The 135682-nt window shown below is 45.9% G+C and overlaps 5 protein-coding genes across 10 annotated transcripts; 2 read left to right on the top strand and 3 right to left on the bottom strand.

Annotated features, from left to right (window-relative positions):
* Nucleotides 1-7507: 7507 nt before the first annotated feature.
* SEC11C (SEC11 homolog C, signal peptidase complex subunit) lies at nucleotides 7508-15305 on the top strand. Of its 3 annotated transcripts, XM_059833393.1 has the most exons (6): nucleotides 7508-7642; nucleotides 9047-9156; nucleotides 10027-10176; nucleotides 12104-12223; nucleotides 13506-13563; nucleotides 13989-15305. In XM_059833393.1, the coding sequence occupies exons 1-6, from the start codon at nucleotides 7601-7603 to the stop codon at nucleotides 14040-14042; spliced, it is 534 nt and encodes a 177-aa protein (XP_059689376.1). In that variant the 5' UTR covers nucleotides 7508-7600; the 3' UTR covers nucleotides 14043-15305. The 3 variants fall into 3 exon arrangements, with proteins under 3 accessions (XP_059689376.1, XP_059689375.1, XP_059689374.1); XM_059833392.1 differs by lacking the exon at nucleotides 10027-10176 and having other exon boundaries at nucleotides 7570-7642; XM_059833391.1 differs by lacking the exon at nucleotides 12104-12223 and having other exon boundaries at nucleotides 7570-7642.
* A 13160-nt stretch (nucleotides 15306-28465) lies between these two features.
* Nucleotides 28466-33850, top strand: GRP (gastrin releasing peptide). Its single transcript, XM_059834327.1, has 3 exons — nucleotides 28466-28613; nucleotides 30241-30491; nucleotides 33797-33850. Exons 1-3 carry the CDS (start codon nucleotides 28466-28468, stop codon nucleotides 33848-33850), a joined length of 453 nt encoding a protein of 150 aa, XP_059690310.1.
* Nucleotides 33851-42942: 9092 nt separating this feature from the next.
* RAX (retina and anterior neural fold homeobox) lies at nucleotides 42943-44912 on the bottom strand. Its single transcript, XM_059834186.1, has 3 exons — nucleotides 44636-44912; nucleotides 44286-44515; nucleotides 42943-43395 (listed from the first exon to the last, which is right to left on the bottom strand). The coding sequence occupies exons 1-3, from the start codon at nucleotides 44910-44912 to the stop codon at nucleotides 42943-42945; spliced, it is 960 nt and encodes a 319-aa protein (XP_059690169.1).
* A 10095-nt stretch (nucleotides 44913-55007) lies between these two features.
* Nucleotides 55008-70833, bottom strand: CPLX4 (complexin 4). The gene is made up of 3 exons (XM_009816870.1): nucleotides 70667-70833; nucleotides 67476-67563; nucleotides 55008-55235 (listed from the first exon to the last, which is right to left on the bottom strand). The coding sequence occupies exons 1-3, from the start codon at nucleotides 70831-70833 to the stop codon at nucleotides 55008-55010; spliced, it is 483 nt and encodes a 160-aa protein (XP_009815172.1).
* A 4661-nt stretch (nucleotides 70834-75494) lies between these two features.
* On the bottom strand, nucleotides 75495-102655 carry LMAN1 (lectin, mannose binding 1). 4 transcript variants are annotated; one of them, XR_009484578.1, is made up of 14 exons: nucleotides 102442-102655; nucleotides 100714-100868; nucleotides 100518-100625; nucleotides 97168-97229; nucleotides 96342-96441; nucleotides 91777-91900; nucleotides 91380-91438; nucleotides 90521-90653; nucleotides 88702-88895; nucleotides 88509-88579; nucleotides 80992-81145; nucleotides 80127-80248; nucleotides 76459-78474; nucleotides 75495-76104 (listed from the first exon to the last, which is right to left on the bottom strand). XR_009484578.1 is itself a non-coding variant. In XM_059833407.1 (14 exons), the coding sequence occupies exons 1-13, from the start codon at nucleotides 102653-102655 to the stop codon at nucleotides 78438-78440; spliced, it is 1533 nt and encodes a 510-aa protein (XP_059689390.1). In that variant the 3' UTR covers nucleotides 75495-76104; nucleotides 78406-78437. The 4 variants fall into 4 exon arrangements, 3 of the variants coding, with proteins under 3 accessions (XP_059689390.1, XP_059689389.1, XP_059689391.1); XM_059833407.1 differs by having other exon boundaries at nucleotides 78406-78474; XM_059833408.1 differs by having other exon boundaries at nucleotides 76085-76104; nucleotides 78423-78474.
* Nucleotides 102656-135682: the final 33027 nt, after the last annotated feature.

The raw sequence follows: 135682 nt of genomic DNA, 5'->3' as shown, positions 1-135682 counted from the left end.
TGGGGGCGCACACTCAAAATGTTTTTACTGATAGGGGTGTGTGATCAAAAACGTTTGCAGACCACGGCTCTAAAGAAACATCTGTCTCCCGGCACTACAGCATGAGGCAAAAAAACCTGTACTGTGGACAACGGCAAGCCTGGTTTTGCAGAAAATACTTCTAGGTTAGGGGCTGCTGCCAGCGATGCAGGGGGGCACCAGGAACCCTTTCCGCTGGCAGCCCCAGGAGCCACAGCAAGGCAGGAACTCTGCTGAGGGCAAAACCCATGACACCTCTAGGGCAAGAGCCAGACCCCCCTTTGGGAATCGCCCCCAGAAAGCATGAGACATTTGCACTGCTCGGAGAACACGGAGAGCCCTTCCTCGGCTGCAGACAGAGCAGATGTAGGCAGCAGCCCCTTCCTCAGCCACCTCTCCAGGGGAAGGTGCCATCTGCCATAACCTGCCCCAGAGGGGAGAGGAGAGGGGTTCTCAAGGGCTATTTACAAAGGAATCCTTGCTGAGATGTTTTAGATTATAAAACTCCTGCTGTCCAGCTAACACTTACCCTTAAAGCAAAGAAAGGAATTTTATTGAGAGAAAGGGCAAATAAATTTGAATGCAATACAACATCAAAATAAGACACAATGGCAAAATAAGAATGCCCCTTGGAGGCACGCACTGAAACCAACAGATAAATCAGAGCCTTCACGAAGCTCCGGGGAAATGTCTGCACTTACATTTTCAGTGACTGGAAAAAAAGCCTCTCGGAAGAGTGAGACTTAGGCCAGAAAGGCCCATTAATAACCCCAAACGTGAAGGCCTACATTTCCACAGTGACAGGTCATTCTGAGAGTCTTGCCTGTTGGGTGCCCAATTTTAAGGAACCTTAATGGGATTTCAAAGGCAAGGCATGCAGTATTGCCTGAGACTACTTCGTGTGCGCTCTAACAGCAGCGTCTGAAATTACTTCCAAAATCACTTTTAAGAGCAAAGGTGTGTACCTGGGGCCATATTCCACTGTACTGTTTTTCGCCCACTGGAAAAACAACCCTTCCGCACATCAGGGGATATTGTGTGTGTGAAAATGAGACTGACGTGTTGAAGATAATGAAGCCACACATAAACCACACGAGGAAAGAGGGACCTAAGACTCCCTGCTGGCTGTCGCAGGAGAGCTGTTAGCATTCCCGTCTTTGTCAGAAACGTGATTTCATGCAGAAGGAGGCAATGGAGTCAGGGTTACATTCCCAGCAAGCTGGCTATCCCAGCGCATATTGTCAGTTCAGGTTTGTGGCTCAGAGAAGGGTATAATGTTTAGAGATTGATTGTGCTGAGAAAATGAAGAAAAGTAGACAGCGGGTCTAGTGTGGAGTCCCCTGCAGCTTTGCTCAAGTGCGTGATGTTGGGTGAAAACGTGGCATAACAAGATCTGAAGACAGAGACACCTGGTCCTGCATAGTTCCTCTGACAACAAACTAAAGGTAATGGGAGGAAGTATTAGAATCATGATCCTGCTTATGGACATGGTAAAAGAAAATCAAACTGAGGCTGGCCAAGAAGGTGAAGAACAGTATTGTCTACAGTGTGCACTGGGGCCAGCGTTGCTTCCAAAGCAATGGGTTCATAGGAGATGTGTTTAGTGAATACCCAACTTGCCTGTTGACATTCATACTTCAGTCCCTTTTCTCTGAAATATATCCCTTCCCTGACACTTCTTTTCCCTTTCGATGCTATTGCTTGGCAGATACAGCAGAAGCTTCTTGCAGAACAAATGAGGCTGCTTTCCACTTACTGGCACTGCAATGGAACTACTCATACGGCTTAGTGCTCCAAGTATTATAAGAATCCAGAAGAGAGTGTGGTATTGGTGTAAGTGGCATCCTGTTGCTTTTGGACAGCACTGTGTGCATTACTGGCTGCTCTAGCAGCCTGTTGAGCAACAGGAACGGGAAGCAGAATAGTTCCAAATGTATTTGGAACAAAGGAGTGCTCACTGGGGAAGTCGGTTATTACATTTCTTCTGTGCTTTACTCTGAGCAGCTGCAAATGGACTTCTATGGCTTTGCCTATTAACCTACATTTTTCAGCTCAGGTGCAAGGTGCTAGTTATTTGCCCATGACCAATCTCTTTGAAAACAAAGAGCTGTAATTCAAATATTATACACACAGGTAGCACTAACGCCTGGATGTTTGCAAAGGTCTGGCAAATCAGCCGGAATGTCAAGAGCTACATTTTTCTGTGTACTAAAAAATTAGCATAATTTTCTAGCTGCAGCACTCCAAAAGATCTACTGTACAAATATTGAAGTCAAACATCCCGAGTATGGGAAGATTTCAAAATACATGTAACCTTTAATAATCTAAATCATTCAGATGGTAAAATAACAAAGCCACCAACAGAAGTGTGGGTGATTCCTAGCATCTGTAGAAAAGGAAGAAAAGCATGTTCCTAGTATGTCTCCCTTGACTCACCATGAACAATGGGTGAGTAAAAGTGTTTTCTGAGCTTTGGAACTCTCATCAATAGCAAATTGGCAGGCAAAGATACTAGCAAAGATACTATGGTCTCAGAATTAAGTGTGGGTTTGTGCCTTGGACAAAAGAATGTAGCACCTCTGTGAACAAAAAACTAAGCAGCCTCAATCCTACTGGGTCTCAACACAAAGTTGCCCTTCTTGCTTTTCTAAATTCTCCATACACTAGCTCTGCTTTCTCCCTCTACTTGTTACAAAATTAGATTTTATCATCTGAACTTCCACTTTTAATTCTCTCCATCAGGAATAACTGCAAGGAACTGTTCTAACACTGACCAGTCTTTGCCATTTACTTTCTCTAAGATACTGCCATTTCCCCGCTAAATGGCTTGTCTTTCAACTCCAGAATTAATGTATTCCTACTTCACAACAGGCAAGAATAATTTTCTGCCTGTTTTGAGAATTAAAGCACTACCTACAAATCATACTCAAGAGATCACTCTCCTATCACAGACATTTGCCTTCATTCTCCGTGTTGCAGCATCGCAACTCTAGTCTAGGATGCAAATTCATCCATTTCTTTTCAGCCATTCATTTTGTGACTTCTTAACTACAGCAAGACTGCACAGAGCTATGTTTGCAGGAAGATGTAGAAGCACAATAGCATCCTAAGTCTTCCTGTCTCCTTTGCGTCAATGAAATCCTGCAACAGCCTCAGAAGTCTCATGATTTATTCTGGGTTGCAGCAGCCACAAGAGAGCACAGCAAGGCATCAGCTACCCCAAGGCTTATCAGCCGTACATTCTGGTACCTGTCCCGTCCATTTTTCATACTGTAGTAGCAATATTTGAGGCTTGTGGAGCATGTTTACCGTTGGAGAGCTAGGTCACAATCATGCATCACAGTACTGCACTATCAGCTGTTGAACCAGGAAAAACAGTCTGAAAGGGTTTATTGGAGGAGATATGGTTAACCAGACTGAACTGCTATGAACATCCCAACCACCATAAAATAACCTTGCAAACAAGGTTACAAACTCGCTTAGAAGAACTGGATAGTAGAAAAGTGTCAAATATTTACTGTTAAATGTAAACATATAATTAAATGCAAAGCAAGGTTTACATCTATTCTACTTCAGTAGGAATTTGGGTGTGGTACACAGTATTTTGGAACAAAAGCTGGTTTGTTGTGGGGGATTTTTATATTAAGGCAAATGTGATACTCCGCATTAATATAATGAATTATTTTAATAGCTAAAGTGAAATGTACATCTATAATCACAAGAAATAACATAAAGATTTCATTCCAATGGCAAAGTAAATTTAACAAAGATTTAATTGTCAGATTGTTCATAATTGCCTATGAGTTACTGGTCTAAACTCAGTTCTGCTACCCTAGTGTAAATTAGTGGTATATTCAATGAGGCTTTTAGCTTTAGCCCAGTATTTCTAGTGTAAATGAGAATTTGGCCTTTTTTTGCTTGAAAGGTGCAATTTTCTGGGAGATAAACGTAATTAGACAATGGGTAGCTTATGTGTTACATATTTTAATTATCAGTTTTGTGATCATCATTTCCCAGTTGGATAAATATCAGACATGTGGGAAATGCATTTATGGGAGCAGTCAGCCATTGAAAAGCAGTATTTAGCTAGCACTGAAAAGGTTTACAGGCTCATAAATAGGCATGGGTTCTAAATCATCATCACAGTATGCATCTAACAGTAAAGAAACAATTGACAGTTTATTCATCATGAAGAGACTCATCTGAAACAGAAGAACATGTGGGACACTCTGAGCTCTTTTAAGAGAATCAGCAATTAGCTAGTCTTAGAGGAGCAATGAAAAATCAAAGACCTGAATGACTACCTTCTTACAACAACAACTCTCACATTTGTGTCATGGGCAAAGGTAACAAACAGGTAATTGGACTTTTCCTAAAGCGTCACTGAACTATTACCTTTATCATTCCTTTTCTCTGTCTTACATGGACACTGCTGCAAACTCCGCAAAAAGATTCAATACGTCATAGAAGGAGCATGAAAAATAGGTGGCTTCAGATTTTGTGGGTAACAGTGACCCACAAGAGACGTCGATTTGTTAGTCTCCCTTATATTGATTCTATGTCCTGATCATTTTGTCCCAGTCACCATTTTTAATCTTTGTCATTTAAAAAAACCCCAAAACTGGCAAGCAGATTTGTACACAAAGGAGAAAACCTATGTTTTTTAAAAAAAACAACTGTTATAAGTAGCATGGTATGAAAAACCTATTCTAGGAAAACTGCAGAAAACCTCTTGCTGGGCAAGAATCTATCAGACATTTCAGTGGGCAAATCCCACTCTTAAAGAATAGATACCTTTGTTCCACATCTTTTTAATTAAAATCTTAATTACACAAAGAAAATTCAGAAATCTTCTAGCCACCTCTGAGTTTGCTCTTCTGTATTTTCCTTCTCCATGTCCATCTTAGTAATTACTTCTGAATACTGCATCTGCTCAAAGAGGGATAATGACAAATTGTATCACGTACTTTGTTGTGGCTCCAGGGACGTCTATCGGCCACGTTCTGTGGTAATGCTAAAGTTCCTGGTTTTAAAGGACAGCTGTGTGGCTCAGGCTGAGCAGACAAGGCAGCCAGATGTAGCGCTATATACAGAACCATCAAAACAAGTGTGCTTTTTGAACAGATGAAGGTCATTTGGGTCTTTTGAAATGCGAGTGTAGGGTGCAGCTGCTATGATGCACTCTTCCCAGCGCTGCTGCTGAGGGCTCCCAGTAAGACGGTTGTCCCCATGACCCACAACCAGGGCCTTGTCCAGGCAGGTTTTGAGTATCTCCAAGGTGACGCCACAAACTCTCTGAACAACCCATTCCAGTGTTTGACCACCCTCACAATACAAAAGGTTTTTCTTATGTTTAAATGGAATTTCCTGTGTTTCAATTTGTGCCCATTGCCTCCCGTCTTGTCATCGGGTACCAGCAGGAACAGTCTGGCTCTTCGTTTTCTCCATCCCATCAGGTATTAATATACATTGGCAAGATCCCGCTGGAGCCTTCTCTTCTCCAGGATGAACAACCTCAGCTCTCTCAGCCTCTCCTCTTACATCAGAATTCCTCACACAATCCTTAATGGGCACCCTGGGGATGTGGCAGAAGACAGAAAATCAACTTCAAGATTATTTTCTCTTTTGAGTATTTAAAGGATATCAGAGAAAACTAACCTGAAATAATGTAAACTTAGAAGAACTCCTGTGTAGTAAGTAAAGGAATACTGGTGTCACTGAAAGAATAATCAAGTGAGAAGATCAAGGATCTTGTCAAGATAATGCCTAGCTAGTGTCCTTGGAGCTTTCTTTCTGGTGTCCATTTGCCATTTCTGTCCATTCATGATACCATTACACGTTCCTCTGTGATCTAATGCCAGTTCTGCTACCGTTTGTCACTCTTTTCCAACTGTTTGCTAACAGAGTCTTGAGCAACTTCTGGTAAACTGTGGAAATACCTTTCCAATGCTCCTTCAGACAAACAATTTGCTTCCATTTATCTTGGGAGCATTTCCCTGTGTTCTTTGTTCTCCTGTTGCCATTCCCTGTCTTCAGGAGCTAATCCTGAACTTGGTGAAAACCTCATTTAGTTTGGTTCATTTCAGCCCCAGGAAATCAACAAGCTCTGGGCAATGTACCTATTTGGCTGGTTGTTGCTTCAGATTTATGCAACCATTTAAATGCAGAACTGGAAGAGACTTTCCAGAGATCATCTGGTCAGCCCTTCTGCATGGGAAGTTAACGTCCAACAGATGTTGGTCTGTTTGTGGAACCATGCAATGAACTGAATTTGGAAGAAAATGCAGTTTGAAAATATTCCCCTCTTCATGATCCCCATCTTTTTTACCTGGAAGTATTTTTACATGGATGAGTTGAAAAATCCAGTTCACTGCATGGTCATACAGTTTTAAGAGCAAAGCCACCGCAGTGCCATGGGGACAAGTGGCCTAATGACAGGCAGAACTCCTTCACCTGGCATTCCTGCTGGAACATCCACAGCATCACCCCCAAACCAAATCCAGCTCCCTCACCACTTTCTGTGAGGTCACATTTTTTATAAACATCAGCTCCTGTGTGACGAAGGACAAAGGGAAGACTGTAATTGATAGCTGTAGGTATAAACTGTCCCTGTCCTACCCTGGAGGACCTGAGCTGCTGCTAGCCGTTTTCTGACGAGCACAAACTCATTCCTGTCGGTAGCCAGGACTGCGGAAAGGGCCGAGGTGCTGCCACATAAAACTGCCGGCTTTTCTAGGACTTTGAGGTTTTCTCTTTCCGAGGCCTGTGTGGCGGCCCCTGGACAAACACCGAGGTGAGCATTAGCTGCTGAAATTAGACGATCTTGATCCCTCGCACAGTTAGCGGGGCAGACGGCTGTCCCCCAGCTCCGAGTGCTGAGGCAGATCCCATTCCAGAGGTCTGTGCGCGCTCTGACAGCAAGGCCGAGGCCTGACCGTCGAACCCCGGCAGGGTCAGTTCGCCCAGCCACCGGCCCCGGCCCCGGCCCCGGCCCCGGCCCGCCCTCGGCTGACCCCGCCCCGCCCGGGTGCTCTTCCCTCCTCGACCCCTCTCCCGCCCCGTCTCGGCCCGCCAATGAGCTGCGCACACGCAGCGGCGGCCGCAGAGAGAGCTCGCCGGCAGCCGCCTGATCCAAAAGACGTGGCTCAGCAGGCCGGTGCCGCCGCTCTGTTGCTCCACAGACGAGTCTGGCTCGTTCCGCCGTACCGTGGGGCCTCAGCACCCACCGAGAGCCCCCTCGGACAGCAAATCGGCCGGGCGCCTGCAGGGGCAGGAGGCGAGGGGCCTCGCCCTCAGGGCTCCTTGCTGCGGTGCATGCTGGGAAGTGTAGTTCGGGTGACGGCCGAGGCCCACGGAGTGCGAGCGGGGCGGAGGGAGGAGGCAGACTACAACTCCCGGGGAGCAGGGGGGCGGCCTCCGCCGCCGTTCCCCCGGGCCGGCGGTAGTTGCGGCCAGCGGTCGCTCAGGGCTGGGGTTCGGGGCGCGAGGGTCTTCCACCGCGGCCGCTTCCGAGGAGCCGCTCGGGAGGGCGCCGGTAGCTTCCCGCCGCCGGCTGGGTGCGGCTCTTCCCTGGGCCCCTGCCATGGATCTCTTCGGGGACCTGCGGCGCATGAACAAGCGGCAGGTAGCGGCCGGGGCTTGCCGGTGCCGGCCAGGCGGGGGGCCCCGGGGCGCGTGGAGGACTGGGTCGGGAAGCGGAGGCCGCCCGGAGGTTCCGGGGCTGTGGAGTCGCCCGGGGCTAGGGCGGGCCGGGGGTCCGGAGCCGTGCGGTGCGCTGGGGCCGGCTGGGGCTCGCGGCCCGCGGAGCCGGCCCGGCGCTGGGGGGGAGCTGGGCTTCCCGCTCGGCGGGCGGCGCCCCCCGCCGGCGGCCGGGTTGTGCCCGGCAGGAGGGCGCTCGCGGGGCCCTTCCCGGCGCCCGGCGGCACCGGGTGTTCGGCGGCGGGAGGCTGCGGCGGCCCGCGGGGGGCTTTCGGGCCTTCGGCGGCAAGCTGGGAAGCCGTGTTGTTCCATTCCTGTCGGTAATCGGCCTCCCTCTGGAGGCACAGCGTGTGGAAGCAAAGGGGTGTTCTTGAGCTCTTGTAGTTCAAAACAGGTATCTTTACGGTGTAATTATGCAGATAACTGGTTGGAAGGGAGAATATAACACCGGTGGCAAACCCTTCTGATTTCCAAGTTGTGAAAGTTCCCTTGGTCTTTTTGTAATATCTGCCCATAATTAAAAAGCATGCTTCAGAGCAGATCTTGAAGCTGGACCAGCGCTAAGTTAAGTGGGTCATATACCTGAAAATCCCAGCGTATATATTTCCAAACTAGAACGATGACTGGAAATTTCTGGTTCCATGTTTTACATCAGCGAGCCACATGATAAATGGAGATGGGCAGGGTTGTTTTCCGCCAGAGAATCTTCCTATGTTGCCAAGGGGAAAAAAAAAAAAGGGAGGTAGTGTGAAGAAAATGTATCCACTGCTGTCATGGCTGGTGAAGCATTAGGATTTTGGGGCAGAAAATCAAATCGACAAAAGATTTTCCACGTAAGAAATTTCCGCCTGACAATAGCAGGAAATTATCCTTTGCTTTCTCTCTTCTAGCCCCACAGCTCTTCTTTGTAAACCAAAATGTTATGTTATAGTATTTCTAATGTGTGTTTTGAATACTTATGAGCTCATGTAAGAGTCAGGGACGTGTGATCAAAATAGATTTGATCATTTGCCGTATAGCTTCCTACAGTTTAGAAGTCTGTGCTAGCGAGTTCGCTAGCTTCTAGCGCTGACAAATGGAGTATTGCAAAGGCGTAATAAGCCAAGACTGAGGCACACAATGGATTAAAACTTTATGCTGCAGTATGGCTTGTGTGGTGGGATTGCCGATACACCAATCTGTTCCACGAGGCTTCTGTTGGAAATGATTTTAGCGTAAAAGTCCACATGCCTGGATTGTGATTCAGTGTTGCATATGGGTTGGAATTTTATGTTGTGCTTCTAAATACAACACGGTAACTTTTTACAAATAATTTTCTTGTTTCATATAGCTGTATTACCAAGTCTTAAATTTTGCTATGATAGTGTCGTCTGCCCTTATGATATGGAAAGGGTTGATTGTCATTACTGGAAGTGAAAGCCCTATTGTCGTGGTGCTCAGGTAAGTCAGTGTAAAGGCGTTTTTGTTAAAGCCCAAATATTATTTTGCCCTTTGTCTTCTCTCCTTCCACCTTACATAGATTTGGATTTTGAAATCTCACCTACTTAAAGAAGTACTCAAACACTTATTTTCTTCTAACTCTGTTTTTGGACACTTAGCAAAGGCTGCTTTTGTAATTGCAGTCTATTTTTCACAGAAGTTTGTAGAAGCAGTAGACACATGAAACCTTTGAAAGTCTGGGTTTGTTCACTTAATGAATAGATGAACTACTCAAGATTACTTACATATATTGCTACCTGGGGATAGTAATCCCTGGATAGGTGTTAGGATTCCAAAAAATTAATTCTGCTTTAGTAGAAATACATGTAATCTTATGAAGCTTCTGTTGTCTCCTGAAGAAAATAAGTAAATGTGTGGCACTTGCTGAAGCCGTTGAACATTTTCAGGTCTGTTGGTTATTTTTATTTTTTTTTTACCATATGTGTATTTATTTTAATATTGTAATACAGTAAAACTCCTTTTATGAGTAAATTATACTTGTGCATTGCTTCTCTCTCAGTGGTATCTTACTTCTGGCTTTTCACGAATGGATTGGTTTTCTTGACCAGAATGGCTCGTTTTGTTCCTTCATCATAGCTACAATGCTGTTCCTTTTCTATACAGCTGCTTGCTTTCTTTCACTGAGGCAGTTAGAAAGTCCTCTATAGGCCAGCTCAGCTTGGGGCTTACTGAGGTTTGGGTTCTGTTAAATATCTCCGTGCTATTACTGAATGGGTGAAGCTACAGATTTCAGTTAAAATTGTGAGTTTATCTGTGGTTCTTTCATTTACCATAATGCTAATGAATTCTGTCTTTCTTTTTTGTTTGTAGTGGCAGCATGGAACCAGCTTTTCACAGGGGAGACCTGTTGTTCTTAACAAATTTCCATGATGACCCAATCAGAGCTGGTGAAATAGTTGTTTTTAAAGTTGAAGGCAGAGACATTCCAATAGTTCACAGAGTAATCAAAATACATGAAAAGTAATGCAACTTGGTATTTTTCTTGTTTCTAAATACAGTTTCCTTCACTGTGACTTTCACTTACATTTTAGTTTGGTAGTATTTTATGAAAGCGCAAGTGAGGATATGCTATAAGATAAAACTCATCTCTAGGATGTGATCTGCTTCTGTCCCCAATTCTGTGGTGTGCTTCTTGAGCCCCTGACTCCTGTCCCTCGGCAAAGTTGCCTAGGTTCAAAGTAGGTAAACCTATGCCAAAAAGGAGTCCAGTAACACAAGCTGTACACGTTATTTTTGCCAGCAGTAGCAATATGTATGGGAGCAGAGTCCACTTCTGTACTGACTGTTGTAGAATTGGGATTTTCGTTATGAGAAATAGCTACTTCTAAAAGCAAATCTCTGAAAGAAGGTGAAGATTCAGAATCAGAACTATAGATGAAGTCTCACAAGTATGTGATCTTTGCTAACTGAAGTTTTCCAGAAAACAGAGATTTGACTCAGAGTGAAAGAAGAGATTCTTATCTTTTTGTGTCTGTTAGTCACAATGCCAACAACAATCCATGCTGAAAAGCAACAGGTAGATTACTTGTTTGTTACCTTGATTGCATATGCCTGGTATGATAAACAGTTCCTTCTCAAACAAAAGAGAGGCAATTCTGTTTCTAATTCTGCATAGCGAAAAGCTAACCTGGAGGTGGCAAGCATTGACACATTTGCTCCTCAGGAGGTCCTGGCCATGAACTGAAGGTGCTTACCTTTTGAGTAATATCTGTTCTTTAACGCATTTTTGAAACAAATATGTATATCCAAGAATTACCTCTTTTTCTTTTTTTTTAATACCTAATTTGTCTTCATAAAAACTCCTTGTTTCTCGATACCATTCCTTGCAATTAGCAGCTTCTTGAGCAAAATCGTTCTGAAGACTGTAAACCTAATAACTTTATTTAAATGGGAGTGTTGAACTGAAGTCTTGCATGCATTATCTGTGCATATGCCTGATGCTTGAAAGGGAGCTAAACATGGCAGGTTTTCTAACAGCAGTGGTTAAATTACGTCGTGTTCAAAGTGTAGTGTGAGATACTTTATTCATTTGAAACAGTAGGGAAGGGTTAAGATTTGGGCGTGTTCAGGTTTTTAAGCCTCTATTCCTACAAAAAGGATTGAGCCTCCTCGATGGCCAGGAGAGGTCAGGACTCGGCTCCGGCTCAGAGGGAGCAGCCTGGCGCTCCGAGCTCTGCAGGCATTCATCCGTGGGTGCCACCTACTGAAGTGTTTCTATTGCTTGGATTTCGCCAAGCGTTATTTTGACCTAAATATGATTACGAAGAGTTAAACAAGTGTATAGAACTTAAAAGAAAATTGCCTAAAGCATTGTATTATTGTACCACTTTCTTTCCGAAGGGAAGATTTTTACGGTCTACCTCATTTGAAATTTGTGAGTTAAATTCATTCTCTAATGTGTGATGACTTCACAGGATCTTACGCCATAATTTTGAAAAAAAGAAGGAAAAAAAAAAAAAAACCAACCCACAAACCCAAAAGTAGAGTATTATTCAGTATTTCAGAGTTAAATTTCTGTTCTGTTGAAAATGCAGAGGGTTGGGGTTTTTTTTCCCAGATAGGCATATGCTGCTTTTGTTGAGGAAGTTTAGTGCCTGCTCTAGATGGACAATATCCCTTTCATGTCCATTGTGTAATTGCTTACATCAAATGACAATCTAGGAGTGTTTAAAAAAACACATTTCTTGTTAAAATCTATTGACTCTGTCAGTAGAGTCTGTAATGTTAATGATTTAATGGTATTTGTTAAATAAGGAGGACATGCACAACTGGAAGTAAACATTGTTATCTAATCTTGTAGCACTTTTCATCTTCATTGTGCTTTGTAGATGTTAATTGAGGTTTTTAAATTAAGTGGTATTTAGTGTATCACCTCGTTGCCTTCTAGAGAAAATGGGAACATCAAATTTCTGACTAAAGGCGATAATAATGAAGTTGATGATAGAGGCTTGTACAAAGAAGGTCAGAACTGGTTAGAGAAGAAAGATGTTGTTGGAAGAGCAAGAGGGTAAGTAATGCAAAATGTCTATGTTCTTTGTAAGTAAAATAGAAAAAGGTAGAATGTAAATCAGTTCCACTGTTGGTACAAACTAGATCTGGTATGGAATTTTTTTAATTTCTTAAAATAATAATTAAAAAACCTACTTCACCTGGAAAAGTTGCTTTCTGTAGTCCTCTCACTGATGTGGAGAGTGGAAACTAATTTTTTGGAAAAAATAGCACATTTAACAAAGAATTCACCAGTAAATACAAAATTAACCAACTTACCCTTGTAATTGCTAGAAATTACTAGGAAATTATTTCCACATTCCACAGGAATTTTATGCAAGATTTGAGCTTTTGACTTTGTCCCCTTCCCCACTTGAGATGAAATCTCTTAAGATTCTTCTCAAATAACTTGATTAAATTTTTCTCTAAGGGGGGGGGGAGGAAATAATTTCGCATTCAGGTATGCATGAATGACAAGCGTAAATGATTGCTTTACACTGTTCTTATTTGGAATGCTTTTGCTTAGAGCCTGTGGCAAGGTATTGTTTGGGCTATGGGAGTCTTAGGGATGCCGTGAGAAGCTTGACGTGAGTTCTGCTGTGTCCAGTAAGCTAAGATTAATGTCATAGGCCAAACCCAGTGGAAAGTAGGACTTCTTGTATCGCATTATATGCTTGTGTATTTTCTTGCCTAATTTAAGAGTTCCATAAGTTATCATAAATATAGGGTTAACTTGCATAACAGTACAACATACTTTTCTGCAAGAATATTTATTTGTTTGATTTTTTTAGATTCTGTCCCTGCCTTCAAGTTAAATTAAAAGAAATAGAACAAGTGCCCCTCTAAACCTTTAATGCTGGTAGACTAGGTTAAATTCTAATTTTAAAATACTTTCTATATTAGTTTGAAACCCTTTCTGTGTTAGATTATATGGCTTTTATAGCTGCAGAACAACAGGAGACCCTGAAAAGCTGATTCCCCTGTGTCGTAGGATGTTAGGCTTTTGTGGATACCCCTCATTACAGTGATATTTACTTGCCATTTCTGGGATCCATGTGTATTTTTAATGCTATGAATAATATGCAGCAAGATGAAGCATGGGAGGAGAGGGAAATCTGAGACATCCTCCTCCTAAACTTTTATTAAGTACATGTATTGTCTTTAAAGCTCTTGCTGTCTGTCTGAATTTTTTTTGTTCTCTGAAATCCATTATCTAAAATACTAAAGACTGAGTAACATTGAAACATTTCCATGTAATATTTGAGGCTTAATTTTACATTTATCTGTTTTGTCAATTACAGGTTTTTGCCTTATGTTGGTATGGTAACTATAATAATGAATGACTATCCAAAATTTAAGGTATGTATACAGACATTTTGCGTTCTTAACTATGAAATAGCAAGTAAATGTAGCAAGAATCTTGCATATAAGAATACATGTTAATAAATTTGGCTCTGTGGTTTGGTACCTAATATAAAATGAGCTGTGTTTTCTTGCTTATTTTAGCTTGTCTGTTATCCAGTAGAATTTAGTATTTGTAATCATTTGAAAACATTTAATTTTAGGAATTCTGTAAGTTAAGTGTATGCAGTTGTGATGCCTGTTTATGATGAATATGATCACATTAAAATATTCCTGTAATTCTGTAGGAACACAACTCTATAATTGTGTACTCTTCTAGAAGGTGTAATGTTGGAGAGGGCACACTTTGAACAATTTGTAATTTCAGAGCTTCTATGAAGAGAAATTATAACCCAGTCTTTATTCTCTATTTTCTTTTGCAGTACGCTCTTCTGGCGGTAATGGGAGCATATGTACTGCTGAAACGTGAATCCTAAAAAAAAAAAGGTCACTTTTCCAAGAACAAAGTACAAAGTTATACTATACAGGGGAAAAAGCCTAATATATTTCAGATGTTTTCATTTCTGTATACAGTTCAAAACTGTGCAAGCTTTTGTCTTGTCTAAATAAACTGTACAACTAATGAGTAAAGCTTTTGGCTGTTGGTTAATTATGTAATGGCATATTTACTATCTTAAGTAGATGATGCTTTCAGTTAGCCTTTTGCTTGTTTGGAAGACACTGACTGTCATGTGCTAAAGCAGCTTATGGCGCTCCTTGACATGCTGTGTTGTTTTTCTTCAGTGGTACTGCATCTGAACCCACCTTCTCCCTCCTGTTTGTTCAGGTTTTTTGCTTGATTACTTTTAATCTGTCAGTGCCCTCTCTTTTCACAACCATACAAACTGTTTTTATCAGTACTTGTAAGGACACAGCTTATGGGTTGGAACAAGTAGTGAGTTGTAGGAGTTTAATCAGACTTACGCCTAAAGAAAGTTGTCTAGATACAGTCTGACAAAAATAGACAAGAAAGGGTCTTTGATTCTAATTAAGAACTGAGAAATGGAAACTTGGAGCTTTTTCCCTGAATTTGAAACTTACTCCTTTGTGGTATAGGGACAAAAAAAAATAATGGCCTGGTTTTTAGAGGCCTGATTTTTAGGGACCATGTATGTTTCTAGAATTCAGGCTGTTAACCATTCTGCCTTTATGTTCCCAGCTATAAACCAAACCTAACAAAAAGATTTTATGGGGCTTTATTAACACTAGTAAATTACTGAATGAATAGCATAGTAGTGTACGTCTGTAATATTACCAGTAAGGGTAAGACATGACTCCTATTCCAGTTTTGAGAATATGTTGCTCTCTTCTGTCATGTTATGATACCTGAATAGTGTTAAACACAAAATTGATTTTTCATTTTAAAACTTAGCTGATAACTGTCTTGTATGAAATTCTGGATTTTTCTCTTCTTGGCTTCAAATGTCAACATTGCACCTTCAGCAAAGCAGAACTTGTTTTCCTCGCTTGCTTTGGTTTTGTAGCTTTGATAAGGAACAGAATGATGCTTTTTTCCTGTGGAGTTTTGTTTCTTCTGTAATCCCTTACCTCTACAAAAGTACACTATTATCCAATAATGGCACCTCTTCTGTTGTAACTGCTCGTGCTGAAAGGCAGACAAGTGCTGAATTTTTCCAAGTAATATTACTTCTTTTGTGTCCTACTAAGCAGTTTTCATGACAAACTGTATTATAAAAATAACTTATTTTGTGTCAAATTGTGTAGAAATAAAATTGAGTGTAATAAATGGCATGTCAGAATAATTTAGGTATCCTTAATGCAGTCTTCCCAGAAGTGTACCATCACAGTTAAGAAAAAATAATTTAATTTTTGGAGACAGTGTATGTGCAGTAAGTTTTTTATTTTTTTTTCCCCAGTATTGCTGAAATCAGAATATATTCCTATGCATCTACCCCAATGCAATCACAGTCAGCTCTGACTTAGAGAGTGGGGTTTTGGACATAACCCAAATTATAAATTTGACACATTATTATGTGAACTTATTCTTGTGTTGAGGAAATATGGATTAGTAAAATGACACAAGGATAACATCTAAATACGTGGATTCGTGCTCAGAAAAAAGGTTGTATTTCTTGGGTATGATACCCTGTGTCTTGTTTTAACTCTTCTTGATAAATCTTAACCTGCAGAATTGACTTGCACAGTGGAGTAAACTACGGTTGTCGATGTTGCCATATCTGCTCCTTTAGTGAAATGTTGGATGACGGTGCGGGCCCAGTTTATTTTCCTGGTTTTAGCTGGATGCCTTGAGATTTGCTAATTGCATCCACCAAAGCAACTTTGATCAGCCACATACAATAACTTGTTCAGTCATGTAGGTAGTCTAGGTTCTCTTTTGTGATAAACAATAGCGCTTTTTTTTTTTTCAGCTAGTAGGACCAAATGCTGTAATGATAAATCTTGCATAAATACGAAAAGTTCCTGCCTGCATGGGAAGGGTATAAAGAAGATGGAGCTAGACTCTTCTCAGTGGTGTCCGGTGACAAGGCAAGAGACAATTCCATCTGAACATTAAAAAAAAAAAGAAATATTACTGTGCAGGTGGTTGAACACTAAAGCAGGCTAAAAACATGGTAAAAATACTAAAACATGGTACAGCTATTCTTATGTAGCATGAAAAACTTGGGTTTTGGTTTGTTTGGTTTTTTTTTCCCAGACTCAGGAATCTCATAATCATTTCTAAAAAAAGTCTCATAGTATTTCTGTTGATCACTAGCAAGCTTACCTTTTCTATGAAGAAATACATTACTTTGCTAGCTGGTGGCTACTTTGCTCAGGCCTGTTTGGTTGGCTGCCTATGAACGCTTAGAGATGAGTCACAACCAACTGGATTGGGTTGCTCTTGATTCCGTTCTTGATTTTCATTCCCATAATTATCTGAGCTGCCTCAAGCCAACCATTTCCATTTCTGATGATCTATTTAGATAGTGCTGCTTACTAATTTCCTTGGAGTTGAAGTCGGGGATGGAAGGAGGGCCAAAAGTTTTGCCCAGAATCTGAATTTCTGGTACAAACACTTTCCTTCTGCTAGATACCAGTACGGAATCTTTCAGTTCTTAGGCTGATAAGCAATGACAAATGAGCTTTGATGGTGAAATGCCTATCCAGGAGAATGTTTCCTTTCTGCTGTGAGTAAGTTGCGCTGTAGGATGCTTGAATGATTTAATGTCAGCTAAATATTATTAGTGTTTGCAGCAGAGAGAATGCAGTTTGCCGTTTGATATATTTTATAACTGAATGTTACCAGCTCTTCCTGCTAGACTTGCAGAGAACAAGTTTGAAGGTGACTTTGCACGTTGCAGCTGAACTTATCTATCAGCTCCGCTTGCTGAGATCAGATGATCCTCCTGCTGCAGACAACGTGGTCACATACCTCTTTTTGTGTAAGCTCTCGTTTTCAGTGGAGCCAATGCAACTTGTGAACCCCAGAAGAAGTTAGTAGTTCTCTGCCGGGTTTGTGAGTTGAGCAGGCTTAGCAAAGCATGTGGGGGGGAAAAAAACCAGGAGCATGATAAAGGCGAAAGGGGAGGAACGGGTTTAGCCTTTGGGAACAGTGAGCTGTTAGATTTTTCCCAACTATAACATGTAACTTTGTGTTTAAAACTTAAGGAGGATGTTAAGGTCCTTGAATGTGTCCAGAGGAGGGCAACGAAGCTGGTGACAGGACTGGAAGGCATGTCCTCTGAGGAGCGGCTGAGGGCTCTGGGTTTGTCTAGTTTGGAGAAGAGGAGGCTGGGGGGTGACCTCATTGCTCTCTGCAGCTTCCTGAGGAGGGGATGTGGAGAGGGAGGTGCTGAGCTATTCTCCCTGGGATCCAGGGATGGGACGCCTGGGAACAGCTCAAAGCTGCACCAGGGGAAGTTCAGACTGGACATGAGGAAGCATTTCTTTACTGAGAGGGTGGTCAAACAGTGGAACAGGCTTCCTGCAGAGGTGGTCGATGCCCCGTGCCTGTCAGTGTTTAAGAGGCATTTGGGCAATGCCCTTGATAACATGGTTTAACTTTTGGTCAGTCCTGAAGTGGTCAGGCAGTTGGATGAGATGATCATGCCTTCCAGCTGAACTATGCTATTCTATTCTATCCCATTCATCTGTTTATCACCTCTAAAATAATTTGCAGCAAAGGCACAAGCCAGCCTCAAATTAAATTTATATATATTGCTGCTCCTTGTGCTTCAAGCAGAATTTTACATACACTCTTCAGAGGTAAGGGACAAACTGTGTGTGTGCATATGTTTCGGCAGGTTATAGATGGGTCTGACCAATAAAAAGAAATGGGTTTAGATCCTACGTATTTGATGCATTGAGGTGCTTTCCCTTTTCTACAAATACAACTTCTTTCTTCAATTGCCTACTCTGCTTCTAGGCTGTAGCTTCCCTTTGAAGTCAGGACAGATCAAGGTTATAATTGGCGGATCTACTGACTTATTAACTGGAGGCAGAGTGGTCCATTGATCCTTGAAGCTGTGGTAACTGGTTCACCTCAGCTCATATGCTGCTTAGACATCAATACCCCCGGGGAAGGGCACCTAGCTTGGCTGTTGGTGTGAAATACTGTGCATTGTGTCACTGGAGAAAAGAAAAGAGCATTTTAAAGAAAATGCCTCCATCCTAGCAAGGCCTCTGGATGATTTTTTTTTTTTTTTTAAGAATATCAAGATGCTACAGGCACAAGCAGTATGTTTTTAACTGAGCACTTGGGAGTAGGAGAAGCTCAGACTTTGGTTGAAGCTGTGTGTTTTTTCTTTCTGGTTAGCTGCCTTTTCATAGCTCAGCTAAAAACTGCCCCTGTGCCCCCAGAGCTGTGCAGGCTGCAGCGTGTGCGGAAGGGGACCACGGGCATCGCGGGGCCCCCCGGGCTGGGGCCATGAATGAGGGCTGGGCACCAGCACAGACCCTCGGGGTGAGGGCAGGAGCTGGTCCCCGTGGCCACGAACACTGTTGTGCTCGCAGGAAAGGGCCGAGCAGGAGATCGGCTTTGTTCGGTCTCCTCCCCTTCCCTCTTCTCAGCGCTTCAGTGTTCGACGACGGGGTCACAAAGGCTGGGGGTGTGCGGGGCAGCCCCAGCACTGCTTGCTGGGTGCCCCTCTGCTCCTCACAGCACTTCAGGCAGGGCAGCACTGAAAGGTCTGAGTCCTGGCTGCCAAACATGCAGGTTGAACTGCTGCCTGCATTGGTAGAGAGAAAATGAGTGCATGGAGTAACTGGAGAGAGAACTCCAGTTTAAGCCTTGTTAGCAAGTCATTTCTCTCTGTGTTTAATCAAGATAGTGAGCAACAGTGATGAAAAGGGTGTTTTCCGCTGTGTGCATGGATTTTATCAGTGTTTCTTTGCACGTCTTAGGGGCCAAAAGCAAACAAAACGTAAGCCACCCACACGACAAAAATTCGGTATGTTTCTCTGCTACACAGCTTGGCTTAAATAAGTATATTCCATCTCTCTGTCATCAGTTATGCTCCAGTACACTGCTTTTGTATATAGAACCAACTCTGCTTCTCTGTCGTTCGTGTGTGAATATGCTATCAACAGAAACTATATATACATATGCTATATATAGTCTGTATTTATACGTAGGTATATGGAAATCTGACGTGGACATGACCATCACCTGAATTTTGAAGATGTTTGAAATATGAACCTCTGTCTGGATTTGAGTTTTACAAATAAAACAGCTGTGGACAAAGCTTGCTTTCTTTTGCAAGCACATTAGGACATCAGTGTCTAGCGCTGATGACCACGTTTGCTAGAACTAAACTGAAAGGTATGTGTGAAAAATCTGACTGCAAGAAGGCCTGGGGAGGGGGGTGCTGGGGCGCGGGCCCTCGGCCAGCCCCCTGGGGCGCAGGGGCTGCGCTTCCACGGCATGCTGGGGTGCAAGCGAGGAGGAGGTGGCGAAGGGCGGAGGAGAGGAGGCCACCTGGGGTTTTTGTTGTCCTTTGGGAAGGATGCACAGTGTGACTTTGCCCCAGGGGTGCCTTGAAGCCTTGGCTCACCTTCCCGGCCAGCTCAGTGCTCCAGCCGTCGCAATGCAGCCCTGGCTGTGTTGGGCACCTGCCCGTGGCCCAAGGGCTCGGGGATGGCCACGGTGGCTCCGGGCTTCTGAGGGACAACGACCTTTCTGCCAGCTGCTGGATGTGGTGCTTTTTTCCTGCTTTACTTCTTGTGAAGGAGTCTGGGGCCACCGGATAGCCTTAGGGTTTGCTAATGCCTGTCCTTTCTGTCACCTGCACTTGTCCCCCTGTTTGTTCGCTGGACTTGTCACGCAGGTTCCTCAGCTCTATTTTCTCCAACACATACGGTGTTTATAAATCCAGCATCAGCAGCTATATGTGGAAGAAAGTTGACATTTGGGAAACAAAACTTGTGGGTTTAAATTTCCTCGGTGCTTAGTTTCCATAGATTTAGTTGCAAACTAACAAATTGGCAGATGGGTCACCTGCTGGTTGCTGCACTATCCCGGTGCCAGCTCCTGTGGAAATCCTGCTGGAACGGCTCAAACTGTCCAGGGAAAATGAGCCCTGAACCCTTACCATGAACCCCGTGCCTAACCTGCTCCCTGAGCCCTTCCCTACATGGAGGCCTTTCGGCAGAGGTCTTCTTACCAGAGCTCTTCACGCCACTGCCTCATGTTTCCAGATAAACACAGGGCACATTTTGAAGCCAATGCAGAGTCTGGAATTGCCCTCCGGGGTGAAAGGAGGCACCGTGCAGGGCACTGGTCCCACCACCGTGAAATAAACCTTTTTCACAACAGCGACTGTTCCCATCCACGTTCGTGCCCAGGCCTGAGTGTCCTAGCCCTGAGCACGGCCCAGAAGTCCGTATTTCATAGTAGGGATATAAGTGTGAAAAAGTAATCCCAATTGCAACTAGAATAACTGCATCTGATGCGGCCTCTTGGGATGTGTGTTTTACCTTATTTCTTCAAATGCTGAAATGTAAAAGATACATCGACCTCCACAATGGCGATTTGCCGAATTGATTCCGATTGCCTCTGAAAGGGTGATCAACACAAGCAAATAGTTCTACGTTGCTCTTGCCTTGCAAGCGAGTTACTCACCTGAGCAGCAGCAGAGTCAAGGTCACCCTGTGGGGCGCACGCGGCTGAAGTGGTGCCCGGCAGAGGGGCTGCTCCAGCCACCTGCCCCGGGCGGCACTGCATTTCTACAGGCTCTGGAGCCACAGAATGGTGCTGGGTGTGGGCCAAGACCAAGGCACGCAGCTCAAGACACGTGGCTCTGCCTGTGTCTCTGAGGATGGGCAGCCCTGGCCGTCATTCGCGGCAGGCTCCCGGGAGGATGGCAGCAGGAGCGGTCCCTGCAGTAGGAGCTGTGGCCACCAGAACGGAGGGGCTGTGGGCGATCCTCCCACCCCAGGTGAGGAGCAGCCCCTGCCGCACTGCACTCCCACAAAAGCCTGACAGCCCACTTCCAGCGAGCGCTCAGAATTGGAGAAAAAGAGAGGGAGAAAGTGTACGTATCGCACATAGCTGTGTCAACCCTCCTCCAACCGTTGGGGCAGCCCGCAAGGGTTCCCACCCCCGGCCCAAGCCTGTCTGATGACTGGGTGAGCCCACGACATGCTCTATGCACCAGGGCGCTGAAGGTACGGACACAAGCCGGCTGTGTGCACTTGCAGCCCAGAAAACCAGCTGTGCCCTGGGCTGCATCACCAGCAGCGTGGCCAGCAGGTCCAGGGAGGTGAATCTCCCCCTCCGCTCCGCTCTGGTGAGACCCCCCTGGAGCACTGCGTCCAGCTCTGGGGTCCCCAGCCCAGCAAAGATGTGGACCTGTGCGAGCGGGTCAGAGGATGGACACGAGAATGGTCAGAGGGATGGGACACCTCTGCTATGGAGAAAGGCTGAGGCAACTGGGGTTGTTCAGCCTGGAGAAGAGAAGGCTCCAGGGAGACCTTCTTGTGGCCTTTCAGTATATAAAGGAGGCTTACAAAAAGGATGGAGAGAGACTCTTTACCAGGGTCTGTAGTGACAGGACAAGGGGCAACAATGGTTTAAAACTGAAGGAGAGCAGGTTTAGATTGAACATCAGGAAGAAATGCTTTACGATGAGGATGGTGAGACACTGGAACAGGTTGTCCAGAGAAAGCCGTGGATGCTCCATCCCTGGATATGTTCTCGGCCAGGTTGGACAGGGCTTTGAGCAACCAGATCTACTTGAAGATGTCCCCGCTCATTGCAGGGGGGTTGCACCAGATGACCTTCAAGGGTCACAGAATGACAGAATCATTATGGTTGGAAAAGACCTGTAAGCTCATCAAGTCCAACCACCAACCCAACACCACCATGGTTTGGTCCCTTCCAACGCAAATGAGTCTATAGCTCTATGAAGATGACCTCTCCCTGCCCTGCGGTGCCTGCAGCAGGGCACAAGCTCTGTGCCTGCAGTTCGCATCCCCATCGCTCTGTGCTCCCCGGGACCACGAGTGCAGCGGTGTCACCTGAAGCATTTTGTCTTCTCCGTGAAGGCTTAGCTGGGACTGCCTCTGTCCCAGCAGCAACAGTTCCTGAGAGTTCAGGAACATAAATGCTTACCATTTGAATTCTCAAAATATTGAACCCCTCCACCACAAAGATCACAAAAATAAAAAATGTGAGGGCTGATGCATCACACTGACATACACTAAATGTGCAATAAGCAATCGCTTTAGTTAAGCTTCAACTGTCTACGTCTAGGACTTCCTAAAATGAAGCACAAACAGTATCAAATACCTTAAACTGTCCCTTATTAAATAAATGTTTATTATTTCATATTGTTCAGCCTCTGTAAAGTTGCCGAGCTCTTTTCTGAAAAATGTCTTCAGTTCTTCAGGGAACTGTTACTGCAGAGAGTCAATTTTCAGGTTATTTGCAGAATGCCTGCCCTGACTACCGCTTTGAAGTGCTGGAGATTAGTCTATTCAGCATCTTCAACATTTACAAAGTATTCCTTAGCGATCGTGCCCTGTTATTACATTGGTGATATGCTTAAACCATTGTTTGTTCTGTACATATATTATAGCTGTCTGTAACGTCGGGATCACTACAAAGAAAACGATGAAAGGCACACCATTTTTCTTTTATCCCTTTTTATTTCCATAAAATCTGCCGTGCTGATAGAACAATCATAGTTGTCTCAAATGTAAAGGAAGCAAATTAAAGAGTGTTATTGTGGTAATAGCATTTAAAACCCATTAGTGTTTTCCTGCCATGGAGCACAACAGTAGTTCACTTTGCTATGGGATATATGAAAAGTAGAAAGGTATTTTAAAATTAAGACAGCTGTTTCTTGGTGGTCAAACACAAATTTTCATTATTGGATTTCTTCTTTAAGAAAGAAAGGTTGTCTCAAATGAGTCACTCGCAGTTCATAACATGTGTTTATTGTTCCTGGATCCTTATGAACAAGTAAACAAAGAAAGTGGGACCCCTTCCATGCAGTACAGACCAGTCGCATCCTTAACAGAGGTTTTCCTACGTGAGCCTCTTCAACCATGAGAGCACTGCTGACGGAGGTGCATGAGACCTTGCATCGATCTGCTTTAGTTGCAATTTGTTCCCAGGGAAGGGACAGGGAACGTGATAATGCTTCTCGTGCCTTCTCCCCTGCCTGGTGCGTGCCGCGTCCACAGCCGTACTCTGAGTGAGGCTGGGCTGGGGGTCCCGTGCACGGGGGGGTCGCAGGTGGCGTCGTGTCTCTGCTCGATCCTGGCTGGAGATCTGTTACAGTTGCTGGGTTTACCTGGTTTCTCACTGCTTTGTTGGTGGGGCTCTCAGCCACCACTGTGTCACATTTGCTGCTCTTGACAGTTTTTACATTTATGTATTGGAATATTTCAGCATCTTTCCAGTGGTTTGGCTTAGTTTTAAATAGATGCTTTGGTTTTCTTTATTAGGGATGGGGTAATTCTGCTTCAGTGCTGAGTTCTTTTTCCAGTCAGGTTTCCCTTTGCTGAACTGCTTGCAGCCCAGTTCTAGCTGTGACCCCCACGAAAGACATGCCAGGGCACCTAATGCAGTAATTCATGCCTCATTAGCCCAAAGGTGCTAGCGGGGAAAGGCACACAATAAAAATAGCAACTGCCAGCCCAGGCCAAGTAAATCCCTGGAGTCGGAGGGGACATGAGCCGTGGTGTGCAGACGATAACCCTGCTGATGAAAAGTCATCAAGGCCTACAGTTCCCAGTGATCATGGCATAATAAATACATCAAGGAGCGGCTCCTTCCTTCACAGCTCAACCTGCTCCCAAGAGCCATCGGCTGCGGCAAGCAGAGGACCCCCGTGGGCCAGTGGTCAGGTTGGGATGGTGCCAGACGGCCCCAGGGGTCTCACCGGGGAAGCTGTGGGCAGAGACCTGGTCCTGTCACACTCACCGCGGGCCAAGAGTGCAGATGTACTGCCCATTAAAAAAGCAAAGTACACATTTTCTCCTGCTCAACAAAAGCCACGAAGGGCCTGAAGGGGGGCAGGGGTGGTGTCGAGCCACAAGAGTATTTATTGGAGAGATTCAGTTAGTTCATATAATGAACGTATCTGCCTAATTCCCGTAAGGCCATGAGCAAGAAGCATTGCTCAAGCACGCACTCCGCTGCGATGAAGGCATCCTCATCTCAGCACTACGGCTGAGTGCTCAGCACGGTGCGCAGGACCGGGCGCAGGAACCCTGCAGCCACGGTTCCCCTCCCGCCTGCGGGCAGCAGCTGGCACCGTCTGTGCTAACTAATGACAACCGTAGCAGCGTCCTGGTCCCGGCCCGGGCCAATGCCCCTGCCTCTCCCGGCCGTCGGCACGCTCTGCGCCCGCCAGCCCCAAGGCTCTCCATCGCGGTTCGGGTACAACCATTCCAGCATCACCTTTTCTTCAGCCCACTGCACACATGCTCTGCCACTACAGGGTGGGGAAGAGTGGGTCAGTTTACCCCAACCCCTTGGACTCTGATGAATTTTGGTTGCAAAACTGATTGCCAGTCATTCTGACACAGGATGAGGCAGCTCCTAAGAATGTCCTGATAGACGTTTTGATACCAAAAGCCACGCAAAGCATTTCAGCAGGCTAAGACATAAGCCCCAGCTATGCCTTGCAGATAAGTAAAGCAGAGACTGTGATGTGTCCAGCACATATTACAAATACTGCAATGTATTTTGGGGAAAGCCTAAGTCGTGCAGCCTAGGCTGCTTTGGAAAAATAGAAGCCTGCCTGTAACACTCCCTACGGACATGTTCGGGAGCCTGCTGAGGGCTCAATAGCTCAGGTCCGTTATTGTGGGTGTCAGTTCTGTATATGCATGTATCAAGACACACATGCAAATTATGGGATTAAAGGTTACTGGGCTCTGTTTCTTTTGAAAACAGTAAAAATAAGCTTCCATTGAACATATTCAATGAAGAGGGAAGGCTCTCGTGATGGCTATCAATATAAAAGCAAAGGTAAAACTGAAAGAGATAAATAGGCTTGTAGAGTTGCTTTAGTTTGGGAAAATTATTGTTTTCCTTTTCCAGAAAAACAGAAAATCCTTAAACTGAGTTTTTGTTGGTGGTTTGCTTCAAATAACCCAGTTTGATTGTTTGGAGGAGTTAAACAGATTTTTGTATTTGTTTTGTGACAAAACCCTAAAAATGTGTTTTTCTTGGCAAAAATATCCCCCCACTCGCAAAGCTAATCCTAATTAAAAAGAAAATTCAAACGCAAATTTGATCAACTCTCTAAATCAGTATTTTTCACTGTAACTTTAATCACCTAAAGGGCAAACTAATTTAAACTTTCAGTAAGTCCACAATACAAGGTATAAAAATGGGAGTGTATAAGGAACAATCTCAAATTAAAGTAGCTCCAGGCAGTGCAAAATGAGATTTAATGCGAAGGCATAGCCTTTAACACATGAAATGTATGAATATGTAGTACATACACAAAACATGAGAGAGGTTTATTTGTTTGCATAGTGTTTGTGGTGAAAGAGACTTAGGACTACTGGGCAACAAGGAACTGAGCAAGAATTCACGGGTTGGCATTACTAGCCAGAGCTTACTACCAGCATCACTGTTATACGCAGCTACACATGACTTCTTGACCAGAAGGTTCCAATATTGCTTTATGTTGTTAATCCTCAACAAGCCCTACATAAAGCAACAGGAGCAAAACCACCAGAAACAGCCAAAAGTGACAAAAGCACTGTGCCAAACGCAGTACGAGGAAACATCTGACTTCCTAATTTGTGCAAACGGGGTATTTTCAGGGAGATGACCTGCTGAAGGCTTCCCCTCGGCTCAGCTGTCTGGTGGAGCAGGGTCCGAGGGAACCCGTGCCGGTGGCTTCCGGAGCGACCAGGGCTGAAACAGGGGGCAACAGGAGCCGCGCCATGTGCAGGGCGTGCGGCGCTGCGCTGTGCGGTGCTGCGCTGTGCTGTGCACCAAGGGCCCGGAGGCCACAGGGAGGGCTGGTGGCTGCAGCCTGGGGCCGAGGCCCCCGCGCAAGGGGAGATCCAGCACGACAGCCTGGGGAGGCAAGGACAGTCAGAGGGCTTCCAGTACAGCTGCTGTAGCTTAGGAAAGCCAAATATTTTGCTTTGGGGCTTTTTTTTTTCCTGAAAACGGCCAGTTTCCTGAATTTTCAATTTTCTGTCTTGAATTGCGATGAAGAATGAGCATTTCCCACGGATGGCAATATTGTATTTGATCAGCTGTCACTCAGCACAGAGCACGTGTTGTCTGTAGCTGTACTGCAGGCTGCACAGTGAAAGTCGTGATTGAGGCATGAGAATACTATTGTAAATTAAACAAGAATGCATAATTAATAACCAAAATAAAAGAATGAATCACATTAATCAGTAAAAGAAGATGCAATAAACTAAGACTAAACAAGGGAACAATTTAGCTCATACAGTCGGATACACAATTGACTTCAAAAGTGATTGTACTAGATAGTTTGCCCAGTAATTATGTTAATTCACGTCCCTGGTAGTTTCCACTGGGTATAGTTCAGTTCCAGTCGTGCAGGGTTAGCTGGAGGATCTGGCAAGTTCCTTACAGTCAGCTCTGTTAACTGTGTGTCCTGCTTCCCGACATAGTTCTCTAGACAGGAAATCGTCACATGAACTGCACCGATTCCACATGACTTCATCCCTGTCTCTCTTGTTCTCCTCTGGGACAAACAGCACATCAGGACTTGGTGTCCCTCTACTCCTCATCCACCTTGACTTCAGGGAAACTACTTACATGCCTGAAGTTGAGTATGCGTTTAAGCATTCCACTTCTTCACGGCCCTTACAGTCGTATATTGTCTCCTTCAGTGATTCATCCATCCTTTCCTCTGCACTGCCTCTTCAGGATGGGAATCCTTCCATCCATTACCTGTTACAAAGTTGGCCGGTTCCGGTGCCTTAGAGTGCTGGGAAGTTGACAGGGTGTCTGTGCAAGGAAAGAAGAAAGTCCTGGCAGTCTCTGAGGCACGTACTGTCACCTGTGACAGGAAAGTTACGTGATTCTGGAAAGTAAAAGAAACTCTTTGCACAAGATCTTCTATTTCAATGAGCTTCAAGTGATGTTGTCCTTTGAGTTTGGTCATTTTATGGCCATTCCTCCCGCTTAAATAATGCTGGAGCATTTTTTTCCCGTAAGCTCTTGCAAAGATTTTTCAACCTGTTCGGTCATTTTAGCCTAGAGCAGCAAACCACTTCTGTGAACGACTTCTTGCTTTCTGTAAAGAAGATGGAGTCATTTTAACAGAAACAACTTCTTCCTAAAAATAGTTCCTGTAGCAGGAGCGTACCTGAGTCACCCTGGCTCCCTGGTCCAGCAGTCTGTGGCAACAGTGGGACACCCTTGGTACCGAGTAAAGCTTAACCCATGCACGCGCAGTCCCGCACGGCAGAGGGTCGCCGGCATTCCCTCACCCGTCTCCTCTGCCCTTGCCAAAGCCCCTTGCGTCTCCTCTCGAACCGCCGGCTCCCGCAGCAGGGCCACCCCTCTCCCTCAGCGCCTGTGCGGTGCCCGCCGCTGCCGCCGACCCCGCACAAGGGGCCCGGGCGAGGAGAATGGGCTGACGGGTCTCGCTGGGCACCACCAGCACCACCCATCCCACACGCTCGAGGCCCCGCACCGCCGCCCGGGCCACCCCAGAGCACCCAACCACGTAAGACGAGGGGAGGCGAGGGGAAAGCCAAACTTCTGAGAAGTTGCTGGTTGTCCAATGCAATGGGGAAAACAACCCCCAGGGAAATGTCGGCCGGTCTCTCCGGGAGTCCGAGAGCGCCCAGGGACCGGCTGCCTGCGGCCGGGCTCAGCGACCGGCAGACACGGGAGCCGGCGCAAGCACGCTCAGCGCAGACGGGGCCGCGGCCAGCCCGCTGCGCGGGGGGGGGCCGGGACGGGCCGAGCGGGAGCGGGGCGGGCAGCGGCGGGAACGCCCGTCGAGCGGGTGCCGGCCCCGGGGCTCCCGCGGCGGCGGTTGGGGGGCGCAGCCGGCGGCCGCGGAGCGCTGAGCCTCGGGGTCGGCAGCCCCTCGCCTCCCCCCGCGGGGAGCCTGCCGGGGCGGGAGGAGGGCGGGGGGGCCGGGGCTGCCGGCAGCGGCCCCCGCCCCCGGCGGAGGCAGGACAGAGGTACGGGGGGCCGGGGGCGGCCGCAGCCCCGGCCCCGTGAGGAGGCGTCAGGCGCGGGAGCTCTGCTCGCGCCCGGTCCCGGCTCCGTATAAATGGGGGGCGGCGGCGGCGGCGGCAGCGCTTCGCCCAGACGGAGCCGGAGCCGGAGCCGGAGCCGGCCCGCAGCGGAGGGCGGCTCGGCGGCGGCGGCAGCAGCGACACCGGAGGCGGCGGCACCGGCAGCGGCAGCGGCGGAACCGGCACCGGCACGATGGGCGGCGGCGGCCCGCGGCGGCCCGGCGCTCTGCCGCTGCTGGTGCTGGCGCTGCTGGCGGCGCAGGGCGGCGCGGCCCCCCTGCAGCCCGGCGGCTCCCCCGCGCTCACCAAGATCTACCCCCGCGGCAGCCACTGGGCTGTGGGTAAGTCTCCGGCCCGCCCGCCGCTGCCCGGCAGCCCGCCCGCCCGCCCTCTCCCATCCCGGCTGGCCGCGCCGCCGCCGGCCCGGCCCGGCCCTCTCTCCGCCCGGCCCCCGGCCGCGCCTCGCCCCGCCCGGCGCCGCGCCGCGCCGCCCCGACGGCGCTCCGCCGCGCCCGCGGCGGCTCTCCGTGCCTCCGGGGGCAGCGGCACGCCGCCGCAGCGGCTCGGCGGCCTCGGCCGGGAGGGCAGGTTGCGACAGCCCGGCGTCCCTCCGGGCCGGCTGCGCTGTCCCTGCCGTCGCCGCGGCGGGCTGCTGCCGGCGGGGCCCCGTGCCGGGACGGGTCGGAGGGCCGCGGCGAGCGCAGCGGCGCGGGAGGGGGAGCGGCCGCTACCGCGCCAGCCCGCCGGCGGTCTCCGGCTCGCACCGGCGCCGGCCCCCTCGGCACGGCACGGCGCGGGGCCGCGCCGCGCCGCCCCGGACAGCGCCCGCAGGAGCGGGGCGTGCGGAGCCGCGCCCGGCGCCGGCCGCCTCCCGCAGCTGGGCGCCCCGCCGCTCCCGCCCGGCTCCACGCGCGGCGGGCGGCCCCGGGGCCGGTGTCCCGGCCGTGGCGGCGCGGGAAGCAGCCCGGCTCGTGTGTGTCCCCCCGCCCCTCCCGGGCCGGTCTTCTCCTGCCGGCGCCGTGCGCCCCGGAGCCGACGGCGCGGTGCGAGCGCGTCTCCGACGGACGCCACCCGGTACCCGCCAGCTCCGGCCGAGCACTGCGCCCTGTGCGAGAGCGGGCCGGCCGCCGCAGGCAGCCCGCGGCCGGCGGTCTCCCGCCCCCGAGCACCGGGTGCGGAGCAGCGCCGCTGCGGAAGCAGCCTCCGCCCCGGGCAGCCTTCGGCCTCGCCCCGGCCCCCGCACCCGTGCGGGGCGGAGCGTGCGGGGTGCGCAGCCTTCCCCGCTGCCTTTGACAGGTTGGCTTGGCGGTTGCGTTTCCTGCCGCTATCGTTCTTCGTCGGTGCGGGAGCCCAGACCCGAGCCCGAAGGCGGCCGGGCGGGACCCGCGGGCTTCCCAGCACCCCAAGGTGCAGCCAACACCTTGGGGAGCCCTTGTCCCAGGGGGGCCCTGGGGCGCTCAGCCTGGAGGAGGCTCCTCCGGTGCTGTCTCCCCTTCCCACTAGCCTCCTTTGCAGCCTAAAGCCAGCTGCGATTTCATTTCAATGACAGTAAAGCGTGGTGTATCAGAAGCGCATCCAGCTTAGCTCCTAGAAAGGCCCCGGCGCAAGGGCTTACACGGCATCGGTCCCGCCTCAAGGCAGGGAGAGTCTAAAACCTGCAGCTCCTCCATCCGCTTCTTATTCCAGCAAATCTTACCCAGCGCCTGTCCCTAGCTCCAGGCAAAACGCTTGGTAATCTCTGCCCCCTACTCAGCAACGTTTTCTCTGACAACGTGGCATAAGAGACAGGGGAAATTAATTGTGTGTGACACTGTGACAAAATCTCCAGTCCCGGTGGTGCTTCAATTTTGACATCAGCTAACCCCTTCCCTCCATACTACCAGTCAGTAACATCTTCCAGCTGCTGTTCAAGCACTCAAATCTCTACCTGTTTTGGTTAACTTCATGCTACCGTCATTCTTGTTACAGGACATTTAATGGGGAAAAAGAGCACTGGAGACTTTCCTTATGTTTATGAAGAAGAAAACAAGACCCCGCTTTCAGCATTACCTGAAAATACCAAGCAGCTGGAAGACTATCTGCAGTGGGAAGAAATCTCAAAATATTTGCTACGGCTGCTGGAAGGGAATGAAAATAAAAGTGCCCACTTTGTAAAAGGAGGGCTTCCCTGGTATGCCAGGAACACCTGGGAGACAGATGACAATAGCAGTTGGAAAGATGTAAGTAAGACAAAACCTGTAAAAGCACTCCATATATTCAAATTCTGTTTTACAGTAGCGTATCAGCTTCCTCTAGTTTGTGGATCGTCCAGAAAAGCAGCAGAAGTGCATCTTGTGCACTGGTCATTCAGTGAAGTAAGGCTCTGCTCTTGGTTACGGATTGTCACTCACAGATTGTATTTTTTATGAATTAATCTGCGGCTGGGCATAAACTGCGCGAGCATTAAGCAGATTTTAGTGTCTGGATTCCTTTCAAGTTGCTTGGTCGCTCCATTCTTTTCTTTTCCAGCGCTTCATGCGCAGATGAGCACACCAGCACCAAGCTCTGTGTTAACGCAGCGCCGAGAAGCTAGTGTGAAAAGAGGGGGCAGGAAGAAGGCAAAGGGTATGGCGCCTAAAGCCACCTCGTGTTGACAGTTGCCGTTCTGGCTGTCGTTATCGCGGCTGCCTTGTGAGGTACCGCCGATCGGTGGATAGAGCAGCTGCGCTGGAGAGTTTTTTCTGCTCCCGGCTCTGTCTTTGTCTCGTGCAGGTCTTTCCCCCCCCAGCTGATGCTGCTGGCCACTGCTGTGGCCATTTGTGGTCTTGCAAAATGAGTCTGTGGCTCCTGGTAAGCTGTAATGTGTGCCTAGGACCCGCCTCTTCTTCCCTCAAGTTAATGTACTTATTAGCACTATTTCACAAGATAACAAGGCTTCGGGACAGATTCACCCCTATTCTTTTGGGGAATCCTATAAAATACACTTGGAAGAGTATCAGTGAGGTTTTACAGAAGGTAATCAGAGTCTAGATGACATAATGCAAATTGCAGAATTTACTAGAAAACTTCTTTCTTTATAATGCATCAGGCACAGTAATGGTGATACAGCTGCAGAATTCTTTTGGGTGACATTGAAATAGAATAAAAAGATTAACACACCCACTTAAAGACATTAATGGGAAGATTTTTCTTCTTCCCATGTTCTACTGTAATACGATGTAGTTAATATTCCTGGGCTAACTTCAGCCCAGTCTCCCTCCTGAAATCCTGGTGCAGTGAAGTCAGTGAATACTTTGGTTTTGACTTGAATGTGGGTAAAAATTTACCCGTTAAATTAAGCCATGATTTAAGTCATCACCAACATGAACACTGTCCATGGGTTTCTTTCTGGCTACGGCTTTATGACAGTGATGCTTATAATAACTGCAATTAATACTGTCTAAAAAGGAAGCTGTTTATCTCATCTTCAGCTCTGCAGTGTCCAGCTTTGTAATCAAATTAGATAAGCAAATTCCATTATGCTGTGTAAAGAGGGAAATATTTTGACTTCTAAAAGTATCTGGTAATAAACTGTACTTACGAAGGCTGAAAGTTGCCTCTGGTAAGTTGAATCATATCCGTATGTGTGTACTTTTACCCAAAATTAATATCCACATTTTTGTGGTCAGACATTGAACATATATGTGGAATGATGAGATTATTGCCTTGAATATCCAGATTTCTCCAATGATTAGTAAAAAGATCATGTGGCTAAGATGCAGGAGCACTTGCAGAACCTCACTTTGCTGTAGAATCTTTGATTTCCAGCATTCAGCCGTTACTTTGTCGCCATCTTGAAGTAAAACATAGTCATGAAAGTAGTACCTAACCTGTGCTTTCCTGCTGTTGGACACCAACGCCTGATGGTGTGCAGCCTAGATAAGATACGTCGTCTTGTTTTTTCCTTTGGCTTCGGAAAGTAAAAACCCAGCACCTGGAAGTTAAGCTGTATGTCTTCTTGAGATCTGCCTTCCAGATGAAGACGACCTGAAGATTGAAAGGGATGTGCTTTACTTTTTTGAAGGTCGTGATAGTTTCCTAAGCGTTTAAATAATGATAATAATTATTTTCAATAAAGGAGGTCTTGCTTATTTGCGAAGGTGGAATTCTGGTATACGTATGAAATTCAGTCACACATGTACACAGTGGCACAAGAGCATAATTCACCTTTGGATTTTGATTCTGTAGATTTTTCTGGATGTGAGGGGTTCCATGTTGCACAAACTTTGGTTAGACAACACCTTCATGTGAGGTGCTGCTGTGCCACCACGAACGAAGGTGTCCGCGTGCAGGAGTGGTGAATGTAGCTACCTGCCTCGGTGGGAGGTGGCCAGGTACAGCAGACTGGCGATGACGATGCAGTGCGTATGAGAAGTTTGTACTTGGCATTGAATACTTTTCCAGCCAGGCTGTGTTTCAGTTTGAAACAGAAACTAATTCTAGGAGGAACCAGACACCGTGTTTACGGGGGGTTACTATTTGCTGTGGAACGGCCTGTTGGACTGAGGGATTGAAAAATTGAGGTGACCAAAAAAAGGTAAATCGTGAGCCCTACTGTCAGCTGATGGAATAGCTGTCCCAAGGCCATATCGCCATCGAGGGGCCTGTAATTCTCATAGACGGAGTAAGCACTTGCAGAGATGCCAACCACGAGGAGTCTGTCTCTGGGGGTGTGCAACCCTATGTTCCCATCTACTGAACATAAGCGAAGACAGGCTGTGTTGGGAAGAAATGTGCTGTGAGGACTTTGTTTCATGGACTCTTTCAAATTTAGCTGATTTAATTTAAAATTTGAATTTTAAATTTAAGATCCGAAAGCCTCAAAGCTAAAGGCCGCAGAAGCAAATACAGATACGTACTTCAGGTAACTCAGTTCAGGGTCTTGCTTATTAGCTCAAGTTCATTCGGTGCATTATTCACCACTAATGCTCACACTGTGCTGTACATTTCTCAAGAACAAAAAAAAATTATTTCTAAAAGACTCACTCAGAGTAGGGAAAGTGCTGTAACACACAAATGGTCAAGAAAGCCAAAGAGATGAGCATAATAGTTGTGGGAATTAGGCTTAGGGTGGTGCACCTGAGTTATTTTCTCCCGGTTTTGGTCAATACCAGCCAAAGGAAGATCTTGCCTGCTCTTTGTTCTGTGAATAAGTTACAGTTAAAGCAGTTAAAGATCAGAAGGGAAATCTCTGCTGCAAGTTGGCCTGAGTGTAAAAGTAAGTTGGAAAATAAGCTTTAAATTGTTTCTATGACTTGGCTTTTCACCACTAATGAGACACTATATAAATGACGTGGCAGACAGAATTATTTGAGAGAATGAGTTTCCTCGTACTTTGGCAGTTGGTTATTATGCTAACCAAGACAAATGAGGTCTGTTTGGGAAAGATTATTAGAAATGTGTTTGTTATGTGAATACACAGAGCAGATATATATTAGGCTTATTAACTTAGTGAATTACTTTTTTCAGGACTGGTCTATAAATACTATTTTTCTCTTTTTATTAGATGATGGACTATCTGCTTCAAGTTGTGAGTACGAAAGAGAGCACTCCAAGCTGAAAGAAGGCCTCTAAATCATGAAGAAATGGAATACTTTCCCTAAGAGACTATATTTCACAAGCACTTGATTGTATCAGATAATTAACAAGGTCTCTTTTCTGTAAACAAAATTTTCTTGTGTAAAATATCTAAATACACATATTCTTGTATGTTTCAGCAATGACTAAACTCTACTTCATTTTCAAGGTTGCATTTTCTCACTTGAATGTCTTTGATATATACATAATTGTCACGGAAGGGTCTTCCAGCTGGTTATATGACTTACCTATCCAATCAGTTCATCTCTTAGTTCGAAACTACATGACATTTCAACATTCGCAATAAATAGTACTAATAAAAAGGCTGAGTTTATACTTTTATTTGAGTTAATAAAATGGAAATTGGCTGTGCCGCAGCTAGTAACACAGAAACAACAGAATGATTCACTTTCCACTGAAGCTCTTCTCCTCTTGAACTGCTCCCTGGTCTGTAATTTTTTTTCCACAGAGTGCAGCTGACGCTGCCTTCCCGAGGCAGCGACGGGCCAAGCACAGAGCGTGTGATGCTCTTCCACATGCAGGGGGCCAGGAGATCTGCTGAAAGATACTCTGCCTCCTTGTTTGACTGGGAGGTGATGCGGCAGCTCGGCGTGCTCCCACCGCACACTCCTAACCGTGTGTTAGCAGGTCCAGGACCATTGTGTGTCCACCTGAGACTAAAGGAAGAGCATTGCCTCCCAGGAGAACAAGCTCGTGACATCTTTTGTGGGGCTACAGCACCTTATAGCCAAGCCACGCTCCTTGCTCAGCTGCAGTTTTGTGGAGTGGACAGCCGCACGCACCACGGGAGGCCCAGACAAGGCGGTAAGGTACTGCCGCAGCCTTTCCTCAAAGGAGAGCACTGACAGACCAGTCTGTAAGGACGACAGGGAGCACCCGTCCATGCACAGCTCAACGCGGAGCAGGAGGAGCGGGTCTGGACAAAGAGGTGACGCTGCTCGGCACTGGTGAGGCCACCCCTGCAGTACTGTGTCCAGTTCTGAGCATCCCAGTGCAAGAGGGACGTGGACAAACTGGAGAGAGTCCAACAAAGGGCCACAAAAGATGACTGGGGGGCTGGAGCATCTCTCCTATGAGGAGAGGCCGCAACCCTTCAGCCTGGGGAAAGGAAGGCGCAGGGGGTCTTACCAGAGTGTGTAAACAGCTGACGGGAGGGTGCAAAGGAGGGAGGGCCAGGCTTCTTCCAGTGACACCCAGTGACAGGGCCGGAGCCAGTGGGCGCCGGCTGAAACGCAGGGGGTTCCCTCTGAACGTCAGGAAATACTTTTTGGCCGTGAGGGTGCCTTCCGCTGCCCGGGGAGGTGGTGGGGGCCCCATCCTTGGAGACAGTCAAAAGCCACCCGGCGGTGGTCGGGCAGCCGGTCCCGGGGGGCCCTGCTGCAGCAGGGGGTTGGGCGAGGTGACCTCCAGAGGTGCCCCCCGACCTCCGGCGGGGAGAAGAATTAGTCCCACGCGTGCTTTTGCACAAAGTACCCGCGTCCGCGCGGCTCATCCGCCAGACACAGGGGTCAGCGCAGAGCCGCCGACGGTCCCGGGCGAGCTAAAGGTCCGTTCCGGCTCTAAACCCCACGGAGCCGGGCCGACCCCGCCGGGCAGCGCCGTACCCCGCGGCCAGCGGCAGCGGAGCTGCGCCCGCCCCCGGCAGGCGGCGCCCTCGGCCCACGGATGGGCGCCACCTGCCCGCGGGGCGGGGCGGGGCGGGGCGGCACAGGCGGGCGGGCCGCGCAGCTCGGTCTGGTGCCGGTGCCCCCGGCCCCGGGGGCCGCCCGGCGCCCCGCGCCGCAGCCCGCCCCCCGCCCGGTGCGCCGGGCCGGCAGGCCCTCGCCGGAGCGCCCCGCTGCAAGGGGAGCCCCGGGGCTGCGTCCGCGTGTCACGGTGTCCGGTGTGACCCGAGCGGTGCCGGTGGCCCCCGCCGCGGGGAGAGCTGGCCGTCCGGGCTCTTCACCGGGAGAGTCCGGCGCGGCGGGGCGTTCCCCGGGCCGGCGCACGGCAGCGCGGCCGCCGCCTCCCGGCCGCAGCGGGGGAGCGGGCGCTGCTCCGGCGGCGGTCCGAGGCGGGGCGGGGCGGGGGGTCTGCAGCCTCATCCCGCGTCTCCTTGTCCTGCCGGACCCGGTAGCGTGCCGCGTGTCTTAGACGACGGGCTACTGCCCAGGAGCACGTCTGGCATCGGTAGGTGCCGCTTGTCCCTGCGGCCTCTCGTCTGCGCCCAGTCACGCAACGCTAATCCCGCTTCTCTTCTCCTTTTGTGGCGGTTCAGTCCTCTGACGTTCCCAGAGCAGTAGTAAACTGAGGTGAGGACTAATTAGTGTCCCCGTGTGTACTCTGTAGCCCTCTCGTGCAGCCCTGCAGGGCTCCTCAAACTCCGGAGAAAAAGGCACCGTGGAGCCAACTGGGTATGAAGTCAGTTAGACCACTAGTGATTACCCGCACCCTTCATCTTAGCTATTCTGAGTTCCAGGGTAAATCCCATTTATCTCGGCGGACATCCCAACCTATGCCAGCCAAAGGGAATACCCAGTGTATTTAATTGCTGCCCCGGGATTTTTATAACTTTAAAACGCTTATCCTTTTTAATTTTGCCTTTCTCTTTTAGTCCCTGTTTGCCACCTTGCTCAAAGACAACGCGAAGTCTTGCCAGGAGTTAGGATTAGCACTTCAGAAAAATCCCCCTGCTCATGTGGTGTGCCAGTCATTCCTTCCCTCCCTCCAAGGCCCTCTTCCCTCCCGGAGGAAGGCTCCGTGAAAAAGGCCGTGTGAGAAAGCTCATGTGCAGTCTGGGTTCTGCCATCAAGCGGTTTGATTTTGGCTCAGTGCAGGGCCAGGTTGGGACAGCTATACCCAAGTGCTTTGCCCAACCCTGGCAGTGATGAAGGCAGAGTGGAGGAAGGAGTTGAGTGAAATAAGAGGGGCACCACAAAAAGGTGCTTGGGAAGCTGGCTTTACTCTTCGTGTGGCCAAAGTCACTGGAGTGAGTATGCGCGCGTGTTACACACCCAAGAAATAAAAAAGAAGCCTGGCCCAGAAGCCAAAGCACTATCTGAAGACTCGAGCAATCGTTGTACAGACCCGGGTGGGATGCTAAGCGCAGGCACCTACTGCTGTTAGCACCCTTGGCCTCCAGCTGTGGAACTGGAAGAGTACGGGGTCTCTTGCAGAGCCTGTGTCGTATGTGCCAGGCATGTGTGGATGGCCCACGCTCCCTGAAGGGCTCTCAAATGGCACTAGAGGCGGGAGGTAACTCAGTCCTGCCACCCCTGTCTGAGCGTGGGTGAGTCATGTTTCTCTGTGCCTCAGTTTCTCTGCATGTAAAATGGGAGTCCCCTAGCCCACAGAGGCAGCATCAAATAAACTGGAAGGGTATTTGTTAGGATGTTATAGGGAAGGGATGGGGGAGCAGCATGTTTATGACCGGTTCATCATAAACTATGAAGCCATGAACTGCAGGTTTGCCTGCCATACAAGCTGTCTTGGTTTTGAGTCACGCTGCAGGCAGCAGAGGCATTTGAGCAAGAGCAAGCTGCCGATGAGGCAGTCTTCCTGAGGAGCCCTTCGTTTAAAAGCATTGCTTAAAACCAGCATCCCCTGGTTGACATTCTGGATTTGCCCAGAGGCCTCTCTCTTACTCCCTGCACCTGCCCCACCGCTGAGATGGCATCAAAGGAGGGATCGCTGTCATACCTGCGCTGGTCAGCAGCTGGAACACCGTCTGCTTTTCTGCCCCAGCACTCCCTTCTGTACCGGTGGCCAAAGCTTCAGTTGTTACCTCTTCTTGCCTCCATCCAAATTTCTGCTGCCTCCATTTAAACTCTCTCCTGAATGTCTTGTCCAGCTGACTTTAACTGCTTTTCTACACAGAACCAAACATTTCAGAGCTGATTTCACAGTTCTTAGTGGGGCAGAAATGTCATATGACGGAGGGATGACTGCCAAATGTCAGCCAATTTTCACATCACGCATTGGCAGAACAGAGAGATGCTCAGATAGAGGAGACACAATATTCACTCCACCAGAAAAACTGGTAATGTTGTCAGAGTGACCAGCATCCTGGTCTAACCAGCTTTTCGTTCCGCTCTCTTTTGTTTGTTTTATTCCACCATTTTCTTCTGTGATAGGATTTTGTAAATGGGTACTCTGTGGTTGATAAACTACTGAAGGAAGTTGATAAAGTCCCAAGGTTCACAACTCATGGCATCAGTCACACAAGAAGATGCTGACTGCATAGAAGAAAGAACCTGAGTGTCCAGCCCCAAAACACCGTAGCTGAAGGGAAACCCCTTGAATTAATGTCTGTTGGAGTTGGTCTTCATAGTATGTCCCGACAGACTGAACCGAAGAAAGATGTAGCCAGGAGCTTTGAACAGATGCTTGAGATTTTTCAGTAGTAAGTAACTAAATGTTCTTACTTGAAATCCCTGTCAGGTGTAGCTGAGGCAGCTGGAAAGAAGACCCTGCAACCATCCCTCTCGCCTGCGGACATTAACATGTGCTCGACAGAGGACAGGAACAGTATTGCCCCCAACCCCCACAGATCGTAACAGAGATTTAAACTGTGACTGAGCTCTGTGAGTTTTCATCTCACAGGGGCTGTGACCCGTCGCGGCTGTGGAGCAAACACAACGCTGCTCCAGAGGGGTGACAACTGGGGGCATTCTTGGGTACTAACCCATGCAGCCGCTTCTCCTGACCCCATCCAGCAGGGACTGAGGGCCAGTCCTGGACAGAGAGCCAGTCCAGGGCTGGAGAGCCCTGGACAGAGAGCCAGTCTTGCTCCACCGGAAAGCAACTGAGCTGAACTCGATGTCAAAACTCTCCTTGGCTTAAATAAGTCAGGGGTCTTTGCTACTTTCCTTGAATACCGACAGGATTTTGAACAGGGGTGGGAAGAAAGAGAGATTAGAAGACACTTTCTGCTGGGAAATGCTGCCTTTGAGACTGAGTTTCATGATGGCATTTTCCTCATATTTATTAATTCAGAGACCTTCAAAGCTCTTTGTAGTAACTGTCTTCTCTCCTGCACGGGTCATGCTGCTGACCTGTGCAAAACTTTACACAACACTTCTGTATGTCAAGCCTGGGATTTCTGGGCTGGGCAAAGACAGCCAGGCCTAATGGAAAGACTTTTCGTGAAAACAGTCTACCTCTCTGCATTTCACATCTTAATGAGAAATCACCCAGGGTTAACCTCATTTGCCAGCGCAGACATTGCTACAGATGAAGCAGATGCAGAGACGGTGATTTGATTTTCCTTTTCCAGAACTTTGAAGCAAATGCAAAGCGGACAATTTAATAGAAAGAAATGTCTATCCATCCCTCCACTCCCGGATTAAAAAACAGGAGCTCAGACCGGTCATGTGGGATTTACCTGGGAATGAACTAGGCTTTCCAAGCACAGTTAGGGTCCTAGTTCAGCCTGCTCCCCCAGTGAAATACAGCAGGGAAGGAAAGGGGAAAGAGCCCCTCAGCTTCTGACACTGGCTGCTCTCCCCAAGGCCCGTTGACTATGGGAGAGTCCAGTTTGACCGGTAGCAGACGCAACTTGTCTTGCCTCCCATTCCCAGGAAGGTTTGCCCCTCCTCACTAGTCATTTGCCCTGTGAGAAGGGAGGTGCGGTACCCCCGGGGGCAGGGATCCGTGCCCGTGGAAGGGTAGCAAGGATGCATCTCCATGTAGCACTCGCTCCCAGGAGCCTCCCGGGGCAGCCCTTGCCAACTGCCCCATATTCAGGACACTGAGCGAAGACCAAGTTACTCTTGGCAAATCTCTAAGAAGTGCTTACCGCTTGACCCGCCAAAGCCTGCACACTTCCGTGAGCAGCCGCCACCGCTCACAATCCCTGTCCTACAAGTCCACCTCTCCCAAAAGGTAGTCCGCCATGGTCAGCGTAACAACATTCACTGTCTGCAGTTGTCTCATTGCAAAGGAGTAAATTTCTTAGTATTTTCACTGGCAGTCTTTTATTGGTATTATTCTTTCTTAGAACTTCAGATGTTGCAAAGAAGTCAAATGTAAACACTAAAAATACTATCTTGCTAATACAGTTTAAGTAAAAGAAGAAATAGATCACTCAGAAAAGGCCGGGCTAATAGCCTTAGCAAAGTTAGAGTAAAGAAGTGGTTAAGGATCTAGATGATTTAATCCAGTTTTAAGAAAAGGTTTTACAGTGAGCAATTAGATGCTGTTTAAGGAATTAATCACTAATGGGTCATTAACTCTGACTGCTATTGTACAGTTAACAAGCCGAGGCAGGATTATTAGACTCAGCACCCAATTAAGTAGGAGAAGATATTTACAACAAAATGAACAAATGAGCTTTTAAAATGGAATGGGACAATTTGAAAGAAAGTGTAGGAACACAGAAAACTAGACAGGGTACAAGAAAGACAGGAGTTCACATATGGCTCTGTCCCTTCATTTGTTTGAAAAATATTTACCTGTCTGTGCCCACTTATGTTTAGCTGCTTAAAATATTTATTTTCAGCAATAAACTCATAGCCTTCCTTGAAGGACATGACTACACATAGTTTATCCGCTACAGCGTTCACATGTACAACGTGTAGCAGAAGACCTGCTGAATACGTCAATAAAAGAACAATCACCATAGCTTGACATCATCTTTCGGGTTTTCCTCGCAGGTGTTGGATCAGGAGCTTAATAAAAGTGAACAAGTGTCTCCAGCTGCTGTTTCTGCTGTCCTGTCGTTGTGGTGTTACCTGCTGTTAGTCTTTGACCACCTCAGATAACCAAGCGTCAGTGCTGATCACAAAGTAGGGGGGTCTTTCCAATGGCTTTCTAGGATGCAGAATAACTGGAGGCAACAGGGAGGGAGGGTAGTAGTGTCAAAATGGGGAAGAGCACCACTGAACTCTTGGGGAGCTGCTTGTTAATCATGAGCAATAAGCACAGGTAGGAGCTTTTTGGCAACAGTTAAACGTGCTCACATGCAGGAGGGTTTTTGGCATCAGAGCCGCAGCTGGGCTGCAGCCAAGTAATGACAAGTGGGATCGTTCCTACCCCGGAGGAGGAAGAGTGTGCAGAGCCCGTGCAGCCATTTGGTAGTGTGTGTCCACTACCGACGCAGCCCAGGGTGTGCAAGCACACCAAGAGACATCCTTCCCTCGTAGCTGCCAGAGGAGATGGGCCTTCTTGCAAGCCCAGCGTCCTTGGCGATGCAAACAAAGCTTACCTGTGAAAGGAGCCCTGGAATAAAACCTGAAAATTGAAGGGACACAGTTTTTGTTCTCGTCCCCTCCCCCCAGAAGTTTACTTGGGTCTCCTTACCAGCACTTAGCAAATTATTTCCCAGGTCCCGACAGCAACGGCACTTTCTTTTCCTGACAGCATGGCACTTTCTTTGCCAAGGAAGCAAAGAGCTGTGAGCTGAGGAGGCTGGGCACCACCACAGGCACACACCCCGTGGCACTGACCGCTCCGGAGCCCCACAGGAGGGTCTGGCCCAGGCAGGGCTACATCCCCCCTGAACTCAGCGGGGACCACTCACTGGGGCTCCTGCACCCCCCCGGACCAGCACAGCTCAGGGAAGGGAAGCCTGGGGGCCCGGGCACTGCATGTCCTCTGGTCTAGAGAGGCAGGTTGGATCTGCAGGGAGGCCGGCGAGAGAGGAACAGGCGTTTCAAAATAGAGGGATTCCTATTATTATCCGTAAAAGAAGCTCTCGAGACAATAGATGGGGACTGCTGTGGAGAAGGCTGTGAAGGGATGTTTAGAAACTGCTGTCTAAGGTTAAAAAGCTCTCTGAAGTGAAGCTGAACAAAGCTGACATACTTGTTTCTGACAGGACTCTTAAAAGATACGCACAGATTGTGAAAACATAATTAGACGCCAGCCTTTGTCTGGCCACGACGAGTGGGAAATGGTGAAAGGAGAGGTCTCCCAGTCTGCATTGAATCATCCCCAGGACACAATGAGGGCGCTTGTGCATCCTTCTCTCTTCCCTAATGAGAAACGTTAATTGCCACAACTTCCAGAGTGTGTAGAGCACCCTGTGCCCAGTGGAGGAGAAGGGGTGTTTCATTACAGCTTCTCAGCCCCATTACAGGCAGTAACGGAGATAATGGAAAATAAAGATGCCGCAGTTTTAGTTTCGGCAGCTTGGCGATGGGCACTGGGTGGGCGGGGGAGCGAGCATGGCCCAGCGCTGTGCCAGGCTCTGGGGGCTGCACTGGGCACCCGCACCGGGCAGGACGCACCCAGCGGGCCCCCGCCGACAGCTCCAGCTGCCCGATCAGGCGTCCAGAGCCCGGCAGCTGGGCTGCGGGGACATGGGGCCCTGCGGCACCTGCCGATCCCCTTCTCTGAGGAGGCACCAAGGGCCAGGGGACTGGCACCGGCCCCACTCCGCTGGGGGAGGGGTGGGCAAAGCCCATCTGAACCCGGGGCTGCCCCACAAGGGCAGCTGTGGGAGTGCTGCGCTGGGCCCACGGACTGCCAGGGCCCCGGCCCCTCTTTGCTGAGCGGGGAGCCCCTAGCTGGGCACGCTCCCCGCCGTGGGGCTGCAGCCCCCAGTGCTCGCAGGCAGTTTGGGCAGGGTCCTGCTGCTGGAGGGGGAAGGAGGAGAGCCCACAGCCAGGCCTGTCCCAACCCTCTGCGCACCACAGGCAGTGGAGGGTTCGGCCTGAGCAGCCCGCTTGCGCGCAGAAACACGATGCACAGCCTTCGTGCACGTCGTGCCATTTAATGGTGCAAAACCAGAAAACCCTCCCCAGGTAATGCAGGCCTCAGCTCCCAGCCACCTTACACAGCTCTTCGCCCTACTGCAGCTTTTATTGCGACTAAAGCGTCCAGCCAAGGAGGGAGAGCGAGAGAGATTTTTTTCCTAAGCTATGATCAGGCCTCTAACTCTGCAGGGCATGTGGAAAAGGGAATTAAAAGGACCACAAAATACAAAGCAAGCCGGGCCGTGGGGGAAAGGCTGGTGCAAGGGACAGCCCTCTCTTGCCTGGCCGTCCGGGGGAGCCAGAGCAGGGCAAGGGCGTCCCTTGGTCATCCCATGACCAGCCTTGCCCGTGGGTTTCTCCCAGGTGCCGAAGAGGGAGTTCAGATTGTCTGCCAGGGTTTGCCGATGGACTGGATGTGCTCCTTGGCCTTCATCCGCAAGGCGGCAATGCTGGTGTTGCGCGGGTCTGCCTCATCCAAGGGGAACTTGTCCACAAAGGAGGCCCCACACTGGTAAGGCGGCGGTGGCCCCATGGCCCCCAGGGGCTGCAGCGCATGGGTCACTGCCGGAGAGTTCAGGAAGGGCGGTGGCGTGTAGCTGCCGGGCAGGCTCTGCGGCGAGGCCACGAAGCCGGGCAGGGTCTGCAGGGCCGTGCTGCTGGGCACAGGCGGGCTGAGCCACGTCTCCAGGGGCAGGTTGCTGCTGAGAGGACCCATGGGTGTTGCCTGCGGTGAGCGGCTGAAGGAGAGGATGGGCGAGTCCTGCAGCTTCATAGAGGTCACCTCCAGCTTCTCCTGCCGCCGCCACTTGGCCCGTCTGTTCTGAAACCACACCTGCAAGCACAGCCGCGTTAGCCGGGCCCGGGGGTGGCACGGCAGTGCTGCTGCCCCCCCGGAGGACAGAGGCTCTCCCCTGGGTGCAGCAGCGCACACGAAGTGGAGCGAGTGAAAAGCGGTGGAAAAGCAGACGGCACGCCGTGCCGAGTGGGGGCTGGAGCCGTTCAGCCGCGCACCCCCCGCGGGCCCGACAGACCCGCAGCCCCTGGCTTGGCGGGGAGCAGCGCCACGGGGGGAGCGCGCCACGGGGGGAGCGCGCCACGGGGGGAGCGCGCCACGCGGGGAGCAGCGCAGCGACAGCCCCGCGGCGGAGCCGGCCCGCCCTGCCCGCCCGCCCGCCTCGGCCGCCCGCTAGCCGCCTCCCGGGGCCGGGACACGCCAGTCAACGGGCAGCGGCGCTGACGGCGTGGTCAGCGGCCGGGCCGGGCCGGGCCGGGCCGGGGCCGCCGCGTCGGGGCCGTGCGGACGGCGCCAGCCGCAGACGCGCCCGACGCTCAGCCACGCACCGGCCGGGGCTAGCGGTGCCGGTGCCGGTGCCGGGCTGGGTTACGGGCCCGCGGGCCGGGGCAGCGGGGCCGCCCGCGCGCCGGGGCGGTGCTGCTCCGGCCGCCGGGCGGGCGGGTCCACGCCGGGCCGGGGGCTCCCGGCGCCGGGAACGCGGGGCTGCGGCGGGCCGGCCCGGACTGCGCCGCGCCGTGCCGTGCCGTGCCGGGAGCTGCCGGCGCCGGGAACGCGGGGCTGCGCCGAGCCGTGCCGGGAGCTGCCGTGCCGTGCCGTGCCGTGCCGGGGGGCGCGGGGGGTGTCCCGGCGCCGGGAACGCGGCGCCAGGCTGAGGCGGGGGCTGCCGGGGCGCGGGGCCGGGCCGGCGGGGCGGGGGCAGGCGTTACCTGCACGCGGACCTCGGGGAGGTTGACCTTCATGGCGAGCTCCTCGCGGCTGTACACGTCGGGGTAGTGGGACTTCTCGAAGGCGCGCTCCAGCTCGTGGAGCTGGTACGTGGTGAAGGTGGTGCGGTTCCGCCGGTGCTTCTTCTTGGGCTGCTCCTCGTCCGACGGCTTCCCCTCGCCGCCGCTGCCGGCGGGCAGCTCGGGGCTGGCGCTGCCGGGGCAGTACGGCTCTGGGAGGGGAAGACGGGCGGGTCACCGGGAGGCCGACCTCCCCGCGGGGCCCGCCCGAGGGCGCGGAGGAGAGCCGCCCGCCCGCCCGCCCCCCGGCGCCTCTCGCCCGCCGCGCTCACCTTGGAAGCGCTCGGCGCGGCCCTGGGGCTCGGCCGGCGGCGGCTCGCCGGGCATCTTGGGGACGCAGTGCCGGGGACCCCGCCTGTCCGCCTCCTTGGCGCTGCCGGCGCTGCCGTCGGGCGGGAAGGGGCCCAGCAGGCCGTCCTCCTTGGTGAACCCCAGGATGGCCTCGATGCTGTGCAGCCTCGACGGGTTCCCTCCGGGGCTCCGCGCCGCCTGAGCGGACAGCGAGAAGGCGCCCTCGGCCATGGCGAGCGGGGCGCCGGGCGGGTGCATGGGGCAGCCGGCCCGGGGCCCCGGCGCGGCGCTGCGGTCCCGCCCGGCCCCGGGGCGGCGCGGGCAGCTCTGGCACGGCGCCGCCCGGCGGGCTGGCCTCCTTGGGGCGGGGGAGGAGTGCCGGGGGGCGGTGGGCGAACGGGAAGGCGAGGCCCCGGCGCCGCGCCGGCATGGCAGGGGAGGCAGGGCATCCCCAGGGCCCCGCCGGCAGCGCCCGCTGCCCCCCCCCGGCCCGCCGGCCGCCCCGCCCCGCCCCGCCGGCCCGGCCCCGGCCCCGGCCCCAGGCGGCGCCGGGCGATGCCATCCGGGGCCCTCGAGGCGGGGCGGGCCGGCCCCCGGCTCCTGCGGGGGGCTGGCCCAGGCCGGGCGCCCCGCCGAGCCCCGCCACCGGAGCCTCGGGGCCGGGGCCGCACTGCCCGGGCCGAGCGCCGTCGGAAATCACCGTGGGACAGGCGGCTGCCGGTGCGCCGGGCGCGGGGGCACCCACCCGGCACGGCAGTGCCCGGGACGGCGGGAACCGCGGGAGCCGCTTGCCGGGAGTGGGGCTCCGTGGAGGGGCAGTGGAGGGGCGGGAGCCCGGGCGGGGGGGCCTGGGCGAGAGGACAGCGGGTGCCCGGCTGGGTGCTCTGCGCCGTGCCGCGGGCTCTCGGAGCCCCTCCGAATTTCTCTCGCTTGACAGCTCCAGCCTGCGTCCGTCCCAGGCATTTTTTAAGTGCACCGCTTTCGTAGGCGGCCCCTCAAAAGACGGCACGCAGGAGGATGCCGCGGCACCGTTCTGCGTCAAACGCACCGGGCAGAAAGCACTGGGGGGAAAAGCCGATGCCCTCGTCCCGTGGCCGGGTGCTTGCCCCGCGTCCGGCTGCCTTCAAAGCCGGGTTTACAGACCAAGTGAAGTGCGTGCGGGCTTTTGGGGAGGGACTCTGGAGACACCTGAAGGAGCTGGGCTCAGCCTTTCAGCCTTCACGAGCCTGGGGAAAGCGCTGGGCAGTATTTCTGAGGAGCTTTTCCAAGATGCCGGTATAGGACAGACCCTGTGAGAAGAGCTGATTCTGTGACCCCGTCCTCCCCGGCCCGAGTGCGGCGGGGAGGCTGGAGGGCGGGGTGTGGCGTCATGGGAGAGCTACAAAATGCTGTTGGAGGTAAGGCAGAGAGCCAAATCCCACACCTTGCTTTGTACTTGACTTGGTGGAGGCCATGGACTCAGTACAGTACTAAGCAGGCAACGGCATCATGTCTCCTGCCTCCAACAGACTCTTTCCTGCATCAGCATTTTTCCTGCTTTTCTCGTTCCGTCACTTTATCACTTTTTATGCTAGCACGTGCCAGTTCCTCCGAGGCACCAGCCATCTCTTGTCCCAGCTGCTTTAAGTGAGAAACACAGTAACATCCAGAGTGGTTTTCAGCCTGCACTTAGCTTTGAAGATGCTCCCACTTCCAGCCCGAGGACAGTGTATGTGAATGAAAAACACCACTGCTGCTGCTTCTTCCAGATACAGTAGCTAGTCTAATAAACGGTACGACCTCTCTTAACAAACCTTCATTTTTGCTTCCCCCCCTGCCCCAACAGGATGCATTTGGTGCGGATTTTTCCAGAGGAACCGCTTCAAAACAAAGGTGGGCAGTGCTTGCCTCTGCCTGTGCCCACACCTTTTTAAGGTTTGTGGGCTGATGCCCCAAATTAATTCCTTTTAGAAGCGCTCAGCTTTTCCTGCTAGCTCCAGGTGAGGTTTGCCTTCACTGACTGCTTCTGGGGGCGGGGGTCAGGGCCGAAAGAACTCAGCCATCCATTGGCAAAGAGGGAAGAGGCCAAACAGAAGAGACAAGAAAAGGTTAGTGTGGCTTTTGTGCACAATATGAAAAGCAAGTCAATACCATTGTAGGGGCATTGGAGGGTACTCAAAGCAATCAGCCAGGGGCCATTGTGTTCCTTTAATCTACATGTGTATTTCCCAAGAACTCTATTAGTGAAGATGAATGAACTGTGCAATGTCCCTAATTTCTTCTAATTTGAAGCCAGGGTTTTATGGGACTCACAACCAGCACAAAACATGCCTGTCCCTCCAGAAGTCCTGGGCAAACTTGGGAACCGTTTTTGCTTGTTGTAGCACAAAAAGATAGCGAGGTGAGACAAAGGACCAAAACCCCTTTAGCCAGATTCCGGTCTGGCAGTAAGTGCCATAAAGGGCATTGGGTGCTGGCACAGATGCTGCTTTTAGGGCACCTGTCAAAATTGTCAAATATAGGAACAAGACTCAATTTTTTTGCTGTTAATTGCAATGCAAATGTACAGCAAAAAAACTTGCATCCCCAAAGCAGGGTACACATCCCACACAGTACATGAGAGACGTTCCTCCCTCATAGAGAAGGATCCTCCTTCCTCGGCAGTAGATTATTACAGTTGTGTTTGCTGTATGGGACTGCATTGGTCTGCATGGAACTGCATTAGCATCCTTCGTGCAGGGGAGTGGAGTTGTCGAAAGAGGAAGCAACTCCCGTAGTCGCAATCTGTAAAAATCTGAACACCCCCCCCACCCACCCCTGTAGCAGAGCAGAGACCAGCTCTGACTCTTCCAGCTCCAGATCTGTCTTTTCTCTCTTGCCATGCTTAAGGCACAGACTGTGGTGCCCTGACACACACGTGAGGCGTCACACAGCTCTGGGGAGGGAGGAATTCTAACAGTTCCTCTGACAATCGGAGACTAACGCAGAGAGCTTAGGATGGCAAAGGCAGGTAACTGAACATTTCCCTTTGGGTCTAATGTACTGGCTGGTAGTTAAATCCCCTGCTGCCACCGAGTCCCCTGGGGCGTATATTGTACTAGCATGAAGCCTCAGAAACTGGCACTGTGGTACATCACAGCCTCGCAAGGACCGTTTACCTTTGGAAATTTACAGGGGCAGTCCTGATCAAATTTGAGAATATTCATTAGGGGATGAAAAAGGTGGGATTTGTTGCTTGCCTTTCCAAAAGACGGCCCCCATTCCATCACCTTTTTTAGTTTTTTGCAATGTATTATTACAGCAATTGCTGCTGAAATTATGTTTGGAAGCAAACAGAAATTCTCAAGATGGACAACCTCTAAAGCGCAGTTGTCTGCTATACCTCCTTCCTGTGTATGCATAGTGAAGACTGAATGGGAATAGTTTTGGTCCTGTTGGTGCTGTTGAAACATATGTATGGGACGTGGCTTCACACAGTGAAAGCAGCACCATAACATGCCACAGATTCTTGCTTCCTTTCCTCTTGTCTTTTCTTGGTGTCAAGCTGAAATAATTACTGCCTTGCAGAGCAGACATCTGAAGCTGAAGTGACTCTGCAGGTGGGACATCACTCTCCAGACCAGTGATGTGCAGCAGGGAGCGCATCCCTGAAAGATAAACGGGGCTTCCAAGGTCAGACAGCAAACCGACAAGGGGCGAGGGGGACGGGGGAGCGGGCAAGGAAAAGAGGGAAATAATCACCCAGAGGCAACCTGTACCCCGCTGCAGTTTGCATACTCTCTAGCATCCAGCAGATTGTTAAAAACTGGAAAAACTGGCTTTGCTTTGTCCTCCCCACAAGTTCTTAAGTGTGCAGTCTAAGAACCTTCTTGAAAGCCCTGATGTATGAGGAAGCTGCTGCCTCCTCCCGTCACTGCATCACTCATACCTTGATAGTCACCTCCTGCTTTTTTTCTGGTGAGATTTTTCTTTATCTGCCCCTAGGAGAGTTGGTTGTGTTTTCTCCACCGCTTACAAGCTGCTCTGTGGCATGCAGGAATCCCACAGAGAATCCCCCGTGCCCCAGAGTGCCTGAGCCTCCATGGAGCATGCTGCCCGCGGTGCCCATCCTGGCTGTGGGCACGGCATCAGCCGTGGCTGCTCTGGCAGCAGGGCAGCCCTTTGTGGGCGGTGAGCGGCATGGGTCTGGTGCGAGGGCTCGGACAGTTAGGCTCACCACGCTCAGCCATCGCTCCAGAGGGAGGGAGTGGAGGTTCATGCTGTAAGGCTATATTAATGCAATCCTTCTTTACTTGTTTTCCAATTAGCCTAATTGAATTCGGATTGCTTAAAAGTGGGCACTAGAGACATTTATCTTGATGGGATGACGGCCTTGAGCTCCAGCGATCCTATTAGCTGTAAGAACCCAAATCCCAGGTAGGGTCCGTCCAGCAGTAGCTCCCATGTGACTTAACACTTTAATCTGCTCCTCTTCCGTGCAGCACACACACACGCGTACACAGACACACAGACACACACAGACACACAGACACACACAGACACGCAGAGACACACAGACGTGCACATACAGGCACACCTGTGCATAGGTGCATGCACGTATGTACACATGTATTTGTGCACACAAGTGCATCCCCATACACACACACCAGCACACATGCACACACACACAGTGGCTGCCTCTTAAAGTTCCAGCAGCCTTAGGAGAAAGGTTCTTTAGTGCAAGGTGTTGGAGAAAGACCTTGGAGAAAGACCTTCTTTCCTTTTTGTTAAGCGTTGGAGCAGAGTCGGTGTGGTGCCTGTCTGCCTGCCCGCTCTGCTCCAGGCTCTCCCATGGTCTGTCCCCAGGGCTAAGCATCTAGAGAGCTGCCTGCCCTGTGACGCGCACCCCATGTGGCCACCTCCTACCCGGGTGCCTCCCCAGGCCTGCAGCTGGTGTCTGAGGACAGGGACAGCGGGTGCTGGGGGGCTGAGCCCTGCAGGTGCTGGCAAGGAGCAGGGCAGCCACCTCCACCACCGAGAGGGTCGGGCTCCTGCTGAGGGCAGGACGGGTTTGCAGCTGTGCCCTGGCCATCACGCCGCCTTGCGCGGGGGGTCTTGGGGGGATTTGGGGCAACAGTGCTGGGCCCCCATGGCGCCCAAGACCCACCATTCCCGTGTACAGCCCAATGCCAGCCCCAGGGTGGGTGCAAGCCCTGGCCCCGGCACCCCAGGGAAACTCCGTCTGTGTGTGGGAGCTCAGGGCAGAAACCAGCACCTCCTGCGATGTAGCCCAGCTCTGCTGCTCCAGACTGAGAGTTTTTAAGTCTCTGGCTCTAAAAACGGTACCTAAGGCAGCTCACTCCCCTCCCAGCAGCAGATCAGCGTGGCTGTGGCCAGGGCTGGGGAGCATCCCACACTGTGGATGGGGAGGGCCCCGTCCCGCGCCAGCTCGCAGCTACCTCCCAGCCCCACTCGCCTCTGCCAGCCCTGACGTTTTCTTTGGAATCTCATTAATCGCTTGTTTGGTGATTCTGACTGTACTTTCTTCTCTGACCCTTTAAACCGTGAAAATGCTGATCCTATGTGTGCTGACGAATTTAATTAGCTCCTTTAAACCACCAGATGCTTTCAGTAAGATTTTCAGGATGTCCCAGGCACATTTTAATTCAAAGGTCGAAAGCCTTAGGCTTGTTTACTTTGGTGTTTTATGGGTAAGACAATTTAGTATGGAGACACCTACCAGATTTATCCAAATACAGAGGGCAATGGATTGATCGTCACAAACCAAAGGCCAGTTGAGCTGAGCTGGCAACTATTTCAGCTACTTTATGTAAAGACCTCCTAAAAAAGCCCACTTGTCTTTCCAGATAATTAAATTCTGTGGTGACATGTGAGAGAAGGATCCCAAGAGACAGAAATCAGATCAGAAGTCTTGGTGGTTTTAGGCAGAGTGTTTGAGACTGAGTTAGCATTTGCTAGCTCTGATGCTTGATGAGCGCTCTGGAGATAGGTCTTCTCCACTAAAGAAATGACTTGTTACAATACAAGAGCCATGACATCCCTCTCTGAATGGACTAGGCATCCTCTGGAAAAAGTGAGGAAGGTAAACTTGACAACTTCTGTGTTTCTTAGGAAAGAAAGAAGTGAGCAAAAAGAAAAGGCGTATTTTCTTGGGACTACAATGGGGAAAATATTTGATAACATGTTTTGAAACAAGTCTATGCAGCTGATATTTGAATAGTGATTGCTGAAAGAGCTTTTCCAAGATGATCTCTTGCATCCAAGAACCGCCCTACCCCGAGCCGTCCCGCAGAGGACAAGACCAACACCTGCCACCTCTCCCTGTCCCTAAGCTGGTAACTCCAGCATCACTGGCAGGGATCCGCAGCCAGCGGCTCCTGAAGGGTCGGGACGGTGTGCGGCACGCAGCCGGCAAGGCAGAGCTCAGCCCCACGCTGCCCCAGGGAGGCATAGGGGCAGACTGGTGTCTCCTCGCAGACTGCACCAGTGCCTCACCCAGCTCCTCATTTGGGCAGCAGGAATAAAGGGGCTGGGGTGATCAGCAATGGGGTTGCCCTGCAAGTTTATGGTATTTCCACTTTCCATCTGATTTCCTAAATAAGCCAGACAGCCAGAAAGTCATGATGCATCTCCTGTCCTCCCCTCCAAGTAAACAGCAAGTGGAGGAAGCAAGAGATCCACTTTTGTCAACCAACACTGACACATCTCCCCACCTCTTTCCTAGTCACCCTTTCTCAAATACCCGTCCCTTCCCAGTGCTGAGGACGCACCTCAGGGCCAGGGCTGAGCCTCTGTGCAGCAGCACAGGGAGCTCGGCAGCTGCAGGATGAGGCACCCACCAACGAGCTGCTGGAGGGGAGAAGGCGGCTGAACTGGCCCCACACAGTCGCATGAGAGAAGTTCACTCCCTAGCAAGCAAAATACAGGCACCGGTTCGGTTTTATGTCTTGATCTATTTGTAGGAAGGAATCTCAACTTCCTTTTCCCATTAGCAAACTGGCTGCATTCAGGGAAACTAGAAAGTGTGTACCTCTGTCTCTTGCTGACAGCCCAGAACAGGGTTTTGCCCAGAGCTCTCCTCCTCAATGCACCAAAGTGATAGAAGTCATCTGCATGTTTTGCAGACCTGTGCCAGTATCATGATGTTACTGATGCCCCAGAAGCCTGGAGGCGATTGCCTTCTGAAGGTGCTTCGGGCTAGAGAGGCGCTGGAGATGTGCAGTTCTTCCCGCGTTGGCTCAGCAGCAGGCAGCCCCACACACAAAACGAAGGTAGAAACAAAGTCATATGCTCAAGATGCACAAAGATGCCAACAACGATAATACGCTTTGGGTCTGCACTCCTGCCACCCAGAAATGTCGTAACAAACAAGAACATTTCAACGTATCTGTGGGAGGAGTGTTTTTAGAAAGCGTTTGCCTGTGTGCTCACCAGTGCATGAGGGGAAAACGGTGATCAGCTTGAAATGCTGTAAAGGGTTCTAGTAGAAAATTGATAGAAGACATACAAATAAATGTATTTGCCCAGATTAATAAAACATGATCCATATATGATGAATACATAAAGCTACACACTGCCCTCTCCATCCTTTTGCAGCCATGGAGGAGGGCACCATTATACCCATCGGTGATACCGGGCTTTTTAAAAGTAGCTAATTCTCTCCGGCCTTTTCCCAAGTCACAGTGTCTGTGCCAGTGCTGCAGTGGGCGGTGGGGGGGTGACCCTCCATGGCAGTCTCGTCACCCAGCAGCCGGCTGGAGCAGGCGGGAGGTGAACCTCCCTCCCCAGCTCTCCTCTCTGCCTCACTGCAGGGGTGGCCTTGCCGAAGAGGAGAATTTGTCCTCCATTCCCAAGCGACCGGTAAAAGACGGCAGGCGTGGCACAGGTTCAAATCCTCCCTAGGATTTTGTGTGTCTGTCTGCCCCTTGGCACTGCAACTGTGTAGCTGTGGGTGACTGCTGTCCCCCTCTGCAGGGAGAGGAACCGTCCCAGGCAAGTGTGGGAAGATGCTCTGCCCTGCTCAGGCATGGTGGGCTGCCTGGTGAAACCATAGTCTCACCAAGCGCCCGCGGTGGTGCCTCCACGGCAGCAGTGCACTTCACCCGGGAGTTGCTCCTGAAGCTGTCGGCAGCCAGGCCCAGCGCAGCCACGCAGCGCGGCGGCGGCAGCAGCCTGGCTGCATCTGGGTCTGCAGCAGCAAGAGGGGTTAGCTGGGACTGCCGGACGGGATGACCGAGTCCTCTCTTGGCGAGTGCGCCCAGGGAACGACCAATGGGGGCAATAAAGGTGTTTACGAGACGCGGTTTACCTTGCCAGATACAAAGGCAGGTGTTTTTCCTGTACCTAATACTGGGGACACCCAGCTGTTTTCTGCAACACACAGCAGGTGCTCCGTCTTGGTGGTGGGACCTTCCAGAAAGCTGGACCACTGGGTCACCCAGCTTCTCTCAGCAAAGCACTGTAACTCCCTGGGGCTTGGCAGAGCCACCACTGTTCTGTGGGGCTGGAGGGCATGACCCAACCCAGGCAAAGGGGGCTCAGTACAGCGTGACTTTCGCCTCTGGAGTGCATTGTATTTGTATCTTTTGCACTCCACAGATCAATACCTGAGGCCAGGATTGAGGAAGAAAGAGTGAGAGGGGAGGGGAGGGGAGGGGAGGGGAGGGGAGGGAAAGCAAAAAGAGTGAAAAGACAGAGAAAAGGAAGGACGGCAGGAGGGAGAGGGGCAGGAAGGAAGGAAGGAAGGAAAAGAGAGAAAGAAAGAAAAGAGACAAACCATACTTATTGCATTTATTAATTTAAAATGAGTATTTTTACTCGATTGGGTGGAGACAGAGAGAGAGAGAGAGAGAGAAAGAGAGACTTATAAACCTGTAGGAAGGTGCTACATGGTGCAAATTTCTTTCCCAGGCTAGCTCTTGGGGACCTCACAAAGTCCTTCATTTTATAGAATATCCAAGCTCCTCGGGAGTAGTATTGTATATATCATCCACATGCAAGGGCTGTATAGCTGTCGAGCTTTCGTGGGGGTTATCATGCATGATAACTACTATGGCTATGCAAGTGCAGAGACAGAGGGATGCTCCCATCTGCCTTAACCACAGGACCCTGCTCCACCCAGGGCTGGCGGTGACGACCTGTGCTGGCCCCGTCGTGGCCTGCCCAGGCTGCTTGGGGCTCCCCGGCTGGCGGCCCTGGCAGCACTGCGGGCTGCAGCGAGCAGCCATCCCTCAACCAGCCAGCTGCTCTGCATGGGGCCGCGCTCCTCCAACGGTTAGCCAGCATCAGCTCCGCTTGTTGGGGAGTGGGAGGCAATCAGACCAGCACCTACTTAGGTTTTCCCCAGAAAAAACTCTGAACAACAGCAAAGAAAATCTTGCTTGGTCCCAAATCTAAAACCATTGAACCGGACCCTGTGTGTCCCACAGACTCAGTCAGATGTAGTAGTAGTGAAAGCCATACTTTTTCTCAGGGTTTAGGTGCCCTACCCCAGCATAATCTTCCGGGGGGCCAGATACAAGGTTTAGCCTTGTATGGAGCTAACTCCTGGAATAAATGGGATGAGCTCATTTTAGCCTATACAAGTTATTTGCTGGTACCCCAAGCCCCGGAATTTGGCACATGTAGCAGCCAAGCAGAGGGCCACTGCTGTCACTTGACATTTGAACTGCATTTGAAGACCGAGAGGCTGCGAAATTAAAGCAGCCTGGAGCAGTCTGCGTTGCTCACTGACCAGGGTTCGCTGATAGCTACCAAGCCTCGGTTTCCTACAAGTCCTCACTCAGTTCTAGATACGATGTCATTTTTGTCCCGAGCTGTAGAGTTATGTGCTTCACTTTTTGCCTTTTGCTATATTTAGTACAGAGACAGTCAAAGCATTTTTTTTTTAAGTTTTTGCAGAAAATGTCAACATTTAATACTGAGTTTGTTTCAAAATGTTTGAAACAGACATGTTTTTATTAGAAATATATGTGTTTATTTCTGAAAGCAGTATTAAATGAGTGGTTACCTATATGTTATGCATCAGAAGCACAATTTTGCTAAAAAATACACATTTAATAGCATTTTGATCACTTTGAAAAAATGGAAAAAGGCACATTTTTTCCCCAATATTAGGTTTTTTAAAGCCATTTTTTTCCATGGGGAAAAATGTTATGTTAAAAAATGAGGATCAGTTCTAACTTTGCACTAAGCAGTCACAGCATGTAAATTTTGACACCCCCCCCCCTTGGAGTTTTAAAGTCTCTCTCTCTCTTGCTTTTCTATATTTACATTTAATGCTATAGAGCTAAGTGCATTCCTCTGTCTGCCCTCACTCTGCAGCCCCTGTGAGACAAGACTGAATTGACAACCCTTGGGATAGCGGTGTCTCTTCTACATCACAGAACACTTCTGCTCAGCAGCCTGTTTCATTTCGGTGAAGGTGGCTTGTGCCTTTTCTTTGATGGCATCCATGTCCATATTCTGGATGTTCTGCAGCTGTCCCAGGATAGAGTCCTTGTCCTCTTCCTCTACCTGATCTTCTGCCACCATCTTCTGAAGGTCTTCTGGCAAACCCACATCATCTCCAGCCATCTGTATTTGAGTCTCATCCAATTCACTCTGATACAAAAAGCAGAAAATAAAAACAGCACATGAGAGTATTTCTGCTATCCCAGGATCTACCAATGAGTCTGTTTGCTTGCTTGTTTGTTTGTTTCAGGGAGAACCGAAACATAGGCACAGATTTTTCAGTCAAAGTTTTTAGTCGCAACTTGTGAATTCAGGGGCTCAACCAGCCCCCATACAAGTGCTAAGATTTTTCAGACAATGATGTCAACTGTATTTCTTTGAAGGGTTTCAGTAGTGTCAAAACTGAAGCCCTCAGTGTCACTTGCCATTTTAGAAATCTTTGCCATATGTGTTAACTGTGGTAACATGCTGATACTGCAGGAAATCCACCACAAGTTATTTGCATCCACCAAAGACACGCTGGAATACACTGCCTAGGCTGTCATCTGTCGGGCGATTTGGTTGATGAAGCAATAGCTTTAGAAAAACTGTGTGGCTACCATTCCCCTATTCACTTGGTGGTGGGTATTTTTAGATATCAGCACTGAACTGAAGCCTTCCGAAAGAAAGATGCATTAAACTTAGGAAAGAATTACTGGAAAAAAGGTCTCCATCTTCCCCAAACCATATCTAAACTACATCTAGCTCTTCGGTTGGCATCTCTGAGTTGTGATGAAGAGCAGGGGCTGCCTGGCACGTAATCAGAGCAGAGTTGCAGTGCTGGTAAGTGGGGTAATAGGAGGACTTAGACAACAAAAGAGGATGGAGGTTGGTGTGAGTCTGAGAAAGCAAAAGGAGACAGGAGAAGGAACTGGTTAAGCAATTAAGAGGGCCGAGATGCAGTAAGTGCTACACACACTTGCTTCCTGCCTGCCCACTGAAACGCTCTGTCAGTGGGGCTATGTCCATTTTTCAAACAATGGCGATTTTGTTCACATTTTGTGGTGGATTCTGATGTATCCAGAGCTCAGAAGAACGGGATATTTTGACACAGTTCACACATCAAAGATAAGCATTAATGCCTCATTACATCTCCAAAATGAAGCATGACAGCAGCAAAGGCCTGATATGAATAAGCAGCAATGCTGTCAGCAGGAGGTGTTTTTGAGAGTGAGAGGGGTCTTGGGTTTGCACGAATGAATGAATGCAAGAATGAATGGAAGGACGTATATGAGCAATGTCTGCGTAGTTTCAGGCCTTAGCAAGGACAGGCCGACTGGGATGCTTGACTGCATAGCCACTATTTACTGATACATGTATTTGCGCAGCTTTATGTTTGCAATAACTGTACTTCACGGTAACATGATTTCTCCCCATATCTCAGGAAAATATGGAAAGGTGTAGCACGATCATTACTATTATGTGGCTAAAATGGGTGAGGACGTCTCTTGACCCCTTTGGATATGGGTTGCTGCTCTCAGATCTGTGGGAGCTGGAAACACTATCCCAATTGGCAGAAATATTCTTTATTGATCGTGTAGCAGGAAGAAATATGTTAAGCTTTTAATCAGCAAGTGCTGGCTATCGGAGGAGTTAGCCCTTTTGAAATTCTCCCAAGTAGCAGTAGAGGATGATAAAGAAAGATACTAGGTTAGTGACTGGAAAAGTCCCCCTAAGCAGTCAATCACACATGTTCTTTTCTTTAGAACTGTTTATAATTTAAGACATCATCGCTGCATACTACTGTATAGTATGTGGAGAGATGCCCATACAGCGCACACAAAGGCCACCATGGCGATGTGAACAATTGTTTGGCATGTTCTTGCACCAAAGCCCCCTGTCCTACTGAAGTCTGAGAAGTGATGCACAACAAAATTTCGGGGTTCAAAGTGTTCTCTGACCAAAGAAGAACATATTCAAATGTAGTCTAAAGGAGTACAATTCTGCCCAAGTCACCTGCCTCTACCCACTTGGCATTTAGCCTGTTCTTGACTAGACCTAGTAGGAGCTTCAACAGGGTAGGGCCGCTCAACAACAAGCCAAGACGCACGTAAGATGTGTATGGTCTCTTCTTTTTCTTCTAAAATTTGACAGATCTGGTTCTGTTACTTTGATTTGAAATGGAAATGTAGCATTAAGTTTCTGATTTTACCTGTTGAGTTTGGAGGTTTTTTTAAGTCTGGTGGAAATAAGGTGAAGCTTGTTTTCTCACAAAGAGAGACCGGAAGATTTTCCCACAGAATGTTCTTAAAGTCAGGCTGATGCTGCAAGTGTCCAACTACAGAGTGAGCCTGCAGCTCCAAGCACTCACTTCTGAAGGTCAGGGTCAGAAATGTGGTGCTGGAACTGCATCGTGTCTGTTAGTTTCAGGCAGCAGCTTGCAATCAGAGTGTGAGCAAGGTGTGCGGGTCCCTGCTGTCCTAGCATGCACACGTGCAGGGACTGTTACTTGCCCAAGGCCAGACACAGCCCTGACAGTGATAGAAGCACTACCCTGCGTCGGAATACACTCAGCTTGGACTGCAGAGAGCACCCGCAATAGGCAGACCTCATGGACAGGACTGCTATGGCCATGGGCTCTAACAAACCCGTACGGAAAGCCCCTCTGGACTCTGGCAGACCTGCACTGGACTGGATGGCCTCTCTCCTGATGACTTTAATCTCCATAGTCTCCAGGTCTCTACAAGTGTTCAGCCACCCTTTTAGCATCTCTGAGAACACAGAAGCAACATCTATTCTAGTAAATTAAATATGCCTGGCACTGGTCTCTTGCCCCAAGGCCAGCTGGCCTGGAACAACGCACTGCGATGCTATTGAACTCTCTCACCCTACCAAACAGGGTGGTCCCATCTGACTGCCTGTTGGGAATGCCTGTCCTAACTCCCAAACTGGCCCTGGGAACTGCTTGGGAGAGCGCCCGGGCCAAAACTGGGTCAGACACTATTCTGACAATTCACCAGCACAGGTGATAGAGTCCTAGTACCTGGTAATATTCTTTGACCCTGGTTATGCATCTGACGTAGTCAAGACTCAGATCCATTTTGTTACAGGTGCAATATGATACAGAGTTCTTTATACATACGTGATACACAGGTGTAAGCAGAAAACAGTCTAAACATCTGTTTCTATGAAGCCTGACTGTAAACAAAAGGGATCAAAGCTCACAGACTAATCCACAGGGGAGCCAAACTCTTTTCCAGCATCACCGTGCGATGAACTGCTTTCCTTATGTCTAACTTACCCTGTCATAAAATTTACCTATGCCTATGCGCAGAGATCCTTAGGTAGGTGAATCCAGACCTGATCCTGTGATTCATCCCCTATAATGCACAGTTGCATACAAAACCAGAGTTCATCGTGCCTTGACCTGCAAGTGGGATTTTCAGAAAGCAACACAGCAGCCCCAGACTGCCCTACGCCATCCAAGGGCTGCAGGCGCCTCACAAGCAGGTACGAGGAGCCACAGGTGGGAACCACCAGCCTTCTCCCCCCCGCAAACACCCTCCTGGGCCACCCTACGCAGGGATCACAGCCTGGAGCACAGGGAAGGTGTGCTGAGGCTGCTTGACACCCCAGCTGTCAGGGCCTCGTAAGCACCGCCATGTCATTGCCCAAAGTGGCTTCAGTGAGAACCCCCCCTTATCCCTGGGGCCAGGAACCCCACCTGAGTTCAGGTCGGGCCCCAATCCTGCCCTAAGCTGCACCACAGCTGTGCCCATGCCACGGCAGTCCCCTGCGGAGCCCGGCGCGTTGACCGGTTTCCCAGGACAGACCATGCTTTGCCTTCCCTGAGGATCACCGGGCTGTTGCTGGACGCTGCCGCCAGGCCCAGCCCTGCCCACTGCGTTCCGAGCCCACGGGACTGCGCCCGGGGCTCAGGGCACTCGTGCGCGGGGGTCGCCCCTCGCCCCGGCCTGGACCTTCCCAGGGAGCAATCCTGATCCCGCTGCCTCCTGGCAGCCACGCTGTGACGCCGTTTTTCCACAGGGGATCCAAGCTGTTTCACTCTGGCTTATTAAGAAAACATTTAGATCAGCAAAAGTATTCTTCAAGCTTAGCAAATACTTGTTTTCAGATACTTATCTAAAGGCTGTACGCACCGAAGGGCTCCTCCTGAGACAAGTTTCTCTTTCTGCCTGGTGGAGATGCATCCCCTGCGGCACAGCTAGAGCTTGTGTTACAGCTGCATACAAGTAAAAAACCCTTTAATACTGGAATGGTGGCACTCATTAAATCAAGTCTTAACAATATTCCCATTGCAGCACGATAGAGCAAGAGCTGTTTGAGATTAGATGACCACATGTCCCTTTCATGGTGAGAAGCTTTCCTTTTTAGTGTCGTCAGCAACGCGTGTTATTGAAAAGACACCTGATCGCATCTGAATGCTCTTTCCCTCTAAATATCAGTGAACGAAAACCATCCTGCTGTTCAGTAACCGAGAATCCTGTAGAGCAGTGCCCACAAAAGTGCTTTGACTTGGGGAAGGGACACACCTGCTTGGAGCAGATGACATAGTCCCTTCCTGAGGCGCTAGAAATGCATATATCGCAACACACCCCAACACTTGGACAGAAGAAGGGCACCGATGTGACGATCCTCAGACAGAGAGTAGCGGCATTTGAGGTGACGTGGTGGATACGTGTGCAGATCAGTGACGTGAAAGGGGTGGGGGGCCCATGGGGAGAGGCTGCTGTGCTGCAGATGAGGTCTTTGGACAGGTTGGACGGGCCTGTGGTCAGATGTTCCTCTCTTGCATCACAGGCACCATCACCTCAAGCCCCTGTGGTTAGACCTTGCAGAAGTTAATTGATTACTGGATGCCGGTTCAGGAAAAAGGCAGTAAGTGAATAAAAGAGTTTGGTGTGGGGTTTTTTTTAATTAAAATATTTATTTATGTAGTTATATAATTTTTTTAAAATGTTTTGTATGGAGGTGATGCACTGAATACTTTGAAGATGAAAAAGTTGCCCATAGATCAAATGTCTCATGGCTAAAAACATCCTTCTGATGACAAACCTAAGTTGACAATTCTGTTAATAGGATTAGGTTCATTAAGGGACTGTTTTCTCTTACAAATCTGGCCCAGATAGCATGGAGCTTTAGATTTTGCACTGAAAAGGGGGCCCTGCTTAGTCCTGAATTTCATGCCTTCATTTACAATGTCTGCTAGGGATTGATACTGGTAATAGTCAGGGTTTCTATCCCATACTATGCTACCTGAAATTACTTTAATTTTTCAAAATACTTAATGCATTATCACAGGTTTGAGAGCATTTTGCTGCCATAATGTTGTATCACAGAGTTGAATTTTTTTTTTTCAGGGCCATCTAGCATGCACGTAATAATTTCCTTTTCTTCCTGATATAACATATGTTTTCATAGGGCTGAAGAAGAGAAAGCAGACCTTCAACCAAGGAATGCTATATAGGTAGACACAAATGCAGAAAAGCATATCCTGCAAAATTTACTTGCAACCGCCACAAATCAGCAAAGCTAAGTATATGCTTAATATCTTCTTTGCTGGCTTGGAGCTCCTGTCGTACCTTGGAGGCAAGTCTTCTACTGTTATGACCGAAATTTGTCCCCGAAGACCACTTAGCGTATGCCGAAGTCGAGATCCTGCTGGAGATGGGGCAGATAACCATTGCACGGTCTTGGGTGCTATGAGGTGGCAGCGTGCACATGGGAGGTCAGCCAAGGGTGACTGCGGAGACCCGAACACCGCCTCAGAACTGGAAGAAGCACTACGAATGGGAGACTTTCCAAATCACAGAGGCACACCCAGCTCCACTGACTTTCAGTTGAGAGCTGGGCATGTAAGTGTCCTGAAGCCTTTGAAACTAGCCCTCCCTGGGGTTTAAAGCTGGGGCCTCACAGAGTGCGGTGAGGCCGTGGGGAAATGCTGCTCAGTAGCTGGCTCGGGGTATGCCTCCGAAAGGAAGACAAAGCCTAATGATATTTTACTACTCAGCTGCTAATTAAAATGCTGGTGTTTAGAGATTTAGGCCTACAATCCAATCAACTACTTAAAATCTTGTACTTCATTTTTTTGCATAATTAATCTTTCTGTAATTAAACTTGCCCTCAGGATATGTTTTCCTCTTTCTTGTCACTATGCTGAGCACCCTCAGCCCAGAACAAATGGTATATTGCAACTGATGAATACGGACGAGCAGAGCGGATAATCTGCCCTTGCTCCTTCTACCCCTATTTATGACACTGGTCATGCACAGAGCTAACATATACCCGTGTTTCTCCAGGCACATCCCTTTCTCTTGCAGATGGATATTCTGCCTGGAGGGAATCTGAAGACATGGTGCATTTCTCTAGTCTTTTTGATGCCAGGCTATAGCTGTGAGTGAGTGCCAACAATCCCCTCACACATCTACTGCAGGAACAAACATCAACCTTACGCACACGGAGCGGATCCTGCGCTTACACCAGGCCCTGCCATCGCACTGGCCTCGTGCTGCGTGCAGGCAATTCACACAGTCCGTCTGTTTCACCGGGGACCGCGCTGTTGAGCTGAAAGAGCTCAGCACCTTTGATTCATCCCAGACGAGCAGGATGGATTGCAGATGATCTGTGCAGTTTGTAGGAGACACGCAGGTTTGATAATGCCTGGAAAACGTTAGACTGCGCAGTGCAGACACGTGCGTTTCTGTAGAGGGACCTGCAGCCATAATAGCAACACCTCTAGGGAGTGAAAAAGAGATCAAAGTTCAAGTACGAATAAGCGTGTGACCTTGATAACCACGAGCGAAAGACTGACGGGCTAATAATACTGCCATTCAAAGGGGTCATTTGAAAGAGAAGCTATAGGCATAACAATACGCCTTCATTTTTGAAGATGACAAACTGTGCCTTCAGATAATTTTAAAAGTCAAGTGCCCTTACAGAGAGTTTGTTGATCTGAAATGAATTGGTGTATAGAATGGTATTCACTTCAAATTTGCTTACAAAAGCTTTGTTCAACACTGGCACATGTGAAGGGCAAGTAGAGGTCGCTTAATTGAGGTTTCTCCGCAGCATTTTTTCCCTTGCTTTTCCCCCCCCACTGCCTGTCTCAAAACACTCTGCCACACTTTCTTAAGACAGCACTTCTCTTTCCTGGAAAGTCAGTTAGCAAGGTTTTGTTTGCAAAAACCGTGTTTTGAAAGTTAGAGAAAAATACATTTTTGATCCCTGATTATGAATGAGGCCTGCCAGATTGGTTAAATACAGACGGTATAATTTTATCTCAGTCACAAGGTTGAGTCACTTCTCATCCAAACTGTAATTTGCCTTTAGGGTTCAAGCAAGTGATTATTTTAAGAGTGGTGCAATTTTACGAACATGGCACTAGAGGGCCTTTGACGGCTCAGGGTTAGAAACAGCATCAAGCTAACACTAGAAAAAATACGTGATTTACAGTTTGTGTTTACATTATATAATCACTTTCTGAGCTAGGTGACTTTGTTAATTTTTAATTGCTTGAGTGCTGGGTCCTCTCCTGGCATTTCTGATGTTTCAGTGGGAAATTCTTTAAACAGCTCAGCAAAGATGGTAGCAAATGTTTTAGCGTTCAGTTGTGCTTGCCCCAGAAAAGGCGTACGTAATTCCATTGCTTGCAGGTTCTAAGCCAGGTTTTAAAATTCCTCGGTCATATTTGCCTTTGCTCCCAAGTCATGCCAGGTAATGGAATCTAAGGGGCTAGTTAGCTCAGACCAAAACCGTGTTAAGGACTGTCAAGTAATTTAATGATAGGGGCGATGGCACTCCAGCACTGGGGAGCGTGCCCCAGCACTGACTCATGTAGGGGTTTAGATTTAGCCCTAGATTCACGGAGCACTGAGGAAACTACCAAACCCCCTTCACTGGCAAATGGTAGACCTTCTTAAAACGCGTCCTCCACAAGGAACCCTTCTCATCTGGTTCCTCCTGTCAAGCTGGAGGGATTGTACTAGCCTGGGGACAGAAGCACCACCAAAAGCCCTTGACAGGGAAGGGAACAAGTGGAACCATTAAGCCCACTGCTCACAGACAGCCAAACAACGTAAGCATCCCCACAGATCTGGATGTAGACAGAAGTGATTGAACGAACCCTCTATTAAGTCATTAATTTACTTTGAGGAGAATGAAAAGTGATAACTGGAGGAGCTATCTGAAAAGGTTCAGCGCTGTGGGAGAAGGTAGCAGAGATGATGTGTGTAGAGGTGGCTATAAAGTCAAAGATCAGTCCCTGAAGATAGTGGGAATAGGTGATGGGTTTAAATAACCTACTGGGAAAGCCCAGTTTATTGGTGGACTCTTGAATTTGTTATCTGCGGGCAAGACTCCAGAGAGCTAGGACAGGAAACCCAATAAACATCATTTTCAGAGCAAGGCTTGACGAATTTGAGCAATGCCATCACACTGCTTCAACAGCCCTCAGGGTCTCTCTTATTGGTGAACATGACGGGAGCATTCTTCATAGTGAAACTTTCATTGCTCTTAAGTCAACCTAGGATTTCTGCTTCAATTCAAGAGTTGCGTTGGGCTCTCAGTCCCAGTCTCAAAACCCCACCTCAACCAGCATAATATATTTTGGTTCACCGAAAATGCAAATTAGGTACAGGAAAACAGGGTAGAGCATCTTAATGTGAAGGAAATACTTTTGAACTGAATGGCATTGACCTAAGTTCCACTGAAACACAGACAGACTTTAATGAGGTAAATTTGGACAGCAAACACAAATCCACAGAAACCAAATCGCTAAGAAATCTTGACCAACACTTCCACTTATTTTCTCAAATTCTTTCCAGATGAAGGACAACAAAGGATGCAAACTATATTTGGTATCTTTAACGCCTTTGGCCAGGTTAAATCCTTCCCACTCAGTTCAAAAAGGCAAGAACAAATCATTTGTGTGAGGAGGTCCTATATTGCTAGCCAGGTTTGATAGAAATTTTACACACAAAAACCTGTTCCTGTAGAAAAACATCACTGTGATAGTTTACCACATCAAAATTTTGACATCAAAAAGCTCCAACTACTTTAAATGAATAATTTTTTTTTTTGTTTGGTTTTTTGTTTTGTTTTGTGGTTTTTTTTGTTTGTTTGTTTGGTTTTTTTACAGTCACTATTGGAAATGTTTGTTTCCAGAAAAGAACACCTTTACAAAGTGGTGGGGGTTTTTTAACAGACTTGTTATAAACTTTCCATTAAAAATATTATTAACAACTTCCCCAAAAAATCCAAGAGAAAAAGTGGCTCCTTTTAAACTCTGCAAAATAGTACAATAAAAATAAATGTTTGCAAAGCTCTCTTCCTCATCTTCAAGTACTCTGTTGGTAACTTTGGGCCATGGACTAGCTTTTATAGCGCAACTTATATCATCCAGCTGGAACCAGTATTCAGGTGACTGCTGAGCAGATAAAAACTGTAGGAAGTCTTCGGGTAATTGATGGCCGGGGAAGGACATAGCCCAAATCAGGATAGCGGCAGCGCTGCGATGACAGGGCCTGTCCGTGCAGCTGTGCAACCCCACATTCTGCTTCCGCACTTCAGCCTAACGCATTCTTCCCGTAGGTGCTAGAAGACGTGATAGGTATTTCAGACTCGGACAATCCCTTCACAACGCTTGTGCTTTTACAAAGCTAAAACCACAAGACCTGACAGCTGCTGGGAAGACTTTTCCCTCAACTTTTCCTTTAGTTGGGTCCCAACAAGGTAGGTGTCTGCAGCCCTCAGGCTGACTCTTGGTTGCCTGCTGTTAGGTAATTGCGACAGTAACCCTGAGGAGTTATGGATGAAGTACCCTGGGGCATTATCGATTTGTTAGCTGAGCAAATTTTGAATGTGTTGAACTCCCTGTTGATAGTTAACTTCATTACTGCTGCTTAATTAATACAGACTAAAAAGTGGCATGGATAGTTCTCAACCTTGATAGGGCCATCATCCCAGGATAGAAGGGGCTGGGAAATGCGAGCCATATACTGCTAGAGTATTCTAATTACACTGATATAATAATCAGACTTCTATCTACCTGCGCTCACACTCACAGGGGCATATAGGGTCCTAATTTCCTTGAAATCCCTTGGAGTCCAGCACCTGAATACCTTTGTAGTTCTGTGCCACAGGGCAGGGACCCAGGCCTTTAGCTAAACACATCTCAGTTCATCCTATCTGGAAGCTGGGTGATACGAAAAAGGCCACCAAAACACAAAGAAGTCCATATCTTCGTGTGACCAATGAACCAGCAAGTCCTGAGCTCTGCTGACTACAGGAGACAGAACAAAACCCACAGAGAGAACACAGATCAGATGGTCATAAAACTGTCTGCAAAGGAAAAAGCAACTGGAGAACTCCTGATAACAGCCATTATTTCCAGGAGGCATTTACTCAAATGCTAAATTTTCAGCAAGTCACTGAAGTCATATTTGACATAACTGCATGTGAAGGACACCTTAATGAAGCTGGAAAAATAAGTCTTTTCAGAAATCTTTCATAAGCAATGAAGGAGTGACCAGGCTAAGAGCAGTTTAATAGCATATAAACCACCAGCGTTCTAAGATTAGTTATTCCTGGGAGAACTCACATGACCTTTCAACAATCTATGAATAAGGAGCCTACGCAAACCTGAGTCTCCAAAGACTTTCCAGAAATAAGCTTTTTTCACTGCCTGCGTACAGACCCACGTTCAGAGATGGATGCAACCCAGGCTTTAGCAGAGGGAAGACTCTCATTTGTATCACAGGCTATGGGAACACAGGGTCTACTTGTCTGCGGCAGGTGGAAGGAAGCAGCTCTTAAACTTTCCCCCTTTCCTGTCAAGGAAGTCAAGCAAGTCAACAACAGCGACTGGAGAACCCGTATCATGGTGCAAATAGCGCAGAGTAACACAGCATATTAGGCTAAACCAAAGAAACGTGAGAGATCGGAACATGGAATCAATAAATGTTATGTGCATACATAGTAGAAGAATTCAGTAAGTCCAAGAAAGAAACATTCTTCTCGGAAGGTTCTGAACCATATTACACAATCTCTGGAACTGTGTAGATCTCTGGGAACTGTGTATAACTCTGCTTAAGACAGAATTGGGTCTAGCAAAGACAACCCTCCAACCTGCAGTTTCTTGTTCTCCAGGAGACTTTAGTGCCTTCTGGTGCATTCATTTCATCGGTGTAGGGCTCTACAGTGCCTGGTGAACCAGGGCAAAAGTTGTGAGGCCACCAAAATCCCCGTCTGTTCACTCTCCCGACAGTAAGATTGAGATCACTCTCTGATCTCTCCTGTCCCTTTGTCCCCCAACAGCAGCTTCCTGCACATCTTTCCTACATTCCTCCAGCGGAGGACATCCAGCTGGCAATGACCAGGGACCCTATCCAGAAATCCAGGAGCCTCCACGGCCACACTAAGTTCAGATTCAAGCTCAAGTTTGTGAGCACGGAATCAAAGATTGGGTTGTTCTGCTAATTCTAGCTACAGCATTGGAAGAACCGGCGTCTTAGGGGTGGAATACATCCCACCTGACTTCAGCTGTCTGGTCTAAGGTAGCGACCCGGCCTCCCTCTGCAAGAGGCACGTGCCACTGGAAGGTGACCCAACTCCACCTTAAACACTTATCCGAAAGTTTGGATAGCTGAGGGTAGAAGTGCTGGTCTCTTTCCATTGATGACAGAGTCCCTAAATGACTTGCTTGGGTTAAGTACTAAATTTTTTAGCAGCTAATTTTAGACCAGATGGATTCTATACCTTCCTCCAAATACTATCAACCTAAACGCTAACTCTGCTTTCTGTCATGATCCAGAAGCTGTTGCAGCTGCTGCCTGCTTTTAACAAACCCCCAGATTTCTCTGTTGCTTGAAGCTTCTGTTGTCTCTATGTCCTGGGAGTATTTGACAGTGTCAGGAGCACTAAAAAAAAGAGAAGGGACAGTTTGCTTGCGCTTCTTGGAAGAAGATAGTAAAAATGAGCCTTCAGAAGTTTAGCAGAACACAAATGTACAGCTTGTAGAGGAGTTTTCAGGGATGTTGCTTATAGCTTTTTTTTTTTTTTTAACTGTTGCATGTTGCTAAGAACACATACTAACTGTGAGACACAACCAGACCAGAGACTCAGCTTGCCTAGTCACCTGTTTCAGATCTGACAGTACAGAGAGGGATTACAAGAATCTTTCTGTTCGATTCACCTACTGAGCAGAGAAAAAGGGGTCTAAAAGAAGCAGTTGCTAGGGAGAACCATGGCTCCGGTCTCCTCTGTTTCTGTACTGAGCTGCAGTGGGGATCCCTCTGAGGAAGGCAATTCGCCATTTTCGGAGCTCTGCGGTGGTAGTCAGTTTGTTTTAAAAATGGCCACGGAAATAGGTGAGATCACAAACGACAGACTTACCTTAGGGAGTCTGTACTTTTCTCTCAGATGAACCCTCAGACAGGCTCGCTCTGCTTTTTTCTGTGCAAACGCTGCATCTCTTTCCATCCTGGAAATCAGAAAGAACGTTTCTTCATGATACTAATAAAATACGGTCTTTTACACTGGACCAGTTGCTTGGCTGCAAAAAGCTAAACGCAGGAGTTTCTCCCAAAGTTCCATAACTTGTCCAAAGGCACAAAAGGAGCGACACCAACAAAGTGATGCTAAGGGGCCAGACTCCTGCGCTCCAAGCTTGTCCTCAGAACGGTTCCCTTGAGTCCTGTGAAGAATGAGGGATAAGGCAATACTACTTGTCTGGAGTTTGTACCTGTACTAGCTGCTATTGCTCACTACAACAATGAACAATTTCAATAAGCAGAACAGGAAAGTCACGCTTGTCCCTTGCTTATTCCACCGGGGCACTCGCAGGGACTCGGCTGCCTGCCAATGCTCCTGTTCTACAAATGTGACACTCTCATAGTATAACAGCACACACACAAACAGCAGAACAGGCTTTCTGGGTCAGAACAGAAGTTTACCTATCCTAGAGTCCCATTTCCAAGAGTAGACAGCAATGGACACCTAGAGAAAGAATTTAAGAGGAGGATAAGCACCCTGTATCAAAACTGCCCAGCTTCCAAAAACCAGTGGTGTAGGGTGCTGGAGCTGGAAATTGGCTCTACATCTTTGTCTTCAATAGCCCTGGATGGCCTCTGTTACTTATGAATTTTCCTGGTCTTTTCTGCATCCATTTATTCTTTCAGAACATCCTATGGCAATGAATTCCACAGCTTCCCTGGGTGGAAAAGTACTTCTTTTCTCTGCGATTTTATAAAATGCTTTCATTAGATTTAAGACCTGTTCAGCGCAATTTTTGGATAGATCACTTATGTATTTATTTGCAAAATGTGTTACCAAAAATCTTTGAGGAGACATTTGATAACATTCACCTTCCCCCTCTCCTTTTAATTTTTTTTTCCAGAAGCATTGTCATGGAAATTCTCAAGCAAAATTGATTTTGTTCCAGTATAGGTATTTTGTCACATAAAAGCTACTTGCAAGATGCAATGTCATTTTTCCTCTGCTTCCACAAATGAGTTTTTGGGTTTCTCTCTCTCTCTATAAAAAAACAAAACCAAAAACCACCAACAGTTTCACATTAATTGGAAGCCATCTTCAACTTCTTTCAGCAGTCATTGATGGGAAGATTGGAAAGAGACGTTTTGAGCCCTTCTGGCATTTTTGCCCTCTCTTTCTCAACCTTCCTCTTCTGTTGCCCACTCCTTCTCCAGAGGAGCCGCTAGCAGCCATAGCTGGTATAGGGGTATGTCCCGCAGCGCAGCGCGCGCAGCATTACCACACACCCCTTTAGGTGTCCTGGGAGGCTGAGGGGCAGGAGGGGGGGTTCTGCTCAGGTAGGTCTGAGCTTTTCGCTTGTCCTGGCATCATGGGAAGACCTGGCAAAACTCACTCCGCCAGTCTCCCACCGCTGCCTGGGCCCCAGTGTCTGGCCTAATCTTATACCTTTTTGTTCTGGAGGATCTAATTATTCCCCAAAACATGAAGCTTTGTAGAAACAGGTGTAAGAGTAGTTGTGTGACAGTCAAGAGCCTGTGATGTACAGCACAAACTGGTGGTCCCCTCTTGCTTACACTCTTGTGATGCTGAAAGCAAATTCTATGTGACCGTGCTGGAGACTGCCAGCGCAAGCCACCTGTTTGTTCCTGCATATTACACATTTTCCTGAGAAACAGCAATCCGTGCGTTTTTGTGTGTTTAATTGCAAAAAAAACCAACCCTAAACCCAAAACCTGAGAGGAACCCAAAGCCAGAATGGTCATGCATCAAATGCCAAACTCTGCCGGAGCATGACTGCGGCACGGCACTTCGCTGATCGCCACTCTTGTACAGCTGAAAACTGGGTAAAATCCAGAGAGCCCTGAAACAGATGCTCTGCCCGTGACGAAGATTCCTCATACACATTTACATAACCACACCAGTCTGCACTGTCCTGAGCCAATTTTTTCTCTTTGAAAGTACTTCAGATGTTCCTATTATAGATCCAACCTGTACTTTCAGAAGTACTCCTGCACTGGTTCCTCAATACAGTTCAGCATGTAACAGACACGTGCCACACTTGAAAACATTATAGAAATAATTCTTTTTCCAAGCATTTTCCCTATCCCAGGAATCCCGTTTTGCTTCTCAGTCTCAATAAAGCATCTTCCTGCTGACAGGTGGTTATTTCTCTTACTTATCCCTTGACAAAATGCATAGCAAAACATTCTGTATTTTATTCCAAACCAAACGAGACCTATTCAAGGTTTTATGATAGAAATGGCTGCTGCTAAATACAGACCTGGATACCTCAAATTCCGTCAGTCATTAACCTTTCACCGATAATCATCTTACATGAAGGATTTACACAACCATTATGCAATTGACCATTAGAGGAACAGATGCATTTGAGATTTAAAAGTCAATTGTTTTCTTTATAATTATGCATGATTTGAACTCCTACATGTTAAGTCCTTTATTTTACTTCTGTTTTGATATTTAAACACAGCAAGTGGTAAAGATTATAATTACAGACAAAATAAAATGAGATTTAGTCAGTTGAAAAGTTCTGCTTTATTTAGTAGATATTAGAAAAAATAACTGAAAATGCAACTACAAAAAATAGCAGTCTTAAAACTTTTCTCTAGGTAAATATCATCCATTTAACATAGCACTCATTACTTTTTTTATGTCTGCCGTAATAAATGCAGACATAGAAAAGATTATGTATGGAAAGTATAGTCCACATGGAGTTCTAGGAGAACAAATCATACACATTTTGGAATTAACTCCTGTACTACAAACAGCTTTGTACCTATGGAATTGGATAGATAAAGTAAGATCGACTAGGAATGAATCCAGCATATCAAGGTGTGGAGACAGCAGAAAAGTGTAGGAGAGAGTTGCAGGATGTGGGGGGGGAAAGGGGGAACATAATATTTTATAATTCCCAGTTGGTGAACTTTTATTTTGGAAAGTCTCTTTAGCAAAGATTCTTCTGCTTTAAAAAAAGGGAAGAGAGCGGAATGTTTGGCTTTTTCTTGGGTTATTTTTATCTGCAGAAAGTTACCAAGAATCAGCCCCATACTGATAATAAGGGAACAGGTACTCACTTCTCCTCAACCACTTGCTTTTGATATTCCTCATACTCCTCTCTGGTCATTCCTGCAGCTGCTGCTGGATCAGAAGGAGTGCTTTCTTCTTTGTTTTCTTCCCCTCCACCTCCAAGTCCCAAATTCTTTACCTGGTTGCTCAACATACTTTTCATTAGAAAGGCCATCTTCTCAAGAAAAAAAGGAGCTATAAGCAGACAACTACAGGAAAGCCAAACCAAGCCAAAAATGTTTTCAACACCAACAATTGTAAGCAAGAGTTTCTACAGCCACATCAGCTCTTCAAGGGCACAATGCTAGCGAAACGTGAATGCCAAAACCAGTTTGTCAGCCATAATCTGGATTAAAGAGTGAACTCCTTAATATCTAGAGGCAGATGGTTCAGATTACTCAAAAAAAATCATTAGATGCCGCTACCTACTTTTTATATTAATACCTTAAGCTAATTGTACACACACACAAAAATCAATTATAGTGTGCAATAGCATTTTGACTTCTTCAGTCTTGAAACTCTCACTTCCAGAGAGATGAAAACATTCCCTGGAACACAACGGAGCTGAATTAAAAATCTGGTTGACTAAATGGCCATAGTAAAATCATAAAATTCAGGCTAATGAGCAGAAGACCCTTTTGGATTTACACAATCAAATGAGATTTAAAAACTGGAATTCCTCATTAAGCAAAACACCCAATCCTTTTTATCTATTAATATTTTATCACATTGGGCAGAAAGTACGTTGAATGATTTTTTCTTCATCCACTTTTCATATGGTTGGTTTGTCTCACAGATGAATGGGGCATTACTTTGTTTTCAAGAAAGTATCCACAAAAAAGCAAATCACATCTTCCTACTTTTCATTCCTTAGGGTTTATTTCAACTCTTCCCCAGGCTGTCTCCATCTAGATCACCACTTTGACTGGTGCTGCGTACAACACCTAGTGTTTTTGATCTTAACTGTCAGTAAAGGAGAAATGAATCTGACTGATTCTATATGCCATAATACGGCCTTGATATCTTTTGTTTGTGGATTGCTTGTGTAGGTCTTCATCTTTCAAACTTTTATTCACATCATTAGCCTCACCAGGTCTATTAAGGTGAAGACGTGACGGATCTGCTACCTAGATTATAGACTATTTTGGGAAAGAAAATCATCTGCTAGGTCTCAAAAGTCCATGATTCTGGGTTTTGAGCGTTTATCCTACTCTGACTGACTGCGCATGCCTTAATGAAACATTCTGTAATTTTGATTATCTAAATGGTTCTCCCAGCACTCTCATAATTTCACTGAGAGATGGGAGGATTCCAGTTTGCCTAATGCCTTAATCTGTATTAGAGCCTTTCTAATTAAAGCAAACCTGTTACTATTTAAAAAAAAAAAAGAGCAGGATGTTCTGTAATCCTGGATTATTAGTGATTAAACAAGAAACTTTACATTTCTTTTTGGAGTATCACTCAGAAGTAAGAATTCCAAATCACAACAAAACTACTTTCATATACTACAAATACCTAGCAAGCATTTTTCTTCAATCAAAATTGATTTTTATAATCACTGTCCACTTTCAGAACTATGCATAAGTTGCAAAAATTTGTGGGAAGAATCAGCTTTTTACATCTGACCAACTCTGACCTTGATTACCAAAACTCTGTTGTGCTTGCCCAAATGGCTAATATAACTGAGATCATGGACCTTAGATAGCTAATCCCAATTTAAGCAGAGAATGCTAAACTTGAGCATGCATTAGTCTGAAATTGAATGCATAAAATTAAATAAAATTTCTTATCTGGCAAAATTTAAAACCTAAAAATCCAGCATTAAGTTTATCCATAAGGTATCACTGGTCCTACCTCAGAGAGTTACTTCAAAATGGGCCTGGCAAAGTCAGTCTGACTTTGTTTCGCCCAAAGACTTCCCTGGCTCAGTTTGCTGCCTCTCGGAGGCATTCAAAGGGCAGAACGGCTGACCGTGTCCCTTATTTCCCATCCTTCTGCATTTTAGAGAAGGCTGTGTTTGTTCAAAAGAGCCGACAGCTAGCTAGCGCGGTGGGCCCACGGCAAGTCAGCTGTAGCTGTGCAGGAATGCTCGTTTCAGCAGGATGCGGCATGACCTACGCTATTGCCGTATCATCGTGTAACTGCACCACCTGTTAAGTGCTGTCCGACTCTGCTCAATGGTACTTTTATACCATTTTCCCAGCCTGGAGACAATACAGACAAGCAGAGATGCTTCTGACCTGCAACCCTTTTGCCTTCTGCTAAAACCAAGTCCTTGCTCACTTTGCTGGTATTTGAGAAGTCCTGCAAACAAGCCTAATCTAGCATCTCCTTCAGAGGGAGGACAGTCTTTGGATGAGCACTCTGACTGCTGAGCAGTAGTGGCAACCCCATGACCCAGAACAAGATCACAAGAGCCCCTCTGTTATGCAGCCAACTTTAAAAGGAAGAAATTAAAATAAAGGGTTATTTCTAGAAAATTGAGTTAAATACTGCTCCAAGAGCCAGCCCCTGAAAAAAACCCAATCCCTAGTTCCTGAACTACAGCCTGACTCACATAAGTGACTTGCTCCACACTGCTCAGAACACAGTGGATCTCAAAGAGCGGGAGACAGAAAATGCTAAGCGAGGGGAGAAGATGCTTGGTCAATTCAGGCATCTCTAGAAACAGATGGTGGCTAGAGAAAGAGGGCATCACAACTCTGGATAAAAGTTTTGGTCTTGTTCACCTTTGCATCCACTGCTTACAACACAAAGTTAACAACAGAAACCGGCAATGTGGACATCAGAAGCTGGAAGATCACCTTCTCAGACTGCTTCGGCTCCACAGCCAAGCGGCACAAAAGGGGCCAAGAATACTGCATGAACCACCTACAGATCACAAAGAGGTTTTCAGTAGCTTCCAAAACCATTGAACAGGTTAAAGTAATACATTAGCACTGTTTATACACTGATCCTAAAATGCACGAGTTCAGTAGCAGTATTGTAGGCATCACAGAAAAGCATGCTACAAGAGATGTTTAAGATCAGATAAATGTAACTTTTAAGTGTTAGCATTTTCTCTGCTAAGAGAAGGCAAGAAAGCTGAAAACTGGCTTGGGAAGTGATTGCTGAGAGCCTGAGAGATCTTGCCTTCCAGGTCTTGAGAGAGGTCTCATGAACCTTCCTAACAGCAAAAGGCTTTCCAATGTTAGATTCAACATTGAAGACAACAAAAAGTGCTTTAAAAGTTATTGGCCCTATTGGCACTGGAAACTGCTGAGAAACACAAAAGAGACTAGCGACAAAACTTGGGAAGACACTACATAACTAGCTAGTGAACTGCTCACTTCATTGTGGGTTTAGATGTTTATCACAAATCACTGTATATGAATTATGAATAAACACTCAGACTGATAAGGAATCAATTGCTTAGAGTACCTAAAGCATCAAGTTTTAAGCACCTACCTTGGGTGTCAACAAGGACCAGTACCTCCAGAATAATTCCTGTTCCTGACAGGCACTTTAACTACTGCCTATATTGAAGCTGCAAACCACTTACTGCTTTTTGTTGATTATAGGGATCACAGGCTTAATGAAAACATACAGACAGCTGCTAATTAAGTACTCATGTTGCCACTTCCTTTGCTTTAAATCAACATCCTTTCCCTCTGGCTTAAGTGAAGTCAAAATTAAAGGCTCAGTTCCTGTTTTATCTGATAGAACTGGGCGTTATGAAAAAAGCCTGTGTTCCATACCCAAAGAGCGCAGTTATCTCCAACCCCAGAACAGAATTGTCTCAAAACAGGCAAATCACAAAGAGCAAAATCTGAAAACCTCACAGAGAGGCCAGCACAAAAATGCTATAGGCAGGCAAGCATCCAAACTCCCAGCCTTTTCTAGAAACTATGTTCCCAAAACACAGTCCCAGCAGACAACTCCAACTACAAAATTCAGAAGTATCTAAGCATTTTTTGAAAGGACCAAGACTCTCCCACCCTACTTCATCCCTCTCGAAGAGGATGTTGGCTTTTATGTAAGTCAGAACATTAGATCGCTTGCACAGAAAGAAATAAGTATTTTAGGGCTTTCTCAGCTTGAATAGATTTAATTGAAGATTCCTCTCCTTCACCTATTAGAGAAATTGCTCCCGGCTGGGGGAAAATGATGGTCAGTAAGGGAATTCTTACTCTTCCTGTGGGAGGTTACCACAGACAAACACAGTTTACTGGACAGAACAGTAAAAAAAAAACCACACCCCAGAAAAAACCCCAAGGAGACACAGACTGACTCGTTTTGGGCAGGCATGTTGTAGTCCAACAAACAGGAGCAGAACACCCAGGTGACAGCAGTTTGGGGAATCCGGAGAAAGAACTGCAAAGATATAGGCAACCTTCAGCTCAGAAAAATGAGTTACTTTGTATACCCAAAACAGCCAGCAAGCAAGCAACTCAATTTGCTGTTAAGAGACTTAAGAGTTGACATACTACATTACATTTGACCTGAAGTGTCCGATATTCAAGGCAAGTCTCATGCTCTTAACACAAGCTTTTGAGTGAACCTCTTACTTTTAGGCTACAGTCACTCTTGCATTAGACTGCACCACAGAGCATATAATCCCTTCGCACAGGATGAACTGAGGCTGGATTCAGCACGTCTTTCCAGTCAAAGGCAGTCATCTGTCTCTTCAACACAGGCAGAGCCTCAGCCTCTGAATGCTGTTAACTCTCCAGTATCAGGTAGGACTGAACCCAGATCTCAGAGCATTCAAACTCTCTGAACAGAGGGTAAAGACTGCTTCAAATACACTTGCTTGGATTTCATTGCAAAGTACCAAATTAAAAGAAAAAAGCTTACTAAAAATATGCATCTTTATTCAAATAAGGTTATCTCTGAACTCCAAGTGTCAATTTACATTAGTCAGAAACAAACACATGAAAATGTCAGCTGTTTGAATTTAAAAAAAACAGTAGACAGTCTTCGGTGTTACAGTAACTGATGCATCGATAAATGTCAAATTTCTTCAAACAGAAAGTTAGGTAATTTACAAACCATATTGTGAATTTTACTTTTGAAAAATTCAGGTGTGACCACGTACTTAACGTACCCTGACCAGTACAATGAGATTCTCTTGTCACTGCCAAATGTTTGCTACTTATCACCCACACTTCAAATACCATTATTAGACTTGTTCTCCCCCATATTGTCAAACTGGATTCCAAGGTGTCTTCTCCTCCTAGTCCTGAAATCTTGCTTGATAAGAATCAAGCATGCTATCAGTGTTGAAAGAAACTTCTAGTAGCCAGCCATAACAGGAGGCTACAGTGACTGACAAACATCCTTAAGGTCCATTATTTGTTGCTATCACTTCAAGGACAGACAGGACAAAATTTGAGCTGGGCAATTGGGAGCTTTCCTTTGATCCAGTGAGTGACGAGGCAATTATGGAAGTTCCAAGGAGAGACGACTGTGAAATGAAGCACGAAGCAAAAGTTATCACTTTTTGGATGTTACACTTTAGACCTTCTGCTCCCTAATACAAAAGTTTCCCAGTTGCACATGGGAGATATGTCAGATCTATCAGCAGCATAAACACACAAGCTGAGCCTCATACTAAAGATACAATTATAGGTTCAAGTTTTCGCCTAGACACCATCCTCAGCCTTCTCTTCTTTCTAACAAAAGACACGAAAGTATGGGCTGCTCCAACTTTAAAATAAAGTTATGCCTGGATAAATTCACAGTAGCAAAAAATACAGGCTTCCTCCAATTGATACATTAAAGCTGTTCCTCATTATGCCAGATATATGTACCTACTTACCAAAATACAATTGCTAGCCTTTCTGCATAAAGGGTCTTGCAAAGCCTGCTGTGAGAGAGGGAGTTCTGTTTAGGTATTGCACTGATGCAGGAAGGCTTGCAATTGAAAGGAACAACACCGTACATTTTCAGAACAATTTAAGAAAATACATTAAGTTTAGTTAGAAGAGTCAAGGTTGTAATAGCTTAGACTCAAGGCACCTGTAAATCTTTGCTGGTGTTGAAAGAACTGAATGGATAAATTCCTATGTGTTATTCTGGCTTATCCGAAAAGGTTTTTTCATTGATTTATCCAGCAAGATTAGCTTGAGGCAGTAGTTCCTCCAATTAGTACAGCAAAATCTTCTCAAATTAGAAATCTACAAAGCTGTACCACTTACAGTATACTACATACTGCATCTATGTAAATAGGTGTGTAGGTAGTATCGTTTTATTGGTGGAGCACAGACATCTGGTTTTTGGACACTGTATTTTAAGTAATAAAATACATTGCATAGATTTATCATTTCTCCAAACCGACAGGCACAATACTGAAGTGTTCTTAGTTACAGTGAATTTGGCAGCATGTGTTGCACTCCAAGGGAGTAGACTGTAGGAATGCAGTAGTAGTATGCTAGATTCCAGATAATTTTTTTGCAGATTCAGACTAACAGATTAATAATTAAAAGTGAAATATCCTGATGCATTTGTGTATTTTATAGAATTTTAACAAAACAAAACACCCTATTCTAACTCTACACACAAACAACTCAAGGACAAAGTTACCACAGAAATGTAAACAAGGCAAAATTAGTCCATTTCACATTCCTAATTTGGGCTATCTGCTATGTTTCTTTCCTGAAGCAAATATTCACCTGATAAGCAGTATCAAAACCACATGTTCAGTCTTACACTTTTGACATTAAAGCAGGAATTGACACACAAAACTGGTTCTACAGTATCTGCTGGATTAACAAACATGTCTGAAGCAACAGCTTGTGAAGAAATAGGTTAACACTCAATATCTGTAGTTTAGAATACTTGCCATGTCAAGATTTAAATCAAAGCGTCTGTATTTGATACATGAAAGGCACAAGACAGCTTTATAGAAGTAAAGACATATTCATACACTAAACACATCCTTAATAAAATCAGATTTGAAGAGGTATAAAGCAATGATAACTTTGCTGAAAAAGTTCCACAAATCTCCAAATAAGATTACAGACAGCCTTGAAACTACAAAAAAGAAATCAGTCCCACAATATACTTGAAGAAAACTACTTTATCATGTTTTCTCTCACTGCCTAAAACCAAAACTCAAAATAAGAAGATAAGCCTTTATTTGCTTGTTCTGTATAGTTTGTTTCCTATATCAGGTATCAAAAGTCAGACTGTTAAAGGCCTGCCTTTGTGTCCACATATTAAAAAGTGCTTAAATCTATATTTCATGAAGAGTTAGAATTAACTAATAATTCTTAAACTGTTAAATCCAAGTGGTAAAGAAATGAAATGTTTCTAACAAATTTTCACCCCCCTAAAAAAATAAAGAGCAGCTGTTTGGGGTTTTTTTGTTTGTTTGCTTTTGTTTTTTTAAACTGGTATGTCAGGACACTTAATGGCAAGCTTTCTACACAAATCATCCATCTGCAATTCTCATTGTGAACAACCACCAAACCTGGGAGTTTCAATTCCCTCCTCTGGAATCTTAACAAAAGAAGAGGAATACGGCATCTGCCTTCCAGTATTTATGAGAAAGTTAGCTGAAAACACAGACCTAGATAGGGTTCGCAGTCTTCCACTATCTAGCATTTTCTCCACTACTCCCCAGTCTGTTTTTAACTTTAGCATTAACAGTATAAATGAGAATTCATTTCGTTTAACAAAATTCAATAATTTACAATATTGAAGTATATCCAACACTAAAATTTCCCTCATTTACAGAAGTGTATAATTTTCTGTGCATACATACTGCTGTTATGTACGCACAAAAGGAACAGGTCATCAAAAGAACTTTTTGGCTGCTGCTTCTTGTTGACTCCTAAAAGAAAAAGCAGAAGAGAATTCATTAAGTACTTATACTATAAAACTAGCTAACTGGTTTAAATAAATAAATAAATATTTATTTGGGGATTAAAAGATTCCATTCCTTGTCAACAGAGACTTAGGGCAATCAAATATAAGTCATGTTACAAAAACAGGATATAATTTTTTCTATTTACAAAGACATTGGTAGCATCACTATAGTTCCAATTTTGCATCAGACACAGAAGGAAACAAAACATTGTGGACAGAAGCCAGAAACTGTGAAAGAACACATGAACTGATTTTTAAAATACTTTAACTAAAATTTTCTAAAGCTTCTCAGTATCTCATTGGCCTAAAGATCATCATAGAAAAGGAAACACATGCAACTAAGCAGTGAAAGAATTCACTTAAAATGGGATTTCCTTTTCCCTCTGGCACAGAGCATATTTATTTTCTTAGTGGATATAGATACTGTGGATCAGCCACACAGATGCTAGAATTACAAGGGCATCAAAAAGAACTGCAGGGGACCAGCTCCTCATTTGTCTTAGAAGCCATCTTTCCAGTTGATGGCCTAACATGACATACATAAGAAATGCACTCTGTCCACTTTGTAGAGAAGGCGACACACAATAAAAGTACTATCAGCAGCATTGGTCTTACATTAACACCAATTACCCTTCCACAGAGGTAGCAAACAGCTTTTTCTCTTTGAAGGGCAATGCAGCTATTTTGGTCCCTACTCCTTATCCTGGTTAGTGTGTGTGAGAAGCAGGAGGGAAGACTACCAAGCAAGTAAGTCCTTACTCTCAATAGGTTTTCCTTTCCATCAACACAAATTTAATTTGAACATTATGACATTACAAGGAGGAGGAAGAGAACAGAGAAAACTCCCCAATTAGTTTAGGGGGGGAAAAAAGAAAAAAAAAAAAAAAGGAGAAGTCCATACACTATCAATATCATATGTAGGAGTGGGATGAAGGTTTCATAAAAAAAGTTCACTGAGGAAATTTTAAGATGAGATAAGTAGCTTGTAGGTACATATAGGGGGAAAAAAAAACATCAAATCACATCAGATTTTGTTAAGATATTAATAAACTTCAGTAAGTCCAGCAGAGGACCACAAGGATGATGGTCAAGAGCTGAAGCACATGCCTCAAGAGAAGAGAGGGAGGGAGGGAAGTGGACTATTTCATCCTGGACAAAAGGCAGCTTCAAGGAGTCTAACAGCAGCTTTCTAATACCCACAAGACTGAGGAGACAGGGACAGTTTCTTTACAGAGGTTAATATTATAATAAAGAGACACAACAGTCAAATTGAAACAGGGCAGGTTCCCACTAGATATACTGTGGGGGCAGGGGGAGAATAAAGCAAACTGCATTATGATAATTAAACATTTCCAATGGGGTCCGTAATAGTGGTAAATTTTCTATTCTTGGAGGTCTTTAAGACCTGACCTGTCTAAACACTAAGCAACCTGGTCTGAATTCAGTGTCGACCCTGCTTTGAGCAGAAGGTTGAACTACAGACTTCCCAGTCTCTTCCAATCTGAATGATTGCTTGTTTTAAAGCAGATTAACATAATCGTACCACCGCAATTGTATTTCCAGTCAGAAGTTCAAAAATCATTTGCCCCTGTTGTCTTTAAAGAAAAATATACTTACCTATACATGATATAACCAATGAATAACACTGTTTGCACTGCTACAAATATGAAGAAGTGCATTGTAGATAAGCACGATGGAAACGGTGGTAAGTCTGGACACTTTGATTTCTCACTAGATGGCTAAAAAACAAGAAAAACAATATTTGAGAAAAGAGCAAACAAGACATGCCATCAAAAGACTGTTATATGTAAGAAACAAAACAAGGTCTTTGCAACACGATCTAAAAATTGGAACACAAGCAGAAAACAGACAGAAATGACACTACTCTGAAAAGTCACAATCTTACTCCCTGTCTCACTTTCCCCTTTCACCTTTATGTTTCTCAGATAAACTGACTGGCGTTAATTTGAGGGTTATAGGGGAAAGAATAAATCTTTGGTAAATTAACCCAGAAATCAAGAACCTTCTATAGGATCATAAGCTAATTCAGCTTAATTGCTACCTAGGCTAGACTAACGTGCTTCTGAATGTGGATGTAGTCATCTTTCACACTTAAAAGACCTTAAGCGGAGCCTGCCCAAGTTTCCCCTGATTAAAGCTCTCCCTTCTGTGCAGAAGCAATAGAGAATCTCCTCTGTATAGAGCTGTTAAGTAGGGGGACAAACACAAAAAAGCACCCAGAAAACCTAATTGCTTGACCTTGTTTCCACAGGAAATTAGACTAAAAGTCATGCTCTTTGTGCAAAACTTCTCATCAAGACACAGATCATGCAGTTAGGTCGAGGCAGTGCAGTTTTAGCAAAACAGCTTAATGAAGGATTAATTGCTCCGTAAATTGCATGCTGGCTCATCCTAGCTTTTCACTAACAGCCAAATAAAGAAGAATTACAGTCCTGCTTTACACTACCAGCACATAAATTACCATATTTCGTTGTACTAAATGCTCAATGTCCCTCTTTACTACATGAAGGTGTTCTTTGATGTCATTGAAGTGCTGAGTTGTTTCATAGACTCCTGCAGCAGAGCCAGGATGTTGAGCTCCACTGATCAACCTCAGAGTATCAGCCATGGAATTTCTGAAATAAGACAAAAAACAAAACATCTTTCAGCACAGAACAGCTTTTCTACAAACAGCAGTTATTCTGGACACCTTTTAGCCCAGTAAAATTAATTTTAAATACATAGTGCCCCAAAAGGCAGAAAACATTTTTTCTAGCTTCCAAGAATAGCTATCAAGAAACAATTCCTTAATCAAACTAAGATTTTTTTAAAATATTTAATTCCACAGTTTCAATTTGTACAGTGCACCATCTCCCAAAGTCACGCTGAAAACAAGATCTGGCAAATATTCTGTTGCTAGACATCTGCTTTGCCCGACTGATGAAGTCTAAAACAGGTGTTTTATCTGAGGCTCTTGCCAAGGCTTTAGGATAAGCAGAGTTTAATGCAATCTTCGAAGAAAACCAAAAGCTGTTTCAAAAATAAATAAATAAAAGCAGTCATGTAAGAAATAAAAATAAAGAAGAGGCTTTAGGGATAAGAAAAGATTTAGATACATCCTTGTTTCATGATTATCATTTAGACGAGAAACTCATTTCCAATATGCACTGTCATAATACTTAATACTGTCTTCATGTGAATTCATTTTGCTTCTACAACAAATCAAATTAAATCCTTAAAAAGTTGAGGTACCGTAAGTAATTCTGTTTGAGGTAAACTAGTCAATGAGAGAAAAATACTTAGTCTCTAATCAATATGTTTGTATAATTTTCCCCTACTATGATGTCTCTTTTCAGTTGCAAAGAGGATTATTCTACAGCTAAAATATTTATCATGTGAATGTTAATCTCTTCATTATTAACAGAATAAACAATCCAAATGTATGTCTTCGGATTTCTTTTTACATTTACTTAAAATTTTACATTTTGTTCAGATGAGAGCTTACTTCAATGCCTTCAAGGTAAACTCCTAACTCTCTGTACAGTGGTCAGCAATTTATCACAGTATTATAGAATGGTTTGGGTTGGAAGGGACCTTTAAAGATCACCTGGTCTAACCCCCCTGCCGTGGGCAGGGACATCTTTCACTAGATCCCATTGCTCAAAGCCCCATCCAACCTGGCCTTGAACACTTTCAGATGTAACTTTCACATAAGAAAAAAAACCAAAAAAACACCTGGCTTTAATACTATTCAGTGAGTAAACTGCGAACAACTACATATAATCATATTTATAAGTGTTATACAAAATTGTATTACTGATTTTGCGACGGCGTATATTCATTGTGAAAACGGCAAGTTAAGCATCAAATAATCTTCATAAAGATGTTGCCCATATTTTAGCTTTGCATCAGTTGCTCTTCATGCCATTAAAATTCAAAAACCACAGAACTAAAAATTAAAAAAAAAAAACCAAAAACAGGAGAAAAGAGAAAACTAGGAAGGTACATATCTATTCAAAGGCACTATGACAACTCTCCAGAAGTAAAAATTGCAAGCATAGATATACTATATTAGTGTTACAGCAGCTTTCACTCCATTACTGGGCTCCAGAGGAGCATGTTCAATGCAGGGCAACGAAGCTGGTGAGGGGTCTGGAGCACAAGCCTTGTGAGGAGCAGTTGAAAGAACTGGGGTTGTTTAGCCTGGAGAAGAGGAGGCTGAGGGGAGACCTTATCGCTCTCTACAACTAACTGAAAGGAGGTTGCAGAGAGGTGGGTGTTGGTCTCTTCTCCCAAGTGACAGGACAAGAGGAAATGGCCACAGGTTGCATCAGGGGAAGTTTAGGCTGGACAGTAGGAAAAACTTCTTCCCTGAAAGGGTTGTCAGACATTGGAACAGGCTGCCCAGGGAGGTGGTTGAGTCCCCATGCCTGGAGGTATTTGAAAAGACGTGTGGATGAAGTGCTTAGGGACATGGTTTAGTGGTGGACTTGGCAGGGTTAGGTTAATGGTTGGACTTGACGATCTTAAAGGTCTTTTCCAACCTAAACAATTGCATGATTCTATAAGAACTATGCAGCATGTTTGAACTACTTGAAGCAGCTACATACTAAGTCACAGAATCACTAAGGTTGGAAAAGACCTGTCAGATCATCAAATCCAACCATGACCCCAACTCCACCACACCCACTAAACCACGTCCCGCAATGCCACGTCCACACGTTCCTTGAACGCCTCCGGTGAGGGTGACTCCACCACTTTCCTGGGCAGCCTGTTCCAATGCTTCACCACTCTCTCAGTAAAGAAGTTTTTCCCCTGATATCCTGTCTAAACCTCCCCTGGCACAACTCGAGGCCATTTCCTCTTGTCCTGTCGCTAGTCACTTGTGAGAAGAGACCAACACCCATCTCACCACAACCCCAACAACTGTAGAGAGCGGTAAGGTCTCCCCTCAGCCTCCTCTTCTCCAGACTGAACAACATAATCTCCCTCAGCCACTCCTCGTAAGGCTCGTGCTCCAGACCCCTCACCAGCTTCGTCGCCCTTCTCTGGACACGCTCCAGCACCTCAATGTCCTTCTTGGAGTGAGGGGCCCAAAACTGAACACAGCATTCGAGGTGCGGCCTCACCAGAGCCGAGTACAGGGGCACGATCCCCTCCCTACTCCTGCTGGCCACACCATTTCTGATACAGGCCAGGATGCCGTTGGCCTTCTTGGCCACCTGGGCACACTGCTGGCTCATATTCAGCCGGCTGTCAACCAGCACCCCCAGGTCCTTTTTTGCCGGGCAGCTTTCCAGCCACTCTTCCCCAAGCCTGTAGCGTTGCCTGGGGTTGTTGTGACCGAAGTGCAGGACTCAGCACTTGGCCTTGTTGAACCTCATACGATTGGCCTCGGCCCATCGATCCAGCCTGTCCAGATCCCTCTGCAGAGTCAAAGCCACACACTAAATTAATCTACACAATTGTATCAAGTTGTAGATACACCACTTTAACAAAGAAGCATTTAGGAATTACAGCCCCTATTAAATGCTGGATTAACAGTATACTTTTCTTCAAAGTGAAGACTACCAGTTTTTCTTAAAAATACCGCTTTAACACACAAATCAACTTAACATCATAGACTACCAGTATTCTGCATACTTCCCACATAACCAAGAAAATTATTTTCACTTTCAGTAACAAAAAGATCCAAGAATTCACCCTTTCCTGTTATCTTTGTAAAAGCTCAATCCCACTTCCAGCACATGTTAGAAGATCAATCACTTTCCACAGTTACATTTCCAGTTATTCCAGATAATGTACTGCACTCTAGGCCCGCTGGAGTTAGCCATGGATTTCTGCAAAATTCTCAACATTTACCTCAATAAGCTAATTTTTAATATTGCAAAGTTATCAAAAGGAGTTACCAAAAGCAGCTGTTTGCTTCTGGTAAGCCACTGCAAACAGAACTAATCAAATCAGCTCTCACCTCTCATTCTACGTTTCTGGTTTGGAATTTATACATACAAAATGAATGCAAAAAAACCCCTTATCTGTCCTAACTTAAATTAGCATATACGTTATCCAGAAATTGTTTTGTATTTTTGTATTGTCATTGTGTAGATTATTTAAAGTAAATTGATTAATATTAACCTGTACTTTGAATTAGTGTTATAATAACCTATTTTAGAAGTAAGTTTTTCACTGGAAGATTTTTTTTCCTTAAATAACCCATGCAACCATCATCATGACCACTGCCTAATAAATGCTGATAGTAATTCTGTCTATCCACATCCATCACATTGTTTATCTTGCCCCACTATTTCCAGTGCTAGAACACAAGTGTGACACTCATTTCGTTCCTCTCCCTCCTAATACCACCATCCCTATGTAATCAACAGAAATCTGCACACCCATCTTCCCCCAGACAGATCCACTATTTGTTAAAAGCAAAATAACTTCCTTATATAGACATAGTCTGTACCAAATTTAATTTACATTTACTTTTGCATGAACAATACCATGCTGATAGTTTCTACTGTATGAACATGCAAGATTCTTTTGTAATCAGATGATTAAGAAATCCACAAATCTTGACAAGAAAATTACTTGGACAGTAAGTCCTTTTCCTCCGGGATGACCAGCAGGGCAACAGCGGGCTGTTCATTTCTATCTATAAATAAAGCATTTCTTTAATCTAAGAAAAATATTAAGATGATGTTACGCAAACTCATACCTAATAAGTAGTCACTAAAAGGGCAGACTGCCAACGTTAACAAGAAAATCTAATTTGCTTACAAGGTATAAAGATTTGTCAAGAATATTAACAAAAGCTTTCGTGGAAGAACAAGTGCAAAAATGGAAGCACTCTAATCTTGATTCTACAAAAAACTGACCTACTTAAATAAATCACAAGAGCTGCCCTTGAACTAATACAGGAAAAAAACCACAACTGCTTATATACTACAACAACAAGTTGTAACAATTGTTTTTCTCCATTTTTTAAGCCCAAGGTAAGGAATGTTTTAACTACTATAAATGAAGGATTAAACCAACTTAAAGACATTCCTGCTAAACACAGCAACTGTAAAACATCTTAGACACAGTACACAGACATCCCTATCAAACACAGGAAATTCCTTTTTCTCAAATCCATTTTAGCAGTATAGCACCTTCAAGATAAGATTTTTTACATCATTTGGTAACGTAGTTTGAAAAGGTACAGCATACCTCTCACTTGATTTTAAAAACTGCATCTTAAAAAGCAAAAGTATTAATCACTTGGGAACTTGCAAGTGTCCCTGAAGATACAGAAGTTCCCTGAAAAAGTTAACTGGCAGAAAGTCCTCTGACAAAAAAACCAAACCCAACAATCCCCCCAGGAGTCTTAATGTAGTACAGTTAGATTCCAGTAAGTTACCCAAGATTGCCACATAACTGAATTCATCCAGGCAAGAAAACAGGTCTGTAAGTGTCAAGGTCTCCCTTAATGGGATTATCTTCTGCTACAAAAGGCATTGATGTATCAGTTGACAGGCCTGGTTTTCACACAGTAAATAAAAATTAGACCATCAAATATTCACACACCTTTTATTTTTTAAATAAAAGCATTCAGCCCATGTGTAAGGAACAAACAGGCACTTCTATCACAGTACAGTTTAAAAATGTTTTCCTATTTTTCTCTAACCTACAAGAAATGGGAACAAGATTACTAAAACGGTCTACACAATACACTAGCACATAAAAAAACCCAACACATTTCTCTCTTCACTACGCAATGTAAGCAACAGTAATTTAATATTAGACTGCCTTTCCCCCCCCCCTTTTTTTTTTCATCGCCTTAAGTGCTGTATGACAATATGTCTTAGCACCTAACAAACCAAGGTATTTTTAGTGACAGTTGGGTTTCCAGTATCTCGTAAGATGGAGACTGCAAAACTTTCCTGAGCAACCAACCTATTCCAGTGTTCAGCTACCCTCACAAGTTTCTTTTCTTACATCTACACAGAATTTCCTGTATTTCAGTTCGTGCCTGTTGCCCTTCACTCTGTCGCTGGGAACCAGTGAGAATAGTCTGGCTCCATCTCTATTGCCCTCACCACATCCAAAATCAGGTATTTATAACCATTGATAAGACACCCCCAACACTTTTCTCCAGGCTATACAATCCTAGCTCCTCCAGCCTCTCACAGAATCACTAAGGTTGGAAAAGACCTGTCAGATCATCAAGTCCAACCATCACCCCAACTCCACCACACCCACTGAACCATGTCCTGCAGTGCCACGTCCACATGTTCCTTGAACGCCTCCGGTGAGGGTGACTCCACCACTTTCCTGGGCAGCCTGTTCCAATGTTTCACCACTCTCTCAGTAAAGAAGTTTTTTCCTAATATCCAGCCTAAACCTCCCCTGGCACAACTCGAGGCCATTTCCTCTTGTCCTGTCGCTAGTCACTTGTGAGAAGAGACCAACACCCACCTCTCTGCAACCCCCTTTCTGGTAGTTGTAGAGAGCGATGAGGCCTCCCCTCAGCCTCCTCTTCTCCAGGCTGAACAACCCCAGCTCCCTCAGCCACTCCTCTTAAGACTTGTGCTCTCCTTGCACAACAAATGCTCCAACCCTTTAATAATTTTCATGATCCTTCACTTGAGTCCCCCCAGTATGTCCATGTCTCTCTTGTACTGGGGTGGCAAGGACTGGACACAGGACTCCAGATGCAGTGTCACCAGTGCTGAATAGAGAGGGATAATCATCTCCCTCGACCCACTGGCAACGCCCTGCGTAACACAGCCTAGGATGCTGCTGGTGGTTTTTCTTGTAAGCATGTATTGCTGTCTAATGTCCAACTTCTTGTCCACCAGGATTCCAAAGTTCTTTTCTGCAAAATTGCTTTCAGCTGATCAGTCCCCTGACTGTACTGATGGATGGAGTTACTCCTTCACAGGTGCAGGACTGTGGAAACTGCACTTTTTGTCCCCTTATTTTTCAAAGTTCAGGCCAAGAGAGGACATAAGAGAGGACATTAAATATTTTCCAGATCTGGCCTTTGTTTCAACTGCCATCAAGAAGCAATGCTTTCCTCAAGGCCTAGCCCTACTCCTACTGATAAAATAGGTTAATCTACAAGGGCGGGGAGTGGGGTGGGGAAGAGGCCTCTCAAAGGCTTGTACACACTGGAATTCTGAGAGACTTGACATAAAACTGTAAATACTTTTTGAGATATACAAATCTGTAACCTTAACGGACAACTATGGAGAAATATTCAATAGATGAGCTTTAGGCAGTCATGGCAAAATTAGGGAAAAGAAACAAAGAAAAAATATATGTCTATATTGAAGAAAGAAGTGAACTACTTTAAAAAAAACCTCAAAATTAGAAGAATAAGCAATAAATCTCAACTCTTATTACATACACAGACATTTTCATTTGTACAGAACTGCTTCTCAGAATTACTTACATGCCTTTATATGTTGTTTACACTAAACAAAACCTCAAATATATATCTCATAATATTATCCAAATATAATATTATAGATTTTATTCATAATATTATATGACAAACTCATATAAACATTGTATCAGGAGTAGACTGAGTATATGGACAAGTTACTCCAATACACCTTTTTTTGGTTTTTTAGGTTCACTAGCTATAAATCAAAGGCATTTATGCTCGTGTTGTTATCAATCAATACTCCAAAGTCAGAGCAACAAATTTCCATGAGGTAGCAGGTTATCACAGTAGCAGAAATCGACTGTTTTTAGAGAGACTGGACTTATCTGTTGAAGTGGAATCTCATGATAATAAAAGAGGCAAATTAGGGGGCTTAGCCACCCCAGGGACATGAACTTACTTTATTATAGAAATTAAATGTATGCAGAGACTCATCACTAAGGAACTGACACAGAGAAATTCCAAGTTTGTCAATATTCTCCTACTGAAATAATAAATAGGATTTATAAAAGGTGGAAAATAGTATGAAATTCAAAATACAGCCTTCATATTTAGAAAGCATTTACCTTATTTCATTTACTTGTCTAATGACCTCTTCTTGAGTTTTCACAACTTTCTCAATCTCTTGCTGGGAAACCTGGTGGGGGGCAGGGGAAGGGGAGAAAAAGATCAACATATCTTGGAAAAGGCAAATCAATCATGCTGCTGAAATTAGGCTGAGCTATCAGTCACAGTGGATTGTTGGGTTTTTTTATTTACCTGTCCTTGTTGACCTGGAAAACCAGCTCCTCTTTTAGCAATCTCATCTGTGACTGCAGAAACGTATCTCCTCTGCTCATCCAGAATCATGTCCAATTGCCTATTAAGCTGTTTGATTTCAAGATGAATTCGATTTTGCCCCTCAAAGATTTGTCTCAGTTCACGATCACTTACACTTTCAAAAAGATCATCCGCTGATAGAAAAAAGCACAGGTAGCACTTACATATATGCATTCCTCATAAGTTGCATTGTATTATTTTTCTTGCACCCTTAAAGTTTCCACATGGATATATTTTTTTCCCCATAATTTGATGTATTTGGTGTTTAATCACCATTGCCATAGCAAAGGATACCCAAATGGGATCAGAACAACTGAACAGAGATAACCACACATTCAAACCCAGACTCCATCTTAGAGTTCCTATTTCAATACTTCGGTAATGTGCAACATAAAATGGAAACAGGATGCTGTTATTATTAGGAGGCAGCTACCTTTGCATAAGCTAGCATTGTATTACCAACTATCCTTCAGAAGAGGTTTGCAGGTATTAAGTAACAGCTACTTTTTAGAAAAAGTAAGCTTTAAAAAGTAGCTTGAAATAGAGAAGTGACTGCACATTTTGAGTGAGTTCCTACCCAGCTTCAACATCAGAAAGAAGAAAGTCCAAAAGAATCTGTGTCAAAAAGATTATTATTTCTTATCAATGGCAGGCTGGACAGTATTTCAAAAACACAGATGAAGTTAAAATGGTGTAGGACCTTTAGAACAGTCATAACTTAGCACTGTGCAAAAAAAAAAATTACAACCTGAAATTTCATGTGTAGATGCCTGAAGTATATTCCTGATATGTATGTGTTCAAATACAGCTAATTCAAGCCACAAGAGTAAAAAATAGACTGACCTCCATTATATTTTCAAATAAGCAGATTCTTTTTTTGCCCAGCTCAAAAAAAAAAAAATTAAATTAAAGAACCAGCAGAACAATCAAAGTCAAAGCACTTTGGCTAAACACTCAAAAAACTGGGCAAGAGTCATTATTATAATTTCCCTAAATTAAATATTATTTTAAGTCAGTGGAAAAACACTGTTCAGTCTGAAGTGTCTTTAAACCAATGCTTGCTGAGAGCTGCAGATGTGTGGTGTCAATAGTGGAAAGGGCAATTCTGCCTTAACCAACCAAACTTAGACTTCTTATCAATAGCTTAAAATGTAAAAATAAAGACCACAGTTTTCAACAACATCAAGCAGAAAATTTGGTTATTAGCCAATCCAAATACCAACACTGAATGCCAGCTAATGCTGTGGTCCTGAAACTGACAGAACTCAACCCATGTCCGATACTAGGCAAGCATGAAAAAGCTTTTCCAAGCAAGCACATGTTCCAGCACACCCTCTAGCCCATCTTTAACAACCATCCATAAAACAAGATGAAAAAAAAAGTTTGTTATAAATGTGCAGAAACAGACCAAAAAGGTGAACTTTCAAATATATTTTCAAACAACTAAAAAAGGCCATGCTTCCTTAATCATCAGTTTACAGAGGGATGCATGACTTTCTCTCCCTTCTACTGTTCCATACAGATTCTCATTGTTTCCACCATGTTTCCATTCGTTTGTTTTGTTCTCAATCCAGGCATGACAAAAGGGACTTTATATTTCAGAAAACACTTTACAAAGAAAAGATGAAAGACTCTTAAATAAAGTAAATAACATCAGTATGAGCTTAGTAAGATCAGTCAGAGTATCAGGCTCTAGTTCTGAATATCCCGGAAAGCAAACGTTTTCCTTGACAACTGAAAAACTGCTCAAATAACTTGCCTGGCTGTCCTTGCACATCAGGATGTTCCTTTTGAAATTCTTCTTTCTTTTTATCCAATTCTTGCTGAAAGTGTTCAAACTCTTCTTGATACTTCTCTTTATCTTTTTGAGGAATTTCTGCATCTGGTGTTGGCTTTAAAACATTAAGGGGGGGGGGGGGTCAGGGAGAGAGATGTTTTCATGTTCTCCACCACTCCTATATAACTTACTCTCCAGCAAGGCTGTTCAGATTTCAGATTTGAAGACATAACACAATTAGTGGAGTGGAGCACATTAATATATTACAGAATCACTAAGGTTGGAAAAGACCTTGGAGGGTTGGACTAGATGATGTCCAGAGGTCCCTTCCAACCCCTATCATTCTGTGATTCTGTGACCTGTAAGATCATCAAGTCCAAAAGTTAAGCTGAAGTGAGAAACCAGACATTCCTATGGAGACCCATAGCTTTTTCCTGATACATACGTACTTTCCGTGATTAAAAAGAAATCAAGTTTTACAAAGATAGATACTGTTTAGCAGTACAGAAGTGTTCTAGAGGTATGGGAAGTTGAAAGCAAGAACAGATAATTTGTCCACTTTCCAAACAGAGTGTACTTTTTAGCTTGTTTCCTCTGCATGTTTTCATTTAACATCAGGATTTTTGTTGATTCAGTGTTGCTTCACGAATTCTGGTCCGGAAAACGTTAATTAAAATATTACTGAAACATTACAGTATTAGTCTCATTTTTCTAAAACAGATGTGACAAAATCCTGAAACAGGGATGCCAAGCATGACTTCAGAGGAAATGACATAATCTGGTATTACATACAAAACATATACAATAACATATTTTACTAATTATGCATAAAGATGCTTACTACTTCCTTCCCAGGCTCAGTCAACTGAAAGGTCAGAAAAGACAGGACATCATGATCATCTGTATTCAACAAACAAAACAAAAACCAACTGTTAATTGCTACTGCTAGACATCACAAATCCTGGTACTTCCCAAGTCAACCTTGCACTTGCAAAGGATCTTCAGGCAACAGCACCCTCCCAAAGTCCTCCCAAGATTTTACACGGTGGGGAATGAGACTGCACAATGTCTTTGTCAGGACAAATTGAAAGTCCTTCTGCTTTAGCCAGGAAAAGGCCTTAAGCATATCAGTAATTTGGGAATGGGAGTCAAACGGATCAACACTAGCAGTAAAAAACACTCTCTTGCAAGCCCTCCAAGTTTCCACACCGTTTGTCACAATTTTTAACATTTGCTACCTGCAAGTCCCCCTGTTGCTGCAGATATTCCAAAATATCCTTGTGATGGCAACGCCATATCTTCCACTTTTGCACAAAATTCATAGTCTTCTTTATCCGGAGTGAAGCCATTGTTAATTAATACCTAAAAGGATAAATAGTTACATTTTTTAACACATAAATCTATTTGTGTTAATTGCTTTGTCAGTTTACAGTAGTGGTCACAAATACAGCTTATCAGGTAATTCAGCAGCTGATACTAGAAACTAAAAACTATTTCTTTTCTGAAAGACACTTTGTAAAAAGAAAATGCATAAGCTTTCTATTTTAAAAATGAAAAAAAGGCCTGATTCAAAGTTCAGCATGAACAAAATTCAAGATTTTCTACTCATCACTTAAGAGGACATATCGCGTAGAATTCAGACACGTACAAAAATGTATTCATTTCAGTTGTAAGAAGCAGCAAGGCAGATCAGTGTGTGGAAAGGAACACATGGGGGAAAGGGATACCATCAGGAGAGATGAAGGTAAGCCAAAGGATGGCACGGCATCACCTGAGGATGCTAATGGGAGCATTTACACTGTTCCAGGGAGCACTGAGGATTTAGGAGCACATCTGAAATGCTTGTACACCAACACATACAGTATAAGAAACAAACAGGACAAACTGGAAACGTTGGTCCGTTCCCAGAGATACAACGTCATTGGTATTAGTGAGACTTGGTGAAATAGGTCCCACAACTGGAGTGCTGGGACGGAGGGCTATAGGCTGTTCAGGATGAATAGGCAGGGTAGGCAAGGTGGAGGTGTCACGCGGTATGTAATGGAGAGGTTTGACTGTACAGCCCCTACAGTTAGAGATGATGTGGCTGAGAGCCTCTGGATGAGGATTAGGGGGATGGAAAATGAAGCAGATGTCGTTGTGGGCATCCACTATTGATCACTCAGCCAGGATGATAGCACCGATGAGTTATTCTATAGGCAATTAGGAGAAACCTCTGGGTCAGTAGTCCTTGTCCTTATGGGAGATTTCAACTTCCCAGACATCAAGTGGGAATACCATACTGCTGTGACAAGCAAATCCGGGAAATTCCTGAAAATAACATAATTTCTTGTCACAAGTACTCAGTGAGCCAACTAGGAAAGATTTCCTCCTAGACTGGTTTGTGATAGAGAAGGACTTGTGGAAGGTGTGATGGCAGGCGTCTGGCTTGGCCACAGTGATCATGAAATGGTAGATTTGAAAATTTTTGGTGTAATGAGAAAAAAGGTCAGCAGGGTTGCTACCCTGGCTTTCAAGAGAACAAACTTTAAGCTACTCAGGGAGCTAGTTACCAGTGTTCCCCCAGAAACTGCTTTTGAGGGCTTAGGGCTCCATGAGTGTTGGTCAGTTTTTAAGAAGCACCTTTTTTTTTCTTGGAACTCAAGAGGAAAAAGAAATTGTATGATCTCTGGAAGCAAGGTCAGGCTTCACAGGAAGATTACAGAGCTGTGGCTTGCATATACAGGGAGAAGGCACAAAAGGCCAAAGCTCAACAAGAGTTGAAACCCACCAGTGTTGTGTCAGACAACAAGAAAGGCTTTTATAAGTATGCTAATAGCACAAGGAGGTCCAAGGAAAACATTGCACCAATACTTGTTGAAGACGGTCACCTGACAAATAGGGATGAAGAAAAGATGGAGGCATTCAACTCTTTTTTTACCTTAGTCTGTACTAATACTGATAGACCTTAGGCTGCCTGGTCCTCTGAGTTGGAAGACCACAGCTGTGGGAGCAGTGACTTGCCATTTGTGGACACTGAAATTGTAAAGGACAAGTTGTATCAGCTGATTATTCATAAGTCGATGGGGTCAGATGGAATTCATCCCAGAGTACTGAAGGAGCTAGCAGATGTTATAGCAGGACCCCTCTCAATTGTCTACCAAAGGTCTTGGGAGTCTGGGGAGGTCCCCACCGACTGGAAGCTAGACAACATTATTCCAATTTACAAGAAGGGCATGAGGGAAGGAAGACTTAGAAAACTATAGACCTGTTAGTCTAACCTCAGTGCCTGGAAAAATCATGGAGATCATACCGGGTGCTATTGAAAGGCATCTAAAGAACAATGCAATCATCAGGCACAGTCAACATGGGTTCACGAATGGAAAGTCCTATCTGATTTGATATCCTACGATAACATCATCCACCTAGTGGATGGAGGCAAGGTGGTGAACATAGTTCTTCTGGATTTTAGTAAGGCTTTTGATACCTTCCCTCACAGCATCCTTCTGAACAAGCTGTCCAACTGTGGTATGAGCAGGTTCACGGTCCACTGGGTGGAGAACTGGCTGAATGGAAAGGCTCAAAGGGCTGCAGTGAATGGAGCTATATGTGGCTGGCGACCGGTCACCAGCAGTGTTCCTCAGGGCTCAATCCTAGGGCCAGTGCTGTTCAACATTTTTAGCAACGGTCTGGATGCAGGAGTTGAATGCACCAGTAGTCAGTTTGCTGATGATACTAAACTGGGAGGTGCTGTTGACTCAAGGGACAAGAGGCCTTGCAGAGGGACCTAGATAGATTGGAGCATTGGGCAATCATCAGTGGCATGAAATTTAACAGGAACAAATGTTGGATTCTGCAGCTGGGATGAAGTAACACTGGACACAAGTATAAAATGGGGGAGGAGTGGCTGGGAAGCAGCCTGCAGAAAAGGATCTGAGGGTGCTGGTTGCCGTTAGGCTCAGTATGAGTCAGCAGTGTGCCCTGGCAGCCAGGAGAGCAAACTGCAGCCTGGGGTGCATCAAACATAGTATAATCAGCTGGACAAAAGAGGCGATTATCCTGCTGTATTCAGCGCTGGTGCAGCCTCACCCTGAGTACTGTGGGCCCCACAATTTTAAAAAGGATGTTAAGGTACTTGAATGCAGAGAAGTGCAACAAAGCTGGTGACAGGACTAGAAGGCATGTCCTGTGAGAAGCAGCTGAGGACTCCGGGTTTGTCTCGTTTGTGGGACATGGTTTAATGGGCATGGTGGCGTTGGATCATGGTTGGACTTGATGATCTTACAGGTCTTTTCCAACCATAGTGATTCTGAGAAAAGGAGACTGAGGGGTGACCTCATTGCTCTCTGCAGCTTCCTGAGGAGAGGATGTTGTGAGGAAGGTGCTGAGCTCTTCTCCCTGGGATCCAGTAATAGGATGCATGGGAATGCCTCAAAGCTGCACCAGGGGAGGTTCAGACTGGACATGAGGAAGCATTTCTTTACTGAGAGGGTGGTCAAACAGTGGAAAAGGCTTCCTGGAGAGGTGGTCGATGCCCCGTGCCTGTCAGTGTTTAAGAGGCATTTGGGCAATACCCTTAATAATATGTTTCAACTTTTGGTCAGCCCTGAAGCAGTCAGGCAGTTGGACTAGATGATCGTTGCAGATCCCTTCCAAATGGAATTATTCTAGTCTAAAACTGATCATGGCATAATAATATTAACTCCAGTTCAAGAAATCCCTGATTCGGGGATCATTAAAGGGCAGTCTATCAAAAGTATATATCCCAATAAGGTTCTGGGCAACATAAATTTTTGGTCTGATCGAGAAGAGTAATCCCTTACTGTTCTTAGGTTGATTCTAAGCTTAGAGAGATTCTCTTCCTCCATTTGCATTTGCAGAACTGCTAAGGTTAACAGCAACATTTGGGCCAGAGGAGTTCCTAGATAAAGCATTAGGGACCAGGCGCACTCAAAAAGAGAGCAGCCTTGGAGTCTGAAATTTAATTTTCATTCATGAGTAACAGATAGCTTTTACCATTACAACACAGTACAAGGTCCATACTTTTAGGTGCATTCATGTTTACTTTTAGAGAAACTTTTACCACAAAATGACAGCTGTGTGCTTTATGGCTAATACCTATGAAAAGCATCTTTTCAGAAGAAATCAGAAGCCAAGAAACACATACTTCATAGCTGTTGCAACTCAGCACCACGTTAGTATCTTTCTCTCCTTATCTAGAAAGGATTCACAGTCATCTGAATAGTATTTAAGAAGACTTGAAGATTCCCTTATACCAATGGTTTTCTATCTTCTTTAATCTTCAAAGCCCTACTATTTCTTGGAGGTGGGAAGCCTCAAGTAGCAAATTTAAATTTACTGTCAAAGAGTGAGCTTCAGTTTTTTAGTCACATGTCAAGAACCTCTTACAATCAGCTACAAAACCCCCTGCAGCTCTCAGATCAGCTTGAGAAATACTGTGCAAGTTAAGGAGCAGCGCAACCACTTGGAAGCTGAGGAACAGTTACTGGTTTTGGGACACCTCTACAGGTAAGTCAATAGCAACAGAAGGGTCCGAGCACATACAAGTACGTTAGCATGACTGACTCCTAAGTAACATCAGAAAAATCAGCAATACCTGCTGGGTCAGCTCAGGAAACTACAGATGCACTAACGTAGCTAAAAGAACTTGTCTAGCATTTGAACATACTGCACCTCCTTCCAGCTTCTGCTACCGAGCTCAACATTTTCCAGAATATTGGAATTAACATATGGGGTCTTTGGGTCAATCTCACACTCAAAAAGCTGAGAAACGTGAGTAATTATGTTATTTCACAGTACTTACAGTCAATGTTTTTTGGTAGTATGTTATCTTTACTCGAACAGGATAGGGCTTGTTACGAAAGTCCCTCTGACAGGATGCCAATGCTTGCGTGGAACCATCACTATGCAAGAAGACAACTTGCATAAAACTATATCTTATGATTTATGAGCTAAGACAAAAAAGCATCAATGTATCACTAAGCAACATCATGATAGCTTTTCAAGATGCAAGTTTTTCAAAAGCTGTCCCACAAGCGCACTGAGCTTTTCTGAAGTCTGGGATCAACAGTACCAGATGCTTTACACAGGACACAATATAGATAGAATGCAGTAGTGGGGAAATCTGTTTGCTTCTAAGATATATTCCTTGCACATGTGAACTGAGATGGACATAAGCTATAGTCCGGACTGCACCAACTAAGCTAGACACCTCTCTTCTCAGAGAATCCAAAAATATGTCAATTGTGCTGTTGACAATGAACAATCAGAAAACAAAATTAAACCAATTAATTTTAGTAACAGGCAATTAGCCTTCAGTTAGTCACTTTTGTCAGTTATTAGCTGTGTGTGGATAAAGATATCCATAAGCAATAAAGAAGTAAAAAGTCTGTACCTCCATTTATCTCCGTTTACCCATCCCAAAGGACATATGCCATTTAAATATTCATCAGTTGCCAATTTCTGTGCTGTTACCACCAAAACAGTGTTTTAACAACAAGAAAAATTCAAATATAAAGGGAACAACAAAGTTTCATATGAAACAAACCTTTATGTTTCTCAAAGAGTTTCATGCAATATTTCATCATTCAAAAGCAAACTTTCATCATTAACACTGAAAATAAACTTACTTCTGGTGGTCATATAGAAGTTTTCCATTGTTGCCTACAATGATCACTCCAGGATTGTTTTTCTAGAAAAAGAAATAGCAAACAAATGGAATAGTTTAATTCCAAGTGAAACTAAGTAACATCACTGATAGCCTTTCTGCAATAAAGCACCTGAAGTCATTACACTACAGATACATCACAGATGTTTTTACTCTTTCTGTATGTCAGGATTACATAAGCAAAATGACTGAGTAGCACTGTGTCATGCTGCATGCTTTGCAAGGGACTGCTACATTCTTTGCATTGTTAGGGGTGAAAAAACCCCACATAAATTGATTTCCTGGATATGCTACCAATTACCATCATTTGACAAATAAAGAAATATAAAAGCCACAGATGGGACAAATTCATATGTAGTGAAGATACAGATCTTAAAACTAATAGATAATTTAATATATCCAACTTTGGCTACATAACATTGGGAAAAATATCCAGACACTATGTATGTTGACATCCTGCTGACCTTGTCACAGTCATTAGAAAAACCTCAGGAGCTATCTGTCAGAGACTAAACAAAGTCTGCTAAACACATCCCCAGTTATTTAAATTGCTAGAGGATAAGAAAAAGCTAAAATGATAATGCTACAGTGCTATTCTGGTTGCCTCCAGGAGTTTATGAAGTGAACTCCAGTTTTTATGAGAGCACAAGATTTCAGAGTTAATCTCCCTTCCCCCTTCAACATTTCAATTCATCATCTCCTAAAGTGTACTGGTTTTGGCTGGGATAGAGTTAAATTTCTTCATAGTAGCTTATAAGGGGCTACGTTTTGGATTTGTGATGAAAACAGTGTTGATAACACAGCAATACTTTAGTTATTGCTTACACAGCCTCAGGGCCTTTTCTGCTTCTCAGTCCCCCACCAGCAAGTAGGTTAGGGGTGCACAAGAAATTGTTAGGGGACACAGCCGGGACAGCTGATCCCAACTGACCAAAGGGATATTCCAGATCATATGGCATCAGGCTCAGCAATAACAGCTGGGGGAAGGAAGAAGGCAGGACATTCAGAGTTATGGCATTTGTCCTCCGAGGTCATCGTTACACATGATGGAGCCCTGCTGTCCTGGAGATGGCTGAACACCTGCCTGCCAATGGGAAGTAGTGAATGAATTCCTTGTTTTGCTTTGCTTGAGCGTGCAGCTTTTGTTTTACCTATTAAACTGTCTTTATCTCAACCCACGAGTTTTCTCACTTTTACCCTTCTGATTCTCTCCCCCATCCCACCAGGGGGGAGTGAGCAAGCAGCTGTGTGATGCTTAGCTGCCTACCAGGGTTAAACCACGACATAAAGGAATATACTGTCCCACGAAACAGATTACCAGCTCTTAAGAAAAGAAAACAAGATGCAGATTTCAAGAATTCAGGAAATCATGTCCTTCTCAATTCATAGTGGTGGGGTAGGGTGGTCCTTTGTCTTCAAAAAACCACTACAACCAAACTATCTTTCTTTTCCTTCATCACATAGATTGTGATGACTACAGAAGGGTACACCTGTGTACAGAAATACACCAGTGTTTCTACTTCTCAGCAATGAAGTTTGGCTAGCTTAATTGCTTTGACATCAGTATTACCTGCTCAGTACCACTGGAATACTTTAATGTCATTTTCTTACTGTTTATTTCCATTTAACAACAGTAATATCGAAGTAGTTCAGAGCATACTTGCATATATTCTGCACAAAGCATATACAAACAGTTCAATTTCAAAGCACTCATGAATGCAACCCAAGTCTAATCTACCTTAGAGCACAGTAGACAGCGACTAACAAAAGTATTCAATGCTAATGGTCGATGGGCTGTCCAATTTCTGCAGGGGATCATGTCTGCATGCAAGAACTTGAAAGACAGAAGAGAATCCAAAGTGGGGAATAAGTTCTCAATTTTTTGCCTCCAAAGGTCACAGGAAAGATATGCTGTAAACTCTTGTGACACTTAGCGTGGTTCTTACAATTTCAGGTGTTTAGAGCTATGAAACCGTATTTTTCTTTTTAAGAAGTTCTTGTCACTCCTCCTACTGAGAAATAAAAATTCAACTCTAATATGACCTACAGCCTCAGGAGGAAGAGAAAAAAAGCTTGCAGTTTTTAGATCAGCGTCATAATCAGGGTGCTCTGAGTTGGCAGTACTAGGTGAAGTCTACTTCTAGATGCTAGCATATTAGGCTGAGGACCAGTTACAGCACCAAACGTCTTCCAGTGAACACACTAAAACAGCACAAAGAAGAATTTCTCCATACTGGGACTGAAGAAAGTAACAGGTTGTCATTAAAAAAAGGTCTTACAAACTCCCGTATTTAAGACACGTCAGACCAATACAGGCATGACGAAGACTTTTGATTTGACTAGAAGTGACACATCATCACTTTCTAAAATAGGGTTTCACACCACATTGACTAAAATTGTCATGATCAGAGTCCCAGTGCTATCAAAGTTCTAGCAAACACAGTGTTGTCCACATGCAATTTTTGATAGATGGCATCTTCAGCCAGCTAAACCACACCAGTGTCCATATTCATGCCAGAAGTCAGAAAAAAGGAATAAAAAAAGGATTTAAAAATTCTTAATAAGTCAAACAATACGTCTTTGTCTTTGAAGATCAGAAACATAAACATCACCTTCAGTCTTTCAACTTATATATGATGAAGTTTGCTGTATATCAAAAGCCATTGGTAGGAAAAAAGCTGGTAGACCTACAAAAATATATCTAAAACATCTAAAAGCAAGCCAAAGCAGGAAAAGCAAAGGAAGCAAAGCAGACCTACTATGTATTGTTAAAGTTTCCCAGGATTGTTCTGGACTGGAAAATTGGAAATTCAAAACAGCAACTGTCACCCCCATCTGCTACAGAATTTTTGCTGCTGAACTGCTCAAGGCAGATTTGTTGCAAGAAAAAGAGCATGTCTGAAGACAGACATAGAAATCTGTGTTTCCACAGTGTCATATTTTGGTACAATATGCCTCTTCCAAAGCACACATCTTCAGGTATATCAACACTTCAAATTGTGCATGGACGTTCCAAATTTCAGTTTGTACATATGTACATGGCATCTTCCCTCCAAACCTAACACATGAACCAATGCGTGCATAGCATTATGTGTTATGCTTCAACTTTCAAGCTTTAAAAAAAAAAAAAGTGTGAAAAAGTCTAGCAAAAAATCTGTAAGGGAAATTTGACTATTTTAATTTATCCCTTCAAAGTGAAGGAAGGGAGAGTAGGAAAAGAACATCCTAATTTTTTTTCCACAAAGTTATATGTACAAAAGAGGCAGGAAATTAATTTATAATCTTTGCTAGAAGAGTTTGCTTCCAACTAACCTTTCCATCGTTGTCAAAGGAGTCGAAGAAAATTCCAACACCATTCCATTTATCAGCTGCCCCAAAAACAGGACCTTCCAAGCCTTGCTCTTCCGTAAACCAGATTGCCTATTACAGAAAGCAAGCAAGAGTCATAAGTCAAGATTCGCTGTTTAAATCACGTCTATTTTTTTCAGTTAGATCAAATTCTTAATACCAATCCATCAGCTCCAATGCGGCCTCTTCCTGTAACTCGAAAGGTCACTTCGACTTCCCAGTATTCAAATATTGACTTGTTTTTTGTCCACACTGATCCTCTTTGGCTTTTCAAAGATGTTGTTATACGAATCTGATCTGCACTTGGTATGGCATCTAGAAAGGAAAGGAACCAACACTGAATATATGAAAGAGAAAGTACTGCAAGTGCTTAATTAGCCAATTAACAAATCCTCTAAATTCACAAAATTTTCTGGTCTCCTTGAGAACAGTTTTCAAAGTAACTTTTTAGTGTAGTACTCAACCACTTGAGAGAAGAAAAAATCAAACCCCCACACCTTTACTTTCAACAACTTGATTACTACTGCTTTACAGAAGACTTAATTACCTTCCATTTAGGACCACAATGCACAACTTAAATAGAACATTGGTCTTGCTGTTAAGATACGTATAAAGTTAATTAAAAAATAAAAAAATCAAGTTTAGCTTTCTGCTGTATCCCACGTGGCTTTCCAGAAATCATAGATTTCTGTTCTGCTTTTTAAAAACAGATGTTCTAATTTTCGGTTTTAATAATTTAAAAGAATAACAGGCATACATTTAGAGAGATAGATTCATTCACTTGTATTAAATAACGTTTATTTTTGTGATTATCTGCTTAAAGAAAGCAGGGAAAAAAGCTTATCTGTAGTCAGTTTCCTCCATGTCACTTGTAGCATAATGTCAAATAAGTCAAAAATTAACACTCATGAATTAACCAAAAGAAGCTAAATTAAAGTCTCGTGAAAAAAAATAAAAACACAGCAGAAGTTACTGCAGAGAAATTATACTAAGGTAGAACCTACGTACTGTGAATATCAATACATTTTACGGGAGGGGGGCACTTAGGGAAGCCTTTTTGAGTAGAATCAAATCCTTAACCCATACTGCAGAGGATACCCAAACTGCAAAAACCAGGTTCAATGAAGTCGTATTTGCCAAGGCACAATTTCCACTCCAAGCTTTTATATTACGAAATTCAACAGGATTTCTAGCCGCACAGAAGCGTAGCGACTTGTCTCGGGTACGCGGTGCAGACGCGAGGCCGGCTGTCATTTTGACCAGCAGTGACACATCATCACTTCACGAAGAAGAGTTTCGTACCGTCCTGAGCCAACGCCTCACACAAACGGAGCTACGGCACCACAGGAAAGGCCGCAGGTAACTTCGAACCGCACGCCGAAGAAACGGGGGGAGGACGCGCAGGCGTTTTACCGCTATTACGGTACCTCCTCTGTCCCTCTGGGGCTACGTGGAAGTCCGCAGGACAGGGCCCAGGGGGCGGGGGGGGGCACGGCCGCCGCTCCAGCCTAACGGCGCGCTCGGTGCACCCCGGCCCGCGGCAGGGCCCGGCCCCGCGAGGCAGAAGGCGCGGGGGAGAGGGGGCGGCGAGTCCGGCCCCTCTCCCTTCCAGCTGCTGCCGGCCGCAAGACCTCCCGCCGCTTCCACCCCGTGTCTCGGCGGCCCCCGGAAGCCAACCAAGGCTGACGGGTCCCGCCGGCCCCCGCCATCTTCGCCGTGCCCCTCCGCCCCCCGGCCACGGCCTGGGGCGGCTCCTTCCCACCTCTTCCCCAAGTAAGAAGGGCCGCGTGCCCCCCGCGGGGCCGGCCACGGCTGCCTGCACGGCAGGAACATGGCGCGGCGCGGCCCGGCCTCGCTCGCGGCCCGCCGCCCCCCGCCCGGCACTTACTGCCCGTATGCACCCAGAACGGCACCGTCCCATCCGCCTGCACCAGGTGCGGCCCCTTGAAGCTGTACTTGTACTCAAAGCGGCGGTGCGGCAGAGCTGCCGCCGTGCCTTCCGCCGCCGCCTGCCCGAGGGCGAGCGGCAGGCGGCCGAAGGCGAGCAAAGCTCCGGCGAGGAGGGTCGCCACCAGGCCACCCCGCCGCGCGCGCGCCGCCATCTTGCACCGTGCTGCGGGACGCCGGGCACAGCCAACAGGGCGCCGCCCGATTGGCCGAGCGCGGGGGCCGGGCAAAGGGCAAGGCGGCGCGGCCGCCGGGCCGGGGCGGGGCGGGCGCGGCTCGGGCCGCCCCCCGACGCCGGCGGCTGGGCCTCGCCCCCAGCCCACCAAGGGGGCGCCAGCGCCTCCCGCCCCGCCGGCGGGCCACGGGGAGGAGCGGCTGGCCGTGGCGCTTCTGAGGGGCGGTGGGAGGGCGCCGCTTCTGGGCGGGGCGGGCCGGGCCTCCGCCTCCCCCCTCCCTCACCCGCGCGCCGGGGGGGCCTCCGCGCTCCGGCCGGCAGGGCGTACGCTGCAGCGGTCCCGCGGGATGGCTCTTCCCTGGGAACGGAGGAGTCCCGGAGAGCCCGAGACTCGGCGTCTGGGAGGGAGCCGGGCTGCTGGCGGTTCCGAACAGCCCCGGGTCCGTGTCGGCCGCGGGGGGAGCGGCGCTGCCGAGGCCGTTCCCCGTCCCCTCGGGGGTGCCCGCGGGGCTCCGCAGGGCCGCGGCGGTGCGAGCGGCTGTGGGAAGGCCCTGCGGGCCGCGGCCTTCTCCTCCGCTGGCAGCGGGGGCCCAGCGCACCCTCCGGCTGCCGTGCGTTCTCCCTCGTACCGCGGCCTCTTGCACAGCTGCGTACGACTAACAGTCTGCAGAGTGTTTCACGGGTAAATAACCTGTTTGTTCCCCTCAATATTACTTCCTTAGCAAAGATCCCACTTACGCAGGCTCCATCTGTTCATTTTTAGAATAGTCGGAAATCCTGCAGAAAAAATGATACCGTTTCTCACAACATAGGAGACCAACCTTCTTCTGTGGAAGTGAGCAAAGCAAACCTTTGGTGACACTCGTGCCCTCGATTATGTGAACTGACAGTGGTGAAAGTTGGTTAGCGATCCGGACACTGCTTCAGAGAGGGTCAGATGTATAAAGGTGAGAAATACGGGTGTGTGTTTTGTCAGCGTGCAGCATCGCAGAGCAGGGGCAGGTGTCGGCTTTGTTTCACCGGAGCGGCAGTCTACCTGGCTAGAGTGTGCCCCTGTTAAATCGATGACTGAACCAACAGTTAGAACTTCCTTCTTCATTCTTAAATACAATCTATTGCTCTGTCTTACAGCCTCATTCCAGAAGAAAATAATTATCAGGGGTGGGGTTTTTTCGGTTTCTTTCCACCCTGGTGTTTTGTTCTACTTTTTTCATATCCATTTGTTTCTGACATCTCTTCTTTTCCTCTTACCTAATCTGTGAGTATGAGCAATTTAAGAGTCAGTAAGTAGGTTCAGAGCCTGCTAAAGAAGAGGATGATCCTGGGGTCATTCAGGAGAGATTAAGTTCTTTTTTTAAAATGACACACATGTACTTCAGCATGGATGAAAGTAAAACCTTACATATTCCCTGGGAAAGGTACATTCTCTTTCTCAGTTACACAAAGCATTAGGCAAACATATTGATCGGATGAGACACACAAGCAAAATATTTGTGAGATAAATTTTAGAAGAAATTACGTAAGTATCTTGAGTATTCTTCATAAGTTAGTACTTGTTAATACAGAGAAAGAAGTACTTCATGTTTTGTTTTCTATAGTGTCTTCCATCCAACTATATTCTAAAATATATCTAAGAATATATTTTGGTTTTTTAGAGTACATCTGCGGAAGATGTTAAGGGAATTGGGAGTCTCTTCTTGGCAGCTAACTAGAAACAGAAAACTCAGCTGTTGTTCTGTTCTTTAAAGATCTAGAAAGTAATTTTTCAGGTAAAATTCTAGAACACAAGAGCAATACAGTATGCTGCAATTACTTCAGGAGGATAAAATGGCGTATGCGTCAGAGATTCAAACAGAACAGCATGAAGCCCCATCCTGCCTAATTCATACATTTGGCAGTAATATTGGAACTTACCGTGCCAATAAAATAACTGAAACATGCTGAAAGAGACTAGAAAACCAAAAGCACTAACCTTGAAAAAAATCTGTTACTCACTCACCCACACACATAAGCAGGTCTGAAATTCTGCCACTTAGAGGCACTAGCATAGAAGCAATATGTGATTTAAGAGAGCAGACGCTGTACTGCATAACTTTATGATGTTATGTTAAATTGTCTCAACTTAGTCGTAGGTAAAATAGAACATGATGCAGCTGCTTTTGCATATATCATTCTTGCTATCAACTCTTCTGTCATTTCACTGATTGTGCCCCTTTTTTTATATAATACTTCATAGTTGTTTCATAATTGTCACAGAGCATGCAAAACTCCAGAGTACTTGACAGCAGTCCATAGTCAAGGAACAGGATTTCCAAGATCACCATATGATTATTTCTTAATTACCATACTGTCAAAAAGGAAAACTCCACTTAGTTTGGATGATCACTCTGTACTGAATGGCTCCTCTATACTGCAATAACTATCTCAGTTCAGCTACTCGTTTCCCTCAGCTGAAGAAGAAAATGAATTAATCAAATTGTACGTGCATATGTGTATGCACACATACAAACTTGCACGTGTATAAATATATATTTTAAACATACATTGGCTAAGTGGTAGAAAGTCTAGGGATATCAAACTTTAAAATATTGGATGTAAAAACCAGAGAATTACCAGTTTTCTTCATCTCTTCCCTTTGTGGCCCTTGCACTTACCCTGTTAAACTCTCATCCCTCTCGGTGCAAAGGAGGTTGGATTAACGCCAAGGAAGTTTGACCCATACATGTGAACTCATGTGTAACCATGTAGCTATTCTGGGAAGCCCCCCAGCAGTGCAGACTGCATGAAAAGTCTTCATTGAAGTCCACGTTGGTTGCAGTGCCTACTGTCAAGATCACTGTGGTCTCACCGAGATAGCTTCTATCTCAGAAAATATAATCTCTGCCAGAGATGTCTCTCAGCACACTAGTTCTACAAGTATACGTTGCGGTTTGTATAATGTTCTGTTAACGTGGACCTATTTATCACCATACCAAATCTGCAAAGGTATTGCACTCCCAATTTCTCTATAGAATGCACAATACTATGCACAATTTATACCAGCACAAAGGACTCTTGCCAATGCGTGTAAGCCATCTTCTTCAACAGCATAAACCATCAGTAAACTTAGCAAAAGAGGTTTTTGCAGGTTAAAATTGCACATACATGGGAAGGTGGGCCGGTATAACTGTTAGTTGAGGACATGACCCCATCACATGTCACAGTTTTGGAGTGTGGTCATAACCTAAAGTAGGTAGTAAGTGCCTTGTCTATGGTTACATGGTAGATTAATCTCAGCTCACTTTTTAGACAGCTACATCTGCAGGATAGGCATGTACCTCTGCTACGACCATCCTGGGCTCCTTGTATAGCTAGGGCAGAGAAGTGATTACTAAAAAGGGCAAGGGTCAGCTCATCTCAAGTGGATGCCTAAAAGACATCAAACAAACTAGTATAGAAGTACCGGTGTCCTCATATCAGTGGTAGAGCAAGCTAGGTCTGAAGCAGACATCCCTATCACACGTACCTTCATTTAAGATGAATCTTGCATCAAATGGCTTGGTAGTTGATGGCCCTCCTCTCCTTTTTTCACCATCCTTCAGCAACATCACCTATTTCTCTGCAGAGTTTCCTGCTTGTTGCAGTCTAGACCCGTGGTAAGGAAAGTACATGCCAGCATTATCTGTATTTGTTCAAACACAAAAATAATTTGTTTTATCCATTAGACGAGCCCTCAGTTCACCTCCAAGCTGCCACAGACACTCCAACAGCCAGGCTTTAATCATGCACCAGCTTTCCAAAATGAAATTTTTAATTTGGGGGTGCAAGTATTTGAAGACTTTGCAAAGAAAACATGCACATGTTTCATTTACTCTCTGTCAGTGGCTATTGTAATGCTTGAAAATAATAGACCCGTGGTCCTGACAAGCTTTTTATGCATGGCTGTGCAAAGGCAGAACAGAATTCTTCAAAATACTTAGTTTTCTTGAAAAAGGAAAATCACAGACTGCTTTTTTTCTATAAGCATTTTTCTCATGGCTTTTTCAGCCTTTTCTCCTGATTAAAAGGTTTTGTCTATCCAACCCAAGAACAGAAACAAACCTCATGGATTACTCAATCAAAAAGGCAACACTCAGCACAGCTAAGGCTTTAAATATTCAGAATATGGAGTATCACGAACAACTGAAGTTTCACTATTTACCCCATACACACTCCCATTTCCATTCTTAGCCCTATTGCACCTAGAATAAGTAAGAAGAAAGTGGACCTGTTTCTTAGGCCTGGGTTGCAACAGTGGGTCTGTTTCTAGAGGGACCTGGACAGGCTGGAGAAATGGGCCAGCAGGAATCTCGTGAAGTTCAACAAAGAGAAATGCAAAGTCCTGTGCCTGGTGAGGAATAACCACATGTAGCAGGAGAGTCTGGGGTGCAACCAGATGGAAAGCAGCTCTGCAGAGAAGGACCTTGGGGTCCTGATGGACAACACGCTGGACATGAAACAGCAATTGCACCCTCGCAGCAAAGGTGTCCAACAACATCCTGGGCAGTATTAGGAAGAGTGTCGCTAGCAGGTCAAGGGAGATGGTCTTTCGTCTCTACCATGTGAATAATAATTTACATTCTCTCTTCCCAGATTAAACAGGAGAGTGCTTTTGCAATCTGTGGCTTCCACATCCTTCCTTATGCTTAGATCACTAGCAGACTCCTTAAAATTCAGAGGAAAAGAGTTCCTATGATTAACAACTGGCAAAATGTAGTTCTTAACATTAGTTACAGCATTAACCTACTTACTTTTGGATGGAAAGCTCCCAACAACTTTCCAATATCAATACTTGCAAGCAACATAAAAAATTACCGTGGATCAGAGTACACTTCCACTAAAATCCATGCAATTTTTGCTACTGACTTGAAGTTGGTAGTGAACCATAGTTGCACATTTTACAAAACAGAAATATTCCATCATAGAATCGTTGTAGAATCATTTAGGTTGGAAAAGACCCTTGAGATCATTGAGTCCAACCATAAACCTAAACTGCCAAGTCCACCACTAAACCATGTCCCTAAGCACTACGTCTACACATCTTATAAATACCTCCAGGGATGGTGACTCAACCACTTCCCTGGGCAGCCTGTTCCAATGTTTGACAACTCTTTTGGTGAAAAAATTTTTCCTAATATCCCATATAAGCCTCCCCTGGCACAACTTGAGGCTGTTTCTTCTCATCGTAACACTCGTTACTTGGGAAAGGAGACTGACACCCACGTAGTTGTAGAAAGCAATAAGGTCTCCCCTCAGCCTCCTCTTCTCCAGACTGAACAACCCCAGTTCCCTCAGCTGCTCCTCATAAGACTTGTTCTCTAGATCCTTCACCAGCTTCTTTGCTCTTCTTTGGACTACGCTCCAGCACCTTAATGTCTTTCTTATAGTGAGGGGCCCAAAACTGAACACAGGATTCGAGGTGCGGCCTCACCAGAGCCGAGTACAGAGGCATGATCACCTCCCTGCTCCTGCTGGCCACACTGTTTCTGCTACAGGCCAGGATGTCGTTGGCCTTCTTGGCCACCTGGGCACACTGCTAGCTCATAGTCAGGTCACCCCCAGGTCCTTTTCTGCCAGGCAGCTTTCCAGCCACTCTTCCCCAAGCCTGTGGCATTGCATGGGGTTGTTGTGACCGAAGTGCAGGACTTGGCACTTAGCTTTGTTGAACCTCATACCATTGGCCTTGGCCCATCAATCCAGCCTGTAGAGCCTTCCTACCCTCGAGCAGATCAACACTCCCGCCCAACTTGCTGTCATCCACAAACTTACTGTGGGTGCAGTCGATCCCCTCATCCAGATCATTGATAAAGATATTAAACAAAACTGTCCCCAATACTGAGCCCTGGGAAACACCACTTGTGACCGTCCGCTGTGGTGGGTTGACCCTGGCTGGACGCCAGGTGCCCACCAAAGCCGCTCCATCACTCCCTGTCCTCAGCTGGACGGAGGAGAGAAAATATAATGAAAGGCTTACAAGTCGAGATAAGGACAGGGAGATCACTCAGCAATTACCGTCACTGGCAAAACAGACTTGACTTGGGGAAATTAGTTTAATTTATTACCAATTAAATCAGAGTAGGGTAATGAGAAATAAAACCAAATCTTAAAAACACCTTCCACCCACCCCCTTCCTTCTTCCCAGGCTCAACTTCACTCCCGATTTTCTCTACCTCCTCCCCGACAGTGGCGCAGGGGGACAGGGAATGGGAGTTGCGGTCAGTTCATCACATATTGTTTCTGCCACTCCTTCCTCCTTAGGGGGAGGACTCCTCACACTCTTCCGCTGCTCCAGCCTGGGCTCCTTCCCACAGGAGACAGTCCTCCATGAACTTCTCCAGCATGGGTCTTTCCCACAGGCTACAGTTCTTCACAAACTGCTCCAGCGTGGGTCCTTTCCATGAGGTGCAGTCCTTCAGGAACAGACTGCTCCAGCATGGACTCCTCTCTCCACAGGTCCACAGGTCCTGCCAGGAGCTTGCTCCAGCATGGGCTTCCCACAGGGTTGCAGCCTCCTTTGGGCATCCACCTGCTCCGGCGTGGGGTTCTTCAGGGGCTGCAGGTAGATACCTGCTCCCCCATGGACCTCCATGGGCTGCAGGGGGACAGCCTGCCTCACCGTGGTCTTCACCACAGGCTGCAGGGGAATCTCTGCTCCGGTGCCTGGAGCACCTCCTCCCCTCCTTCTTCACTGACCGTGGTGTCTGCAGGGTTGTTTCTCTCACGTATTCTCACTCCTCTCTTCTCCGGCTGCTGTTGCGCAGTTGTTTTTCCCCCTTCTTAAATATGTTATCGCAGAGGCGCTACCACCATTGCTAATTGGCTTGGCCTTGGCCAGCAGCAGGTCCATCTTGCAGCCAGCTGACATTGGCTCTATCAGACATAGGGGAAGCTTCTCGCAGCTTCTTACAAAAGCCACGCCTGTAGCTCCGCCCCCCCCCCCGCCCTGCCGCTACCAAAACCTTGCTACACAAACCCAATATATTCCAACCCTAAAGTGGATTTGAAACCATTTACCACAACTCTATGGGCCTTGCCATCTGGCCAGTTTTTTACCCAGCGAGGAGTGCACCCATCCAAGCCATGAGCAGCCTGTTTCTCTAGGAGAATGCTGTGGGAAGCAGTGTCAAAGGCTTTACTACAGTCCAGGTAAACAACAACCTTTCCCTCATTCACCAAGTGGGTCATCTTGTCATAAAAGGAGATTAGGTTATTCAAGCAGGACCTTCAAAGCAGGATCATCACAGCTATGTGATCTGTTTCAGCCTTGAAACAAAGCAAATGCCTTAAACCTCTGGGCAAGCTTGCTCTGGTGCTTGAAGGTGTCATAATGGCTGTAGTGGAGCTGACCAAAAGGAAGGTGTGCTCAAGCTTCAGATAAATTTCTTAGTGGAAACTGCTGACCAAGACACATTCAAAATTGCGTGCTGGTCTAAGAACTGGAGCAGCTGACGTGCCAGGATGCAGCCCTTGTCATTCCCTGCTGGACCAGTGGTGACTGCAAAAGATCCAGAGAAACTCTGTGAAGTGGCTGTGGGTTGAAACACCCCAGCAAGATTCCCCAGCACTTATCTGCCATACCCTACAGTCTAGCACACCACGTTGGTAGAGAGTCTATTGGTCACTATAAAACCCCTAAAACTCTTTCTGTAGGTGAGTTACATGGCAGACTGAGGTAACTGAAGGATCTTGCTGACTGTCTATGTAGATCCCTCAAGCACTCTATATTTGGTTTGGTTTTCTTTCTTTTCTGTTCAGTTTTGCCACAGGAAACTGAGAAGTTTTTCCATTGCAACCCAGAGTTGAAACTATTCCTATATATCTTATTATTTACCTTTTGTTAGAATACTGAAATGGAATATGCCATAGACTATAAGGCATTATCGTACAACTATTTTTTTCTCTTGTTCTAAGACAGACATCAAAAGGATATAAAACTAAGATGAAATAGCCCAAGAGCAGCTGGAGACAAATCTCAAGTGTTTGGGATCTCCAGAATTTGTTTTCAAACTGATTATCTTCATTCCATATAACAATGTCAGTCTAATGGTACAACAAAGTCAGTTTTTTTAGAAGAGGTCTCTCATTCAGATGTCTTCGTTGTTCCCCTGTTGATTTTGCTATGAGAAAAACCAATCACAGCTTTCTGCAACGTAGTAGCTTAGCATTCTTTTAGATGGTAGAATATTCTCTCTTTCTACTCCTCCTCTCCTCTTACCTACACAAAGGAAGAGTAGGGGACGCATCACAAGACTGAGAGATAAAGATAATTGTCTCTTTCCTTTGGCCCCAGGGGTATCTGTGTCAGGTCTCCCTCTGGCCACCAGACACCATTTCTCTCTGTCTTTTCAGCACCCTTCTAATTTTTTTTGGTCTGATTCCTTATGGTAGTCACGAGGTTCCCGCAATGAATATGAAGTTCAGGCCCACGTTTCTGAACTGACCCTTCTCCAAAGTGTACCCTTTGGGAGAATGAAACTCATTTCCTTGTTCCTAGTGTTATAGGGGGCTGAACATCAGTAATCCTGTTTTCCATCCCTGTAATTCCCCATACCTTGAATGTAGAGACTGAAGTAAGGGAAGAGTGGATATCTGGGGTCGATGTCTTAAAATGCTTTCTACGTTCTTATGAAAATCAAAACTGTTGGGAAAAGTATTCAGAATGCTTGGAAAGCCCCCTCCCACTCCCAAATGTCATAGGGCCCACCAGTCCTGATAATGAGGTGTTTTTGTCAGTGAAGATGAAATGTATGAAGTGTAATACTCTAAGGGAGGGAGAAAGGGTGTATGCATATTTGTGTGTGTGTGTGCTCACATGAAAACCTAGATGGCTTTCAAGAATCTGGATGGCATCCAAAGATTTTATCATGGTTACTAGGCTGTATTAGCAATTGTGCATGGAGGATTTTTAAAACCTCATTTGAAAGTGGAAACTCACTCCTTTAAAAGTCTTCTTTCCAGGCATGGAAAGCTGCCCCACAGTCCCCTGTGACACACAGGAAGACATCCAGAGACTCCCAAGTTTTAGAAATTAGCAGCTGAGACAGGGAACTGTCCTTTCAAGTTGTTTTGACTACATGAGATCACTACAGGAAATAAACAATGTTTCCTATTTGTAAGAACTTTATTGAATTCTGTCCTGAAAATTACATTCGAATTTGAATACGGTAACAGGGAAATGATGGTTCAGCAAAGAGAGAAAATGGCTCACTGGCCTGAAACCTACTTGGATTAGCAGGGACTGACAGCTTTCTCTATTTGAGAAAATATTCGCCACCATCAGTCCAGTTACCAATGGATAGATGCTCACTCAGAAAAGCGTAATCGTATTTGCTGGAAGTTTCAGCAGAAACACCGAAGAACATGTGAGTATGTTCTTGCTTAGCGCTTCCTAATTTCTCTCACACATCTAGAATGCGTCTTCATAAGATGCTTCCTTGGGTGGGGATCCATTGGCAGGTTGATAAATTCTGTATAATTATAATGAATTAAAAACCTTAATTGTCTCAGATCCTGCCAAGCAATAGACGGTATTGTTTCTCTGTCATTATTCTTAGAAAAATGCCATCATATTTTCCAGAGGTCTCAGAAGGGAAGTCAAAGACCCTGTGGGTATACAGTACCTATGAATCTACCCTTCAGCCTCCAATGTTGTAAGCATTTGGACACACTAAAGAGACCACATTGTAAGGGGGCAGAGGAAAGAAAAAGGAGAAAACAGATGAGGCCACAGTGAAGTCTTTCTGAAAAGCATTGGGGGAACCATTGCTTATCATGCTAATAAACTTCTGAGGCATCTTGTGTTGAACTTAGGAATTCTGAGCAGAAATGCAGGTAACTATATCTGTAACTGAAGTATAAAATACAAATATGTCTTATACCAAGAGAAATCTGCAGTACAACTGGTAAGACTGCACTTACCTGTCTAGTCTCTTCCCATCTTAATGATTAGTCCATGAGTTTTATGTATATCCGTGAAAGCAAGCATTTGTACACAGACCCAAATTATATTAAGTTTCACAATAGATAGGGGCATGCTGAAACAGACTGGGTATTTTGCATTGGCTGTGCTTAAATTTATATGTAGTGAATGAAATGCTGTGTGGAAAGAAACTGTGACTAGCTAGGAGAAACCCATAATTGCTAAACCAGGCATTAGACTCCTGGTGAAAATGCTACATCAGTGATGATATAGATGATGACATTTCCAGAACACAGAACCCAGGGATCCTTATCACTAACAATAATGTTCAGAAGCATGAACTTTTGGGGGGCCTAAAGAAGACGGCTGTTTGTTCCAGGACTGGTGTTTTTGCCAACCTCAAGCTGCCTTTCTCCTCCTTTTCTGTGACATCTATATGGGAAAACGGATCTGCAAGGCCCCAAGCGTGCTGCTGCTCAGTAAAGAGGCAGTATGTATGTCAGATGGAAAAGAACCATTAAATCTTGTTGTTCCAGAGAGCTTTGTGAAACTGAGGCATTCCACTAGCTTACTGACACAGAGTGCTGTTCCCTGGAGATTGGCACAAGAAAAGGTATTTCCGCAAGGCAATTGTGGTAAACAGCTGACCTGGCGCATTCACCCAAATCCACAGCATGAAGAGGAACCACAAAGATAGGCACAGATAGACAGCACAGACTGCATTTGGCTGAAGGGCACATTTCTATTATCATCAGATGGTGATTAAGGATCCTTCTCCGCTGGGGTCTTGCCTGCAGGACCAAAGAGATTTCCTAGACAGGTTAACACAGACTACCTTAAAAGCAGCAAAGTAAATAGTACTACATCTTCAGAGCAGCCTGAGATCCAGAGCATTTCCCAGAGCACATTGAGAGGTGAGAGATAAAGTACTGACACATTTGTAGACTATTTAGCTCCAGAAATATGACAGTGCCCCACATGTAAGGTAATAAAGAGAGTGATTATGCATCCAGATAACAGTGTAAAACCAATGCAAAATTTACCTCATGCTGTGTCAGTAAAAGATGGAGGACATGTAAGTAACTTGTAAGTGCTGCTTTTGAAGGACTCAGTGTTGGTCTGTCAAGATAGATGCATGCCCTGTCAACCGTGTATGTAACACCAGAGTGCCTCCCCTGGGAAAGTCGCCCTCAGAGCACCTCTACAAACAAGATTGTGTGGTTACGTCCAGCTTGGACTGAGGCAGAAGCGTTGAGGGCTTGGCCAGCTGCATACAGTGAGGAGAGGTAAAATGCAGTAGTCCTATTTTTGGCTCTATGAAGGAGGTGCATCAGCCTGGCCTATGTTCTCCAGCTGGGACACAAGGGGTTTTGGGTTTTTTTTTTCCTGACACCACGCGATAGCATTTTAGCCTTAGCACAGCTTTATAAAGCCACTCACGTAAGCAAAAGACTCACTCTCCTTTAAGTAATGTGCCACTGGAAACAATGGAGAGGAAAACCACTGGGAATCCTAGAGAGCATCACCGTTTCTTACGATTTCCATTTATCAAATCGGTGAAGGGAAGGTGTATTTTCAGAAATTTTAAGCAGTATTTTGACAAACCAGCTCCTTTTCATCTCTACTTCAAGACGTCTGGAAGTAACAAAGTAATTTTTCTTTTTGACTGAAGAGTTTCTTAAAATGTACCACAATTTTAAAGAGATCATTAATATTTTGACCCCTGTTGTTATTTTCTTAATTTCCCTGTCGCAGCCTTGAGGATTCTCCCTTGTTCCTCCTCCTAGTCCAGAAATCTGTGCATGAAGTGTGTTACTTAATTTCAATTACAATGTTAATGACAGAAGACAAGTGGTTACTGAATCTTGCACCATAATTAATCAACCTGATATTTACTTACTGCATTGTTCATACTGGATTAATCTGTAGCTGGACAAGCAGGGCAAGGAAAGTGAGTGACAGGAGCATTATCATGGCACACTGCCTCCCATTGGGAAAGTTCATCTTCTTTCTGAAAGAGACGCCTTCAGGGATCATGTAATTTGAATTCCCTGTGAATTTAGTGTCATCTTAGCTTGACCAGCTCTGGAAGAACATATTAACCTCCTCTTGTGATTTTCAGAAAACCATTCTAATTTAGCAAGTAATTAAGGGTCACATGTAGGATAAAGAGCTAGATAAGCTTGGATTACGCACAGGAAGCTTTGTTTCCAAGGCAACCCTAGCAGAGGGGGTGTTAATGCTGAGGTCAGTCAGTTAATGAACTGGGAATGGTTACTGGCTGCAAAATGTATTAGAACTGGGGAAATGAAACTAACAATTGCATTACCATTTAATGATTTGATGATAGAAAACAAATGCCTACAAAGCTAGTTATCACTGAAAATACTGGAGACAAAGGTTACAGGCAGTGGGAGCATTCTGCTAAGAGAGGTCATGAGAAATCCAAAACAATGACGCTTGACAAACCTCTTTTTTTTTTTTAAGCTAAAATTACTTTGGTCATCATTCATGGGTTTCACAGCTTCTCAGTGTGAAGCTGTCAATGTTTGCGTAAGCTGCTGTTGCTAACAGATGCACTCCGTGCTGGACGCTGGACATTCATTTGTTCCTGAGGTTAGTCCTGACGGAGGTTACTACCTGTGTAACACTGTCATAATGAAATCAGCCTGATGGATTTAGCACACTGAAAAGCAAGACACTAGGCTTGCTCAAGATGTAACACACCCTCTCTTAGGGCTGTAGGCTCTGGGAACTAATCTCCTGGAAGATTTGACAGGGCAAACACACACATATCATGGACACAGCTAAAATGTCCAAGCAGCTCATACATAGCAAACATAAGCTAAGTTACTAAAACATGTTCACAGAATCACAGAATCACAGAATCAGTACGGTTGGAAAAGACCTGTAAGATCATCGAGTCCAACCTGGGGGAAAAAAAAAAAAAAAAAACCAACAAACCAAAAAAAAAACCAAAAACCCACAAAACCCACGCCACACAACAACAACAACAACAAGCCACAACCCACCCAACACCACACAGCACCATGTCCATCAAGCTACATCCCACAATGCCACATCCACACGCTCCTTGAATACCTCCAGGGAGGGTGACTCTACCACCTCCCTGGGCAGCCTATTCCAATGTTTCACTAGTATTTTAAAAATGGAATCTTACATGTTTTTTTTTTTTTTCCTGCAAATCTCATCACCTTAATTTTGATGCTTTACGAACAGTGTGTAGGCTCAAGTCTCCATCCATTTCTCCTGATAATCAGCAGGCTTTGGCAAATAAAGGTTGTGCTCCCATAACTCTGTGACGACATATTGCTGGCACCCGGAAGAACTTCTTTGCTTTTCTTCCTACTATGTTTAAAAACTCCCAGATGCACACCTCCAAATTGGGGGTCTAAAATAACAAGTTTCAGAGCTAATCGAAGGAGGTGCAGCTCTCATTGACTTATCCAGAAGTCATACATGATTTTTCAGGGACTTCAATTTATCTCTAAGATGTCTGACTACCTGTAAGCATGTGCAGCTTGCAGAGTTGGATGTAAATTTTTAATTAATTTTCAATACTTACGACTAATCTGTCTCTGAAGATAGCTAAGTCAAGAGAGCAATGACCCTATGTACAATCACGGCAATAGGGGAAGCAAAATGTTTTCAGCTGGAGCTAATCAAAGCACTTCAAAACAGGATTTCTGTGGGAAAAAAAAAAGTTGTGTTGTCAAAATGGAGTATTTTTTTAAGGTAATTTATTTCAGCTATAGTTTGGATGATGCGAAGACTATTCTGACTTATTTCACTAGATGGCAAAACATCTTCTTTTATCTTAGCACTGTAACATTTTGAAATAGGATATTTTGACTTTTATATGTTTGATTTTGATACAAAATTATCTATATGTATAGGATTTTACTGCCATTTATTAACCAAAGAAACATTATAGAAATTCTGTATTTTTAACCTTATAAAACAAAGCAATGTTTTTTCTTTTTAATTCCAGAGAAATTTTCAGATTTCTGTCTAATTTAAAATTAATCCCCCTAATTTCAGAAATTCCTTTTCTCACCAGCTTTTATTCCTATAAAAATATTTGAAATTTCCAGTGAAAGAGGCTTTTTAACAAGCAAGCAAGTTAACATTTTCTGTTAACATGCAGGCATTGCATAATGTAAGAAACATTTGGGAATCAGATTATTGTGCTATAAAGCAGCATAACAGAAATATTATAGAGTACAGAGAGTAGGAATGACCCATTAGATATTAAATGCTTTCTCAGTTCATTTGTACCATATATATCCCTTGTGATCTGTGAGAGAAAGAATTGCACGGCATTTTTCAAAGTTTTCTTTAAAACAAACAAGCATTCTCTACTTTTTGCTACATTCAAATGACAATAATGTCATACAATATACTGTAACAGTTGGGTCATTCTTGTATCTGGAATACAGGTACCTCTAACTTTGTGCCATGTTTTTGGAAATGAGTATCCATTGTGGATATATAAATTAGGACAATTTTTGATGCCATCTTATCTCTGTTTTTTTATGTGCAGCCTTGGCATAAAAGCAGGCCATTTTGCATTAGACCGCCTCTGCCTGCACTGGGGGAATTTAGACACTCTGCTCTCTCAAACATGCACTGTAGAACTTTCAATAAAAATAAGACTGTGATGAAGGTGATCTGACAACCTGTAATGACAGCTGTTTGGGACAGTTTGAGCAGCAGCTGGCCCAAAATGAGTCTCCAACGAGTGTTATGTATACTGCTGCTCACAGAAAAGTGTGACCAAAGGAGAGCACCGGAATGAGGAGAGATCTGCAAAACACAACCTGTCAGGAAAGGCAGACTTCTTGCATCAGCAGAGATTAGAGGAAAGAAAGCACAGTACAGCCATTCAAACCTAAAACTTATTGTTAAAACGCCCAAAAAAACAACCAAAAAAAACTCAGAAGGGAATTTACCTTCTGTGTCCACAGGTAGCTGGGAAAAAATGTAATGGCCTTAAGTAAGTAATGGGTTTAAACAGTGGCAAGGAGAGTTTATGCAAAATATCCACTAACATAACTCAGCAGTTCCAGCTGCTGAGTACCTGAAGAGAGTGCCAACAAGGCCGTAGCATCTCTGCACAAGCTTTTTTAGGAGCAGCTTCTGTGCTGCTGTGTCTGCCTGGTGCTGGGCAGGATAGATCATCTCTCAGAATTTCTTCTTTCCTTCCCACCTGCTTCCCATGATAGCCGTTGCTCTGCTTTGTTATTCATATTTCACACTCCCAGGCTAAAGAATTCAAAATAGTATTTAATTCCTCAAGTGTTTTTAGCACTACAGTTAAAGGACTTGAGCAGTGTTGGAAGTAATAATTTGTTTGCATGTGAAAATCCTGTACAGATAGGGGGAAAGAACATAATTTTTCTGGTTATTTTGATTGCAAAGAATCAAAAGTAACTGTAAATCAACAAAAAGTTCATCCAGAGCTTGGAAAACCCAACAATCATGCTAGGTCTGTGGTTCCCCCAGTCTGGACTAACACCAAAGTTTCTAGAATGAAGTATCCTGATTAAAACAGTACAAGGCTGTTTTGTTGCAGAAAATATTCTGTGGCATACCTCTTGGCTGTGAGTTGTCTCCCGTACATTGTCGTGGTGCACGTTACTCTATTGCAGATGACTGCTGAGCAAGCCCAAGTAAAGCTTTCAGCTGTGCCGAAAATCGCTTGAGGGTTCTCTGGTATAAATTAATTTTGATATGGAACAAATAAAAGTAACATGCCTGACTCAGCAGAGCTCAGACTGGAAAGTAATTTTAGTACCTATCTTCTCTAAGTCATGGTAGTGTATTTAGGCAGTCTGAGAATCCCAGCACCACTGGAAAATTGAGATATAAAGAAAGCATTTAGCTTGCCCTGATTCAATTCAGCATTTGATCTGGTAGATGTACCAGCCAAAATTTTACCAAGGGTAACAAATGAACCCTGGGATTAATTCAGAAACTCCACAAATTAAGTGGTGGGAAATGCACAAACAGGTTATGGTGAGGCTTTGTAGCTTCCATGTAGGTATCAGTTATTATTCAGCAGGCTCTTGATTTCTTAAATGATTCCAGCCTTCTTTTTTTCACTTTTCTTAAGGAAATACTGCTGATGATGGCATTCCATAGTAGAGGAAGTAAATGCTTTTCACTGTACAGACAGCTTTATGTTCATATTTGCTCCAGTTTGCAACATAAATAGCAGGTTAGTAAACCAAATGACGTGAGTATGAGAAAGACAAGACACATCCTTCTCAGCCACCAATTCGTGGATGCCGTCACAGATAAATTTTTTTCAAGAGACACAATATGCTAATTATTATTCCCAGATCAAAACTCAATCTTAGAAATAATGCATAGTCATCAATTAATAAAAGGCATCAGTCCTTCTACAGCCTACTTAGTATAAGAGGTTAGATTTCAAAAGGATGCATAAATTGGGCGGCTAAATCCACAATCACATGAATAAATGAACTGCTGAGAGCTTAACATGTTTGGAAAATCAAATTACTTAATCTAAATTCGGCCTGTAGAAGCCCCATGATAGCACTTACTATTTTGATAGTTTTAGCTTTCATAAATGTCCACTGGAAATTGGTGGGAGTATCTCACCATGCAAGAATTCTTTTTGATCCCCAAAGGGCGAGCAGAGTGGCACAGCAGCTCATGCGATTCATCCCAGCTCCCACTAAAGGAGCTGGCTGATGTCATCGCAGGACCTCTCTCCATTATTTTTCAATGGTCTTGGGAGTCTAGAGAGGTCCCAGTCAACTGGAAGCTAGCAAATATTGTCCCAGTTTTCAAGAAGGGAAAGAAGGAAGATTGTGGTAATTACAGGCTTGACGGTCTCACTTCAGAGTCTGGCAAAATTACGGAGAAGGTTATTCTAGGAGAGAGGCCTTACAGAGAGATCTGGATGGGCTGGAGAGCTGGGCAATCACCAACCGTATGACATTTAACAAGAGCAAGTGCCGGATTCTCCACCTGGGATGGGGCAGTCCTGGTTATACATACAAATTGGGTGATGAGAGGCTGGAGAGCAGCCCTGCAGAAAGAGATCTGGGGGTTTGCGTTGATGGCAAGTTGAATATGAGTCAACAGTGTGCCCTGGCAGCCAAAAGGGCCAGCTGTGTCCTGGGGTGCATCAAACACAGCATTGCTAGCCGGTCGAGGGAGGTGATTGTCCCACTCTACACCGCACTGGTGCAGCCCCACCTCAAGTACTGTGTGCAGTTTTGGGCGCCTCAATGTAAGAAGGACATCAAACTATTAGAGTGTGTCCAGAGGAGGGTGACCAAGATGGTGAAAGGTCTCGAGGGCAAGACTTACGAGGAGCAGCTGAGGTCACTTGGTTTGTTCAGCATGGAGAAGAGAAGGCTGAGGGGTGCTCTCATCACAGTCCACAACTTCCTCAAGGTAGGCAGGGGAGGGGGAAATGCTGATCTCCTCTCTCTGGTAACCAGCAATAGGACACGAGGAAATGGAATGAAGCTGCATCAGGAGAAGTTCAGATTGGACACTAGGAAAAAGTTCTTCATTGAGAGAGTGATCGGTCACTGGAACAGGCCCCCCAGGGAAGTGGTCATGGCACCAAGCCTGTCAGAGTCCAAGGAACATCTGGACGACGCTCTTAGTCATCTGGTTTACTGTTAGGTAGTCCTGCAAGGGGTAGGGAGTTGGACTCAATGATCCTTATGGGTGCCTTCCAACTTGATATATTCTGTGATTCTATGATTCATCCTCTGTCTCATACTCACCTCCTTTTATGCTTTACTCAGCTCTAGGGCTGCAGAGTGACAACATTCAGCCAGCTCTTCCTTGATTTTATCGGGCATTTTAAAAATTGAACATCCTCACTTTCCTCTTTAGTGAGAGACACCCTCCTAACACGCCCTTCTGTGGTTCTGAATGGCTATTTTTGAGTCAAATTTTACTAAAATGAACAATTGACCCATTCATGCTTATCTCAAGCAGGGATGAGCTGAATGGATTTAAAAACATCTGAACCGCTTTGAACATTAGAAGTTGTCAAATTTAGAATCTTTTCAATCAAATGACCTGGAAGTGAACCATGAAAAACATGGAAGCATCCCTGGCTTTGAACTTTGGCTTCTTGAGTGCAGCCTCTGGGGGAACTGCTCATGTGATTCTCAGCACAGCGCAGCTTGAACCGCCCAATTTTCTCGCTGCTACCTCTCTTCTGTCTATGTGACAAGTCCCTTTCACTTGTCAGACGTCTACTCCAGTCTTTGAGCCTCGCCTTTACTACAAGTCTGTTCTCTCATTTGGTTTACGTCACCTCCCTTCTTTTTCTTGTTTGCTTTCTCCAGTATATTTATCTGCCTCCTGACAATAGGCCTTCCCTCAGCAGCTGGACATGTTTTCAGATACTTCATTGTTTCTAATGCAATACAACTGCCAGTCTCAGTGGGGAGGACAATATAAGGAATGATCCCTAAAGCATCAGCTGATGGATGGAGAACCATCCAGATTCTTTTCAATGCAAGCATGCGCACTGCACACTTTTCCCCTTTAATTTCTATATGTGAGTAGGAAGGAGTTCTCAGTGATTTTGGTACCCAAAGGTACCAAACTAGACAGATAAAAGCCCCATTCAATTTAGTTTTATTGAGAATAGCTCTCTGAAATAGAAGGAAGAAATGCGCAGAATTCGGGGGGAAACAGACACTCACACACAGAGGCACACTCACACCAGCCTGGTCAACGGGCTGGCCAGGTCCAAGGACCTAGGATGTCAGGGGTCCCAACACCAGGAAACACACAGCACAGCCGACTGGGTTGCCCCGGCCTGCCCCGTTACTGCACTGGACCGCCACATGAGTCCCCGTGAGAGGATTCCAGACCTCATTCCCAACTGTTCTTGGCCAGCCACACTTGTACACCCTAGCCCTGCTCAGCTGAGCCTGCTTGGGCTGAGGCTGTGTTTTTCCTGATTGCATTCAAAGCCCACATCTTCCATTTGCAGCTGATTCCCACTGACCTTCTCTGTGCCTCCCTCATCTTTTTTCAGTCACAGCTACAAAGCCTGTTTCAGCCTACATGGCAACTATTTCAGTGTGGGTTCACACAGTTCCTATTTTTAGCATACAGTATTATCTACAGGATGGAGAGATTTCTTAGTTCTTTTGATGTTAAAAAAAAGAGGTCATGTGCATGTCCCAACATTGCACTTTTATTCTCTGTTAGCTAGAATCATCTTAGTGAAGATAACTGATCTTGCATCACAGGAGCCACTTCTCATCTTTCTTTGAGATACTGCTTGCTTTTTCCAGAGTGCCAAGCTTGTGACTAGTGGTGCATGCAGTACTCCAGAGAATCAGATCCCTCAGCTGTCAAATGTATTCCTCATTACTAGTACACCCATTAGTTTCCAGTCATTGCAAACCAAAGGAGTAGGCTCTAACAGCAGCGCCCTGCCTGATGCTATAATTGAACCCTGGAAAAGGTAGTAGCACATATGTAAGCACTTCATCAGCTTATGAGATACAGCCCCAGGGGGGCTTTTGTGGTACTTTAAAGGTATTTCCTTTGGAAACAGCGATTTTTCACTTTCAAAGATTGCCTGGTATATGTTAGAGCCCTTTCCTGTCACCCCTTGTGCCTTTTCCCTTCATATGAAGTTCATAAACAGGCTTTACTTCCTTTTGACAGGGCTTGCCTATTAAACATTAGTCCAAGTGAATTTGTGCTGAACCAACATTTCCAGAGTGATCGATATTGAGGAAGAGCCATTTTCGGACTCTGTGGGACAAAGCAGCAGGAAAGAGGGCAGGGAAAGGCAGGGAGGTTTTGCTTACCTGTCTCCCCTCTGCTGCTTGCTTTCTCTGGGACATTATTGATAGCAGCAGTGGTGGGCAAGTGGCTTTGATACTTTCCACTTTACATACGAGGTGCTGTGCCACTGTACTGAGCATACACTGCCATCTGCTACCTGTCTTGCAGGGATAGCTGCCAAATTCCCTCTGAGGTCAAAGATGAGAGATTTATTGTCCATTGATGGTAGGGGCCACTGGCTCAGGGACACAGATGACCTGAAAATGCGTTCAGGAACAATTCCCAGCAGGAATCAAAAGAGGCTTCTGCTCTAGCAGGTGCAACACTAACTACAAATGTGATTTTGCATTTGCCACATGACATCTACCCCATGCACTTTGCAACCACTAAACTACTCGCCACTTCTGCAGGAAAAGATAAGGCTTCCAGATCCAAACCTGCCAACAAGAGGGGGTGGTTTAAGGCACCTTTAGACCCCTCATTAGCAGCAGCTGATGAGCTATGTCATCCCATGGGCTCAGGTATGTGGTTCCTACCTTTCCCGCTCCTTAAGTGTGGTCGGGCTGCATTCACCCTCTGCGTATGCCCCCGAGCTGCAGCTGATGAAACAGTAGCCAGAGCAATGAAGCCATCACTCAGCAGGGCTGGGAACACTACGAGCTGGGGAAGGACCCCAGCCCTCTTGCCTCTTTGTTCCTTAAGAATAGGATCACCTTCACCTTCAGAAAATGAAGGTCATTCCTATTTAAATTGGTGCACAATTGGCCATGCTCATTAGGAAGGGAGGGGGCCTGGGAAGCATCTTTCCCAACAGCAGCAAGGCAAAAAGTAAACTGGAGAAGGAAGTGGAAAGAGGGTGGAACATGCTTAAGGATTACATCTTGGCCTGCACAGCATGCAATTTCACAACTCATGTCACACTGGCTTGTGGTAAACCAGAAGCTATTAATCCCATGGGAAACAAAGGAAACCCGAGGGACTGCCTCCTGCAAGCATTCTGTGAGAACACAGCAGGCAGCAGTGACGAGAGCGCAGATCTCTGCAGGCACAATCATACCTGCCTTGGAAAACACATGAAGATTTTCAAGTGCATGAATCGCAAAAAAAAAAAAAAAATGTATTTGCTCTATTAGCCTTAAGGGATCCAAGGGTTTTTTTCAGCTCTGCATCTTTTGGGACTTCTTAAAGCAAGGAGCTCTGCTTTGTTGCCTATTTTATAGATGGATGGCTCTAGGAACACATGTTTAGAGGAATTAATTGTAACTTTGTTCACTAGGAAGTTTCTTTCTACCAGCCCGCAAGAAATCCCTCGTTTTCATGACAACAGAAAGAAAAGCAAGTGACCATGCATTTAGAGTGAAAATAATCCGGTTTAGAATGTGAATAGGGGTACGAATTACCAAGCATAAACACATACCCAAGTAACTGGCTGTTTGCAAACTAATTGGTTTTTCTAACTGCGGTTATACACAGGCAAAAAAGAAGAAAAAGTACAGAAGTGAGGAAAGGGGGAACCCTGACTGTTTATTTCTCCTCAGCATAAATAGATCATCTGAGTTGTCTTAATAAAAGGTGCATTGTCTTCTTGAGCTGACTGTAGGTTTTATAGTTTCAACTACACTTTCCTCTTTTTGTCAATATGAAACTGCTCAGCGGAGGAGTTCTGAAGGATTTAGAGAATTGCCTGGTGGTACTGAGCCCGTGACAGAGAGGACAAACTTGTCATCGTCGGGCAACTTCTACCTGGAGTCCCAAAGGTATCACTTACTCATAAAAAATGCAGCCTTGCAGCTACTGAAAAAGCATTGTATGCCCACATGTCTGTGTAGACTATATATAAACAAATTCAGAAAGGGCAGAAGGCTGTGTTTAACATAGGCATTTGCAGTGTCATTTTCAAAAAGCTTGCAGAATTATTTTTGTGCATTGCCAGGCAACATCTGCAATAGACCAGGTACTTTTTGTACTCTCCTTTAGGACTCAGAATACTTTCAGTAGCGGGGAACTTCAGAATTGGTCTAGAAATGCAGGAGGCAATATCGACCCGCCTACAGAATACATGTAAAATGCAGAGCACCCAATGTTACTCAAAACCTTTTTTGGGAAATGCATATGGGTATGGCAAAACTAGGATCTCTGGATCCAGTTGTAGCAGCAACAGGTGTAACACTACGTACTCTAATCACGACACTTGGCATAAAGCTGCCAAAAAAAAAAAAGGTGAAAACCACGCGAAGCATTTACAAAAAAAAGTATCTTTTTCTTTTCTTCATGGGGTTCAAAATATTGAGGGCATTTCCGTATTGAAGTTGTTACTGAAAACATTGACAAAGTTATTAATTACACACCCAAATTAAGTAACTGTATTAAGAATATTTTCAAAACACAAAAATACCTAAAGACTAAGCATTTAAACATTTTTAAAGGTAACGCTTTGCGGATTTAATTTTTAATACAAGCCCATGTGTTGAAAATAAGGTCATTCAGAGGTGTCCCCCAATACCTGTTGCTGCTTTCATGTAAATCGTGGCTGTATGTTACAGTGGGGAAGGTGACAGGAATTCAGTGACAGAAGGCCTCGTTACTGGTTTCAGTGCTAATTGCAGACAGGCCGGTGAAGCGCTCTGCGCCAGCCTCTCCTGCGGGCCACGGGGGCCGAGGTCCGCGATCCAGCCAACATTCCCGTCAGAGCGCGGTACGCTGCTCCAGCTGTGGTGCTCAAACCAACTCACTTCCAAGGCCCATTTCTGTGGGGTTTGACGAGCTGCGAAGGCAGAGCGAAGCTTGCTCTGCCGTGCTGGGAGGTCAGGGCAGACATCTGCCGCCGCAGGCACGCTCGCCCCAGAGCAAGAGCGTTTCTCCTGCCAAAGGGGTGGCATTGACTGCAGGTAATAGCTGTTAAGCATGACACAGGTGTTTGGGCAATTTCTAACCTGCTTGTACCTCAATTTAAAGGCAGAGATACTAAATTACTTTGAACTAGAAACCTTTCCAGCCTAGCCTAATCTGCCAGGCTGTGGTTTGACGGGGTGCAACCTGCAGGGGCAGAGCTGGCACACGTGGCTGCACCGCAGCGTCATCTGTCCATGGTTGTGATGCCACGTCCACCGCAGCTTGACAGGGCTGCCCGCGTGTGGCGGGTGGCTTAGCGAGGCCCAGCTGTCACGCCCAGAGAACGCTGGCATTTCCCTGGGCCGCGACGGGGGCCGTGGCAAGCAGTTCGCCTGTGAGCGGCAAAGCGGGGTGAGGCGAATTCAACCCGCTAGCCTGCATTTTTCTGAGGCGGATGTAAACCTCACCTCAGCAGCCTCTGTAAGAGGGTAAAAACCACCTCCAGAGCAGTCCTCACTGGATGGTCGCGCGTCTGGCCGCGCAAGCCCTGCACCCCACGCTGGGCACCCACCACCAGTCTCCATGGCTGCCTTTGCCCGAGCGGTGACCGAGCCACCCCGCAGGGCAGCACCCCAGCGATGGAGGGTGAGGCTGGCAGCGCAGGCAGTGGGGTGCGCGGGCACGGTCACCCCGCTCGGCGGCGGGCTGGGGTGCTGAGGCGCGGGGATCCTGCGCTGCAGGGCGGGGTGGGGCGTGGTGTGGCGTGGCGCTTATAAGTAATCCCGCCAGGTACCGGTGTGCTCCAGCACACCTCTGAGGTGCCAGGGGTACCAGCCAAAGCACTGGGCATTTATTTATTCCCGGTATTGCCCCTTTTCTCACAAAACACAAATCCTCACAGCCATTTACCTAAATTCAGTCATTTCCCTTCACGTTTTTGTTTATACCAACAGGAAGGCATGCCTATATATGTGTTTGTGTACACATTCGTACGGGGGGTTGGTTTAGGTTTGGTTCGGTTTTGGTTTTTTGAGGTCGGTTGGGTTTTTTTTTTTTTTTTTTTTTTTGCTAAGCCCTCATTAACTCCACTCACGCTGTCTTACTCTGTTTGCCAGTGCTTAAGTAGTGCTTTTTTAAAAAAGCAACCAATTAGCACCTCATCAGCTCCAATTAGAGGAGACAAAAGCAGTGTAAAGATAACTCAATGAGAGGGGGTGGCACAACATCATGTAATCGCTTAAGACAGCGGTGAGCATTCACTGTGCTGGCTGTGCCGGCCCTATTCACCTTTTTTCCTTCTCTCTGGATGCATTTAAGACTTTTTTTATTTTTTTTTGCTGGGAAGCCGGGCCTCCCAGGAGTCTCAGAGTCTCTCATTCAGGGCTACCTGTTTACAGCTCACCGAACAGAAGGACCTAAACAATCCTATATTGTACGCCTAGTGCTTCCTTAAACTTAGGCCTCCACAATGGCATGTTTTCAGAAGCTGGGCAGAATAAGTTAAAGGCTGGCTTTATACTCATTAAGTGTTCTGCTTGTACTGTCTTCTAATTACATGGCAGGGCAACAATGTATTTTTTTTTCAATGGAGTTCTTTGGAGCAGTTAATTTGGTGCCTGTACTAAATGCCCCAAAACATTAATTAGTGTGGAAGGAACCCTAATTTCCTCGGCGGCTTTCCTCTCCATTTACTTCCCTTGTTTTCACATAGGCTTGGATGAGCCTCTATAATGAAATTACCTCATTAATGCCTTTATTCTTGCGGAGTAACTCATTCAAGATCTACCATTTAGTTTTAATTTAATGCTGTCAAAAGCAAAAGGTGCATTCATGTCTTTGATTAGTGCATTTTTTTCTTTCTAAAGAGTGGACAGATTTAAATTATTAAGATGGCAAGTAGTGAGTTATAATTGGATACAAGCAGCACTTCAGTGAATATTAAATGCTTTCAAAGCCTGGCCTATGTGGTCTGCTGACTATTAACTGTGTCCAGTGAGTTATTCTGTGGGTTTTGAATTAACAGCACCTTAGCTACTGTGAAGCAAATTAAGTTTAATTTTGTTTATAAAAAACGGTGAAGTTGCATTTATCAACATGACATTTAGTTGTAGCAGAGTTCAGATTTCCCCATTATCCTATACTGACCTCATTGCTTGCTTAGTACTGCTGACATAGGGTCTCATCCTGTACTTCACAGTCATGTGAAGTCTAGCTGGAGACTTGCCCATATGTATGGCCAGTAGGATAAGGCCTTTCATTTGCAAGAACTGCTGAGTTCTAAATATTGTCAAACAGAAACCGCCTTAGCCAGGTTTGACCGCACCCATTATTTGCTTGCAGAGTACAGTGGTACAAAGCATGTCTACTATTAATGGTGAATGCACAGTTAGGAACTGTTCTGATACCAGAAACTGAGCAGGCAGGATTTAACATCTGATCCTTGATCTTTAATTCTATCTCTTCTCCCTCCTTTCATTTACAACTCATGTCATAAAAGATTTGAGATGCATCGGAGAAACATGTGTCAGAAGACATAAGCAACCTCTAGTCTGCTTGGCATGTGCGTATTATAGTTTATTGTGTGGCTGCAGTGCCAGCAGAGGTCAAAAATCAACAGCCACATAGATGGGGACAGGACCTCTGGAGGGCTCTAGTGTAACCCTCTGCTCAAAGCAGGCACAGTCACATCAGCTTGCTCACAGCCTTGTCCAGTTGTCCAGGGCCTTTAAGTTTTGAGCATCTCCAGGGATGGAGATCCCACAACCTCTCTAAGCCGCTGTTCCAGTGTTTATCCACCTCCATAGTGACGTTTTCCTTATGCAATTATAAGGAAATTATTATACTTTCAATGCAAGCATGAAATATGATATGATAACTTGTTATGATAGGGTTTTATAAATAACATAAATTATAACTTTATTATAATGTATTACACATAATATTTATTATAAATATTTGATGTATTTATTGCCTATTATATACTATATTTGTACAATATATTATACAATTATTATATGCTTGTTTTACTATGCTATTTAAATAATACAATATAATTATATTACATAAATTTATTACAAGACCATGCAGGTTGCCTTTCTCAGGTTCCCTTTCCCTACAGAGTATGTATATTCAGGTTTCACCTCGTGAGGACGTGGCTGGGATGGCTGTTGGTGGCTGAGGAAAGACAAAAGGGAAGTGACAGGTGTGACCCCTGCACTGCCATGCAAAATATCCCTTCTTCTGCTACCCTTTGCAGCACTTTGGGACCAACTTGTTTGGCCTTTTGGTTCAGATGGTGCTCCGAATTAAACAGTGCCAGGAACTGCTTTCTGCCATGAATCCATCCAGCGCAGACCAGACGTGTCCCCATTATCCAACTCCTAACTCTGGGTTTCTACTGGGTTTTACGTGAGGATCATCTGGCCCTAAGACATGGGGTTTTTTCTGCACGTGTGCTTTTCCAGTTCTGAGTGCCTGAGGCAGAGCAAGCGCTGTAAGCTTGAAGAGTGTGCATTGCCTGCTGAGCAGTGGGGTGTTATGGTGTATCACGTGGTTTGAAGGATAAAACCTGCAGAAGAAGGCTGCAAAGGGTTCGGGGAACCAGTTGTGGTACAGTCTCATCTGTCCTGTCCATTGTCAATGATCCCCAGCGTGTGCAATTGCTCTGTGGTTCACCAAAGCCCTGTTATAAATTGCTTCTTAGTAGGGGCCAAAACTGTGCTAGCACCTGCGCTAGCAGTTACGCAGTGTGAGTGACTGGGGTCCGAAAGCTGAGCTAGCTCTCTGGCTTTGGCTTATTTTGCAGTGAGAACGTGCCACAAAGTCCTGTTTCTGTTCTAGATCAGCTAAGAACAGCGTGGGTGGCTTATGAAGGGCTAGCTTAAGTCCAATCATTATCCAGATACTAAGTGTTTCTCTATGCCACATGAAGGCCCTGGTCCAGGGAGTTTTCTCAGTGTAATGTATGCTGTCAAACCTGGGCTTCTCCTAACATCCAACAGCATTCTCGCTCAGGTCCCTATTAGTTCAGTGACTGAAGCATATGCTCAAGAAGCGAGATAGCCAGTCCCATTCTCTCCTCATCTCCAGGAAGTATGCACATCTCGAATCACCACACCATGTCTTTCTAGGAGAAAGGGGAAGGAATGGTTCTTGCTATCCACTCCTTTGCCTCTGAAACATGGCATTACGCAGAAAAAGAGTCAGAGAGAGCAGACAAGACCCTCAGGCTGGGAGCTAGAGCTGCATTTGATCTCTGCTCCAACAACTGTCCCTATATTTTATGCTTGTATGATTGCTTAATAAAATAATATAGTACTAGGAACAGAGACAAGGAACCAGGAGTCCTCTCTCCAAGGTGAGTGTCCTTGCTGCAGGATACCACGATCATAGGAGTCACCTAAAGAGCTCAGCTTCTGCTCCTTCTACTCTGGGGAGTATCAGATATGGAGAGTAGCTAGGGAGCCTGTTCACCAAAAGAGCAAGTTGTATGTGGTGAACCCAGGGGTAAAACCAAGTGGCTACAGATAGAGGGTCAGTGAAAAACTGGGCTGAGTTGAGTACTGATCCCAAGCCTTATTTGCCACAGCCCGAAGACACTGTAGGACACACAGATGTAACCTCTGACGGGTGCCTGCGCCTATGCTCAGGCAGAAGGCTTAGGCAGATGAAAGGAAGCACTAAGTATGAGCAGCAAGAATCACAACCAAAAAACACAAGGATCAACTGTAGTGACAGTTGAAACACATTTTTGTTCCTCAACGAGTATGGAACAAAAAGAAACAGCAGAATCTGGGTATATGGGGCAGACATAAGGAGAAAAATGAGGGAAAGGTATACATAGGGTCAGCAGAGCTCTCAGGCAATGGGTTGGGCACAGGGGTCTCAAGGAAAGCTTGTGCTGCCCAAGAGAGATGAAAGCACAGCAGGGTCAGTCTGGCTCTGTCCTTGGTGGCCCACAGCACACACACTTTGAGGGAAGACTGCCGGCAGTGCTTCAGTGTGCAGACGTGCCACGTTTGGCAGCAGTGGCGCACTCCTTGACAGCTGCCGTTTGCTCCCACCTTTATGGCATTAAACTGATTGTGGGACCAGGCAATGAGTTAGGTTAAAAATGGCACCCCACACTCGCCGTTTTGTTGACAGGTTAATTTTAAGTTCCCTGTTGGAGTTCACTGCACTGTCCCCCCCAACCATCTACTGGCACTGCTGGGTGGGAGGAAGCCGAAAGAGCAGCAGAGAAGGATGAGACAGGCTGAACGTGACTCATTGATGTCCATTGATGGAAATGCTAGTCTCTCCTTGAGTAGGAGACAGTTTGAAGCAACTTTAAGGAAGGACACACACCTGAGGAGCACATCTTTGCCATCCGTTTATCAAGAAGGATTCTTTACATAGGCAGTCAGTTGCAAACCAGGGAATTAACTACCCGCTGATGAACGATTACTGGTCAGAGCTCTTACACTCCAGGCAGAGTATTTGTTAAACTAACATAGCCCATACAGATGAGACCGCAGTGCGAGAGTGCCCCCTCTTGCTCTAATGAGACTTTGAGAGCTGTAAGGGAATCATACAGAAGAAGAAAGGCTTCCCAGCATTGAAAGGTGACTTCTACAGTGGGAAAAGTGGCATGTAACAGGGGAGGCTAAAGGAGCCTGGAGGGTGAGTTACAAAGCACTGATACTGGAAGAACAGCACAAGGAGAATCAAGAGACATGTGCAACCACAGGGCAGAAAGATGAGCTGGCAGAATCTCTTTCTGCATTACTCTGCCCAGAAAAATGGCCAAAGTGCAATATCAGCAGGCTCCAGGGTAACGCGTTGCTCAGGCATAGCAAAGAGTCTGACAAGAGATGAAAGATCTATGTTGCGTAGCATAAGAACACAGGAAATACCACTGGGTCTGGTGAAGCTAGGCGCTCTGATGGGACAGCTGGCAGTTCTGCCTGTGGGAGCACATAGGCCTAGCTGCTCTCTACAGCCTGGTCCCCTGTCTTCCCCATCCTCCCCATCCTCTAGATTAAGGTGTCAGGGACTGGAGAGGGCTGGCTGCTCCCTATGGGAAGGGAGCAAGGAGCTGTGGGGACGGTGAAGTGCAGGACAGTGGGGATCCCATCGCTGAGATATCCCATCACTGAGATGGGTAATGGGAGTTAAATACAACACCAAATTTCTCTAAAGTCCTCAGGAAAGAGGACAAAAATCAAACATTCAGAATGAATGAGTAATATTTCTGTGTGCAGCCTGCACTTCACTCTCTGGATCACAAGAGTCATCTTACTTGGATACACTTGTCTACCTCTCTCTGCCTTCTGCTTAGACGATGCCCTTAAAGGCTTCTAAAGTCAGATCAAGTCCTGCCCTGGCAGAATTTTTCCTTCTGTTTGCTGGAACCCTGGACGTGATCTATGCTGCATACTGCATGTGGTCCCTGCACTGGTGAATTCCTTTGTATGACCTGGGGCTATGCAGAATACCTGGTCAAGTCTTTTATTCAGTTTGATCAAAAGAGCCCTGACACAGCCAAGCATTTAGCTGAGCGAGCATTTCACTATGAATAGTACAAATATTTGAATTCAAGTATATGTCAACAGCAATCGATTGAAACCCTCATAATGAAGGTCTGTGGGAACTAAAGGTAGATGAAAGACGAAAAGATTCTTTGTAGGGCTAAGTTAGGGTATTAAGACAACCCTGCTTCTTGTAAGCAGGTCAGCTGTGTTCTGCACAGAGCCAGCCACATGCAGACACTAGTATTCTGCTTAGCCCCTGCATCACAATAACAGTAAGGTGGTTATGGTGAAAGCAGGCTGAAAACTCACATCACCTACTGGTAAAAGAATGTGGTCTAACTGCCCAGAACTGGTGGGCTGAGTGACTGCAGGAGAAGAAAGTTAGTGATTAATGCAATGCTTTGGTGGAAAGGGTTTATGTTCCACTCAGGTCTGTGGTTTGCGTGTTTGCGTGTGAAATACAAGGGGGTTAATAGAAGCAGCAAGTAAAATCAGTTATTTTCCTAACAGACAGCAGCAGTGACACTAGGGGAAACTAGCAAGCTATAGGGTGATAGTTTCTGTTTTGAAAATACTCAATGCGTATTGGTTTTGAAGATTTTCATCAGGGACCCGGAGCAACACCAATAAAGAAAAGAAAATGAGCAGAGAAAAGCTATGTGATTAAGCTGTCACATGGGCTTACCACTTTGTGGTAAAAGAACTAAGTGACTTAAAGGAACAGGGAATAAACAGTGTCAGAAAGGATCTTAACTGTAAAGTAAAAAAGGTAAATATACATGTAGGAAAGACACCTCTCCCTCACATATGCATGAGTTAGGCTTCAGGGATGGAAGAAGCCACATTTTTAACAAATTGTCTGCATAAATGTATCTCTCACTTAAGATGCTGTTGGGCAGCTGTCTGTTGGTGGCAGGAGATGAAGTCTGTTGCACTTTTGTTCCTGATACTGTTATTTTAAGCACCGAGAGACACTGAAAAGAGCAAGATACAAGAATTAACTATTTTACAGCAGTTGCAGCCACCGAAGTTGTATTCAGCACTTTGACAGGAGGGTGGCCCTTGTGCCCCAGAGCAGCGTGTTAAAGCAAAGCACAGTCAGCTATCCCTAACAGGGTAATGGACCCCCTCAACCAAAATCTGTGGACAACGACCATTCAGAAATAGCAAGTGCTTATCCGCACATTTGGAAACTTACCCTGTTTACATATCTGTCCCTCAGGGACCAGGCCTACGTTTCTGATTCCCAGCAATGCTGACATCTTAGGACTGTAGCAAACACCCACAAGCATACATTTAAGTGGTTTAGCCAGCACAACAGCCTCAAATTTCCTCTGCTTCTCTGCTCATTTAGCTTGGAAACACCACACGTGCCTGCTTTCACCAGCACGACATTGGGCAAAAAGTCTCTGGGCCAAATGATAATCCCAACGAGGTCAGTGCCGTTTGTGGCTCCAGGTCTGTGGCCAGCAGCACAAATCTCTCTCCTGGCTGAATGCCTGGCAGTCCTTTCGACCCCAGGCTTGGGGGGGGGTGGGTGGGGGGGTGCAAAAGGGAAACCTTCTGGAGGGAGTCGCAAACACCCAGGTTAATTCCCAGGTGTCAGGGAGTTGTTGAACTGCTGCAGCTCCGTGCCCCTGCGTCAGGTTGCAGTGGGGCTGGACATGTGTTCCCAGGTACATGCAAACACACAAATGCAACATATATATGCCAGCCACGCAGATCAACACAGGCAGCAACACTCAGCACTCATAAAAATGCAACTAGCGCTAATGGCCTCATCCTGTTCCCCTCTCTGGCTGATCAGGATGAAGGCCTGTTAGTGGGAAACATATAGCATATGTAAAAAGTGAATCCCTCCAGTAGCTGGACTTAGACACTCAGTCTGTCCTGTAGCTCGACCCTGCGTCTCCAGTCCCCCCCTCACTCGCACAACTACTGTCAATCTGCCAGCAGCTGGCCTTAGACACACAGTTTATCCAGTAGCTGGTCCCCAGATCCCAGGCATCCCCAGCTGCTGGCACCAGGGCACACGAGCCCCTGAGGCTCACAGTCCCACTCCAGTTGCTGATACAGGTCCCCCTCTCACTGTGGATCCCTCAAGCAACAGTGCTTAGACATGCAGACTGTCCAGTAGCTGGCACTGGATTCTTGCTCTCCCCGCTTTCTTCCCGCACAGAGACTCAAACCCATACAAACAAGTGTCCTGGTCCCTGTGATAGCCAGCTCCTCCAGATGCCTCACCCTTTTAGACATGCATACATACCTGGCTCCCAAGCCACTCGACCTACTCACTGTCTAATCTGGCTTGGTATTTGCTAGTGACCACACACTGACCTACACACCCTCGCTTGCTCCAGTTGTTGGCACCAGCTGGCAAAGGTCCTTACGACCTGTGCTCTGACTCTAGTTGCTGACATTATTTAATTTCTGCTGAAATTATCTTAATTTCCCTCATTCAGGTCTCTCCAGTTGCTGGCACCACAGACACATGGGCCCCTATGACCTGTAATATGACCTCAGTTGCAGGCACTCAAACCTACACACACACATGCACACAAAACCAGAGAATCTTTCACTCACAAAAATACCTAGAGATGGAGTTTAATGAGAAGACAGCCCAAACTATACTGATCAAGCACAGGGCATGGCCAGACAATCCTACTGACCAGCAACCTATTTGCATGCCACCAGCACTTTTTATCCCCTTGTCCCTCTATTTTTCCGTGCTTGTTCCTCCCCAAACTACTCTGATACCTCCCCTTCCCCACCTTTGGTTCCTCCAGTAAATATAGCATAGTACATCCTGTGCAGTCCCCAAATGCTCTTCCCTTGCCTCCCGTAACAGGTCCCATATCCTTAGGCAGTAACCTTCCTCAGGCTGTATGGTGATACGGAAAGCCTCTACTGGCTACTCATCAGGATGAGTGTCACCCCATACCATGGGGCTGATGGCTCTGCAGGGACAGCTCTGGGAGGAGCCAGGGCAGGGGCTCTGTTTCTCTGGCTGGGTCACTGGGGTGCCTTACCTGGCATAGTGCTTCGGTGTGACTTTGAGTTTGTGGAGACAAGCTTTTTATCACATAACCTAGCAGGGAACCACAGTTAAAGCTTTGGAAAAATGCTCTGAAACTAGAATCATCCAATGACCTTAGTAGTTTGGTTCATTTGTAGGATAATCCTCTCAGAGCTGTCGACTTGAAGAGCAGCTGCTTGACCCATTTTGTGGACTTCAGTCATGTTGTTTTAAGGAAGAATGTACAGAAATGGCCAAGGAGGTATAACAACAAGAAAGGAAAGAACAAGTAAGTTTTGAGAGAGGGGAAAAAACTAAATGCTATGAGTGACTGAAGTTGCTAAGGGCTAAAAGATTTTTGGATTAGGTATGCACATATGAAGGTCTGGGTGGGAATAGTGCACAAACACCAGTAAAAGACAATAATGGAACCCAAGATTGCTCCCCATTCTCAGCCTGTGCATGCACCCTTGCTCTTGCAGATGCAGACACTCTGGAGCTGCGGGGAGGCAGGCACGCAACACTGCCTGGAAGCAGGCTTTGGGCACGGGGTCCCTAGGCTGAGTCAGTGCGAGTTAGTGGGGGCAGAACACTGTGTGTTCGGCAGGTGAGGGGTGAGTGAGGCTGGAGTGTGGCAAGGGCTGGTCTGGGCTGTCTGGTCTGGGGCAAGCATGGACAGACGGGGTAGCGAGGGGGATCTGAAGGCATACAGGTTGTGAGCTCTTCATTCCCAACAAGGTCACTGAGGCCTCCTCTTCCAGGGTCCCCGAAGGGGCAACCACATACAGTACCCAAGAGACTGGCGAAGGGCTGGGGCCAGCACAGGTGGTGCTGAGAGAGGGAGTTTCCATAGGGTCTAGTGGTGCCTGCAAGCCACTT

This window comes from Gavia stellata, chromosome Z (genome assembly GCF_030936135.1).
Source record: "Gavia stellata isolate bGavSte3 chromosome Z, bGavSte3.hap2, whole genome shotgun sequence".
Taxonomy (NCBI): domain Eukaryota; kingdom Metazoa; phylum Chordata; class Aves; order Gaviiformes; family Gaviidae; genus Gavia; species Gavia stellata.
The sequence above is the reverse complement of the archived record's forward strand: the minus strand, read 5'-3'. Positions and strand labels throughout refer to the sequence as shown.

Bases quoted from the DNA above. Each gene is read 5' to 3' on its own strand.
- SEC11C (XM_059833393.1), top strand. From the start codon at position 7,601: ATGGATCTCTTCGGGGACCTGCGGCGCATGAACAAGCGGCAG. The intron at 10,177-12,103 runs GTAATGCAACTT...GTTGCCTTCTAG, and splicing joins GTAATCAAAATACATGAAAA to AGAAAATGGGAACATCAAAT. The intron at 12,224-13,505 runs GTAAGTAATGCA...TGTCAATTACAG, and splicing joins GTTGTTGGAAGAGCAAGAGG to GTTTTTGCCTTATGTTGGTA.
- GRP (XM_059834327.1), top strand. From the start codon at position 28,466: ATGGGCGGCGGCGGCCCGCGGCGGCCCGGCGCTCTGCCGCTGCTGGTG. The intron at 28,614-30,240 runs GTAAGTCTCCGG...TTCTTGTTACAG, and splicing joins CGGCAGCCACTGGGCTGTGG to GACATTTAATGGGGAAAAAG. The intron at 30,492-33,796 runs GTAAGTAAGACA...TCTTTTTATTAG, and splicing joins ACAATAGCAGTTGGAAAGAT to ATGATGGACTATCTGCTTCA.
- RAX (XM_059834186.1), bottom strand. From the start codon at position 44,912: ATGCACCCGCCCGGCGCCCCGCTCGCCATGGCCGAGGGCGCCTTCTCG. The intron at 44,516-44,635 runs GTGAGCGCGGCG...TTCCCCTCCCAG, and splicing joins CCGCGCCGAGCGCTTCCAAG to AGCCGTACTGCCCCGGCAGC. The intron at 43,396-44,285 runs GTAACGCCTGCC...CTGTGCTTGCAG, and splicing joins TCCCCGAGGTCCGCGTGCAG to GTGTGGTTTCAGAACAGACG.
- CPLX4 (XM_009816870.1), bottom strand. From the start codon at position 70,833: ATGGCCTTTCTAATGAAAAGTATGTTGAGCAACCAGGTAAAGAATTTG. The intron at 67,564-70,666 runs GTGAGTACCTGT...TCTGATTTCCAG, and splicing joins AAGCAAGTGGTTGAGGAGAA to GATGGAAAGAGATGCAGCGT. The intron at 55,236-67,475 runs GTAAGTCTGTCG...TTTTTGTATCAG, and splicing joins AAAAGTACAGACTCCCTAAG to AGTGAATTGGATGAGACTCA.
- LMAN1 (XM_059833406.1), bottom strand. From the start codon at position 102,655: ATGGCGGCGCGCGCGCGGCGGGGTGGCCTGGTGGCGACCCTCCTCGCC. The intron at 91,901-96,341 runs GTAAGTACTGTG...TTATCCTTTTAG, and splicing joins ACTACCAAAAAACATTGACT to GTATTAATTAACAATGGCTT. The intron at 80,249-80,991 runs GTAATTTATGTG...CTTGTTTTTTAG, and splicing joins ATTTAGTACAACGAAATATG to CCATCTAGTGAGAAATCAAA.